Source organism: Candoia aspera, chromosome 2, assembly GCF_035149785.1.
Source record: "Candoia aspera isolate rCanAsp1 chromosome 2, rCanAsp1.hap2, whole genome shotgun sequence".
In the NCBI taxonomy this organism is placed as follows: Eukaryota; Metazoa; Chordata; class Lepidosauria; order Squamata; family Boidae; genus Candoia; species Candoia aspera.
In genome coordinates, this window is record NC_086154.1 from 52,893,764 (window position 1) to 53,037,942 (window position 144,179).

The window sequence follows — 144,179 nt, forward strand, 5'->3', positions numbered from 1 at the left end:
CAACAGTAAGAACAGACCACGGAACAATGGACTGGTTTAAGATTGGGAAAGGAGTACGGCAGGGCTGTATACTCTCACCCTACCTATTCAACTTGTATGCAGAACACATCATGCAACATGCTGGGCTTGAGGAATCCAAGGCTGGAGTTAAAATCGCTGGAGGAAACATTAACCATCTCAGATATGCAGATGATACCACTTTGATGCCTGAAAGCGAAGAGGAACTGAGGAGCCTTATGATGAAGGTGAAAGAAGAAAGTGCAAAAGCTGGCTTGCAGCTAAACCTGAAAAAAACCAAGATTATGGCAACCAGCTTGATTGATAACTGGCAAATAGAGGGAGAAAATGTAGAAGCAGTGAAAGACTTTGTATTTCTAGGTGCGAAGATTACTGCAGATGCTGACTGCAGTCAGGAAATCAGAAGACGCTTAATCCTTGGGAGAAGAGCAATGACCAATCTCGATAAAATAGTTAAGAGCAGAGACATCACACTGACAACAAAGGTCCTCATAGTTAAAGCAATGGTGTTCCCTGTAGTAACATATGGCTGTGAGAGCTGGACCATAAGGAAGGCTGAGAGAAGGAAGATAGATGCTTTTGAACTGTGGTGTTGGAGGAAAATTCTGAGAGTGCCTTGGACTGCCAGAAGATCAAACCAGTCCATCCTCCATGAAATCAAGCCAGACTGCTCACTTGAGGGAATGATATTAAAGGCAAAACTGAAATACTTTGGCCACATAATGAGAAGACAGGACACCCTGGAGAAGATGCTGATGCTAGGGAGAGTGGAGGGCAAAAGGAAGAGGGGCCGACCAAGGGCAAGGTGGATGGATGATATTCTAGAGGTGACGGACTCGTCCCTGGGGGAGCTGGGGGTGTTGACGACCGACAGGAAGCTCTGGCGTGGGCTGGTCCATGAAGTCACGAAGAGTCGGAAGCGACTAAACGAATAAACAACAATTATTTATTGGGATCAAGGAAAATTTCACAAAATAGTGTATTACCTTTTAATCAGGACAGATGTTACAAAAACAAGGAGTGATGTCAACTCTTGTCAGAATATAATTTTCATTGTTTGTTAGCGTAAGTGCATGTTGAGTTGTTTTTCAATCATTTGTGAATTCTGAGAGCAAGTTTGATTTTCCCCACATTACTGGATTTTTTAAAAAAGCTATTTCCTAAATAGCGTAGACATTTGCTGCGCATGTGATATGCTTCAGGTCAAATAACTGCTAGATTAACTTCTAGCCATGCATACCTGGAACTCTAGTGATCCTGCGATTCAGAACTCCAGCATCAATCCGTAATCTTAAGTGGCTGAGGAGGTCTTGCAGAGCAGAAAAATTTCAAACTTGGCAAAGAACTGTTTTATGAAAAGATGTTTCTTTTGCAATGATACACGTCTAAAAATTAGATCCTGCCCTTGAAAGCAAGCAAGCACGCATGTCTGGTGAGTAAAACTGCAGGCACCGTGCCAGATGTCTTGAAATATAAAAACTACTCTAAGCGTCCTTTGTTTCTTCATCTGAATGCCAAACACCTTCCATGCTTGAAAATTGTGTGTGTGATGAATTATTGCCTTATTTTTTATTTATTTTTTTTAGTTTTTGAAAAAGGAAATAAAACCAGTCAAAACTTCGAGGAAAGCAGTTTTCCTCTTTCTCTGAAATGTTCCAATTACAAACACTGTACAACCAGCGAACAAGCAGATGCAGAAAAATACATCTGCATGCACGCACACCTTACAGTTGGCTATGCACGAAAGCTCTTGTGGTGTTCGAATGTGGTGCTTCTGGTGTTTGCCCAACATTTCTTCATAACGTTGTCATTTGTACTGACTTTCTTAATTTGATTTTATGGTGGTGGCTGCTACTGTCATGATCGGGTACTTTCGGAGATGCGTGCACAAGTGGAGCCAAAAAGTGACATAGAAATAAGGCAAAGTTCAGTTCAGCTCCGCTCCGCTCCGCTCCGCTCCTAGAGACGGCCTGGACACTGCCATGCCGTTTTCTTAAGTAGTTTGCCACTGCCTTTTTCTTCAAAGTATTTTTTCCCACTTTCCAGTCTACCCTATGGCTCTGGTTTCCCATTTAGAAATTCTGCTCATCCTCCGAGCCTAGGAGAGAGCGTTCCCTCAACCCATTTACCCCGAGGAAACGCGACGCATGCTCCCTCGCGCCACCAGAGCCTTAGAAGAGGCACCCTCCTACCACCTCTGCTCCTGGGGACGGAGACGGAGCGAGGAAAAGAGGGGGACGGCGGCGAGGTACACGAGAAGGGGGCGTGTCTGGCTGGCTCAGGGAGCACCGCCCACCCGGACCCGGGGAACTCAATTCAAGCTGGGAAGAATGGTCGAAGAGACCCGCGAGCTGAGCTGTGAGGCGGCGGCGGCGGCCGAGGATGGATCCGCCTGAGGCGTGGGACCCCTATAGCCGACCGGCCCGCCGAACCCAGTGGCTGGTGAGCGCCTTGGCTTACCACTACGGGCTGGACCGTGGGGTGGAGAACGAGATCATCGTGCTGGCCACCGGCCTGGATCAGTACTTGCAAGAGATCTTCCACCACTTGGACTGCGAAGGGGAAGGCAAGGTCCCCGGCGAGGATTTCCAGACCCTCTGCCTAGTGCTGGGGCTGCAGGACGACGACGAGGCGGCCGCCGACCCGGAGGAATGCGCCGGCCTCTGCGAGAACCTCTCGCCCGAGCTGACTTTCCGGCAGTTCCATGCCAAGCTGTGCGGTTACTTCAGCACCAAGGCCGGTTGCAAGCCTCCGGGCCAGGGCGTCCCGGGGGTAAGCAGGCTGCCTCTGGGCAAGGAAAGCGAGCACATCGAGACGCAGATCCGGCTCCGCAGCCCGCTGCGCCGCCGGCGGGAGCAGGCTGAGGCAGGACGCCGGGCGGCGGGCGGGGGCTGCACGCGGAGCAGCAGCGCCCGGACGTGCTCCTCTTCGCCGCCCGAATCGTGCTCCCGGGAGTGCTACGAAGAGATCGTGGCGCTGGAGCAGGCGGAGGATCGCATCGTCAAGCTCGAGGACGAGAACGCCAGCCTGCGCGAGCTAGTGGAGGACATGAGGGCGGCTTTGCAGAGCAGCGACGCCAGGTGCTTGGCGCTCCAGGTGAGCGGGTGGGGAAGTCCTGTTGCGCCGCGGAGCCCGAAGGGATCAGGGCAGAGAGAGCGCCGTGGAGCCTACCTTGCAGGACCCCAGTTACGCTGCCTGGGCGTGAAGGTCCCAGGCTGAGCCCCGGCCGTTCTCGTTCTCAATTAAACGCTTTTCAGAGGGGGTTGCAGTGGGTGAGGTAAATCCCGAGTGGCGCAGACGCTCACCGAAAGTTGCCCCCGAATCTGAATCCGCTCTGGGAAAGGGCACCTGAAGGCAGGCAGAAGGGAAAAGTGCAGCGGCCAATGTCCTAAATGCCTTTCCTCGGGCCCACCCTTAGGGATAGCGGGGCTGCCTCAGGCGGCACATTTTGGGTGTGGTGAACTTACAACAAACTATTAGTTACTTCATTTGTTAGCCACGTCGCTTATAGCCAGGGATGGGAAAGAGGCTGCGGCCAATTGAAATGTTAGGGGGGGAGGATGACGGGTTTTCCTATTTCTTTGCAGGACAACTTAAACTTAAGGAGGGTGGGGAAATTTTAGGAGGCTCCGGGCTTTCCCACCCAACCCTCTCCTGGCAAACAGGACTGGTGGAGAAATGCGCTGTGGGATGCTCTACTGTGTATAAAACATGCTTTTTGGCTTAGGTTGGTCTTCCTGAACTGCCAAAGCCAACCCTTTCCACCTTTACCTACGAGGGAGTGAGCTTTACTGGCCACAGTGGGATGTTATAAGCGGAGGTGAAAGAGGAAATTGTGGCGGCGAAGCAGCCCTGTTTTTTCTGACAAGTCATAAGGAGAGTGCAGCTCCTCTGTTGTGCTTTATAGGAGTGTTTTGTTGTTCCGGCGCTCACATGTTTTGAGCAATGTAAATTCTAATTCAGGAAGAAAATAGTGGTAATAAGCTCGGGAGTCCTGATTTCTTTCCAACCTTGAGGGTTAGTTTCTGTGATGGTAGTCATTCTAAAACATTTGTGACTTTTTAATTCATTCAGACCTGGTTCTGTTTATATTGTGCTGAATTGAAAAGGCCCTTAAACAAAGACTGCTTAGAGTCACTGGCAGTTATTGGCTGTGGAGCTGGTGCAAACAAAGCACAAATATTTTGCTCAGCTTTTGTCCTCTCTGAAGTCTTGTTAGTCGTTGGCAAAAGGACAACATGGCACATAAACACTATGGTCTGCATATACGGCATAAGTTGGACATGTTGAAAGTACTGTACTAGAAATTCAGAGAAGTATGTTTTGGGTGGAACAGCTTAAAAGCACTTGGGTCTACCTGCAAAAATCTGTTTAGAATCTCAACTGAGTCCTGTTGTGTTACAAGTTTCACAACAGAGTAATGAACCTGATCCAGTCAAAGATAGGCACTTTTAAAGTTTCGCTCTGAAGCACTCTTACCTGGTGTTTCTGACTTTGATATACTTCTGAGTAAGTGTAGCTCTGGTTTCAGTGGGAAATTCATTGACTCCAGTGGGAAAATCTTTCCTATGGCTGGATTGAAGGTACAGTCAAAGAAAGCATGGAGGGCAGAGATGAAGGAAGAACATGTATTTTTCTACTGAAACAGAATACATTAGGGAAAGCAGGATCTTTTAGGGCTGTATCTTGATTTTCATTCCTGTACATTCTTTCAGTTACAAGGCGTTTGACACCTTTTATTATAAAAAAAGTTGAGTCCTCATAATTATCTTATTAGCTTAGTTTAGTCAAGATTAAAGATAGACATTTTGGGCGTCAGTGAACTGAAATGGACTCGAATGGGCCACTTCACATCAAATGACCACCAGATCTACTACTGTGGACAAGAGGACCACAGAAGAAATGGAGTAGCCTTCATAATTAATAGTAAAGTGGCTAAAGCAGTGCTTGGATACAACCCAAAAAATGATAGAATGATCTCAATTTGAATTCAGGGCAAGCCATCTAACATCACAGTGATCCAAATATACGCCCCAACCACAAATGCTGAAGAAGCTGAAGTAGAGCGGTTCTATGAGGATCTGCAGCACCTACTGGACAACACGCCTAAAAGAGATGTTATTTTCATCACGGGAGGCTGGAATGCTAAGGTGGGCAGTCAAATGACACCTGGAATTACAGGTAAGTATGGCCTGGGAGAACAAAACGAAGCAGGACATAGGATGATAGAATTTTGCCAAGACAATTCACTCTGCATAACAAACACTCTCTTCCAACAACCTAAGAAACGGCTTTATACATGGACTTCACCAGATGGACAACACCGAAATCAGATTGACTACATCCTTTGCAGCCAAAGGTGGCGGACATCTGTACAGTCGGTAAAAACAAGACCTGGAGCTGACTGTAGTTCAGATCACGAACTTCTTCTTGCACAATTTAGGATCAGACTAAAGAGATTAGGGAAGACCCACAGATCAGCTAGATATGAGCTCACTAATATTCCTAAGGAATATGCAGTGGAGGTGAAGAATAGATTTAAGGGACTGGACTTAGTAGATAGGGTCCCGGAAGAACTCTGGACAGAAGTTCGCAGCATTGTTCAGGAGGCGGCAACAAAATACATCCCAAAGAAAGAGAAAACCAAGAAGGCAAAATGGCTGTCTGTTGGGACACTAGAAGTAGCCCAAGAAAGAAGGAAAGCAAAAGGCAACACTGATAGGGGGAGATATGCCCAATTAAATGCAAAATTCCAGAGGTTAGCCAGAAGAGATAAGGAATTATTTTTAAACAAGCAATGCACGGAAGTGGAAGAAGACAATAGAATAGGAAGGACAAGAGACCTCTTCCAGAAAATTAGAACCATCGGAGGTAAATTCCAGGCAAAAATGGGTATGATCAAAAACAAAGATGGCAAGGACCTAACAGAAGAAGAAGAGATCAAGAAAAGGTGGCAAGAATATACAGAAGACCTGTATAGGAAGGATAACAATATTGGGGATAGCTTTGACGGTGTGGTCAGTGAGCTAGAGCCAGACATCCTGAAGAGTGAGGTTGAGTGGGCCTTAAGAAGCATTGCTAATAACAAGGCAGCAGGAGATGATGGCATCCCAGCTGAACTGTTCAAAATCTTGCAAGATGATGCTGTCAAGGTAATGCATGCTATATGCCAGCAAATTTGGAAAACACAAGAATGGCCATCAGATTGGAAAAAATCAACTTATATCCCCATACCAAAAAAGGGAAACACGAAAGAATGTTCAAACTATCGAACAGTGGCACTCATTTCACATGCCAGTAAGGTAATGCTCAAGATCCTGCAAGGTAGACTTCAGCAGTTCATGGAGCGAGAATTGCCAGATGTACAAGCTGGCTTTAGAAAAGGCAGAGGAACGAGAGACCAAATTGCCAATATCCGCTGGATAATGGAAAAAGCCAGGGAGTTTCAGAAAAACATCTATTTCTGTTTTATTGACTATTCTAAAGCCTTTGACTGTGTGGACCAGAACAAATTGTGGCAAGTTCTTAGTGGTATGGGGATACCAAGTCATCTAGTCTGCCTCCTGAAGAATCTGTATAACGACCAAGCAGCAACAGTAAGAACAGACCACGGAACAACGGACTGGTTTAAGATTGGGAAAGGAGTATGGCAGGGTTTTATACTCTCACCCTACCTATTCAACTTGTACGCAGAACACATCATGTGACAAGCTGGGCTTGAGGAATCCAAGGCTGGAGTTAAAATCGCTGGAAGAAACATTAACAATCTCAGATATGCAGATGATACCACTTTGATGGCTGAAAGTGAAGAGGAACTGAGGAGCCTTATGATGAAGGTGAAAGAAGAAAGTGCAAAAGCTGGCTTGCAGCTAAACCTCAAAAAAACCAAGATGATGGCAACCAGCTTGATTGATAACTGGCAAATAGAGGGAGAAAATGTAGAAGCAGTGAAAGACTTTGTATTCCTAGGTGCAAAGATTACTGCAGATGCTGACTGCAGTCAGGAAATCAGAAGACGCTTAATCCTTGGGAGAAGAGCAATGACAAATCTCGATAAAATAGTTAAGAGCAGAGACATCACACTGACAACAAAGGCCCGCATAGTTAAAGCAATGGTGTTCCCCGTAGTAACATATGGCTGCGAGAGCTGGACCATAAGGAAGGCTGAGAGAAGGAAGATCGATGCTTTTGGACTGTGGTGTTGGAGGAAAATTCTGAGAGTGCCTTGGACTGCCAGAAGATCAAACCAGTCCATCCTCCAGGAAATAAAGCCAGACTGCTCACTTGAGGGAATGATATTAAAGGCAAAACTGAAATACTTTGGCCACACAATGAGAAGACAGGACACCCTGGAGAAGATGCTGATGCTAGGGAGAGTGGAAGGCAAAAGGAAGAGGGGCCGACCAAGGGCAAGATGGATGTATGATATTCTAGAGGTGACGGACTTGTCCCTGGGGGAGCTGGGGGTGTCGACCGACAGGAAACTCTGGCGTGGGCTGGTCCATGAAGTCACGAAGAGTCGGAAGCGACTAAACAAATAAACAACAACAACAGCTTAGTTTACAGTGATAAATAATTTCATGATTTTAATATAACTCGTACAATCTAATGCAGAATTAAATACACAGATTTTAGTGGGCTTAACAATGCAATGCCATATGCATGTCCACTAAAAACTAAGTCCTGGTGAGTTCAGTGGTCTTTACTCACAGAGAGGTAGATACGTAAGCAGAAGGCTGTTTGAGGCTGCTGTCCAATGCAGATTTACTTAACAATAAGTCTACTGAATTCAGTAGTCTATTTCAAAGCACTTTATTTGATGTGTTTGTACTTTGCTTTTTGGAATAATTCTGAAGATTTAACATTTCAAAAATAAGTAAATACATCTTTTCCAATGAAAGCCACTTTTTAATCTACTTTTATCTACTAATTTTTAATTGCTCTCTGCATGCATCTGGAGATGCATATATTCCTACCAAAAGTCAAAGAACCAAGATATCTACAGATATATATTTTCCCAATATTTTAGTTGGTTCTTTAGTGCAGTTCCACTCATCAGGGAAATTCTGTCTTGTCTCTTAGGGGACTTCCTGTGGCTCTCCTGTGCATTTGATCTCTACTACTTGTAGCAGCATGACTCTTTTGCTCCATGCCCCCCATCCCTTCTTCTCTTCGCTGCCTCTTAGAATGGTTCCTAGGCCATCCAAGAGCATCCAAACAGTACACCCATGTTTTTGTTATGGGGTCCCCCCACCAGGCAAAACAGGAAATTACCTTCTATTACATCCTGTCAGTTTTGTAATGCTGGCCAAATCTTGCTGCTATGCAGCACCCAGGGATTAACTTTAAATGAGCAATTAAGTCCAAAAAACCCCATGAGATTTAACATTTCAAAAAATAAAAAGCCATGAGAACAGGCTGTATATACATAGCCAGCTCATAAACAACCCAGCTGTTAGCTAATAATAAAAACTTGCATTATTGGCTTGCTCTTGTGGTGTACTATGTATATATTATATTACTTTTCTTATGTAATGCTTTATTTTATTTTACTATGCTGTTGCAAGTCAGTATGAGTCTAGAAGACTCAGCAACATAAAATTTTGATACATAAATAAATGAATAAGTCCAACTATAACATAATGCCTCAGCTGAAAGGCAGACTCTATTCTGAAGTCACAATTTCTTTCATTTTTTTGCCTTACTGGGAACTGTTGACAGCTCTGGGTAACCAGAACAAATTCCTGCTCCTCTTTTCTTTTCATCCATGCCCACCATCCTCCTGATGGCCCACCATCCTAACGGCCAACTTTCTTTCCTCAGCCTCCTTTCTGGCAAGGAGAGAGAACTTTAACCTTGTACTGTAGTAACAGCCACTCCTCTCTGAATTCATCACAGTGAATGCAAGCATGTAGGATTACATTGGCTTTTCTTGCTCCAGTCTACATTTAGCCTATCTGTGGGTAAACCTGTATGTATACCACCTGTGTAGGCATAGGCAAGCTCTGCATGATGAGGCAGACATTGCCTATGCCTGCACAGGTGGTATTGTGAGGGCCAGCCCAAGAACAGTGTCGAGTCAGTGTATTCCAAACTCCAGTTCTTTAGTGCATTCACCATACAGACAGAATCTTGCCAGACTAAGGCTACCCTAACTGACCTAAGGGTAAATAACCTGGGAGACCCTAGGGCGGAGCTACCTCGAACCTCTTAACTTTCCCAGCAACAGTCTCTGGACTGTGAATCCTCTTATCTGCCTGGAATGCTCTCCCTCCTTCCTGGGAATCAGCGGCAGTGCCGAAATCCACCACATCACCCCCTCCTTCAGGAACACATTCCATCACAGGTATACATACAGGTTACCCACATTCACTTATAGGCAATGTCTATATGGAAAGAAACCAAGCTTTAGGACATGCATGCAGAACCAAGGTTTATACATTCACCTTCACAAGTTAAGCTGTGCACATGCAAGAGCAAGGACAGCAAGAGCAATCCTTTTCCTCCTCTACCCAATAACCATAATGCAATAAGGAGTCCTTTGTTCCCTACAATACTTCCTCCCCAGGAAGATCCACTGACCATCCACTCTTGGGTGCCCATCTGGCTTCTTCACTTGCTTTCAACTCTGCCCAGTTTTAGAGAGCTTTGGGGATGCGTTGAAGTCAGCTCTGTATACCCTTTATGTAATAAAAAAAAAATTCTGAGTTTATAAGTTGTGGTAATGTTGGATTGGATACTGTGCTTCTCATGGTTTGTTGGTACCTCCAGCTTCCCTTTTTAAGATTGTACAGTAAGACACCACTTTCCTAAATAATCTTAATTCATAAAAACAGTATTGGCACAAGCAAGATTTGGCTTGTACACCATGGACTCTTAGCTATATTTCTACATGTTGATACTTCCATAATTTCTAGAGTAGTCTTCTTTGGTCTGGTGATCTTCAGATGCATTGGATTTCAACTCCCATAATTACAGCCACCAAGGCCAAAATTTAAACTGCAGTACACTTCAAAGTGCAGCACCAAATTAGGTAGGGTTAGAATGAAAACTGCTTAATATGTTTCACAATGCCCTATTTTACCAAGAAATTAAGAACCATTTAAGATCACAGTTTCTCTTGATGAGCTTTAATACTTACATTGGCATCTATTTTATAATGCATTTTTTTGCATGTTGATTCAGAACCAAATGCACCTTACTAGGAGGTAACTGGGTACATGATTAACAGTCTTAATACATGTTGGTGTCACTCAGCCTGGTTTTTTTTAAATCTGGAACATGTTCCTGAGTTTTTATTGGGAAGCCATCTTGTGCAATCCAGGTAACAAAATTGAGAGTAAATACTACTTAAGAATATTCACATAAGAATTCCTATGTGAAATAAAATCCAGGTAACAAAATTGGGGGTAAATACTACTTAGGAATATTCACATAAGAATTCCTATGTGAAATAAAATTATGGGTGTTTGTGTGTTTGCTTTAGCCATTGGATGATGATCATTCTTCAGCTATTGATGCACCTTTGCTGAAGACAAAACATTAAGAACAAATCTGTTTAAAGCCTTGACTGTTCCTAATTAATATTTTTCATTTTGCTCCTGCTGATTGTAGGTGGGATTGTGGAAGAGCCATGCACATCATAAGAAAAATGGGACTTGCTTTATAGGCAACCAGAGACAACAGGTTAACAATAGATTCCAGAATTCCAAGTGCCTTCAGAGTGTTCTAAAGGAGGTTGAATTAATCCGGAGTTCTAGGGATGGACAAATTGAAGAAGCAATTAGGTTTAACCAAGAACTGGAAAAGGAACTAAGGAATTCTCATGAAGCCCTCATAGCCCTGGAAGATTGTAACCACAGCTTAAAGAGAGAGCAGGCAGAAATGAGGAAGAAAGTTGAAGAAGCAAGATGTGTTATCCTTAACAGCCTTGGAAAAGTAAAGGAGCTAGAAACTAAAGCTCATAAAGTATCCCAACTCCAGATCTATATCCAGCAGCTAGAATCAGAGCTACAGTATTATAGGTAAGCCTGAAATTCTAAAAGTAAATAAATATAACACACTGAATGCAAATGTGGTTTTGGAACCCTGGCTGAAATGTCTTCTGAAATGTGGGTAGATAATTAGCCGCTACTTAGTTATTTTCTTAGTAGGGGCTCACTGCAAAGCTTTACAATAGCAATAGCAATAGCAAACATGATTTACTAGTAACAGCAGAGACCACCAAAGGAAATCCCAACATACCATTGACAAAAATCAGCAGATGTCAACAATCTAATTTAGGAGGCATTATTAATGGTATTGTGGCAGTTGATGTTTAGAAAGGGTAACATGTAATCTAATGGGGGAAAAACACAGCTGGTAAGCATTAAGGGCATTGGTTGTCCTCAGTGTATTTGAGCTTCAAATTAATATTTGTACAACACTGTTGAGATTTCTCTTGTTTTGGTACTGCATAACTTTTCCTTACACCGTTCTATAAAATATTTCAGGCCATATGTCAAGTGCTCTGTCTGAGATACAATTACGCTATTACGCTATTTAAGGTTTGTAAGCAAATGCTTTGTAGGATAATTTTCAAAAGTGAACAACACTCGTAGGCTCATCACCTTTCCTATCTGCTGCTTACACAGTAATAATAATTATGAGTGCATCATATATGTTCAACTTTATGATATAAGTAATCATCTGATTTGGTATGTAGGTATGAGTAATGATTTCTCTATCCAGTCAAGATGAAGAAAAATCAGAAGTAATACTGAGAAATAGGGTCACAATATTCCCTTCAATAGATATATTATATTAGCACTACCCAACATTGATCTCAGCCTGCTGCCCCTGGTAAAGAATGTTAATGCAGTGGCTGCAACAGGGGGGCAAAAGAGGTCAGGCTGACGAAAGCAGTGCTGTGGTGTTGTAATGCAAGCCTTGCTCCTTTTCTAAGTGCAGCACAACATCTCATGTCACCCCAAAAGTGGCAGAGCTTCCAGTGAGACACCGCAGTGCTGCTTTTGTCCTTTTGACAAAAGCAGCAAGATCCTGTCAACACTGCTGAACAAAAATTCCTTCCACACCTGTGATTGAAAAGTAAAAGAAGTAAAAGTGTGTGTGTGTGTAAGAGCAGTAAATGTAAGCATGTGGTTCTGCTCAATCAGTGAACATCAGTTCCTATTTTTGCCAATTCTTATACATCTGGAATTGATTTATCTGGAAAAAAAACGTAATGTAAAACCTTTTTTTTTTTTTTTTTTCATATCTCTATAGCAGTGTTTCTCAACCTTGGCAGCTTTAAGATGTGTGGTTTTCAACTCCCAGAATTCCCCAGCCAGCATGCAGGCTGGGGAATTCTGGGAGTTGAAGTCCACACATCTTAAAGCTGCCAAGGTTGAGAAACACTGCTCTATAGTATAAAGTGCATTCTTGATTAACACAGGTTACTAGGACTGGACTATAAAGTAGAACAATCAGTAGTTGGTATTCTTCCCTTTATGATCTTACCTTTTCATGGAATAAATCTGTTAATGAACTTTCATTGCTTCCTTTGGGTTAAATTCATTACAGTAGCCCCCATAGATTTCAGTGGGACAAGCGCATAAATGTGTGTGAATATATGACCAATATGCCATGTCTGAAAGAAGTATTTCATTGTTTATTCATTTTCTATCCCTTAAAGCAACGGTGATGGCTAATTATAACAAGTCCATGCCATGTAATCACTCAATAAAATTTCACTCAAGATGTGGAATGTCAGAAACCAAAGCCAGAAGTATGATTAAGCAGTTGAATTGATGACTTTTTAATGTTTAATATAATAGGGAGCTCATTTTACTGTCTTTTTCTAATTGTGAGAACAATACCCTCATTAAATTGTAAGTAATATATTAGATCGAGCATGTAACAATACTCTAAGCAGGCACCAATACTGAAATTTCATTCAGTCCTATTCTAGTGAAGCTTGGAAGGGTTACAGCTGCAATAAATCATATAGTCCAAAATCTATGGGAACTGCTTCAAACACCATTGACATGTTTAGCATATGAATATTGCATTTTATTTTTTCCAGCTTACTGTGATGTTCAAAAGCGACACTATAAACACTTTTGGTAACTTAAAATAGCCATTTCCTTTGTTAATCTGCTAGTTCCTCTCCATTGGTTTTACAGGGTTTCAGAGTGCGTTATTTGCATTGTCAAAGCTATTGTGTCTGAAGTTGGAGAATAGTTTAAAAATAGCAATCCATGGTCATTTTTATTGCTATTGTAACTGTGTTTTTTTAACATTTATTTAGGGAAATACAGATTTTTTTTAAAAAACCTAAATGTTACTTTTTTCCCCTCCCATTCATAGATGCTTTTGTCATTGGCATGTTGGTTCTCCAAACTTACATCATTGACTAATTCCATTACCGTTGTTAGAACTTGATTCATATTTAGGAATTCCAGTGGGAATTGAGTAAGAAGAACTGCCTTTACATCATGGGGAAAGGAGGATTTATAAGCAAATGTATAGCACCCTTGGTATTTAGGGATCAGGTTTAATCTTGGATTCTTGTCTATTAGTATGTTTTTCCAAAGTTTAATTGTGCATGAAGTTCATCTTTTTGGAAAGGGATATTGGCTAATTTAATAACCAAATATGGACCCAGGCTTGCCCAGGAAGAACTTTTCAGAACAACACCAAGGTGACAATCCATAGCTGGGGAGTAACATGTATAAAGCTTATGATTAAAAGCAATTCCTTGCAATGACATATCAGTGTGTGTTCAGACTTTTTTTGGGGAAGATATTTGAATGGACTGAGATTTGGAAAATGCAGAATATGGCCTCCAATAATTTAATTCTGTTTCTGATTGTCCTGTAAGCTACTTCAAGTGCTTTTTAAGTAGAAAAGAGAGATAAAACTGTTTATATAAATCAAATGCGAAGTTTTTCATTTAATAAAAGAAAGAAAGGAGAAGATGGGGCAAGCTTCTAGTTTTGATAAATTGTAGGACTGTGGAAGAAAGTTACAGGAAATAAAAATTGTTCTCCCTCTATATATTTCTTTATTTTACTTCTAATCTGCCCAGGAGCCAAAGTTAGTCTAGGGCAAGTGGGGCCGAGATATTTATTTACTTTTTTTTTCTCATATTGGGAATTCTCTTCCCCCTCTGCTCAAAAGTAATTTCAACCTTCAATATTGGAGGATGGGGAGAGAGAAAACAGGATATATGAATAGCTTATACTACCTATCTTTTGTGCTGCTTTAATGTGATGTCATTTTATTCAAGAGAAGTATTCAAGTTACCCTTATTTTGTTTAAATTATCATAAGGTACTGTTTGCAGTTAATCTTTTGTTCATTGGTTTGTCTATAGAACTTAAATCTGCTTTAGCATCACAGGGATAAGGTGAAAGGTACCCTAGTGATTGTTGCATCCATAGGCTAGGGCCTCATTGGATGGAAGGCTAGAGAATCAAGTTAGAAGACATTCAACATGCTTTCAATACCATCTGCTGGGTACAATTAACTTCAAGCAGTTACTTCTTTTTCTAAGGAATTATACTCCATAATGCTAGTATTCTTAGTTTGTAATGAGGGATTCAGAGCAGGCTGTTACATTTCTATTCTTGCTGTGGAGATTTTTCCTTCTCTGAAACCTACTCTCAAGATTTTTCCTGCTCTTTCAGATCTTCTATCTTGTAGCTGTAGTAGGAAGGAATAATATCAATATGTGACCCATCAGTAAAATCTCTTGCACTGTATGTGTTTTAAGCTGATCAGCCATAGGATTAAAAATGATTTCATGAAAGTTTCACTCAGGATTCAAAACAAATGATGTAAAGAATAGCATTGTTGCTGAGTTGCTCAGCCTTGCCAGGTGTACCCTTAAAAGCTTGGTTTCATATAGCCTAATGAAGATCTTCAAGGAAATGGCTGAGAACTCAGAGCTATCAAGACATTAAATACTGGTTATCTCCAGTAGCTTGCAAGCTTCTTTCCTCACTGTTGGTCTACTCCTTTGCAATCAAGTCATCCCAGGTACATCCAGAACTCACACACTATACCAGTGAGCACATTAGCATTCATTGGTATCCATATGGCCTGCACCTAAGTAATGTCCATAACTGCCTGTTGTACTTGACTCTTTGTCAGCTGTCTTTCCTACCTTGGTTGATCCAGGATTTTAAAATAAAAAAAAAAGACTACCCCCACAAGAAAGTATTGCAAACCACTTCTGTAATATAGGTAGTCCTTCAGGTTTGAAGATGACAACTTGTTGTGCAATTCATCTGTAGACACAGAGGTGACTCTGCAGTCCCAGTGTGGAAGTGCAGAGTCTAGCACAATGGGGACACTGGAAGTCCATTGTTGTAATAACTGTGGGTATTATTCTGTGATGCCACTCACAGTTTTCTATCAGTTTCTGGCAGCGCCTGTCTTCAAAGCTGGTGGAAGCTTCATAGCACAGGGCTCTCCAGCAGGTTCTGTCAGCAGCCTCAGCTTCTAGTACCCTTGGCTGGATGCCACAGTGGCATAGGGTTTCCTTCACAGCATCTTTGTAGCACTTGCATGGATGACCTCGAGGTCTCTTCCCAGGCTCCATACACCGTAGAGCAACTGGTGAAGTATATGGTGGTTGTCCATTTGGATGATGTGTCCCACCCACTGCATCTGGGCTCTGATAATCAGGGACTTTGCACAATCCAAGACCTCCAGACTGGAGACACAGTCTTGCCAACAAATGCCAAGGATGGAGCGGAGAGCATGCATGTGAAATTTTTCCAATTGTTTGATGTGTTGTCACTGTAGAGTCCAGGACTCATACCCATATAGGACAGAAGGGATAACCACAGCTCTGTAGACCTTCAGCTTTGTGGAGATATAGATGTTGTGTTGATTGAGCACTCTAGTATGCAGCCGTCCCAGAGCCTGGCTGGCCTTCCTGGAGTCAATTTCTTTGTCAGAAGACCCATCCCTCAAGATAATGCTTCCCAGGTATTTGAAACTGTTTACATTTTTCAGCTGGGTGTCGTCAACTGTGATTTTTGATTCTATGGGGTTGGTATTTGGTGTGGGCTGGTAAAGTACTTCAGTCTTGTTCAGGCTGATAGTCGGGCCGGAGAGCATACCAGCATAGCAGCATCTGAGAATTTGTTCAGCATCAACTGTAGATTGCTGTCTTTGTGCACCAGGAGCACACAGTCATCTGTAATACTGCTAAGAAAATTACATCCATATGTCCAGGAAATAACAAAGAGTTTTTCTCAACTTGAAGACTTCAGATTTTCTTAACTTAGTTTCTTCAATATTTCTGCAAAAATATTTTGAGTGTTCCTAGGTTTACTGATAAACATCCTTTGAATATATTATTCTGTATACAGAATGCACTGATTACCAATCATTGCAGCAGGGATATTTAGTTTAATTCATTTAGAGGAGAACCGTAGACCTGGGTACTAAATACTATATATCAATAGTGATGCCAAGAACATTAGAACAAAAGTCATTTTCAGAACTAATGGAAACCCCACCAAATAGACTAAGCATTCATCCCTCCAGTTTAGTACAAGATTTCAGAAGATTGTCCCTCCCTCTTTTTTCTTGTCACCCTTCTCCCTTTGCATTGTTCCCGTGAACAAAGATTTGAACATAGTAACAATGAGCCTCAAACAAAAAGAAGAAAAAATAGATTACAGTATTTATTTTATGATAGGCGTATGCATCTCATAGCTTCAGTTATTATGGATGCTCTGTACCTGTAGGTCAGTTACAATGGGCATCTGTTGGATAATTCAGTTTTGGAATGTCAGTAATATTTAATTATTTGATATCTTGCCTTTTTACTCAGATAAATACTTGGGGTGGTTATCAATGTTTAGAATAAAAAAATAAAAAAATAACAAATTATAATCAAGATTAACATAAAACATAACACTTGTTGAGATGGGTGGCTATAGAAATTAAACAAAGAAAGAAGGAAACAAAAGAAGGTCTCAAGTTAAGATTGATCCCTGGTAAGCACATCCGCATTGGGGACGTGGTGGCACTGTGGGTTAAATCACTGAGCTGTTGAGCTTGCCGATCAGAAGGTCGGCGGTTCGAATCTGCGTAACGGGGTGAGCTCCCATTGCTAGTCCCAGCTCCTGCCAACCTAGCAGTTCGAAAACATGCCAACGTGAGTCGATTAATAGGTACTGCTTTGGTGGGCAGGTAACGGCGTTCCATTTAGTCATGCCGGCCACATGACCACGGAAGTGTCTACGGACAAACGCCAGCTCTTCAGCTTTGAAACGGAGATGAGCACCGCCCCCTAGAGTCGGACACAACTGGACATAATGTCAAGGGAAACCTTTATCTTTACCTAAGTGCATCCATGCAGATTTGTTGGAAGTGTTATGGAAGTGCTGTACCATTGTCCTCTGGGATTTTTGTTTTTTGTTTTTACTTCCCAGTCTTGCCTACAGTCCTGGAATTCTGAAGTTGTCCCTGATCCAAGTACTAAACAGGACTAACATGCTTATCTTCCAAGATCAGCCAAACTCAGCTAGATGCTGTTACCCATTGAGACTAAGACTAATTCATCAACAGTTTTAAAAAATTGTGAGTTTTTTTATAATATTGAGAGAGGCAGGCCAAACACAGTACTTGAAGGAATGTGTTTTGTAGCTGAAGGCCCTCTCTTGCTTGCCAGATTAATGACCCTCTGACGATGAGGGCATCTTCAGAAGGACCTCTTGTGAATATCTTAACACGAATTTATAATGGCAAAAGTAGTCCCTTTGCATCAGACTTCATACCAGTCATAGCAATAAATATTAACTCTCCAGAAACTAAGCTCCATATTCAATAATAGCAGAAGCTTTACAGGCTCATTACGGCTAGGTACGTTGCTTTATTGCAGACAAGAAATAGTATTTCTTTACCACATTTGCATGCCATCTATTCCTTATAGCAGAAGGTCTGCATTCTGAAGAACACAGGAATCAAATGTTTGTCAGACATAGGGTTTAAATCCTGGGACAACTTCTCCTGCCCTTTTAAGTTAAGAGATTTTAGGCTGTTCTTTTCATACTCTTGAGAATCAGAAACATCTCTTCAATGTTTACATAATGATTCTATGTAGTCTGAGACTACACAGTCTCTGAGACCACATTTTGTATTCTGTCTTGCCAGCTTCAACCTTAACACTTAATTAAATAATTAAATAAATTAAATAATAAACCTTAACACTTAAATAATCAGGCCCTAAGCCTATAGGACTTTCAGGTTAATATCAGCAGTTTAAATTCTGCCTGATGAACAGCTGGCAAACAGTGTACTTTAGACCAGGTGGCAACCTAGCTGCCATATTTTGCACAATGGGGACTTTTCAAGAGTATGCTGTGGTAGTTAATAGGGGATGAAACAGGGTGTAGGTAACTACTGCAAAATCCCACTGACTGAGAGCAATCAGAGGTGGCATACTACTCATAATGTCATGAGTAAGGATGGCGAGCAGGGGGCTCTCACCCAGACTGTCAAGCGCATGCGTAGCACTGAGGAACTGTTCAGCCATTCAAAGAGACACAGATCGGGACCGCCTTAACCTTTGGGGTTTATATGGCTGGGTTTTCCCACGCTTTCTCAGTTTGTTAGGATTCTTGTTAAGTACTACTAATAAATATTAGAGACCAAGTCCTCGCCTCAGTGTGTTTCCTGGTAATCAGGACATATAACATACCTAGCTTATTATCACTTTCCAACAATATAGCCAGTCTGTTATCAAATTTCAACGGAGTTCAAGGGTACCAATTGGATCCTTGAATTTAGTTGTAAGTAGAAATAGTGCTGACATCACATTTCAAAAGTTTAGTGATCTCCCTTTGTAGTTCCTTGTAGATATTGAACAAAAGGAGGGACCCAATGGGATTATTTATTTATTTACCCACCCAATGGGATATCATACATTGATAGTGATAATGCCTCTATCCAGCTTCTGGCATTAGTCATCCACCAAAGTGACTCAAACAGTTTAAGTGACATAAGCAATCATTTAAGTGAATAGGTATTTTTTTAAAAAAGAGTATAATGTGCTATATTGATTATCAAGTCTTCAGCTTGCAGGGATTATTCATTTTCACTTTTACATGTTTAATGGTAAGGGCTGCTTGAAGTAAATAAAGTAAAAGCTTTTTCACAATCCCTTTCTGTTTTAAATAATTTATGAAAGTTGTGATTAGTGGTATAGTATCTTTTTGGAAGAAAGACTGCCAAGCTTCTTGCTATACTCCTTTTTCTGTTTTGTTTCCTTTTTAAAACATATTGTGGGATGACATATTCCTCAACATTCAGTGAATTGGGGAAATTCCATGGAAGCACAATATAGTATCACCCACAATTCTCAGTGTTCATTGAAGCAGACCTACATTTGCATAGTCTGAGAGATTCCAGAAGTCTGTGTGGGAGCTGTTTGTCACACATCTGTCACTGTCACTTAGCAACCAACATTGTGATGCACAATTTATATAGGCTGAGATACTAAGGTCTGTGAGCAGTCGAATGGAAAGGAGGGGCAAAAAGCTTCACAGGCCAAAAACCAAAGGGGGTCTATCACAACTTGGGTGGTAGACTTTTTACCCTAACAAAGAATCTAGGAGGACTTTTTTTACATGTTAAATTTCTGTAATTATTGTAATATACATTGCATACCATATGTATAATCTCTTGGAAATGAAAGCCATGTGGGTTTTTTGTTGAATTTCATATTTAATCAACTTAAAGCTGATTTTGAGACTCCATTCTACACTCCGAATGTGGTAAGGACCAGGTACATTTTTCAATTCAGATGTGGCTTGCCAGGTTTTATGGCAAAAGGTCTTCTTTTTTCTTTGCATTTGAAGTATTATGCCCTCTCTCTACCATAAAAACTGTAACTAAAAATCATACAGTATTGTCCATTTTGGATTCGTAGCAATCTTTAGTAGCAGCATTTAGTAGTGCCATCTCATTTTGGCCAGGTGGCAATGATGCAGTTCTAAATGCTAAAAGGTTTAGTACCAGCATACAATTCTGATACGTATGGTATGAGGAGTAGGTGTAAAACAATAGCACAGGCACACTGCATTTTTCAGCCTTGGAATATTTTCATGTGGCTGGCTTTGTGGTATATGTACTTAGTTAGCAAGGAGCAAAGATACACATGGTATGTTGACAATCATCCTGCAAATGAGGGGGTAACTGCAGCACTGTAATGTGTGTGATCAGTTTTGCATTCCTGTAAAGAATGGATGTGCTATCTCCTTGGTAATTAAATATACCAAGCATGAAATCTATTCAGTTCTCCAAAGTGATTGATCATCAGCATTTGCTACAGGGCGCAGCAAGGAGGAAGTGCGTAATAGAATATAATAAAGCATGTATATTTCTTCTGACATTTATAGAATTCATTGGAGATTTTCAGTAATCATACACGAATATTGACATTCACTAAAACTTGATGAATGAATATTTAATCATCCAGTGCATTAGGTGCTGAGAAAAAAGAATTAGCTGCTGTTTCAATATGCCACATATGCAAGTTTCCTGGATGTCTCCTTTGGGGATAAAATGTTGGACTTTTTGCTGAGTGCTGCGGAATGATTCCGAGGGTCTCGTTCTACAATTATGCTCTACAAATGTTTGGTTTTGTACAGAATAAGAGTATTTCCACTAAGAGTTGTCTCTTTAGAACTGTCTCGGAAATGAAGTATCACCGAACACTATTCTGTAATTCTTTGAAAAGCTATGAAGCATATCTGCCTTTCAGCTACAAAATGGCACACCCATTATTAATGTTGAATAATGGAGATAGAGAGCCTTAGAGTGAGTGGATGCCGCTGCAAAACCTCCCAAAGATACATTTTCACCACGCATGCACGCACGCACATAGACAAAGATTAAGTGTGAGTGCCAAGTATTCCGTCTTGACAAAATCTCCGTTTTCACAGTGCAATGTTTTAGTGGATTCTTCTGATGTACGTTATTCGTAATGCTGAGAAACTGGCATATAAGGAACATCTGCTTGGTTTTTATTCTCTGTACTTGACTTTATGCTGCTGCCAAATCTCATTCCATTTGTTCATAGCTCATCTAACAACAACAACAACAACAACAACATCTTAGGGATGTTTGGGACAGCATGCTAAGCGGTTCACCAACTTCAGTGTAGAATTTTGGAACCTCTGGGTTCAGCTACTGACTTCTTGTGGTAAAAAGACATCCATTCGTAAAAGGATCTGTCAGTATGAATAACATTGTGCCTAACATGAGACTTAGAAATGGCAACCAAAAATGTCAACCGTCTTTCTCTGACTGGATGCCTTCCAGAACTGTTGCACTGAAACTCCCACATTTCTCAGCCAGCATGGTGGTTTGGCTGTCTAATACATCTGGAGGACACTAGATTGGGGAAGGTTGATGTAAAACTGGATATAAAGGAAAAGTACTTCGTCTTGTAAATCAGAGAGGCCTGCAAAGCTAAATCTGTATTCCACTCACCTTTTCTCTAAGCCTTCTCCCAATACACTCTTCTATTGACACACACTCAGCATTTGTTTGCTAGACTTTTATTTAAGACCCTTTGCATAAAATGGTAGGTCTGGAGCTTGACCACCATTTTTGCCAATGGCATTTAGTATTTACCTTTGGCCTATCTAGGATCTAGCAAAAGTCCCTTCTTTTTCCTTTCAGAAGGCTTCATGGCCTTGCCTGCTTAATCTTTTCCCTTCTTGGCTGATTCTGCATGGCCTTTGCTCATCCAGCCACCTCAAAGAATTTTGCCATCTCTCCTTTTCCGCTTTAGGCTTCTACACTTGGAACTGTTTCCACAGTGTGGCCATGTTTTTTCTCCTTCATTCTGTCCTTCTTCTGAAGCCATGAATAGGTGTCATGGTTTGGCAAACATATGAAATTGAACCATCCTTGTTTATTCTTTCCTTCTCTTCCATTCCTCAATTTTAGACTAAAAAATCTGTGTCACATCCAGTGATAGCTCTATAAGTACTAAAAATGATATAGGGGCCTCATTTTGAAAGTAACAGGGTTGACCTCAATGTTGAAGGAAGAAGTTGACTTGCTAATAGTTAGTGGTATAGGTCCAAGCCTGTTCAGTGAAGCATCACAGGCTTCATTGATTTGTGCAAACTCTGTTGATTTAGATCAAAAGTATATTTCTGTGGAAAAATTAAGAAATATGATGCTTTGATATTTGAACTTACCAAATGCATCCAAGTAATTCCAAAAAGCTATCTCAAGAAGGGGTTGATCTTGCTTCAGTGGTAACTTTCAGCTGAAGAAAGAAGAGTGAATACCTGTAGAGATGGAAAGAGTTATTTGTCTCTGAACATCTGAAGATGTTGCCTAGTCTGGCAATGAAATGTCTGCAAGAAAACAACAATGCTCAGAGAGCACCAAGGACTCCACAAGTTATTTGTCTCTCCACCTCCACCTACATCTCAAGATTGGATGAAGTTTTTTTTTAAAGAAAATTAATGGTCTGTCTTTCATTCTGTTTCCTAATAGGATATTTGTCTCTCTTATCCGTACCTCCTGATTGCTGATTTCACATGAAATAAATGAACTAAGGGCACTTCTTTACTGGTGATGATTCTTCAGGCAGATCTGCCTTGGCTGTGTTCCCCCTCGCACAAATCAAGTCAACTTCTTGCTTCTGCCCCAGATAGACTGGGTTGGCTGCTTGTCTCTTGATTCTGATTCTGTTCCTGCCATTCATTCATTCATTCATTCATTCATTCATTCATTCATTCATTTAAAATTTCGTCACTGCCCATCTCCCTCAAAAGAGGAGGTAGAATTCATTGGGACGTACCTATATCTTTGTTTTCTTTCTTTTAAATGAATGCATTGCCTTGTTTCTGTTGCTTTATTTAACATTTTTTAAAAATCAAAGAAGTTCAAAAATAATAGGGCAGTATCTGTAAAAGTAAGTTGCATAACATAGAGGTGCTTAAAAGTTTGTAACTCTATTGAATTTTCAATTGACATACGTTTCCTACATACAAATGTGTAGCTTTGGATCATTTTCCTCAGCAAATAAATGAACAAGTATCATGTTTTTTACTCATTTGTTTAATTGGGTTCTCTTTGTCTAGTTTTAGGACTTGTGTGGAGAACAAATCAGGATTTAGGTCATATTTATGCAGAAATGTTGAAAATTCAAAAGGCTTCACAAACTTTTAAGCACCACCATGTATACAGTATAAATAGAGTGTTACATTTTGCAAGACGATTGTCAGTGAACAACCTCCTGGGAACTAAGGGAATATTGATCACTGGGAAACAGCTCTTGATAGAACAACCCTCACATGAGCAAATCACAGCAGTGAATCCATATGGGATGATGATACCTGCATAAAAAGCTACGATTCATGTGCACAGAAAAAAGTGATGGATGGAGGTATTGGACTGGTGACCCTCCCCACCCACTATGTTGTCATTTTCCCATTCTTGTTCTAGCACATTTTTTATTTTAACTTTCATTAATCAAGACCATGCCCTGTGCCAGCCCACGGTGCCATTGTGAATTCCTGCAGTGTATTGCCCACAGTCTTCAGCAAAGGATCGTTACCGTGTCGTGGTGCTGGAGCTTGAGCACCTCAGTGATGCCATGAGCTAAACCGTGAAGGGCCACCCAAGACGGGAAGGTCGTGACAGAGAGGTCAGACTAAATGCGATCCCTGGGGAAGGTAATGGCAACCCACCCCAGTATTCTTGCCATGAAAACTCAATGGATCAGTACAACCAGAGATATGTCAGTATACCATCGGAAGATGAGACCCCCAGGTCGGAAGATGGTCAAAATGCTACTGGGGAGGAACAGAGGATGAGTTCAACTAGCCCCAGAGGTGATGACGCAGCTAGCTCAAAGCCGAAAGGACGGCTAGTGGCCGACGGTGCTGGTGGTGAATGGCGAATCCGATGTTCTAAGGATCAACACACCATTGGAACCTGGAATGTAAGATCTATGAGCCAGGGCAAATTGGATGTGGTTATTGGTGAGATGTCAAGATTAAAGATAGACATTTTGGGCATCAGTGAACTGAAATGGACTGGAATGGGCCACTTCACATCAAATGACCACCAGATCTACTACTGTGGACAAGAGGACCACAGAAGAAATGGAGTAGCCTTCATAATTAATAGTCAAGTGGCTAAAGCAGTGCTTGGATACAATCCAAAAAATGATAGAATGATCTCAATTCGAATTCAGGGCAAGCCATCTAACAACACAGTGATCCAAATATACACCCCAACCACAGATGCTGAAGAAGCTGAAGTAGAGCAGTTCTATAAGGATCTGCAGCACCTGCTGGACAACATGCTAAAGGAGATGTTATTTTCATCACAGGAGACTGGAATGCTAAGGTGGGCAGTCAAATGTCACCTGGAATTACAGGTAAGCATGGCTTGGGAGAACAAAACGAAGCAGGACATAGGCTGATAGAATTTTGCCAAGACAACTCACTCTGCATAACAAACACTCTCTTCCAACAACCGAAGAGACAGCTTTATACATGGACTTCACCAGATGGACAACACCGAAATCAGATTGACTACATCCTTTGCAGCCAAAGGTGGCGGACATCTATACAGTTGGTAAAAACAAGACCTGGAGCTGACTGTAGTTCAGATCACGAACTTCTTATTGCACAATTTAGGATCAGACTAAAGAGATTAGGGAAGACCCACAGATCAGCTAGATATGAGCTCACTAATATTCCTAAGGAATATGCAGTGGAGGTGAAGAATAGATTTAAGGGACTGGACTTAGTAGATAGGGTCCCGGAAGAACTCTGGACAGAAGTTCGCAACATTGTTCAGGAGGCGGCAACAAAATACATCCCAAAGAAAGAGAAAACCAAGAAGGCAAAATGGCTGTCTGCTGAGACACTAGAAGTAGCCCAAGAAAGAAGGAAAGCAAAAGGCAACAGTGATAGGGGGAGATATGCCCAATTAAATGCAAAATTCCAGAGGTTAGCCAGAAGAGATAAGGAATTATTTGTAAACAAGCAATGCGCGGAAATGGAAGAAGACAATAGAATAGGAAGGACAAGAGACCTCTTCCAGAAAATTAGAAACATTGGAGGTAAATTCCAGGCAAAAATGGGCATGATCGAAAACAAAGATGGCAAGGACCTAACAGAAGAAGAAGAGATCAAGAAAAGGTGGCAAGAATATACAGAAGACCTGTATAGGAAGGATAACAATATCGGGGATAGCTTTGACGGTGTGGTCGGTGAGCTAGAGCCAGACATCCTGAAGAGTGAGGTTGAATGGGCCTTAAGAAGCATTGCTAATAACAAGGCAGCAGGAGACGACGGCATCCCAGCTGAACTGTTCAAAATCTTGCAAGATGATGCTGTCAAGGTAATGCATGCTATATGCCAGCAAATTTGGAAAACACAAGAACGGCCATCAGATTGGAAAAAATCAACTTATATCCCCATACCAAAAAAGGGAAACACTAAAGAATGTTCAAACTATCGAACAGTGGCACTCATTTCACATGCCAGTAAGGTAATGCTCAAGATCCTGCAAGGTAGACTTCAGCAATTCATGGAGCGAGAATTGCCAGATGTACAAGCTGGCTTTAGAAAAGGCAGAGGAACTAGGGACCAAATTGCCAATATCGGCTGGATAATGGAAAAAGCCAGGGAGTTTCAGAAAAACATCTATTTCTGTTTTATTGACTATTCTAAAGCCTTTGACTGTGTGGACCATAACAAATTGTAGCAAGTTCTTAGCGGTATGGGGATACCAAGTCATCTGGTATGCCTCCTGAGGAATCTGTATAACGAACAAGTAGCAACAGTAAGAACATGCCACAGAACAACGGACCGGTTTACGATTGGGAAAGGAGTATGGCAGGGCTGTATACTCTCACCCTACCTATTCAACTTGTACGCAGAACACATCATGTGACAAGCTGGGCTTGAGGAATCCAAGGCTGGAGTTAAAATCACTGGAAGAAACATTAACAATCTCAGATATGCAGATGATACTACTCTGATGGCTGAAAGCAAAGAGGAACTGAGGAGCCTTATGATGAAGGTGAAAGAAGAAAGTGCAAAAGCTGGCTTGCAGCTAAACCTCAAAAAAACCAAGATTATGGCAACCAGCTTGATTGATAACTGGCAAATAGAGGGAGAAAATGTAGAAGCAGTGAAAGACTTTGTATTTCTAGGTGCAAAGATTACTGCAGATGCTGACTGCAGTCAGGAAATCAGAAGACGCTTAATCCTTGGGAGAAGAGCAATGACCAATCTCGATAAAATAGTCAAGAGCAGAGACATCACACTGACAACAAAGGTCCGCATAGTTAAAGCGATGGTGTTCCCCGTAGTAACATATGGCTGCGAGAGCTGGACCATAAGGAAGGCTGAGAGAAGGAAGACAGATGCTTTTGAACTGTGGTGTTGGAGGAAAATTCTGAGAGTGCCTTGGACTGCAAGAAGATCAAACCAGTCCATCCTCCAGGAAATAAAGCCAGACTGCTCACTTGAGGGAATGATATTAAAGGCCAGACTGAAATACTTTGGCGACACAATGAGAAGACAGGACACCCTGGAGAAGATGCTGATGCTAGGGAGAGTGGAAGGCAAAAGGAAGAGGGGCCGACCAAGGGCAAGATGGAGGGATGATATTCTAGAGGTGACGGACTCGTCCCTGGGGGAGCTGGGGGTGTTCACGACTGACAGGAAGCTCTGGCGTGGGCTGGTCCATAAAGTCACAAAGGGTCGGAAGCAACTAAATGAATAAACAACCAATTAGATCTGTGCTACAGGAATCCAGATGTCCATCAGGTAGGAGTAAAGAATTAGACTATTCTGTGTCACTTTGCTGCCATCTGGTGCAACTTAGATCTACCCCAAATCTAGAAGAGAGTTGTGTCTTAACTCAGCACCAAAGAACGAAGAGATGGAGAAGTACTGGAATGCTTGGGAGAATGCCTGGGGACTAATGTTCTCCTTGGGGCTAGATTGTTTCTCCTGGGTAGGCCAGCAATCATAATCCAATCCCATCAGCTTCAGCGGTGCTTACGGAGGCCCAAAGCATTTATAATAATAGCTTTTGCCATAACCAGGGCTGTGTTAGTTTAGAGGCTATACTCCAATTTGGAGAGAGGTCAGGGTCTTGCCCCTTAAATCCTTAAATTTGCAGAAAGGGTAAAGGTCAAATTTGAGAAGGCCTTCTCTCTGGGGGTGTAGGAACCTTCAGAAGTGGTACAAACGGGCTGCATTTTTTTGGTACCCCTATTCTAGGTTAATTCAAATGTTGGAACAATGTCGGTGTCACCTTGCCTGTGAATCATGATTTTGCAACCTAGGCATTAGATATATGACAATACCTTGCTGATATCCTCTGGAACTTGCTGTAAATATGATGGTGATGATTGTTATTGCTACTGTTGTTTACATTTAACTGATGAGAGGTACTTTATTAGGATGGTTCCATAATTATTTTATCTCTGCTAGAACAAACAAGTCATAAATTACACATACTAATTTTAAAACAGAACCTATATCAAAGGGTCGAAGATCTGATGCAATACTCTCTTAAAATAAATTAAAACAGAGGGAGAAAAAGACTGTAGATCTTGAATGCATACAGATGTATGTAACTTATCCAGAAGTCTGCAGTGAGGCAAAAATTGTGTTTTCAAAAATGAATGAAGATTATTCAGTTTGATGTAACTTACCACTAGCAAACTCATTTTAAACAGAAATACTCTATGAGGGTGATGTTATTTGGACTAGAAATATGTTAACTATTGGGGGGAAGGGATGATCTTTCTTTCCTTGTTTTCCACTAACTGGAGAACTGCCATTTCCTCAGCCGGCCTGCTGGTCTCAATCATCCTTATAGTTCAGATATGTTTAGTATCATTGGCTGACTTCCCACATCATGCTAAGTCATTATTTGTTTTAATCACTGTTTTGGGCATGCCATAATCGGATTCGTATGCAGTATAATGCTGAACCATAAACTGCAGTGTTTAAGTTCACAGATCAACCTAATCCAAACAAACAAGCTGAACAAGGGTGCTGGAGGTACAACCCTGGGGCCACAAGTAGCCCACCAGTATTAAGGGGCAAAACAGGTGCTTTATGTCCCCATTTGGGAGTGTGGCTCTTGACAAGCTGTGAAAAGCCTGGTGCACCCCTTAAGCTTAGAACGATGTATAAATTCTCCAGTCTCCTATTTCCCACTCATGTGAAGGTGAAAGGTCCCCTGTGCAAGCACCGAGTCACGTCTGACCGTTTGGGGGGACGCCACTTTTGCAATGTTTTCTTGGCAGCCTGTAGCGGGGGGGAGGGTTGCCATTGCCTTCCCCAGTCATCACCTTCCTCAGCAAGCTGGGTACTCATTTTACCAACCTTGGAAGGATGGAAGGCTGAATCAACCTGAACCGGCTACCCAAGAATCCAGCTTCTGCTGGGATCGAACTTGGGTCGTAGGGAGTGTTTCGGCTGCAATACTGCCACGTACCACTCTGCGCCACACGAGGCTGTCATTTCCCACTCATAGAATGTGATTAAATAATGTTAATTGTCAATCCTTTCCCATTTTAGTTCTACTAGTCTTTTATTTTCTGCATTATTTCTAAAATACGTAACAACTTTTCCTTCTATCAAAACTACTATAGAGCCAGAGCTTCATACAAATAAACAATCACCTTATTCGTCTGCCGTATATTAAGCTATTTTAATCATACATGAACCTTCTTTCTTAAATCCATCTCAGTCTACATTTTGGGACTAACAGCAGGCATACTTTGCATTGTACACTGATAAGCCACAACATTTATATCACATAGATGAAGCTAAATAGTGAAGGTCAAATATTATCATTTATTGCATGGATTTCTTTTAGCGATATTGCAATCTTTTGAAGTTCAGGACAAGCGTATGGTAAAAATAAATAAAATGGGGTAAGTTCTTCCATTCCTTAATTAAATTGCTGGCCACCTAGGATGCCTCAGGAACAAAGGGTTGCAAAGACTGTTCATATAATTAAAAGTTAATTCAGCTTCACCCTGAGGGAGTGGATAGATTATATGGCTTTAAAAAGCTGAGTGTCAAAAGAGAATGCAGCCCATGACTGTTATAAAAACCTCAGCAGGGTGTGCAGATTATTTTCATGTGGTAAAGTTGTGGCTATTTGCTTTACTCCTTGTCTTTAGTTTCCTGTGCCTTAGGAATGATGCTAAATTGACATCAACCCATGTAGATTTATTGCATAATGTGGACTTACGTATCCCATCTCTTCCTGGGAGTACAGTTTGCCTCATATATCATACAGTCTTCAGCTCGGTCATCTAGAAAGAAAGATGGCAGATTTGGTGTGAACTGCCTAATCTGCATAGAAAACCAATGTAGCTAACAATTTAAAGTGATACCTCCTAAGCTGTGTGTAGCTTATACATTCCTGAATAGAAACTGAACCCATAAACAGTGGTAAGCAGCCTCCCTCTCCAAGTCATAAAGACTTCATGTGTCTGCAAAGATCCTCACTTCAGACAATCATGCTGCATACCCAGAAACCAGTTCTTCTGTGCCATCTCTAATGGAACCTGAGGAAGGGTTGATCACAACTGCATGTTCAGTTCTACACACAGAGGAATCATCTGAACAGGACTAGCACACTGAGTCCATGGATGGCTGGAGAAAGTGGATGGGGAAATTTTTCTTCTTTAGCACCATGTGTAGTTAACCTGTAGAATATATTACTACACTAACCTATAAAGAAGGATTGGATGAATTCATGGAGGGCATGTCTATTAAGGGCTAATCTTGAAAAATCAGCATTACCTCCAGGTTAGGGGTGGCATATCTCCAATTACCATTGGCAGGAGAAAACAGTGGGTTGGTTCAATCTCTATCTTCTGCTTAAGAGAATCCTAGAAGCATCTGGTTGGCCACTATGAGAAACAAAAGGTTGGTCTAGGATGAGTCTTGCCTGATCTGACTGGGCTGGTTTTACATTCTTACTTTTTGTAAACTGGGCCTTTATGCTATATGTAAACAGGATTGTTGATTATGTGGAACAATATATGGTTATCTATAATTATATATTCCATTTCTTCATCTTAGCAATCACAGCAAAGCCTTGTGGATAGTAATGTGAACATTTTTACATTAAATTACATCAGGGTTGGGTTATCTTTTGATTTTGAAAACCAACTTAATCCAGGATACATATTCTGAATAAAATGGTAACAGGTACTGATTTTAATAGTTGATAAAAGATGAATAAATACTGTAGTTGCTACAAGTGAACTGAGCACAGTATAACAGTAAATCTTTACTATTGTAAGTCTGTAAGTCTTTACTATTCATCAAAACAAAGAGCCATCCTATCCTGAGAGAGAGAGAAAAGGAGATCTGAATCTCTCCAGCCTGAGTTATAAGATTATAGTCTGGGTTATTGTTGTGATAGTGTAAACAGAGGAAGAGGTCTGTCTCCTCCTCTAATGACTACAGACATCCGGCTGTCTCCTGCGTCAGTGTCCCTTGACTCAGGCTGTAAACCAAACTCAAGATTGTTCTGTCACCGTGCTGCATGGGGCCACTGTTTTGCAAGTTCCTGCCCACTGCTGTTAAACCTTTAAGGCTATACGTTGCCTTGCAGGGCTATTTTACTCCTAACACAGTATAATTACTGTGCTAGCAGCAGATTTTCGTGAACTTGTGAAATTGCTAACATAAATGAACTTGTAAAGTTTTATACAGATAAGGTTGATAATGACCAAATGGTTAAATTGGTAATATATTGGCAGCTCTTTTTTTCTCCCCAGAGACATATTTTTTTAGCATTGCCAAATATTTGCTTCAATTATCTCCTGAAACACCAGATAATTATGCAACATCATTCTGAACCATTTCCCCATTAGACTTAGCTTATTCTAGTGTCTAATTGGGGATTTTTCTGTATCAAAATATTCTACTGCTTAGCCTTGTATCTTTCTTACACATTGTAAGAAAAATGCTTCATTTTTACAAGATGCCTTTCCAAACCATTAACATAAGGTAGAAAGGAATTTTATCATGGATTGGTTTCTTGTTTAATTCCCATGAAATTATAAAGTAAAAACTCAAATAAAAAAAGGAGTTTTTGGGGAAATGAAACCGCAAACTATTGATAGCATCTGATTTCAGAAGAAAGTAAATTGTTAAAAAAATTCTTTCTCCCACAGACACAGCTGTGCATGGAAAAGGGTTATTTTGGCCTTTGCTTCCTCGTGCTTGTTAGTGCTCTTTGTTATTTGTATGTTTAGCTCTCCTTTGATTGTGGGGATCAGTCTCAATAGTACCTTGCTCTTTTTAATGAAGATAAGAAAGAGTAACTGTCATTTAGAAGTGTGTGTATTATTATAATAAAAGGTTAACATTTGTAAAGAGAAATCTATTTGCCACATTTATATAGTACTTTGGTCTGAACCGACTTAAGTGTTTTCAATATACTTAAAGTGGTACTGTGTATACACTTAAAGAGCAGCACTAATACAACACTAGTGCAAAATAACCTAGAACACAGTGCAATAAAACATCATCCATGGTCATCATGCCCATTTATCAGTGGCAAGAACTGCACTTAGCCAGTCTCTGATGGCCTTCTAAAACAGTCAGATTTTATGCAGCTTTCAGAGCACCATGAGAATGGCAGCCACTCTCACCTTGGGGTGTCCCCGTAGAAGAGGAAACCTGCCACAGATAATGCCTGCTTTCTGGTCCCTTCCCATCAGACCTCCCCCTTCAGCTGGCACTCTCTGCCCAACTGGGTGGGCAAAAAGGCAGTTTTGTAGATACCCAGGCCCTGAGCCGCATAGGGCTTTATAGCTGATGGCCCAGACTTTGAACTGCACTTGGAAATGATGAGTAGCCAATCCAGTTCCCATAACAGCAGTGTTGTATAGTCGTAACAAGACTGTCCCATAAGAAATGCCACAACACAAAGTCTACTAAGACCTAGGAGGAAATCCTTTTCTGCCATGGCCCCTGTCCCATGGAACATCATTGCCCCCAGGGTGAGGCTGGCCCCAATCCTGTTGGCCTTCTGGAAGACCCTTAAAAGATGGTTTTGTCAACTGGCAGGGGGAATCCCATGATAGAGTGGAGCCCACTAGATGGCTATATGATAGTTACTGTAATTGAATGCACTCTCTTGCATGCTTTTCTGGCATTTGGCTTTTTATCTTGTTTTTAAATTTAATTGGTTGCTTTTTAATGGCTTTTCTGTATTTGGGCTATTATGTATGCCACCCAGAGTAACTACTTGAGATGGGAAGCTATACAAATGTGATAGATAGATAGATAGATAGATAGATAAATAAATAAATACACACACACACACACACACACATACAGGTAGTCCTCACTTAATGTCCATTTGTTCAGTGACCATTCAAAGTTATGATGGTGCTGGACGGATGGACTTACAACTGGACCTTGAAGTTCTGGCTGTCACAGTGCCCCCATGGTCATGTGAACAAAATTTGGGCCCACCCACATTTACAACCACCCCCACTTCTGCCACCACTCCTCCATCCCCAGCTGTCCTTCATCATCATTTTTGCCTGCCTCCCCTCCACTGGGCTCACCATCCCAACCATATCTGGGGGAGATGCCATGGAAATATCCCACAGGCCAGCAGGTGAGAGCTATAGTTGGGGGGGTGCCATGGGCAGGTGGGTGTGTGCCACACTACATGCCACTACTGACCAGGGCCTTCTTTCACGCAGCCAGGACCTTCTTTCACATGCTGGCCAAGACCTTCATTTGCATGCCAGCCAGGGGCTTCTTTCACAAAAGAAGGCTTAGCTGGCATGCAAAAGAAGGCTGGCATGAAAGGAGGCCCCAGTGGTAATGGTGTGTGGTGTGTGGTATGGCAATGGGAGGGGCTGGGCTGGGCAGCAGGGCAGTGGGCAGCAGCAGGTAGGTGGGTCCAAGAATGGCTTGGATCTAGGTGGGTCCTTGCCTAATGACTGTGCGGGATTCACTCAACAACAGCAACTGGGACTGCCGGAACTGCCGTTGCTAAGCGGGGTGGTCACATGACATTTCACGATGTCTGTGTCGCTTATTGATGGAGTTGCCAGTCCCAGTTAGGGTTATTAAGTGAGGATTACCTGTATATATACTGTACATATAGATACACACAATATATACTGTACAACAGACCACTTTGTAGCTTTATTTATTTTCAAACTTCACACCAAAATATAGTAGAAGGGCAGAAATGACATATGGAGCAAAACATTTCTTCCTTGGCCTGTATGGTCCAAAGAACAGCTCATACTAAAGATCTCTGAGGCAAGGGAAGGGGGATATAGAGCAGTTAAAAGCTGCCCGTCCCACAGTGGAGGTCATTTTCCCTTGTTAGGGGTTAGGAATACAGCTGTCCTTGTGCTGAATCACTGGGTTGCAAGGGGCAGCCTGCTTACACAGTGTCTTCCAGCACTGGAGTAGCTTGGAAGAAGTCCCTTTTGTGTTGAGCTTTACTTGAGCAACAAGATCTTCCTGAGCTTTGAAGTGGACATGCTAGCATAACATAATCTGAAATCTTGATGTTGTTATTGGTAAAGTTAGCTAATTTTCAAATGCCATTTCATCAGAAAATAATTTGCCATAATTATCAGGAACTTCCAGGGCTGTGGCTGAAAATGTTGGTTTGCCTGCTGCTTCTCCATGTTGAGCTGGGAGAACTACAGCTTGGAGCATCTTCCCTAGTGGTGAAAGGGTCTTACGATCACATGGATTCCTCTAAAACAAGAAGAGTTGTTCTTGGTTTGAAACCTGACCAAAAGACAAGGCACTTCTTCTGATTCTAGGGTGCTGTAAAAGAACTCCAGTGCCTGGCTCATTACTGTGAACTGCTTATGTCTCAGCCTTGAGCGCCAGAAGGAGCACTGAGTGTCTTCTGAACAATTTGATTCTCTCAGCCTCATCTACCGCCCAGGTTGTTGAAAAGAGAAAAGGGGAGGAAGGGAAGCCTAGGTTCACACATACCTTGCTGAGCATTTTGGAGGGAAGCTAGAAAACAAAGGTAATAAAGACAGTAAACTTTATTTTGCCTTCCTTCTGTCACAACATGGAACAATACATGTGTTAGATTGTGCTCTGGTCTAAAATACATGGAATGTGAGGATGAGTGGGGCATGCTTTGTTTGCACGTTTTTCCTTTACAACAGTCATGTTTGGTCAAGAGAGAGTGCTATGGTTTTGATAAGAGTTTATGTCTTTTCACATTTTCTTCGAAGCCATTGGTGGACAGCTAGGACCACTGAATGGAGCAGAGCTTAACACAGTGAAAGATATGCACAGAAAAAGAATATTATCTCAAATTGCATTAATGAGCACATTAGAGAAATATGGGTTATTGATCTTACACACTTCGCCCACCCAAGCATAAAGAATTACACACTTAGACAAAGTAGGTTTAGAAGTAAGTAAAAATAAGTCTTACCCATTTTATTTGGTCCAGATACATCCATTCAGAAGAAAAATGATGATTCTTGTTCTTCTTCTGTCCGTAAACTGAATTGACCCTCAGCCCTCATTGCTGCTGAAGGCTGCATAGAGAAAGGGGGAACCTCCTGAATTCTAGGCCCACCTCATGGCCCAAGATGGAAGGGCTGGAGCCGCATGCTCCCTTCCAGGATGGTGAATGAGGAGGAAGTGAGGAATGTGGGAGGGGCAACAAAAAGCTTCCTCCAGAAGCACATAGAGAATTTGCATCCTAGAGCAAACTCATCCACATGCTAATGAGGCATGCTGATTTGCTGGGACCTCCAACATTCTTCACCCTCATTTAGAAATGCCTGCTCTTAATTTGGAGTTGGAAAATGGCATTGAGAGAAAGAATAAAGTTCTCCTTCCCTTAGCATCACCATAGTATAGAAAATTTGGGAGATTTGCCTTTCAGCCTTAAAATCCTCATCATTCATGAAATTTCTTTGCAAATTCATTCAGCTTGAATGTATGGTGCACTGAATTCAAATCTGTCGCACATGTTACCTGACACCTTGGGGAGAGACCAGAAATAATCACTGCATGAGGTACTCTAACTTTTTCTTTTCTCTCTCTCTCTCTCTCTCTGAATAAAGGAAATAGTTGTCTTTCATTTTTTTTAATAGTAAAGGGAATTGGTTTGAATGAACACTAGTTTTGTGCATAATGTGCCCTTTTGAAAATGTATGCTGATAAATGACTTAGGCATGATATATGGCATCTGGGAAATCCATTTGAAAACAGAAAGATGGAAATGGATCACACTTTTAGCAGCATGACTGCGAACTTTCAGTGAGAAGCAGCACGTTTCCCTTTATCTACCCCATTTTGTATTTACATCATTGGCTGGATTGACTTCTCTGCTTGTTTCATTATAACTTATTTTTATTACACAGTCTCTCTGCACTCTCTCTCTCTCTCTCCCCCTCCCTCCGTCTCTCAGAATCAATGGTTGAGCTAAAACAAACAGGTTAAATGTTACAATCTTCACAGATATTTTATCAGACATTTAACTTAGGGTATGTGTTCACCACATCTTGCTGCATATAATTGTACCATCCAGTGTGGGATATGCTGCCTAATTATGAATCCAGAGATTATGGGACTTAAAAAAACAGGAAGTTTTAATGGAATAAATCTGAATACATGTAGACTTGGTCTGCTACAGACTGTTAGATGCAGGAGCTTTGGGAAGAAGCTTTATCCGATCAGACAACATGACTTTGTTCATTGAGAAGAAATCACTTTCTCTAACCGCTTCAGCATCCAACACCAGATGAGATCATGTGATCAAACAGCCTGGAGTTTTTCTTGTTTGACCCTTCTGCCTGGGGAGAAGAGGCAGTACGTGACCCAATTATTCACATTTCTGGAAAAACTCTAAACAATGGAAACTTATCCAGGGTTACCAAGTGATTTTCATTTTTTAATAGGAAATTAGCTCCCAATTCTCCCAGTCCAAAACTTAACTGCATTTTACAGTATTTTTTGAGATACCGAATTCCATAATTTTAAGGATAAAGAGCTTTCTTCAGTCTGGCACATTGGCTAAAACGTCAGGAAAATAAAGTCCAACTCTTTTCCACTTCAAGCAGTCTCTATTCACTGATGGCTTAGGTAAGCCATATTGTTAGACTTGCAAATGAATGGGAATGAGCGAATGGCTGTCCTCTGTCTCCTGAGAATTATTCCAGATGCAATAGCCTGTGACAATCATTTATAGAAGTGATTAAATAATGCCAGAATTTCAGCTATTCTTGTTCATCACGCACTGCTTGATTATTTCAGAGAAATACATTGCAAGGTTGAAATCATGTTTTCATCAAGCAAAGATTAGAAATTCAGTTAATATTTTGGATCAGATTCCTCAGAATAGAATAGGGCTATGAGATCTGGGAGGGAAAAAACTGGACAGGTAGAATTTGAAAATATAATATGAAGTTTTGTTATGACAATAATTAGAATTTCAAACTTACAGCACCCAAAGAGTTGCGTACATATACAGATACTTTCTCTGGTCAGAAATTAGTTTTCATTTAATTAAATCTGACTTATTAGTAAGTAAGTATAAGGATTTATTATCCTATAAATATAATAATATAGGACTATAACTTTGATGACTGTGATTTCTTGCAAGCCACAAGATCTTGGGGTAAGAAGTTCATAGCAGCTTTTTTTTTTGGAAAGCAGATTTGTTTATACTGTCATTTTCAGAAATATTTGATGTCTAGCAAAACGAGGGAGTGGTGTGCCACTCTTTGGATCCTGGCCACTGCTACTTATTAAGTGTTGAGGTTTTCCTACTAACAGATTAAGACTGCTATATGTGCCTAGTCATTTTGGCCGGGTGAAAAAGGTTGCAAGTGATTGTCTCCTCTCACGTGCTTCATGCAAATCACCTGGGGGGGGGGAGGAAACCTGCCCGGACTTGTTCTCACTTCCTTTTTTTTTTCTCTGCCGATATGTAGCCAAGCAAGGCTTGCTCCAAAGGGAGCTAAGTCCTTTAAATGTTTTGCTTTTGTTTTTGCTTTCTGTAAATAAATTATTTTTATAGAAATGCTTGGTGTGTGACTTTTTTGACCTCTCCTGGGCTAAAGGCTTTCCCAGCATCTGCCAACATTAAGATCCTTTGGGGTTGTAGTATTCATTAAAAACTAATACTGGATTGATTCAACGCACAAAGAAGAAGCACTAATTGTTATATTAAATATGCTTAAGATTATAGAATTGGAAACTTTGTCAAGTAAAGAGAAAAAAATACTCCAGTCTAAAACAATCTAGCATAGGAATGTGAGCATAGGCAATAAAAGTATACTGTCTATTTGTAAGATGGGGTACCTGCCAAATAGCCTTCAAGTTAAATTCTTGCATGAAAGTTTGCATCACTTTACAGTTTTTATTATAAATGAGTAATTCTATCCAACTGAAAATCCATAACAAGATTTAGATTTCTGCAAGAATTAAATAATCAAAAGCCATAGTAAACAATTTTGAAAAACATCTATGAAATGATTCCAGATTGTTTTGTAGGGTTGTAAAAGCTCACGATCTCCAAATCAAAATCTGAAGAGAGCAAAAGAGAATTTTGTAGACATAGTTAAAAACAAGATCAGGCAAGGGATCTCATCCTTCAATGTCAGCAGGTAAACTAATTATTTTCAAATGTCTATATGTTAAATCTCCTTGTATTTTTATAGGATCTCTCTTATTCTGATCAGTATCATTTGCATACATTTGAATTTTAGACTCAGCTCTTTTTATTCTTGGCTCATGAGATGGTGTAGTAATGTTTTTCAGATCTTCCAGCTCTTGTTGAAACTTAGTATTTCGGGTCTAAATCATTTTCACTTCATTACAAAGAGATTTCATGTTGCTATCCAGAGTGGTTTTATTCTTATCCAGTCTACAAATATCCTTAGATAACAGCTGTTTCCTTATGAAATAGTAACCACCTCAACCACCAAGAACATACGCATATTTAACAACAATAAGCCGTGGTTTACAGCAAAGCTTAAGCAGCTATGCCGTGACAAGGAGGAGGCCTATAGGAATGGGGATAGGATTATGTATAATCGGGCCAGAAATGTACTTACGAGAGAGATTAAGGCAGCAAAGAGGAATTATTCGGAAAAGCTGAAAAATCAGTTTTCAGCAAATGATCCTGCAACTGTATGGAAAAGCCTGAAGAATATCATTGGCTTTAATAATCCATCTTTCCTGAATGATGAGAGTTGTCAATTGGCAGACGACCTTAATATGTTTTATTGCAGGTTTGAGAAGGAACAACTGTTATCTGCTGCTACCAACTGTATTTCAGATACATTGTTAGCACCAAACTTCTCTATACCCATTCCCAATTCCTTAGGCTCCTCACCTCTGGTGATCTTGGAAAAAGAAGTGTGAAATTTATTTCAAAAACAAAAGATCAGAAAAGCTCCAGATGGTGTGACTCCCTCCTGTCTGAGAGCTTGTGCGGAAAAACTGGCCCCTATTTTTACACATATTTTTAATAAATCGTTGGAGATGTGTTATGTTCCTTCTTGTTTTAAAAGCTCTACAATTATTCCAGTTCCTAAGAAATCTTCCATTAGTGAGTTGAATGACTACAGACCTGTTGCATTGACGTCTGTAGTTATGAAGACCTTTGAGAGGTTAGTGCTAGCCCATCTGAAAGCTATTGTGGATCCTCTGCTGGATCCATTGCAGTTTGCTTATAGAGGAAACAGGTCAGCAGATGATGATGTCAACATGGCTTTACATTATATTCGCAACATCCTGAATCTCCGGAGTCTTATGTACGAATCCTTTTTGTGGACTTTAGTTCAGCGTTCAATACTATTATTCCAGGAATTCTTTATAACAAATTGGTCCAGCTTACTGTGCCTGACCTTACCTGTGGGTGGATAATCAGTTTTCTAACAGATAGGAAACAGTATGTGAGGTTAGGCAAAACTATATCCAGTATTTGGTCAATTAACACAGGTGCCCCTCAGGGATGTGTGCTCTCCCCGTTGCTTTTCTCCCTCTATACCAATGACTGTATTTCAAAAGATTCTTCTGTTAAAGTTCTGAAATTAGCAGATGACACAACTGTTATTGGTCTCATTCGGAATGGTGATGAGTCGGCATATAGCCGGGAGGTACAACAACTGGCCTGTGGTGTAGTTATAACAACTTGAAACTGAATACGCCCAAAACTGTTGAGATGGTTGTGGATTTTAGAAAGAATCCTTCTAACTCCCCTCTTCTTACTGTATTTGATAGCCCAGCATTAGTAGCAGAGTCCCTTAAGTTTTTGGGCTCCATAATTTCTCAAGACCTGAAATGGACGCTTAACATCAGAACTATCATCAAGAAGGCACAACAAAGGATGTTCTTCCTGCGTCAACTTAGGAAGTTTAATCTATCTCAGGAGCTTTTGGTACAGTTCTACAGAGGAATTATTGAATCTGTTATCTGTTCTTCTATAACTGTCTGGTCTGGTTCCGCATCCAAGCAGGACAAATATAGACTTCAACGGATAGTTAAGTCTGCAGAAAGAATTATTGCAATCCGCCTGCCTTCTATAGAAGACCTGTATATTGCAAGGGTCAAAATGAGGGCGGAGAAGGTATCTGCAGACCCTTCGCATCCTGGACATAAACTGTTTCAACTTCTACCATCAGGACGGCACTACAGAGTACTGTATATCAAAACATCTAAACATCTAAACAGTTTTTTTCCTCGTGCCATTGCTCTGTTGAACTCCTAATTAATGTCGCTTGATATAATGATTGACAATGTATGGTAAGACATGACTGCTAAGATGTGACTGGTAATGCTCTGTTGGATGTGAACATATGTTGGACAACAGATGCAATATACTGTCCCTTAATTCTCCCTTTAAATATGAGTGTGTGTTAGTTAATAGCTGTAGTATTATTTCCTTCAATTTTTTTTTCTTTCTTGATTGTATAGTTTTAGTAAATAACATTATTACTTTACTATTGTTTATTTTTGATATTATGTAAATATATTGAGAGCTCTTCCACTGAAGTCAAATTCCTTGTATGTCTAATCATACTTGGCCAATAAAGTTGTTCTGTTCTGTTCTGTTCTGTTCTGTTCTGTTCTGTTCTGTTCTGTTCTGTTCTGCCATGATTTGACTCAGTTACACTGCACTTTCATCATCACTTGGAGAGCAAGCACTTCCTTATCAGTACCCTCATCAATATTTCCAGAAATAAGAATAGATTTTTCCAACTGGGATCACAAACTTTTGCTGCACCAGCATCATCTTCATCAAGAGATTTAATTGATTGAATTAGTTCTTTTATTGAGGATAGACTAGCTTCATCTACAAGGAATGAGACTTTTCTTGTCTTCTGTTTTCTAGACATACTCAGTCTGTTTTCAGGGGGGGGAAAAAGAGGATAATATATACTTAAATATCAATATTCAGCAAAGAAGGAGGAGGGCAGAAACAGAAACAAGGCAGCTACCTAAACATCCCTGTTACTATAAGTATTCCATTCAAAGATTAATCAGATTGTGGTTTCAGATCATGCTTCAGTTATATTTATAGTTCATTTTCAAGACTGTCAGTTAAAGGTAAATATTATTTTAACACTGCTCTGATAATTTTGTTGCTTATATTAAATGACAAAAACAACATTTTTTAAATCTCAGTCAAAATTCTACCAATTTACAAATTCTATTGGATGCAATTCAGGCTTACATATGTGAGTGCATTATTTCTTTAAAAAATAAAAAGAGAAATCTTACTTATAAATATATGGAAATTTTGGTTAAAGAATGTTTATTGGCATATGCAAGGAACTCCATGTTTATATTAGCTAAATTTTGGATGGGAACTTCTGCGCTGATCAAGTTGAATTGATTGAAGAGATTAAAGTTAAAGCTTCTGCTTTGTTACAGGTTTATAATGAATCATTTAAATCTGGTAAATTGCCTTTATATTTCTATGAGACATATATAACATTGATTTTAAAACAAATAAAGATCCTAAATCTTGTGCACATTATAGACCCATCTCATTAATTAATATAGATACCAAGATATTAACCAGCTTTGTTGGATTGTTGATTGCTTAGTTTTATCATGTCTTATTTGCCTATCTCAGTTTTGATTCATTAAAAATAGACAAGCATCAGATATTTTAGGTGTAGCTCAAGATAGATTGGGTTCTGCAATTTTAATATCTTTGGATGCTGAAAAAGCCTTTGATATGGTTCAGTTTTCTAAAGCAAGTTATGTCTATTTATACTTTCCCTTTTAAAAAAAAATTAAATGCAGTATAATTTGTTAATTGCAACCAGTAAGAAGAGTAATAACAAATCATTTCATCTCTGGATCAATTGAGTTATAAAATGGCATCCGTCATGGCTGTCCACATACTCCATAGCTATTTGACTTAATTCTTGAATCATTAGCAATCATTGTTAGGTGATCTCATGATAGCACTGGCATTACAATGATGAATTAAGAGTATAAATTATTTTTATATGCTGACGATAACCTGGCAATTCTGGATAACTGGTATGTGCTGTTTTTGTATTTGTTGGGTTTGATTTGTTTTTCTTTCTTTTTTGTATGCCACCCAGAATCACATTGTTTTAGTTGGGCAGCCATATAAATGCTTTAAATAAATAAATAAATATTCTACATCATAGTCTAACAGATGTGGGTGGTTCAACAATTTGGAAATTATTCAGATTAAGTTTACAGGTAGTCCTCATTTAGCAGCCACAACTGGGACCAGCAACTCAGTCGTAAAGTGAAGTGGTCACTAGGTGAAACTGCAACTGTGTTTATGATCTTACTTCAGATTTCCTTTGCTTTACAGACCTGTGAAGATCATAAATGCAATGACTGGTCATAAAGTTACCTTTTCATTACTGTTATAACAGCGAAGAGTCACTAAACAAGACAATCGCTAAACAAGGACTATCTGTAATTGGGAAAAATCTAATTTAATTCCTTTGGGTTCTGATATATCAATAGATCAATATGTTGGTTTTCGTCATATGCATAGAATATATCAAATATTTAGGAAAAAATATACCAAAAATATCTCCAAATACTGTATAAAGAAATTAATATGTCAAAGAAAAAATTTTCATGGATATTAATACATGGATTAAAGTTCCATTAAGTTGGGGAATAAAATTAATGTTATTAAAATGAATATTACTCCTTGTTAGATATATATTTTAAGTGGTGTCCTAATGTTAATTCCAAATAGGTATTTTATTCAGATTGATAGACTTCTAAAGAAATATTTATGACAAAACAGATCACCATGGATTTCATTAGCTAAACTGAGATTATCTCTAGAAGAAGGATGTTTTAATTTACCAGACATTCAAATATATAATTGGGCTTTATTTTATCATGTATATTTATGTGGAATGAGAATTTAACTGAATATCAAGCTCCATGGGCTGAGATCTTTCATTTCCTGGCTTACATGCAGCTAGATTTATTAGGATTTTATTGGGAGACAGATTGGCTTTTGATGTTGAGTCTCATGAATATTTAATTTTGTGGAAAAATTCTACTTTAAAGATAGGTGGGAAGGTATTCTCCTGGCAAGTATGGACATGCACAATTACTTTCAATCAATTACTTTGTAATGTTTGTAAGGATTTTCATCAACTAAAGATAGAATTTTCTTTGCCTAATACATATAAGTAGCAATATAATAAATTTAAGAATGTTTTGATTTTTCCAGATGGAGCGAATGCCTTAGCTGCCTCAGAAAAGCTTCAATATTACCTTTTATGAGGTAATATGTTTCTGCATTTAATGCAAAATTATATCAAAAATTGAAAAATGTATTTAAAGTAAAAATTATTGGAATAAAGTAAAAATTATTTATGGAATAAAGATTTGGAATGTCTGATAATAGAACATGGATTGATCTAAGGTATAAAAAGTGTTAAGTTAATTTCTTTGGCCTTGAAGTTAAAATTAATCCATCAAAAGATTTTATTCTGAGTCTATTTGATTCCTCAAATACTATATCTGATAGACTATAGATTTCTTTGTTCGCGAAATAAGAAATTTGAAGATGGATTAACTGATATGATTTGGTCATGTCCAGCTTTCATTTCTTTTTGAAAGAACATTGTAACAAATATAAGTAACATGTGTAAGTAAATGTTTGACACCTATAACTTGAAAATATTTACCCAATGTTATTCCAAAATTGTGGAAGCTGACCATTTGGTCTAGTGGTTAAGGCAAAGGGCTAGAAACCAGGAGTCTATGAGTTCTAGTCCCGCCTTAGGCACGAATGCCGCCTGGGTGAACTTGGGCCAGTCCCTCTCTCTCAGCCCAACTCACCTCACAGGGTGGTTGTTGTGGGGAAAATAGGAGGAGGAAGGAGCACTAGGTATGTTTGCCGCCTTGAGTTATTTACAAAAATAATAAAGGTGGGATAGAAAATAAATATTTTTTTTAGAAGAAGTGCTATATCACTGGGGGAATAGCCAAAAGAATTACTGAGAGATTGGAAAAGTGTTATTACTATGGATATCAAAGACTGGATTCAAGAAATGAGTAATTTATCCATTTTTAAAAGGGATTTTTTCTATTAATCAAAAAAACAACAATACATTTGTTATAGATTTCATAATATTTTACAGGAATAGGTAGGTTTTTATATACAACTTGATACATTGTTATTACATGATTAAATGATATATGTTATATAGTTAAGTGATTTATATTAAATCAATATGCTAGTTTTTTTAAAAAATTGCTGTGTGTTTATTTTTAAATATCTTTTTGTTTTGGTATTACAGTTCCATAAATAATTAATTTGACAGATTTTTTTCTTTTAATTTGTTTTCATATATTGTTTTGTTTTCTGTATTTCTCTTTTAAACATTGCAATAAAATTATAAACATTTTTAAAAAATGTTTAAGATTATAGATACTTTATCATCTTAGATGTTTCATGGCAAGTCAGTCTGCTCCTAGAGTTTTGCAGGAATGATTGCCTTTGAATTATTCTTTGATCCTGCATGGCCTTTAAGGAATTCAGGCAAATACCAGATTTAAGTTTGATGTTTGGGGCTTACATTAACCCCATTATATAAACACACACACACATATATATACATACACTATATATGTGAATTCCTTTCCATTCTCACACTTCCACGAGTGGAGTTGGGAACCTAAATGTATATTCCCAGCTCTTCATATATTGCCACTCAGAGTTGCTTTTTATGAGATGGGCAGCCATGTTGTTTATTCGTTTAGTCGCTTCCAACTCTTTGTGACTTCATGGACCAGCCCACGCCAGAGCTTCCTGTCGGTCGTCAACACCCCCAGCTCCCCCAGGGACGAGTCCATCACCTCTAGAATATCATCCATCCATCTTGCCCTTGGTCGACCCCTCTTCCTTTTGCCTTCCACTCTCCCTAGCATCAGCATCTTCTCCAGGGTGTCCTGTCTTCTCATTATGTGGCCAAAGTATTTCAGTTTGGCCTTTAATATCATTCCCTCAAGTGAGCAGTCTGGCTTTATTTCCTGGAGGATGGACTGGTTTGATCTTCTTGCAGTCCAAGGCACTCTCAGAATTTTCCTCCAACACCACAGTTCAAAAGCATCGATCTTCCTTCTCTCAGCCTTCCTTATGGTCCAGCTCTCGCAGCCATATGTTACTACAGGGAACACCATTGCTTTAACTATGCGGGCCTTTGTTGTCAGTGTGATGTCTCTGCTCTTAACTATTTTATCGAGATTTGTCATTGCTCTTCTCCCAAGGATTAAGCATCTTCTGATTTCCTGACTGCAGTCAGCATCTGCAGTAATCTTCGCACCTAGAAATACAAAGTCTTTCACTGCCTCTACATTTTCTCCCTCTATTTGCCAGTTATCGATCAAGCTGGTTGCCATAATCTTGGTTTTTTTGAGGTTTAGCTGCAAGCCAGCTTTTGCACTTTCTTCTTTCACCTTCATCATAAGGCTCCTCAGTTCCTCTTCGCTTTCAGCCATACAAATGTGAAAATTAAAATTAAATTAAATTAACCAAAGAAAAAATGCTTTGAAAAATTATGAGGGAGTTCAACCAATGACTTGATGGATTTTGTGCTCATATTATGATCTCTTTTCATTACCACTGTGTGAGAAGAAGCTGTTCGTAATCTGACTGGAGTTTTGATAAGATTAGAGCAGATTTATATCTGGATGATGCCTTTACTATGTCCCGTAATGTGGTGTTTAGTTTTTCATTAAAGACTTTGAAACAAAAGTCTAGATATTTCATATCAAAACTAAACATTCTGCAGGCAGAGTGCACATTTCACATTTTCACAAACTGGCCAGTCTATAATCAGGGATATCTGCCAACAAATATTCAAGAGAAGTTAATTGTAGCCATGTTGGTTAGTGGCTCCCTATTACCCATATTAGACAGGATGCCTTCCTCTCAATATTTCTTCATTTTGAGCCAAGACAGATATAAAATGCCTTGCCTTGAACATGGCTGATGGAAACCAGATTTCTGCATGCTTGTACAACAGCTTCATGAATCCTTTAAGGAGATAAATTGTACAGCTGGGTTTAATTACAAGCAGTACATTCTTTCTTTGAAAAGAAATTATTTGTGAATTGGAACTTATATAATATCTTATTCAGGATGCTTTTATAAGGCCTGCTTGATTGGAAGCTGTAGTGTGTCCATTTGGTGTACAGTGTTGGTTTAGTTAAGGTAATGTTTGTTTCCCTGCTATGTGTTCTGTCGTGTTCACTTTTGTTTGCTTTTTAAGGTATTGTATCTGTTTTTTAATCTATATGCCACTCAGAGTCAGTTTTGCATTGGACAACATTAGAAATCTAAATGATAAATAAATGTTATTCCATTAAGTTCTCTGTGATTGCAGATGATAATTTTTTAAGCCAGTCCTCGTTTTGATACGGTGAGCTACAAAATTGGTATACTGTACATCTACCAAAAACTGTAACAGGGAACATTGTAAATACTGTATTATAAATTGGTATAATTTTAAGATTTTATGGGTTATGAAAGATAATTCAACATTAAGCAAATCCAACTTTATCTTCAGAGTAGATAAAAATATATTTATAATGGAAATGGGTTAGGGAAATGGAAAATCATCTCTCCCTTTTTTCCAAAAGTAATATGCAATTTCATTGTTTGCTTTTATTTCAAGAGTTACCTGTGATCCGTCACTTCAAGGATATTTATTTTATATTTTCCAATCTCTATGTTTTCCTTTTCCTACTGTTGTTTTTCTATTCTTATCCATGTTTCCTACCTTTCCTGTGTATGTTCAGTAAGGAAGCTACCTCAAAACAGGAAAAAGATGTGTCTGAAAATCTGAGCTATCAAAAAGTTTTCTTTCATAATTCCCTAGATAGAAATCCTACAGTTTTCTTTATTCGTAAACTGAAATTAGGAGAACTAAAGAGGCATACTCTTGCTTATATTAAGGATTTGAATATTTTAAAAAATTGACTTAACATTGCTTATCAGTTGCAATATTGGGTTATCTCCAGTAATTTCACTGGTTCCTCGTAGATGCTATTCCCTCAAGAGAATTGATTCTTAATACTCACTTTGTGTCTGAGCTCTGCAGAAATTTTTTTTGGTTTAACTTTGGGTAAAGCTACTTTTCAATGTACTGATCTAAATATTTCTCGTGCATATCTAACAGACTTTTTCTCAGCTGCTGTATGTATTTAATTTTTAATACTGTGATTGTTTTCAGTTTTTAACTGATTTTATGATTGTTTGCCACCCAGAGTCACTTGTTTGAGATGGGAGGCCATACAAATTGAATACATAAATAAATAAACATTTAAGTGTTTGTATGTATGTATGTACGTATGTATCAAATTTTGCCACCACCCATCTCCCCCCAAAAGAGGGACTCTGGGCGGTTTACAAGAAAGCTTAAAAATTTAAAATACAATAAGACCATAAATAATACATAAAATATAAATATAAATACAAGATATGAGTATAAAATAGAATCCAGATGGCAGTTAGAAGTTCTAATCCAATTCATGTATATATGAGGACCACTTTAAGGTGCCAGCCATCCACAAGAATGACTACCCCCCTTCCCGCCCCAAGCGAGATGGCAGACCCAGTCTTCAACTTTTTCCAGAAGGTCAGGAAAGCGGGGGGTTGCCTCACCTCTGGGGGAAGAGTGTTCCAAAGGGCAGAAGCCACTGCAGAGAAGACCTGCTCCCTGGACCCCACAAAACAGCATTCTCTTATAGACGGGGTCCGCAGCATGCCCTCTCTGCACGATCGGGTGGGACAGGCTGATGTAATGGGGATAAGACGGTCCCTTGGGTAACCTGTACCCACACCATGTAGGGCTTTAAAGGTAATAACCAACACCTTGAATTGGACCCAGAAGCAAACTGGCACCCAATGCAGCTCTCGCAGCAAAGGTGTTGCATGTGCTGATCTTGGGGTACCTAAAATTGCCCCTGCAGCTGCATTTTGGACCAGCTGTAGTTTCCGGATACTCTTCAAGGGTAGCCCCATGTAGAGCACATTGCAATAGTCTATATGGGTGTTGACCAGGGCATGAGTGACTGTTCAGAGGGCCTCCCGATCCAGGAAAGGGCGTAACTGGCACACAGCATGAAGTTGAGCAAAGGCCATCCTGGCCACGCCAGCCACCTGCTCTTTGTGCAGGAGTCGTGAGTCCAGAAGGACCCCCAGATTCCACACCGAGTCTATGTAACCCCATCCAGAGCTAAAGATGGTAAATTCTCAGATACAGAGGAGCCATTGGCCCACAGCCACTCTGTCTTACCAGGGTTCAGCTGAAGCCTGTTGTTCCCCATCCAGACCCCCACAGCCCCCAGACACTCAGAGAGTGGCCACAGCATCACTTACTTCACCTGGGATGGAGATGTATAGTTGGGTATCATCTGCATACTGATGATACCTCATCCTGTGGTGACGAATGATCTCACCCAGTGGTTTCATGTAGATGTTGAAGAGGAGCAGAGAGAGTACCCAACCTTGTGGCACCCCACAAAGGAGGGGCCGAGGGTCAGATCTCTTGCTCCCTATCACCACTGATTGGGACTGGCCCTGGAGCAAGGAGGTAAACCAGCACAAAACCACGCCGCCCACCCCCAACTCCCTGAGCCGACCCAAAAGGATACCATGGTCGATGGTATCGAAAGCCGCTGAGAGGTCAAGAAGAACAAGGATGGATGTATTGCCCCCATCCCGCTCCCACCAGAGATCATCCATATGTGTGACCGTTGCTGTTTCCATCCCATATCCGGGCCTGAAACCTGACTGAAAGGGGTCCAGATAATCCATTTCATCCAGAATCCTCTGGAGCTGCAACCCCACCACTTTCTCAACAGTCTGCCCCAAAAAGGGGAAATGGAGACTGGATGAAAATTGTCCAGTACAGTAGGGTCCAGCGACGGTTTATTGAGAAGGGGGTGCACCAATGCCTCCTTAAAGGCAGCCGGGAACACCCCCTCTCCCAAGGATGCATTTACCATTGTCTGGACCCAACCACACATCACCTCCTGAGCTGCCTTCACCAGCCAGGAGGGGCATGGATCTAATTGGCAGGTGATTGCATTTACAGTCCAGAGGATCCTCTCCACTTCCTCGGGCCCAGCAGGATCAAACTGTTCCCAGATAACCAGATAAGTATGTTCCCTAGGCATCTCCACAGACATTAATAGTATTAATAGTAACAGACAAGATTCACATCTTTTTCTAAGTTGATTGTTTTATTGATTATAAAATACGAATAATACATTATAGAAAACATAATAACTGAGTACGGTGGTATTTATACAACAGAAACTTAGTTAGCATTATGAGTTAGATAAATTAAGATGTTAATGAACATAAGATTGCTTAAATTGCACTATTAATGCTGAGTATGACACTGATAAAAAGTTGCAAAATGCATTGAGTTATTTTCTAATATGAAAGAGGTTTAGATCTTTGAGCTTAGTACTTAATACTTTAGTCTCCACTATATTATTGTTATTTATGAATGTTAAAAGAGAGAAAAGAGGGAAAGGGGGAAAAAGGAGCTGCTTGGAAAAAGCACATCTTGTTTGGTTTGGATTAAGTGTGCTGGGTCATTCCTAATTACTGTGGTTTGTAAATCATGTTATTTTTCTTAAGGGTGAAGTGTGAGTCTAGCCAACCACTCAATGGTAATCTTCGCACCAGTTCTTCTGTCTGGTGCTTTTTACTTTGGAAAGAAACAGGCTCAGATGCAGGAAGGGAGGGAGGGGAATCCAGTGTTGAGCTCCTTCTTCTGAGGTTGGGGGTTTCACTCTAACCTTGGAGAAGGGAAGCTAAAATCCTCTGGTTCCAGGAATATCTTCCAAGGGACCACCGGACTGTAGCTTAGAGTTCTTATGTATATCAGCTTCTCTCAGTGATTTCCATTCATTTTGTGAATGATAGAAATACTGATTCAGTACATCTAGAAGTTGTCAGCCAGGTTTACTATCCAAGTTAATAATTAGGATCTCACAAATCAGCCACAGTAGAACCAATCATCTGTACTAATGCAATTCATTCATTCATTCATTCCTCCAATTTCTAGGCTGCCCAGCTCCAAAAATGTTCCTGCTATATATATGAATGTTTTAAAGTAAGATAGCATGTGAAAGAAAAGTTGAATGCATGTACTTTCCACCCAGTATAGATTTTTATTGTACGTTCATGTTGTAGACCAAATTAGTTCTCTGTGCAAAAATCAAGGTTATAACATTTAATAGATGAAAGTCATCCATTAAAAGCATGTAATTAGACATCAGATATCAGATTTTAAACAATATGCACAACAGGTCGCAACACCTGAGCACCTTTTTCTGCACTTGGAAGCTAGGCATTGCTAGATCTGGGTAGTGGCTAGAAGAGAGCATCAGATAATACCAGGTTAGCCTAGGAATTAAACAACAAAAAGCCCACATCCTGAGAGAAGATAATGGACAACCACTTCCAGACTGTTGCCAAGGAAATTATGTAGACGTGTCCATGAAATCACCAGGAGACAAGCCTTAATCCAAAGAAACTTTATCTTTACAGACCCTACTGATGACTAGATAAAAGGATGTGTTTTTTTCCAAGGATCTTTTGTGCTAAAGCAGGCATCCAATAAAAAGCAAGCATATTTTAATCAGTTGTTAAAAAACCTATGATCAGTAAATTAAGATTTCTTTAATCAGGTGATAGCCTTAGCAATCATTATGTTAGTTTGCATTTGAATGTCCTTGCCTAGTTCACGTTCTGTGCTGTGTCAACCGAATATAATATGCAACTGAAATCAAACACAATTGTAACTAAGCACTGGGAGAAATCACAGAAAAAGATTCGTGCCAGAAAAAGATGCACCCTGTAGAAGTTTACATTTACTCTTTTTCTTGCTAGATAGCATAATTAAAAGTAGGTGTGGCTGTTCATAGGCATGTCTGAGAAGTATTATAAAATCTGCTCAGTGTTAGATTTTAGTTATATGGCAAATATAAAAATTGACACATCATCTACCAAATGGATTTGACATGAAGTAAGCTCTTATCCAAACCTCTTGTCTATGTGTCACATAAGAAATATTCCTTACACCTTTCTCTATTACCTGTAGCTCAAAAACCACATTTTTATTTATATTTACAGCTTAAAGTACATTGCCTGATGTGTCCACTGTCTTAACAGCATTCAGCCAGGTCATGCAGGGCAAGTGTCCCAGGAATATTAGGCTAAAATGTTTTGTGGTTCTTTCTTTGTGTTTTCGCTTGGGATACCCTTTCCTCTTTCAACTCAAAACAACCTGAGTGTTGAGTGGGCATTGGTGCTTGTAAATTCTCCCTGGGTTTGTTTAATGAAAATTGTTGCTATTTTCAGGTGCAGGTTTTAATCTTGTATCTTAGTTGTTTTTAATTTGAAAATATCCTCCCATCTGTTTTTCCACGACCACTTTTTTAAAAAAAAATTAGAAATGAAAATAGAGCTTGGGGGAAAAAACTGAATTAAAAAAATAGAGGGCAAGAGATAAGCACGCTTTAGAGAAAAGGAGTATTAGACTAATAGATATAATTTTATACATTTGTAGCAATCCAAGTAAACTGGTTCTTGTTGTTAATTTCCCAGGGAGGAATAGACTTAATAAACTTTCATGAGTATATCCCAGTTTTCTTCACACTTATTTCTAGGCAGAAAGGAATTTTTCCTTCTCTGCTGGCCAAATGCATACCAGAAAAAACCTGAGCACTCCATACACAAACGAATAGAAGGGACAGAAATATGTAGTCATCTCATGGTGAAGAGAGTAGTGGACATTTGAAGCTCATTTCCAATTTTATATCACTGACTGAGGGTACATGTAATCAAATTCAATATCTGTAACTGAACTTTTCAATCTAATTAGATTTATTCTGAAGACTTAACGTTTAAGTACCAGTTATATTGGAAGTGCTTCTAAAGGCTTTGTTTCATTATGTTCTCTAGCTGTACTTGTTGTCTTCCCTGTTTTTCCAACTCTAAAATAAATAAAAAACTAAATAAACTAAATAAACTCATGGGACAAGATTTCTGAAGGGATTTGTTTTTCAGGTGGACATGAAGATATTTCAAAGCCAGCCTGAAGTATGTTGTAGTCAGGAATAAAGACTTAGACTTTTATAAGCCTTCCCACTTTCAGTGTGCTCTTTCTCTGTGATATATACAAATTAACTGCTAAGTCACATTTTCTTTAATCCAATGTGCAAGATTTGTATTACCACCATCAGTTACAGTTAAATCAAATCCTATTCAGAAAATATAAACAGAATCATGTATATAATTATGGTGGTAGTCAATATCTGTTCAAGACAATGGAGGTTACATCAAGAAAACAAGCTAAAGCTGTCACTGAACAGGCCCCTAGGACAGCTAACACAATTCTGCTACCTGCAGATAGCAGAGGTGGTAATTACATGCCAACTGCTGTAAATATCTATAAAATCAGAGTGATTAGATTTCAGTTTTATGGTTTCCGGGTTTGCTCTTATACAGAACCAAGACCTCTTGAAGTAATCCAATCAAATTTTTAAAGATTTTTGCTCCACATTCCTCAGAATATTTCCTATCACTTGTTAGGTTTGATTTCAGGACTTCCTTCTATACAGGCTCCCATAAGAGCTTGTTGCCTTAGTAAATTGACCTTGGATAAGGGTGCTTTGGCCTCCTTGAGTCTTTTGAATAGCTTCCAGTCATCTTGGGGAAAAGGCATCAAGCTTGCTCCTATGGCCTTCCCACCCAATATTTCATTCCATTAGGGTTTGAGACAGCCAACTTTGAATTGAAATAATGCTCTCAGCATCAGGTTCCACAGTGATCAGACCTTTATTATGAGGTGCTTCAGATGGAAACCCACTTATTCCAGCTAATTATTTTATTAACAACTCATGTTCACCTCATCAATGTGTCTTCTCCCTGGCAAGATCTAATACTTTGCCATCTATGTTAACAGAAGAGAGATATATCAGTCTTCCAGTTCAAAAGAGATTTTATCCATATCAGTTAGGAGATACTGAATCTATCTGGCATGTTTTATTATGCTGCCCATTTTACCCAGCTTGGTGCTTAGGCTTAATAATCCCCTTGCTGTTGGACTGATCAGGCTGGTCCAATGCAGGGAGAACTTGTCTCCCTTTGGCTTCTTTCTAGAAAAATCTAGAAAGGAGCCAGTTTTGGTGAAATTGCTGTTGCCATGCAAGGGGAAGCATGATTGTTTCCAGTAATTAAATATTACTGATTTACACATGTCAATTTCATGCCATATATAAGATGAAGAAGATTCTTAGAGCCTTGTGAACTTTTAACTCTTTAATTGTTCAATATTTTTATTGTCTTCTGTCCTAAAAGGTAGAAGGCATCTACCACTATGATATATTCATTGCCAATTCAAAGGCTGGTTGTTCTACCCATTATCATTAGTTTGGTCTTCTTTATATTTAATTTTAGTCTCATTTTTTTCACTGTGCTCCATGACTTTTAGTATTAAGGCTTGTGGATCCTTTGTATTTTTGGCTATCAGGATGATGTCATCAGCATAGCTCAGGTTATTGAAGCTTCTTCTTCCAATTTTAAAACAACACTCATCTTCCAATCCAGCTTCCTTTAATATATATTCAGCATATAGGCAATGAAGATATCGAAGTGGTGGATAGCTTCTGCCTTTTAGGATCAACCAACAACAGTAAAGGAACAAGCAGTCAAGAAATACACTGCAGACTGGCACTTGGTAGAGCAGCCATGAGGGCCTTGGAAAAGATATTCAGATGCTGTGAGGTGTCTACATCTACAAAGATCAGAATCATTCAAGCCATGGGATTCCCTGTGACACATTATGGAAGTGAAAGTTAGACTTTGAAAAAGCAGGATGGGAAGAGTATTGACACTTTTGAACCTTGATGTTGGAGAAGACACCTGAGAATACCATGGACTGAGAATACCAAAACAAACAAATGGATCATCAAACAAATCAACCCAGAGTTCTCACTCGAGGCACAAACGACCAGGCTCAAATTATCCTACTTTGGGCACATTATGCAAAGACCCAGCTCTCTGGAAAAGGCTCTAATGCTGGGAAAGGTGGAAGGAACGAGAAGAGGACAACCAGCAGCAAGGTGGATGGACTCAGTTGTAGTGGCAGTGAATGCAATGTTGAAAGACCTGAAAAACCAGGTTAGGGACAGATTGTCATAAGGAAAGTCTATCTATGTGGTTGCTAGGAGTCAAAAACTACTTGATGGCACGTCATCAATCAATCAATCAATCAATCAGGTTGAATAAATAAGGGGAGAATATACATAATAATTCCTTTAAATTAATTCCATAATTCCTCTGGTTCTCTTTCAATGAATTTCAGAATTTCAAAGCAATTCCTGATGTTCTCCATGAAAATGGTTGTATATGTTCAATATCATATCATGGAAACTGACTGGCTTTCTTCTTCTTTAGCCTAACTTGGAGATATAAGAGAGACAGAGAAACAGAAATACACATACACACATATATACACATAACCACATATTACATGGACCCGTCCCACCCAGTCAGGCAGAGAGGGCATGTTACGGAGCCTGTCTCTGAGGGATTGCCGATTGACAGGGTCCAGGAGGAGGGCCTTCTCTGCCGTGGCACCCGCCCTTTGGAATAGGCTACCCCCAGAGGTAAGACAGGCCCCCACTCTCCCAGCCTTCTGGAAGGGGGTGAAGACATGATTATTTATTTTATTTATTTATTTATCAAATTTATGACTGCCCATCTCCCCCCCAGGAGGGACTCTGGGCGGTTTACAATAAAATGGAATTAAAACAGTACAATATAAAACTATACAATAAATATAGATACACAATAAAATAAATATGATAAAAACCAGATGGCTAAAGGTTCTCTGTGAATCCGCAAGTAAAACAGGGTCCTTCTAGGGAGCAAGCCATCCCCAAGAGTGACTGCTCTCCTTCCTGCCCCAGGCAAGATGGCAAAACCAGGTTTTCAATTGCTTGTGGAAGTCCGGGAGCGAAGGGGCCTGTCTCAACTCTGGGGGAAGAATGTTCCAGAGGGCAGGAGCTACTGCAGAGTAGGCAGAGTTATGCCACCTCACTTGGGAAGGTGGGGATAGCCATTCATGGGGATGGTTGGCACCGTGATGGTGCCAAGGATAAGATCTTACTGCCATCTTTTATATTTTATATTTTCTGTATTTTATATTTGTGTTTGTATTTATGGGTATTTATATTACATTGTAGTTTTTTAGCGATTTTTCATTTTATTATCTGTAAGCCACCCAGTTGTTGTATGCGAGATGGGCAGTAGAGAAATTTGACAAATAAATAAATAAATAAAATATACATACGTAAGTCACCCAGAGTTGTTGGGAGTCAGTGGCATAGAAATTTGATAAATAAATACATTGGGACTGAACATGCCACTGTTTTCTACCTCATTTTGATTGGTAGATCTCAGAGTTCTAATGAAAAACAAAGTAGATCCCAAAAGTACAATCAGTTTACCACAATATTTATAGTCTGTTTCTAGACAAAGTGGAAAGTGTTACTATTTCTTCAGATATATTTTATTAGGTTGAGACTTTGCTCCCCATACGGATGCTTAATGGCAGATAAGTAGAATCAGAGCCTGGATTTCTCTCCATGTTCCCACAGGAATTATAAATGAATTTTCCTTTTTATTTGTTTGTTTTATTGCTGGATGTTTTTATATATATTTGCTTGGAAACTACTTTCAACAGCCTTTCACAAGGGCGTGCTGTGCATAACAATGCATTAGTGATGTGAGCTGCTCTTTGTTGTGAATTAGTTGAGTCCTGTTCAGGCATTCAAGTGCACATGGGAAGAGCAAACTGGCTAGAGTAGGGAGTCATGCACATCGCCCTGTCCTCTATTCTCCTTGACCCCCATAAATAGAAGGACCTGGTGGTCTGAAGGAGAGTGGTACCCATGTTGGCATAAAATCATTTGAGCATAGTTTTCAATACAATCCAAGGCAGGATCCAAGATCTTGTAGAGAGCCGTCCTTGCATCCTTGCAAATGCACGAACAACTCTTTCCTGACTTCCAGCTGAATACTATATATGGATGTTGGGAAGAAAGAAGCATGGCCAGCTTGCATGGACCTCTTGTCTACTCAATTGAACCTTCCACATATTCACCCAGACAGGATTCCTGAGTGTTTTGTGTACTGAGAAGGACAATATAAATAAAGTGACAGAGTGTTCTGGTGAAATAATTGTCACTGTGTAAACTAAGAAAAATGTAAGTGACTCCATGTAAATTTAAGCCACAGTAAATGATGCTGTTTGTAAAACATATTCATTCTTGAGAAAATGAACTTTGAGAGGGCTGTTCTTGCTAATGAAACTAAGCTAAGGACTAAGGACAGGAGAAAAATGCAACAAGAAGCTGTGGATAAAAATCCATATATTAACTGCTTGGAATGTCTTAAGATGTATATTGGAAAAGCAACTCAAGTAGGACTGCAATATACAGACAGTAAAAGTTTAAGATTAATGAACTATAGTAGAAAATATTAGCTTAATGGCCAGATTGTGGTCTGGAATTTATGTCAGTGGTTTTCAAATTGTTTTCTGGAACCTCTTGGGTTCCTCAGAATCTGATCTAAGTTTCTGCATTGAGAAGATTAGAAACCGCAGATGGGGCTGCCTGAAAAACAGCTTGATTATCTCTACTCATCTCATCCTGTAATACTGTGCTCTCAAGGGAGCACTTTTAGACAGACTGTTGCTGAGACCAATCACTGGTGCTTTGCATAAACTGAGATCACGTCAATATCCAATGCACCTTAAAGTTTCCTTGGAGAGAAAAGGAAAAGCAATTGCGCAAAGTGGCTCCGGGAAGTAGAGGTGTAACTATGCTGTCTTAGCAGAAAGATGAACAGATGCTCAGGGGAAACAAAGCCCCAGAACCTATAGAAGTCTATGGAAAGCATAGATTTTTGCATACCTTCTTTTAGATAATGGCAAGGAGAGATTCTGCATCCACAAAATTACATAATGAAGAACTATTAGATTTCTCAAGCAACTGAGAGTCCTTAAAATGTGGGTGCTTATTTTTCTATTAGAAATAAATTCTGCATTTTCAACACAATTGGGTTTAAGACTAATTTTAGGCTAAATTATGAGAAATGCATGATGATATTTTGCAACTATTTCCCTATGGGTGTTAATCTTGTGTTTGTTTGTTTGTTTTGTTTTGTTTTGTTTTTTAGAATTCTGGGAGCCAATAAGTAGTAGTATTAGAGTAGAGCCACCAATATTCTGAGCTCCTTCTCTGGAATGGAGAATACACCTGTCATGAGTAAGGATGGCGAGCAGGGGGCTCCCATCCAGGCTGTAAAGCGCATGCGTAGTACTGAGGAATTAGGTGACCATTCGAAGAGACACAGATCGGGCCCGCCTTAGCGTTTGGGGTTTATATGTCTGGGTTTTTCCCACGCTTCTTCAGTTTGTTAGGATTCTCTGTTATGTAGCAGTAATAAAACACTAGAGACCTATTCCTTGTCTCAGCGTGGTTCCTGGCTGTTAGGACAACACCCTTGTGTAATTAGGTTTTACAGTTTGAGATGTGGAAAGATTTGCATTCCCCTGTGTAACACATTTCCTCAAGATTTCTCTCTCTGGTGGTCTCTACCTATCCTATTAGATCTGGCAGGAAGGGCATGCTTCAGGTCCCATTTATTTAAAAATGCCATCTTATGGGACCCAGGAAATGTGTCTTTTCTGTCATAGCACCTGCCCTCTGGAACAGCTTACCACCTGGGATCAGAGAGCCCTGACCCTGCTGGCCTTCCAGAGAGCCTTGAAAACCTGGTTGTTTGCCCACATGTGAGGTTTAGAAAGTTAGTGAAGTCCGGGTAGGTATCAGGGAAAATGGCGAAGAGAACCACACTGAGTCAGATGCAGACTCTAGTTTCTTTATTATTCTCTACCATACACAGAATCTTGCCATACTAAAGATCCCTTAACAGAGCTGAAGGGAAAAATCCTCTTGTGAATCTAAGGTGGGGTGAGTCTAACTTTCTTCCTCGGCCCTTCCCCCTTCTCCAAGGAAAGCAAATTGTGAGAACATTCGTCAGCCTGGAATGCACCCTCCTCTCCCCCTTCCTCAGGGAGACATTCCACCACAGTAGGTTAATATTGTATTATATCATTTTTAATCTCGGATGCAGTTTCTTTTTTGAATTCTGTGTTTTAATGGTTTTATATTGTGGTTTCTGTTTAACTTTAGTACTCTGCCCAGAATTGCTATGGAGAGGGGCAGCCATATACATCTAAATAATAAGTAAATAAATAAGATGTACAAGTCCTACTAAGATACTTGTACACAGAATGGAGAAGAAACTAATAGGAGGGTCAGTACCACAGAATAATTAGTTCAACAAGTTGTATTGCCAGACCCCAAAATACTTATGAACAAAAATTTTCTACAAGTATTCCATTACAGATTTTTTTTGAATACTTCTCTTCATGAAAAAAAAATTGCAAAGCAGTTTACATGTGAAGAACAATACTAAGATAATTCTTCCATAAACCCATATCTTCAGATCAACCTGGTACAAATAACATCAGGAGAATCTGAATGTTTGATAGCAAATACCATAATTAAGATGTCTTTACCTAAATCTTTGATGTTAAGCATAGTAACTATAAAGGGATATCGTAAAAGGACTATGCAATTTTTTGTTTGTGGCCATTTTCTGAATTTGATCTGACTTAGATCAGTTATCTTGGATACCAGTTTTCATTTAGGATAGGAAATGTTGATATGGCATAAACTTTGGAGACTGATCCACATGTATGAACCAAATTAATGGCATTAATCTCACATTTGAGGAGCAAAATGGATGCTAAACATAATTGTCATTTGATGTATTGGTACATTGGGCCTAAATGTTCCTTTGAGCTAAATACTAATATAGTGTAATTCATGGGCATCATCAGCACAGTTCAAAATAAATGTAGGCTATTAGCATTAAACTTGTTTTCTTGTGGAGAAAAATGTTCTTCAGAGAGGAGGGTGCTAGTTGAGTTCATGGGAGGATTGCCAAGATTGGGAGGGGGTCTGGAAACCAAATCCTATGAAGAACATTTAAAGATCTGAGAATGTAGCCTACAGAAGAGATGACTGAAGAAAGATATGAGAGCAGTCTTCAGATAGCTGAAGGACTGTCACATTAAAGAGACACTGGAGTTGTTGTTTTTTACTGAAGGCAAGGGTAGGACCAAAATCATTGGATTAAAACTACAAGGAATCAGATTCAGGTATGCTGTCAGCCAGTGGAACAGGCTGCTGCATGAAGTGGTGAGTTCTTCCTCATTGGAGGTCTTGAAACAGAAGCTGGATGGTCATTTGTAAGAGATGCTGCAATAGATCCTCCACTGAGCAATATTAGACACTAAGGTCCCTTCCAACTCTAGGTCTATGACTCTAATTCCCTATGTTGTCAAGCTAGAATTTCAGATTCCAACCTTATATTTATGGTGCTCTATAAGAAGCAGAATGATAGACAGTGCTAATGGTTTAATATTTCCTGACGCAAAGTTACAGTAGTTATTAGTTGTGAAACCAACCTCATACTCACTTAAACAATGCTATTGAGGCATTTTGTAGTATATCCCCTTGGATGTGAGTCCCAGTAGGATTTCCTTCCAACCCTTCGTCTCCACCTCAAATAGCCCTCTGGAGAAATCCAGATGATCCTCAGTTTGAGACAAAAGTAAATTTTTATCTACTGGGTTCCAAAAGATTTGCACAGATTTTTTTAATATATTGATTTATGGATTAGTGCATTAGAAGTAACAACTCTTTTCAAAACTAACGTACCACAATCTGTATAAAAACTTCATAGTATAGTTTAATATAATACACAGACAGGGAATGAAAATATTTAAGAGACCAAGAAGAAAAAATCTTGACTTTTCCTTTTCATGATTATCATCTGTATAATATGATTCATGCTAGACATCTTGGCTCCAATCAGACAAGCTATGTTTGGAGTTTGGATGATACATTTTAAATATTAGTTATAGAAGGCTGTTTCTAAGAAGGATATACTTATAAATGACTGATGAGATTACAGGAAGCTAATATGTACATGATTACATTATCTGGCTGATTACATTGTCTGACTCTGAGAATAATAAAATGTTTATTCAGTTTCTAATTTTTATTCTAGTATGCTTTCTTTGAGATATTACTAAAAACTAATCAAGATAGGGAGAATTTGTCCATAAGTCAGTAGGAATTGAACTTGACTTCATGGCACCTAAGTAATTAACTAAACCCCTCTACAGTATTCAATCAAACTAATATCAGTGGAACACGCAGAGGAGATGGAAAGAATGTGCTATGTATAAAATAAGCATTCCTTAGTTTACAATACGACATGCTTCAGTTTCATAGTTCACATATTGTTGCTTATTCGTTCAGTCACTTCCAATTCTTCATGACTTCATGGACCAGCCCACGCCAGAGCTTCCTGTCAGTCGAGTTCACATATATACACATATATTGTGGCAACTCAATAGTTTAAATCTGGATAGAAAATAATATTTGTTCCAGTAGCCTAAAGCAGTACAGGTAGACTTCATTTAGTGATTATAACTGGGTCTGGCAACTCAGTCACTAAGCACTGTGGTCACTAAGGGGAAAATCATGTGACCACGATGGGCTTACAACCTTACTTCCCCTTGAAGTGCCGTGGTCATTGAGCAAAACATCACATGACCGTGACTTACGATTTTACTTCCACCTTCTCTATTAACTCTGCTTGTCGCAAGCCAGTTGCAAAGCGCCTGAATGGCAATCATGTGACCGTGGGATGCTGTGGCAGTTGTAAACGCAAGGATTGGTCACAAAGCCTTTTCTTACACCGTTGTAACTTCAAACGGTCGCTAAGCTAGGCAGTTGGTAAGCGAGATCTACCTAATCCTATGCATGCCTATTTGGGAATAAGTCCCACTGAAAACATTGGTGCATACATCTTAGGTAAATCGGGGAGAATCCTGCACAGGCTGTATATGTTAGGTATAGTGAGGTAGTTGCACACATAGCATGCTATGCAGTTTTAACAATGGTTCATTGATACATAAATGTGTAAAACCATTTAATTTCAAAGCCACATCATCCCACAAAACAGTATTGCAAAAGAAGAAGAGAAGAGAAAAAGGAGCTAGCTTATTTTCTTAAGGACCCAAAGGTATGTTTAAAAACATGCCAGATAATTGGCAGAAAACATTAAGCTGAATCAGTATTATGTTTATTCCCTTTTTATTATGGATGTAGGGTTGGAGTTTGGAATTGGGTGTGAGGGGCAGGGAAAGACATTTCATTATTTCCATCTTTTCATTCTTCTTACAAAAATTACCTCCTTCCTCTTGGAGGCCTTGATCGACGTCCCTTGAGGCCACATGTCACCAGGCCCGCAACCAGGGTCTTTGTCACCTGGGGCAAACATGGATTTCGCGCCAATTTTGGTGCCCCCCAGCACTCATTTTGGTGCCCCCCCAGCACGGCACCTGGGCCCCTGCCCTGCTTGCCCCCCCCAGTTGCGGCCCTGCATGTCACTTCCAGAGCCCTTTCTTTGCAAACCCTGAGACTCCGAGAATAGAGCTGCCCCAACTGGAGGGCATATATTCTGAACACTGTTGACACAATTTTCAGCAAGAAATAAAAGGAATAAAGTTCCTTAAATCTTGGGGCACATTTGGTGCCCCTAAAACAGCCTATCCAAAACAGAAACCCCCAACGAGAAGAAAAACGGAGATGCCTGTTCTCAGGGGCATTCGTGGGGAGGGATGTCAAAAAGTCAAGATGGTGGTCATGACCACTCCTAGGTTCTTGGACTCACTCCTGCAGCCATTCACTCTCAAAAATCAGTTTAAAAGAAATGCATGCAGTTCCCCCACCACTAGCAAGAAATGCCTGTTCCTACGTTAGGCTAATGGGTGTGTCACTCCTGATGCAAATAACTTTGTGACAAATCTTGATAAAATAGTTGAGAGCAGAGACATCACACTGACAACAAAGGTCCGCATAGTTGAAGCAATGGTGCTCCCCGTAGTAACATATGGCTGCGAGAGCTGGACCATAAGGAAGGCTGAGAGAAGGAAGGTAGATGCTTTTGAACTGTGGTGTTGGAGGAAAATTCTGAGAGTGCCTTGGACTGCAAGAAGATCCAACCAGTCCATCCTCCAGGAAATAAAGCCAGACTGCTCTCTTGAGGGAATGATATTAAAGGCAAAACTGAAATACTTTGGCCACATAATGAGAAGACAGGACACCCTGGAGAAGATGCTGATGCTGGGGAGAGTGGAAGGCAAAAGGAAGAGGGGCCGACCAAGGCCAAGGTGGATGGATGATATTCTAGAGGTGACAGACGCGACCTTGGGGGAGCTCAGGGTGGCGAAGACTGACAGGAAGCTCTGGCATGGGCTGGTCCATGAAGCCATGAAGAGTCGGAAATGACTGAACAAATAAACAACAACATGATTTTTGTCAGTACTGCAAGGAGACAGGAAAGGGTAAGCTTTCTTTCTGGCCCCATGGTTGTCTTGATTGTGTTCATGCCACTCTTTCTCCCAAGAATATTAATTGTTTGTTGCATTAACATCAAAAGTACTTACGCTTCCAGTCTTAAATGATTGCTACCACCATTTACTCTGGCTAAGGTGGATGATTATGTAAAATAACAATCTGGTTAAATTTACTCCATACTCCCTTACCCTTCCACCGCAATTTCTCATTTAACTTTTAGTGTAAAAGTGAGCTATTGCCTTCTTCATTTAAAAAAAAAAAGATTTTGATCTTTTCTGAACAGGAAAGCTTTGAAATAATGGAATATTTTAGCTTTGTTTATAGTGATGCCTGTAGGTAGCTTTTATGGTAAAATGCACAATCTTGCACAGCTCTCTTAGACTAAGGGACATCACATCAAAGCAGAACCAAAAAATTGGACATCTGATCTGTTTATCTATTCTGTGTTCTCATCCTCCAACATTAAAGACAAGCAACTTTGACAAAGTGGGGAAAGGGGTTTCCCAGAATAGTTTCTACCAGTGAGAAATTGTATAAATTGCCCGTGATTTGCTTAACCACCACTGCAAAAAAGGTTGTAAAATCGGGTTGGATTCCCCTAATGAACACTTCGCTTAGCAACTGAAATTCCAGTCTCAGTTGTGGTTGTTAAGCAAGAACTACCTGTAAACATGAGCAATGAGTGCTTAGCCCAAAATCTCTTTGGTGGTTTTTCCATTAACTCTGAAAAACATCCTGTTTTGAGTGTTCTTTGCTTCACTATTCATATATTCAGTCCCTAGTACCTATCCTGCTCTTTAATTGCTTTAGGCTAAATGCTCCTATAAACAGTACAGTTTACCAAAAAAAAGCCCTCTCATGTTTATCAAGAGCAAATTAAAGTTTGGAAAATCTAAGTTTCCTTAAAGCTGAGCTTGGCTCCTAGTTGCTTCATGGAAACATCCACATGGTTCATGGAAATGGTTTCCCATTGCCCCTTTTGGGATGATGATGATGATGACGACAATGACAATGACAACGACAGCGGGGGTACCCCAAACCATCCAAAAAAGTTTATGCATATTCAGTGAACTCAGAAAATGATGTTAGTGAAAAATAATGTGAAAACAGGGTGAAGAACACAGTGGGTATAACATGTGTCCATTGGAACAAGGAGACAAACAAGTGATAATCAAATATATGGCTAATAATTAAAATGGGAAGATATTACACAGAATCTTGCTGACCTTGGCTGATCTCAAAAAAACTAAGCTAGGTCAGATCCAGTTAGTACTTGGATGGGAATAATTAAATTCCAGGGCTCTAGGATAGTGTGAGAAATCAATATCCAGGAGGCGGCATTGCCAGGAAAACTCCATGGCTGAGCCTATGAAATCACCAGAAGTCAAGTTTGACTAGAAGGAGGCTTTATATTTTATTTTATGGGAAACTGGTTGAAAAGGACTGTTAAGGAGAGCAGTAGGCAGATGTTATAGAAGGAGCTCCTTAAAAACATTGGAGGCCAACAGGAGCAGGAAGGAACGATGTAGGCCAGGGGAAGTTGAAGAAAAGTTGGGAAGGAGGCAATGTCAAATCATTTCCAGCTTCTTGCCAAGAAAGCCATTGGGATGTGCACATGTAATGACTCTGGGTCAAGGTAGACTCATAGGAACCTTTATCTTTTATGTAATATATAATGGATGTGTGTGTGTGTGTTCCAGGCAGTGTTGACTCCCAGCAACTGCCTTGACAACTCCCAGCAGTTTTCTTGACAAGGTTTTTCAGAAGTGGTTTGCCATTACCTCCTTCCTAGGGCTGATAGAGAATGACTGGCCCAAGGTCAACCGGTTGGCTTTGTGCCTAAGGCAGAACTAGAACTCACCATCTCCCGGTTTCTAGCCTGGTGCCTTAACTACTACACCAAACTGACTCTTGCATATAATGGATCATTCCATTACAAAGGAAAGCTGAAATCAGTGGTGTCATTTTTGTTGGGGAAGAATTGTTTTAGAAAGCAGAAAAGATTCCTAGAGTATTATGTCTATAGAAGTCAAAATACTATATATCCTGTTGGTCTAGTCAATTTAAATACACTCACTAAGTTCAGCAAGCTGTATTTGATTTCCTGCTGCAACTGCCTAATTTGTCTATTTCAGATACAGTTTGAAAAGTCAGGTTGAAAGTTTAGGATATTATTTATTACTGTGTGAAATGCTAGGCTTACATATGTGTGTGCTCTCTCTCTTTCTCTGCTTCTAAAGGAGAAAGGACATAAAGTAAAAATGCAACCATATGCTGCTTAGGGGATGAAGCCATTCACTGTTTGAACAATATTTACACCAGTTGTGATTCATTCACTTTCTTTTAGAAGACAGGGTCTGTAAGGAAGAAATGTATTGGGGGGAGGGTTCTTGAAAGGCCACACACAGATGCCACTTCAGTTTTATTACCACAGCAAACTATTAGCATTTTGAAAATGGCTAGTATAACCAGAGTTGAAATAATGGGTAACCTTTTACTAAAGGGGTTTTGCATTAAAAAGGAGATTGACAGATATCCTCAGATTTGATGTTTGGGACAAGTAGCCATCTAGCCAAGGTATTATTTAAATTAAGTCCACATTACTTACTGCTTGATATATGGTCTGTTCTTTGGAGAATCAAACTAAAGAGCCCTTCAGCTCTGTTCTTTCTCCAGTTGGAGGCCTTTGGAAGGCCCACAAAGAGCACATGATACAGATGACTGAGGTAGGCATCCCTGGTGGGTATCTTTGCTAATCGCCCCTGCGTGTCAGATTCCCTCTAACACATGCACCTATGTGGAAATACAGTTTTTTATCCAGTCCTGCTATCTCTGCAAACTCTTTTAACTTTAAGTAATAGAAGCTGTTGTTTCAAGTTAATTGTAGTTAAAGTTTTAGTGATCGTGAAAAGAGCCTTGATTAAAAAGCAATTAGTCACGGACATTATTTTGGAGTCCCAATCTATCCAGTCACTCTGCTTCTAGATTTTCTCTCAAGCTTCCTATTATCTTCAGTAGAAAAGCTTTAAAATGAATGTAGTCTATTGTTTGACATTCTCCATGGAAACCTTGTTACAAAGCATAGTAAGACATATTTCCCAGGCTCCTCAGAGTCACCTTCCCCTATGGTCTTTGCTTCACACAGACGTGCCGCTCATTCAGTCTTCTTCATTGTTTGTCAGATGTTTTAAGAATGCTAATGAAAAAGGGCCAAACCCTGAGTAGAAGATTCCGTGAGATTGACAGCGCTCATTTTTACATTTAAAACAGAAAGTTAAGCTCTTCATTAAAATAGAACCACTCTCCTTCCCTTGCAATGAGAGTTTGGAGACAGGAAATCAGCCCCTCTCTCTGGAATATGTTGCCCAGGGGACACCTTCTTCTCACTTTGGGTAATCCATAACCTGGTGATTTACATTGGCTGGTTCAGGTGTATGGACCAGGGTTAATGTCTGTTGTGAGAGCCTGAACTAGGCCTTGGAAGGACATATATATTGAAAACTATGTAGATTATTCCTCCTTGGAGCTAGCATCCAGCACATATGAATGCATCTTCCACTGCAGGGGTTCATAAATGTGGTCAAACCAGATGCATCTCAGATACATTATTTACCCAATCTGTACGAGATGTAGAATTTAACATTTTATTATTTATTTATTAAACATATTTCTCTGCCACCACAGTCAGAATGACTCTCGGCAGCTTACATAGAGAAAATACAGTGTAAAACCTACCCAAGATAAACTAAAAACCCAACAGCAATACATTTTGGACCAACTGCAATTTCCAAATATTCTTTAAGGGCAGCCCAAAGTACAGCATATTACAGTAGTCTATGCAGGTGGTGATAAGGGCATGAGTTACTGTTGCCAAACAAATCCCAAAAAACCAAATATATTTTACCTTATGTTAATCTGCCTGTCCCCTTTTTTATTTTTATTTATAAATGAGAGAATGAATTTAAACAAACAAAGCGATATGGATAAATAAAAACAAATGTAAGAGGATAACTGAAAACTTTGTTGTCTTCTATGTCCCCACAGGGCCAGTTTCCTTTAAGTATATTCTAGTTTCTTTTCTTAGATGCTTTTTTCCTTTACATAAATTTAGCTCCTCTACCTGTGATAAATAAATCTTGTAGGAAGTGTCTTATCCACATCAGTTTAAAATGTAGATTTCTTACCTCAGGATATAATTTGAGAAACCTAGTAAAGGATGGACCCAGTCTGCCTAGTTATCATTAACTGAGGATACCAGTAATTAATATTTTACTTGTGTTGGAATTTCTGTATATTTTAACTTATTTACTAAACTTCTATTTGAGTTAGGTTAACAGAAAATGAAGGAAATATTCAGAGAATTAAATTTCAGGTCTTTGAATTTGTAATCAAAGATCACACACATGTAAAAACACTGTTTAAACAATCAACAACATACTGTAGCATACTTGAGATTTTTGTTGTGGTAGTATGTTTGTTTCGTCAGCCTGAGTGCTTAATGATGAAAGATAACTTTCAGGCAGCCATGGTTTGAAGTAATATAGTAAATTATATTTCTGAACTATCAGTTAACTTTGATTATGAGTAGATAAGTATGACGTTTAAGATTAAGGGAAGAACCTTACATTATCTGGGTGAAGAAAAGGATTCTTCTAAAGATCCCTGATATATTCATATTTTAGCAGCAAGCATGCCTGTTCTTTGACTCACTAAGCTGAATAGAAACCAGCAACCACATTTGATATGGCATTTTTAGGAGGATAGAAATAGTTTGTTTTTGAGTCCTATGCAAGCTATAAAAAACATGATTAGAGAAAGTGAAGTTCCTTGATAGCTATGGAAGAATTTGTGTTGTTTATTCGTTCAGTTGCTTCTGATTCTTCGTGACTTCATGGATCAGCCCACGCCAGAGCTTCCTGTTGGTCATCAACACCCCCAGCTCCTGCAGGGACAAGTCCGTCACCTCTAGAATATCATCCCTCCATCTTGCCCTTGGTCGGCCCCTCTTCCTTTTGCCCTCCACTCTCCCTAGCATCAGCATCTTCTCCAGGGTGTCCTGTCTTCTCATTATGTGGCCAAAGTATTTCAGTTTTGCCTTTAATATCATTCCCTCAAGTGAGCAGTCTGGCTTGATTTCCAGGAGGATGGACTGGTTTGATCTTCTGGCAGTCCAAGGCACTCTCAGAATTTTCCTCCAACACCACAGTTCCAAAGCATCTATCTTCCTTCTCTCAGCCTTCCTTATGGTCCAGCTCTCGCAGCCATATGTTACTACTGGGAACACCATCGCTTTAACTATGCGGACCTTTGTTGTCAGTGTGATGTCTCTGCTCTTAACTATTTTACTGAGATTTGTCATTGCTCTTCTCCCAAGGATTAAGCGTCTTCTGATTTCCTGACTGCAGTCAGCATCTGCAGTAATCTTCGCACCTAGAAATACAAAGTCTTTCACTGCCTCTACATTTTCTCCCCCTGTTTGCCAGTTATCAATCAAGCTGGTTGCCATAATCTTGGTTTTTTTGAGGTTTAGCTGCAAGCCAGCTTTTGCACTTTCTTCTTTCACCTTTACCATAAGGCTCCTCAGTTCCTCTTGCTTGCAGCCATCAAAATGGTATCATCTGCATATCTGAGATTGTTAATGTTTCTTCCAGTGATTTTAACTCCAGCCTTGGATTCCTCAAGCCCAGCACGTCATATGATGTGTTCTGCGTACAAGTTGAATAGGTAGGGTGAGAGTATAAAACCCTGCCGTACTCCTTTCCCAATCTTAAACCAGTCCATTGTTCCGTGGTCTGTTCTTACTGTTGCTGCTTGGTCGTTATACAGATTCTTCAGGAGGCAGACAAGATGACTTGGTATCCCCATACCACTAAGAACTTGCCACAATTTGTTATGGTCCACACAGTCAAAGGCTTTAGAATAGTCAATAAAAGAGAAATAGATGTTTTTCTGAAACTCCCTGGCTTTTTCCGTTATCCAGCGGATATTGGCAATTCGGTCCCTAGTTCCTCTGCCTTTTCTAAAGCCAGCTTGTACATCTGGCAATTCTCGCTCCATGAATTGCTGAAGTCTACCTTGCAGGATCTTGAGCATTACCTTATTGGCATGTGAAATAAGTGCCACTGTTCGATAGTTTGAACATTCTTTAGTGTTTCCCTTTTTTGATATGGAGATATAAGTTGATTTTTTCCAATCTGATGGCCATTCTTGTTTTGCTGGCATATAGCATGCATTACCTTGACAGCATCATCTTGCAAGATTTTGAACAATTCAGCTGGGATACCATCGTTTCCTGCTGCCTTGTTTTTAGCAATACTTCTTAAGGCCCATTCAACCTCACTCTTCAGGATGTCTGGCTCTAGCTCACTGACCACACTGTCAAAGCTATCCCCAATATTATTATCCTTCCTATACAGGTCTTCCATATATTCTTGCCACCTTTTCTTGATCTCTTCTTCTTCTGTTAGATCCTTGCCATCTTTGTTTTTGATCATACCCATTTTTGCCTGGAATTTACCTCCAATGTTTCTAATTTTCTGGAAGAGGTCTCTTGTCCTTCCTATTCTATTGTCTTCTTCCACTCCTGCACATTGCTTGTTTAAAAATAATTCCTTATCTCTTCTGGCTAACCTCTGGAATTTTGCATTTAATTGGGCATATCTCTCCTTATCGCTGTTGCCTTTTGCTTTCCTTCTTTCTTGGGCTACTTCTAGTGTCTCAGCAGACAGCCATTTTGCCTTCTTGGTTTTCTCTTTCTTTGGGATGTATTTTGTTGCCGCCTCTTGAATAATGTTGCGGACTTCTGTCCAGAGTTCTTCCGGGACCCTATCTACTAAGTCCAGTCCCTTATATCGATTCTTCACCTCCACTGCATATTCCTTAGGGATATTAGTGAACTCATAGCTAGCTGATCTGTGGGTCTTCCCTAATCTCTTTAGTCTGATCCTAAATTGTGCAAGAAGAACTTCGTGATCTGAACTACAGTCAGCTCCAGGTCTTGTTTTTACTGACTGTATAGATGTCTGCCACCTTTGGCTGCAAAGGATGTAGTCAATCTGATTTCGGTGTTGTCCATCTGGTGAAGTCCATGTATAAAGCCGTCTCTTTGGTTGTTGGAAGAGAGTGTTTGTTATGCAGAGTGAGTTGTCTTGGCAAAATTCTATCAGCCTATGTCCTGCTTCGTTTTGTTCTCCCAGGCCATGCTTACCTGTAATTCCAGGTGTCATCTGACTGCCCACCTTAGCATTCCAGTCTCCCCTGATGAAAACAATGTCTCTTTTAGGCGTGTTGTCCAGTAGGTGCTGCAGATCCTCATAGAACTGCTCTACTTCAGCTTCTTCAGCATCTGTGGTTGGGGCGTATATTTGGATCACTGTGATGTTAGATGGCTTGCCGGGAATTCGAATTGAGATCATTCTATCGTTTTTTGGATTGTATCTAAGCACTGCTTTAGCCACTTGACTATTAATTATGAAGGCTACTCCATTTCTTCTGCGGTCCTCTTGTCCACAGTAGTAGATCTGGTGATCATCTGATGTGAAGTGGCCCATTCCAGTCCATTTCAGTTCAGTGACGCCCAAAATGTCTTATCTTTAATCTTGACACCTCGCCAATAACCACATCCAATTTGCCCTGGCTCATAGATCTTACATTCCAGGTTCCAATGGTGTGTTGATCCTTAGAACATCGGATTCACCGTTCACCACCAGCACCATCGGCCACTAGCCGTCCTTTCGGCTTTGAGCTAGCTGCGTCATCACGTCTGGGGCTAGTTGAGCTCATCCTCTGTTCCTCCCCAGTAGCATTTTGACCCTCTTCTGATCTGGGGGTCTCATCTTCCGATGGTATACCGACATATCTCTGGTTGTACTGATCCATTGAGTTTTCACGGCAAGAATACTGGGGTGGGTTGCCATTACCTTCTCCAGGGATCGCATTTAGTCTGACCTTTCTGTCATGACCTTCCCGTCTTGGGTGGCCCTTCATGGTTTAGCTCATGGCGTCATTGAGGTGCTCAAGCTCCAGCACCATGACAAGGTAAAATCCTTTGCTGAAGTATGGAAGAATAGCCCATACTTAAACTTTGCTTGTTGATTTGGATTTCTTGCTGTTTGGTTTATTTTGTTGGTTTGTCTTTTTTTCAGATCAGAGGTCTTAAAGTGTCCAGTTCCCTCACAAGACAACTCAGAACAGAAGACAAATGTAGCTGTGGAAGGACAAGATATCTTATCACTTATACAGCAAGATAGAAGTTCACCCACTGGTGGTGCAGGAATATTGGAAAATGGTAAGAAGGGGACAAAAATCTTCAGCTCTTACTATAGAGCTCTTTAGTGGAAAAGAAACCTCTAAACATCAAGGGTGAGGATTCTGACTGAAGAAAACCTCAGGAGGGTAATTGATGGTACAAGTAAATGTCCACTAACCCCTCAAGAGTTTCTTCAGAATATACTGACTGTGTTTTTAATGGCCTCACACTATTATGGAAAACTTGGAAATGGTGATGTTTGTTTCTTTGAAATGATTTTACAGCATTGAACATATGTTGCCTCAGCCAGGACTATAAACACAACAATGTAGGAAGACTTTCTAATAGGAAGGCATGAACTGTAGTGCTAATTTTTATTCACGTATTCGGATTCATTTAATCTTCCCTTTGGAGCAGAACTAGAAAGACATAAGCATAGTTTCTGGGTGAATTCTTTTTATCACAAAATGAAAAGGCACAGCTGTTTTGTTTTCCTGGGCCAGCAAACAAGAGTTCCCTGCAAATGTGGATCAGCCATTACAGGATAAAAAGGGACAGCTGAGCTTACAATTCTTCACCCCATCAGCTGAATTCAAATGGAAAAATTGTACATGTGTCTGTTAAAGGGGGCAGTGTTTCCTCCATTGCATCCTATTTGCTCTTTGTTCTTGCTTTAAAAATGGTCAGATTTATCCAGTGAGTGAGGATAATCGGTTAATCATTTCTGTCCATTTCATCTTACAGTAAACACTGCAGACCATTTCCTTTTCCAGAAGACTTGCTTCTGGAAAACTACCAGTTCACCTCCTGGAATGGCTGAACTAACACATTCTGGAAGAAAAATGGAACAAATGTTCCATTCCCAGAACAGGGTTTTTTTCACATAACTAGACTAACGCTGTTGCTGAAGTCTCCTGTTTGGAATGCTTGGAATGTTGGCTTTTGCCTCTGTAGAATGGAATCCCAGATCTGTAGTTTATTCTCCAAGATTATCCAAAATGTACTCGGACATGAAGTCATAGAGTTGGAGCTTTTCAAACTGATTTAAATTTGACTTTTTCCAATTGATTTAAATTTGTCCTTCATCAATAATTCTTTTTTTTTTTACATAATTTCTATGGTGCCTCAGCATAAGACTCTGGGCAGCTTATAAAAATGAAAGAAAAACAGAAAAATGAAAGCAACATAGTAGTGAAAACTGTGAAAATGTAATAAATACAACCAATAAAATAATATAGTGCTAGCAGCCCCCACTATAGATTATGTCCCAAAGCCTGATGAAAGGGGATAATCTCTCTCCTGAAGGTTAACAGGGAGGGGCCCTTCCTTACATTAAAGGGCAAGCTGTGGTTGCCTAGCTTCTTGGTTCTTTTCCCACTTGGTTTCACAGGGGTGGGAATCCTGCAGCCTGCTTCCCTAGATTAAATGTGTAGCCCAGGAAGTTTGTGATAGCATGTGAGGGCGACCCTGGGGAACAGAGGGAAGAGATGCTGCCTAGGGAACGATCAGATAAAAGGAAAGGAGTCAAAGAGAGGGTACAGCTCTGAAGAAGAAACTTGGGAAAGACCCGCCCTGAACACTCAAGTGATAAATAGGGAGGGCGGGAGATTTGTACTTCCAGACTTGCAAGATTCCGTTAATGTAGCCTTACAATAAAGTAGAATTAATTCATCTAGCCATGTTTCCTGTCTGGTTTCTTGTTAGCCTGGAAGGGCTGACAAGATTCAGCATGAAGAAAATGGTCCCACAATAACTGGGACGACTGTTCCAGAAGATTGTGGCCAAAAAAATCAAACTCTCATCCCCCATCATCACAGTATGTAACCATCTACTTAGGAAGGAATGGAATTACTATAATTAGTGCCTTCAGCCCCTGGTCCTCATAATGTTATCAAAGACTGCTGATAAATCTACCTGGACCAGAAGGGATGTACTCCCCCAGTCAAGGTGCAGGCATAGGTCATGCCCAAGAATGATCAATGCAGTTTCTGTCCTATGCTTAGCCTGAAATCTAACTAACAGGTATCTAGATAACCAGTTTCTTCCAAGACTTTCTAGGGCTCAGTTATCTACTCCAAAATCTTCTCCCAAAAGAGAATGTTGGAGATGGAGAGAAATTATTCAGTACAGCTGGATTAAGCGATGGTCTGTTAAGCAAAGCTATTGGATGGCATTTTCCCATGACAGTGTAGGCCCACATATGGATATATACCCATGATCATGTTTGCTCGTCATGATTATTGCTTTTGTCTCTCCTGCATCTTCTGAATATCTTTAGTGAACCTATCAGCACCCCTTGATCAATAGAAAAAGAGGATGCTTAAGGCTATCACATCCAGTGCTCTTGCTGGGTTTGAATTCCAATGGTTAATGAGGTATGCAGTGGAATTACCTGTATCATTAGGAAAATCCACAAGTATCTGCAGACTCACCCACCTGGGAAAGACCATCCTAACTGCCCCTACCACCCTGCAGAGATCACATGGAAAGTGATTTCACAATGGCAAATTATGGATGGAAATGTCCTCCATCTTCAGATCACAAACCAACATCTCTGAGTTGGTCAGGTATGACCTGGAATAAGCCATGACTGCTACCATGGCCATGAGATCCTGGACCACTCCTTATCTTCCCCTGGGCATGAAGCTCTCAAGTAATTGCATATCCCACCCCAATTCAACCCAACATACGTATTCTATAAAGGGACTGAGGTAGAACCTTTTCCCAAAACAACGTTAGGACAGCTGGAACATAATGGAGTGTACAGAAGAATCTAGTGAGAGTGAGCATTTAGCACAAGTATCTCCTGCTGCCATGGGTTGAAATACAACCACCAGATATTCCAGCTGGGTCACCTGCTCAATGTGGCAGCTATAAGACTTTTTTTTAAAACCATTACTTTAGGGGTTTTGTAACTCACTAACAGCTGTTCAACATTCTTATACCTAGCAGGGACAGGGAGAGAATGAGAACATCCACACACAGCCGAAGATATAAAGACTTATTTGCAAGCATGGGATGACTCATAAACTACTTTATTATATGCTTTATTTTCAGTGCTTTATAACTTTTTGGGTTAAATGAACCGACATAATTATTAATAATTTAATTGCAAAACAGTATAGTAATGACTAAGTACATCTGTATGCTTAGGACCAGCTTTTGTTTAGTATATAAGATACACAGTTTCTGTGGGCTTTTTTTAATATATATACTAACATTAAAAAAAATTGCGTAAGATGGAGTTTTGGTTTTAAAAGTCAGAGACTTTAAAAATTAGAGGTTTAAGAACACATGCTTCTAACAAGCATCTATGACAAGCACATGACAGAAGTTTCCTTTAAAAGAATGTGAGCAAAGATGAAAAAGAAATAGGGTAAATATGCTTATTTCCTTATTTCCTTATGCCTACCTGGATGCACTCCCTACAACTTCACAAGGAGCTTTGCTCTTAGATCATTCACTTCTGTAAGGCTTGTCTTTGGTTTCAGACTTGAGTGCCTCTGTGCATCCGGGTACCAGCATCCATCAGTGTAACTGAAAAAGGTCAGAAATGCTGTCTCTGCTCTTGAATCAAACAACCACCAGATTTAAACTTAAGGTTTGATGTGGTTTAAACTAGGCTAGTGCAAAAGCAACATTTAAAGGAGACAATACGCCCCCAGCCCCTATTGTTTGCTTGTTAATATATGTCACAAATCCCATAGTGATTGTGATTCTTACAGTTGGGTAGATACAACATCTGCTTATTAATTAATCATCTGGGACAAATGATTACATTCAAAGAAAAGCCTTGAAGTTGAAAGCTTATACTAAGAACATGAATATATGAGACAACCATGTGTTTGAACTAATGTTGGGAAATAAGCATTTTACTAATAGTGGATTGTCTACTTCACATAATTAGAGCTAACATTCCAACACACACACACATGCCCTACTTTTGTTATTGTAAACAAGAAAGACAACTTTGTTTGCAAGACATTCTTTGCCAAGCTTGTCTGGCATTTTCTGTATTTTTGGTTTTACTACAGTGCCCTCTGCTGGACCAAATGGAAAGCATTCAACCATTGTCACAGCATTAGAAGCAACAATGTTTATAGAGCAATATTAGAAGTCCCACTTGAAAATAGTACTTCTTGCTAGCAGAGTGTTGTGTCCTTTCATCCTCTTCTCAAATACCTGACACAGAGCTGACACAAAATAACATGTGTTCTGATTCAAGAGGCAATCCCTTGTATGTTTTCTCAAAAGGAAGATCCAGCTTTTCTTAGGAATAAAATACTGTCTTCTGGTTAAAGAGAGATACCTGGTTTTAAAGAGACATTTGAAGAAAATATTAAACCAGCCAGCTTAAGCTGAAGCCCTTAGAAATTTAAGCAACAGCTGATGAACCCATTCTTTTGGCAGCAATTCATCTGTGCAGGAAAAATAGGGCTGTGTTTTTTTATTCCCCTAGTGACACATACAGTGATTAACTAAAAAAACCTGACACCTTGGCTCGCAAAATAGCTACTTGCAACAAATGTGTGAATAATAGCCAGCAGCAGTCTTTACAAATGCAGTTTGTAAAGAAATTTGTGTCAATAAAACAGGCAATCATCTAAATTATTCAGCCAATATTGCTCTCCCTTGCAAACATTTTCTGGAAATTTGATTGAAAGACTGCCTTAGCCTAAAGCTCTTCATTTTCTCTGGGTGAGAATTTCAGTGCGTGATATCAGTGCAAAAATAAATCCCCTCTTCTCTGTCTACATGCCATAAACAGCTGGTAGAACACGTCCTGCAACAACTTTCCCCCTGAACTTGAGATCCCTCCATGATCTTGCCCCCATCTTCCCTCCATTCTTATATCAGACCCTTTCCGTCTTTGCTTGGCCATCTCCATCATCCTCACTCCTCTGAAATAACTCAGCCTTTTCTCCTTTTTGGGTGGGTGTGTGCTTTCGAATCATTGTTGACTAGTCTCCGCAGTTTTCTTTGGCAAGATTTGTTTGCCATTGCCTCCTTCCTAGGGCTGAGAGAGTGACTAGCTTTGTGCCTAAGGCAGGACTAGAACTCAGGGTCTCCTGGTTTCTAGCCTGGTGCCTTAACTACTACACCAAACTGGCTGTCACTCTTCTCCTTTGCTCCCCCCTATGTTGAAACTGCCTTCATAAAAACTGTCTCCATTCCTTCCTCCAGCCCACTTTTTCCATTAAGCCTCTGCTAATCCCCAGGCCTTCCTGTAACAATGGGATTCCTTCTGTACAAGATGTTGTTCATGCAGTTGTGCAACTTCAGGAACACAATTAATGGAAGTTCCAGGTATAATTGATTTCCATTTTTTAATATACTACTTTCCCCATCTTTTTCTTTACACACATACAAATCTGTTCAAGAGGAAAGCACAAGACAACCCTCTGTATGCAGTGGTGGTTACACTGTTGGGGATTGGCAAGGTTTAATAAGAAAGTTACTATATATAACTACAACAGTTGCACAATCAGCTGTTGCCGTTCTCCTATCAATAAATGTTAAACTCCTTAAGGAAGGGGACTTTCCTTTTTATAGAGGTCAATACACAGATATCTTCAGCAAAGGATCGTTACCTTGTCATGGTGCTGGAGCTTGAGCACCTCAATGATGCCATGAGCTAAACCATGAAGGGCCACCCAAGACAGGAAGGTCATGACAGAGAGGTCAGACTAAATGCGATCCCTGGGGAAGGTAATGGCAACCCACCCCAGTATTCTTGCCGTGAAAACTAAATGGATCAGTACAACCAGAGATATGTCAGTATACCATCGGAAGATGAGACCCCCAGGTCGGAAGATGGTCAAAATGCTACTGGGGAGGAACAGAGGATGAGTTCAACTAGCCCCAGACGTGATGACGCAGATAGCTCAAAGCCGAAAGGATGGCTAGCGGCCGACGGTGCTGGTGGTGAATGGTGAATCCAATGTTCTAAGGATCAACACACCATTGGAACCTGGAATGTAAGATCTATGAGCCAGGGCAAATTGGATGTGGTTATTGGCGAGATGTCAAGATTAAAAATAGACATTTTGGGCATCAATGAACTGAAATGGACTGGAATGGGCCACTTCACATCAAATGACCAGCAGATCTACTACTGTGGACAAGAGGACCACAGAAGAAATGGAGTAGCCTTCATAATTAATAGTCAAGTGGCTAAAGCAGTGCTTGGATACAATCCAAAAAACGATAGAATGATCTCAGTTTGAATTCAGGGCAAGCCATCTAACATCACAGTGATCCAAATATACGCCCCAACCACAGATGCTGAAGAAGCTGAAGTGGAGCAGTTCTATGAGGATCTGCAGCACCTGCTGGACAACACGCCTAAAAGAGATGTTATTTTCATCACGGGAGACTGTAATGCTAAGGTGGGCAGTCAAATGACACCTGGAATTGCAGGTAAGCATGGCCTGGGAGAACAAAACAAAGCAGGATATAGGCTGATAGAATTTTGCCAAGACAACTCACTCTGCATAACAAACACTCTCTTCCAACAACCGAAGAGATGGCTTTATACATGGACTTCACCAGATGGACAACACCGAAATCAGATTGACTACATCCTTTGCAGCCAAAGGTGGCGGACATCTATACAGTCAGTAAAAACAAGACCTGGAGCTGACTGTAGTTCAGATCACGAAGTTCTTCTTGCACAATTTAGGATCAGACTAAAGAGATTAGGGAAGACCCACAGATCAGCTAGATATGAGCTCACTAATATTCCTAAGGAATATGAAGTGGAGATGAAGAATCGATTTAAGGGACTGGACTTAGTAGATAGGGTCCCGGAAGAACTCTGGACAGAAGTTCGCAACATTGTTCAGGAGGCGGCAACAAAATACATCCCAAAGAAAGAGAAAACCAAGAAGGCAAAATGGCTGTCTGCTGAGACACTAGAAGTAGCCCAAGAAAGAAGGAAAGCAAAAGGCAACAGTGATAGGGGGAGATATGCCCAATTAAATGCAAAATTCCAGAGGTTAGCCAGAAGAGATAAGGAATTATTTGTAAACAAGCAATGCGCGGAAGTGGAAGAAGACAATAGAATAGGAAGGACAAGAGACCTCTTCCAGAAAATTAGAAACATCGGAGGTAAATTCCTGGCCAAAATGGGTATGATCAAAAACAAAGATGGCAAGGACCTAACAGAAGGTCTCTTTTTAATCTATCTCTTTTTAATCTGTGGTAGAAAATGGCATACCATATATACTTGTATATAAACCCATCTGTGGATAAGCTGACTCAATTTTTTAACCAAATTACCATGAAAAATGTGCCACCCACAGATAAGCTGACCCGCATTTTTCACGGTGTTTTGGTTAAAAATTTGAGAGTCAGCTTATCCATAGATGGGCTTATACACAAGTATATACAGCATATACAGGTACTTAGTATTACCATATATACTTATAGACAAGCCCATCCGCAGATAAGGTGGACCCAGTTTTGGGAGTCTGTTTTGGCACCTAAAATTCTCGGCTTATCTGCGAGAATATACAGTATAACTGGCGCTTGTGTGTTTCAGGTGATGGAGGATTATGTCCTCTTTTGTTTGGCAATGAATGACTGTAGCATTTGAACTAATTATTCCTAAAATTGTTCTTTCTTAAACCGAGTTCCACAAAAAATATTGCTACTTAAATAAGATGATAATAGCGATTATCTTCTTTGGGGGGGTTATTGTTGTTTATTTCCAGTGGAAGATCAGATGTTTCGTTCTGTGGAAGGCCAGGCTGCATCAGATGAAGAAGAAGAGAAATGGACAGGAGACCAGCAATCCCAAATGGCTGAAGTGAAGAAACTCCTAACTAGATTTCCTTGTTGCAATAGTGGGTAAGTTTCAGTGTGTATGTGAAATCATATTTGCATCGTTTGTTCTTGTTATCCTTTCTGACAATGCTATTGTGCAACATAACAAAACATTACAAGTAGAGCAGCTTTGGAATGTGTGATGCAGTTACACAGGTAGTTCTCGTTCAGCAACCACTTGCTCAGCGACTGTTCAAAGTTACGATGGTGCTGAAGGAGGGGACTTCTGACCATTCCTTGTAGTTGTGGCCATTGCAGCATCCCTGCAGTCATGTGATCATGATTTAGGCACTTGGCAACCAGCTCATAATTATGATGGTTGCAGTGTCCCACGGTCACATGGTTGCCATTTGTGACCTTCACCGCCAGCTTCCAACAAGCAAAGTCAGTGGTGAAGCCGGTAGGAGGTTGCAAATGGCAATCATGTGACCGCAGGACACTGTGACTGTGTGGGATTCACCTAACAATGGCTAAATTTGAGTAATAAAATAAATAAATAAATAAACTGGGACTGCCGGAACTGCTGTCATAAGTCAGCATAGTCGCCTGACATCACACTTTACAACCGTGTCGCTTAGCAATGGACTTGCCAGTCCCAATTACCATGGTTAAGTGAGGACTACCTGTATAAAGCAGTCATACATAAGGTTCATTAGTAATTGTCCTTTTTTTTTTCATGCCTTCAAGTCATTGTTGACTCCTGGTGACTGCCTGGAAAAGTCCCTGCAGTTTTCTTGGCAAGATTTCAGAGGTGGTTTGCCATTGCCTCCTTCCCAGGGCTGAGAGAGAGTGACTGGTCACCCAGCTGGCTTCATGCCTAAGTCACCCAGCTGGCTTCATGCCTAAGGCAGGACTAGAACTCAGGGTCTCCCGGTCTCTAGCCTGATGCCTTAACCACTGCACCAAACTGGCTCTCAAATTGTCCCCTACAGCCTGTTAATCGAATCCATCTGATTCAGAAAAAATATGCTAGGGATGAGAATGAAGTTTCCCACATTGCCTTCTCTGGCATCTACAGAGTTCAGATGGAATCCCAACTACTGGGATTCAGCACCAGTGAGAAATGCCAAAGACTATAATCTCAGAGAGCATACAGGCCTGTTAGAGCAGAAGTGCTCATTGTGAACCAAGATGGTTTGATGGCTTCTGCTGCAGTCTCTAATGCAACTGAATGTACAAACATTGATTTAAAACTTAGAAAAGAGCTTGTTGGTTTGCTCTGTTGATGAACGGTCGCTAAAGGAAGTTGATAGACATTCCTCCATGAAGGCAGCAGGAGCTCTCTGGGAATACTCTTAAATCCCAAGTCGATGCTCTTACCCTAGTCAAGAGATCCTTTTAGAGGTGCACATCTCTGAACTCCATTGTTGTAACCATTCTAGATTAGTGGCATCATAGTTCCAAGTCAGAAAAACCTAATAAAGATAACAATAACAATAACAATGTCTTTCTTATACAGGTGAATCATATACCCTAAATTGTTATATAATGTTTAGCAAATGGTTTTACCTCCTAATGAATGACTGTTTAATGTTTAATTGTTAGACTACTAGGATGGAGAAAAACAGTCACCAGAATTCTCCTCTCTCTAGATGTGATGACACACCCACGAAGCAGCTGAGGTCCTTTGGAAATGCCAGTAGCAGTGGCCATGAAAACTCCCTCGTGGAATTAGTCCAGCGACTCTCAAAGTTAAAAGAGGACTTTGAGATGAAAGGGCAGGAAGAAAAGGCCCTGGAAACAAATATGGAAGAGGTAAATTCATCTTGTATTCTGTCTTTTCAGGAGGTGCGTTACTTCCGATTTGTTGGGCTGCTTATGTACAAGGGCTGCTTATCTCAGAATTTCTTTTTCTTACCAGACCTGCTTAAATTTGGTCAAAAGCCACTTTCACTGATATCACGTGCGCATTTCAGGACAAGAAGTTTCAGCTGTGATAGTGTTCAGCTCAATTCTTACACAATTCTTTAATTCAAAGCTACTGCCAGTGCATAATTTCATGCACTCTTATATAGTAATCTATTTACTTACTATCTCTTTATCAACAAGCCTCTAAAAATGCAATTATATTCTATTAAAGTATAGGACCAGTGTACATCCTTATGTTACCAGATCTCAACTACTAATCAGCTCCAGCCAGTATAGTCAGGGATAGTGGGATTTTTACTTTGACAGCATCTGGATGGACATAGGTTACCCAGCTTGATCTTATACTACACTTTGTAGGCTTGTGGCTCATACTGTGTATTTATTGCAAATGTCTATTTATATGTGAATACACATATTTCATTGTAAAAGTAGCTGTGTTCCTTCCTTCCACTGCAAATTCCACCTCTTCCAATTTAAGCTGTTAATATTTCTGAAAATGGAAATCTAATGCATGAGTGGAATTAGCAACTTCCCAATTGCCACTTTAGATCTCCCCTTCCTTTCTTTAGTATTTTATCCATTCTGTGCTGTTATGAGGCATAGTTTATATCCTGAGGAAATTGGAAAGAATTATTTGATTTGCCAAGTGGTAAATCTTTTTACACTTCCAGAAATCACTTCTAAACATCTCTAGATCTCTGAACTTCTGAGACCTGGATAGAAATACTAACTTGCTTATAATTATATATGAATATTTCAGGTTAATTCTGCACCTAAGTGGCATGGCAGGCTTCGTTGTACATCTAACACCAAGTCTTAAAAAGAAGTGTAAAGAAAAGAAACAAACTGGAAGTCATTTCAACTCCAGGCAAATCAAGAATAATGGGCACCTGAAAGGATCAATAATTGATCCAATCTTTTTCATCTCCTATGATTCTACAAAAGCCAGAAGATGAAAAAGGCTGTTCACTTTGTTTCCTTTTTAAGTGTATTCCAATAATGAGCTGCAGTTAGAGAGCTTTTTGCAAAGAAAATTTAATGAAGGTGTCAGATAACAGATGATATATTGAAGAAAACATTAGTCAACTCTGAAGATAAGTAGATATTTTGCTAAGCCGAGAATTACAAAATGTTGCTGGTAGCATAGACATCTGACAGTCGCTAGAATATAGTTTTTCACTGACCAAGAAATGTGCCTTATCTATAAGGAATTAACTGTAAGCATGCATTTTCTAGTGTATTAAATACATGAACACTGGAACAGCTTTCACAAGGATTTAGATAATCTTAATGTAGACAAGGGATTGGTTTAGACATAATGATAATGCAGTACATTTAAAACCAGCCTGTAGTGTTACATACATTCCAAAGGAGTTTTAAAGTTGGATAATAACAGCCTATGCAGTAATTATAGCACATTTACGGTGCTGATCAGGAAAACAGTTGAGGCTGAATTAGTAGCAAACCCAAAGTAGTAAGATCCTGGGAATTCCTTCACTGGTTTTGTTATTTGTGCAAAATGCAGGTAGCCAGTGAGTTTTGGGATACTTGCTTAAAATCATCTTGTTGCATTTTCTTTGTTTATCTAACAAAGAAAAAATGGGCAGAAAAAAAATAGAACATTCTGGAATCATTTTGCAGGAAAGTGACAAATTCCAGCCTCCCTTTGGATGAAGGCATGTGCGTCATACAGGGAGCCGGTGCTGACGATTTCAAGAATTCTGTTAGCCGGGAAGGCAGGAACAAGATAGTGTAGTGAAAATAATCTACCGCAGTTTCATAGTTGTCTCAGGAAAGAAAAATAATTTCTAAACCAGGCTGCTGATCAGATGGCGGTAATGTGATTGCTGACGAGAGCAGGCAGTTATTTATGTGGGGTTTTTTACTACGAGAGGAGTATGGATATAGGAATTTAAATAACGTGTTTAATAGTTGGGAGGGCTATGTCATCTTTCCATACTGCAGGTTGATCTTGAAGTCAGAAGATGACTTCATTTTAGAGTAACAGAGCTAAATTAACTTTCAGCTGATGCTGTCATATAGCCAATTAAAATATATTATACTGTAGCTCTGAAAAAAATACAGTGGCTTTGTTAGAGAAATTCTGGATGGATCCTAGATTATTGCATGCTTTATTCAGATAACACTTGTTCTTCAGTTACAAAATATTGATTACAGTAATATTTCCTACCAATTTTAATTTAGAAATTAACAGCAGCTTTTCCTTTCAGTTCCCTCTCAAGGTACTCCAGCTATGGCTGGAACTGCAGTAAAAATGAACAATGCTTACAAAAAAGGATAAACAAGGACTAGGAACTGTAAAATGTATGCCTCAGGAAGTTTTGTTTTAAACTGCAGTAAAAAAAATCAATGGATTAGACTTCTGTTTTGCTACAAGCAATTGCAGAGAGTGATAATATTTAAGGATGCAGCAAGGATTCTCATTGCTTGTTACAGCAACTCCGAATGAGGTTTAGTCTGAATTGTTAAAATGTAAGCAGGGATTCAGATAGCAAATAAATGTTTAAGTTGGGCAATCTTCCTGCATGGCAGGCTATAATATCTCAGCCAACGCATCAATAGAATCCTAATCTATAAGATGTTCTTTCTTGCATTAATCCCAGTAATACAATCATACCATGTATGAATTGTAAAGGATTTTATAGGTCATCTAATCCAACCCCCTGTTCAGTGCTGGAATGGCAAAGTCATTCTGTGATTTTGTCCTCCAACTTGGTTTCATCTGCAAATCTAATCAGCACGCCTTCCATTCCATCTTTTAGGTTATTCATAAGGATGTTATCCATGGCTTTGGGACAAAACAAGCTAATAGCCCAAGTGGTGCACAATTGTACAATGCCAACAGATAAGAACAGTCATGCAATTTATCTGGGTTGGAGCCAACTTAGTGGGACTCATTCTCATGATATACTCCAAGCCTTGTGAGCATATTGACCATTTTAGACATTTCCACATTTAACATTTCCTCATAATAAGTAAAACTGCTTAATATTACAGTAATCAGAATTCATTAATTGTAATTCAGATTACAGTTATTCACAGACAAAATCCCTGCTATATTATTTAGTCAATTTATTAGTCATCTCAGTTGCTGAATATTAGAGTATACAGTAATTGGATTCTGTGCAATGTGCAGTGCTCAGAAATTTTGCATCTCTGTATTAGTTGACTCCAAATGTTAATATTGCTGTTAATTATGCTTATCAAACCTCTGACACCATTTTGACCCATTTCCATATTTTTAACTGATCAATAAAACCAATACAGAATATGAAGCAAATGTGGAAACGGGATGTCTGAAAACTAATTTTGGCCTGATTTCCATTTCAGGAAACCAAAATAATTTGCTCTGTGTTTTTGTGCAAATCATGTAATTTTCTTATCTTGTCTTTCTTTATTAAACAGAGGGACTAGTGTTGCTTCCACATTAGCCCTGTTTTCTGGAAGTGCCATCCTTTTGTTCAGTCTCTATGGAGCATCTGGACAATTCCATTCATCCATTCCATTCTAACATCTTCTGCACTATTCTGCCACTACAGAAGGAGGATTAGCCATGAATAACATCTTTATTGTTCCTTAAATAACATCTCCTAATTGCCTCGACATTTTGTGTTCCAAAGTAGAAGTATTGGGGCTTTAATTACTGGATTCCCCTAATTATTTTTCTTCTCTTTCTTCAAATAGCAGAGTAGCATATTTCACTATTTAAAAGAAAAGAAAAGAAAAGAAGGCCAAGAAACTAAGGGCTCGAGCCCTTCCTCCCGCAGGCACAGAAACTGTCACTGGGACAGCTAAAAGAGGTGATTTAAGAAGCGGCTAGTAGGCAAGGTGTCACTATTCTTCCTCTTACCTGCTCCTTTAGAACCATCAAGAAGCAATAACACGGGCTGAACAGAAAAGGGGGAAACTTGCTATCAACATTGCTGAGAAGTTTGCTGAAAAGGGCATATTTATAAGCAAACATTTATAGCCAGGGGAAAACTTTCATGAGGGCTGGGATGATGGGAACAGAATATCTGGGGGGTCCCTGGTTTCTTAAGACAACCAGGATGACTACAACCATGTGAAGGGACATCACTGAATAATGCATTGAGTCATTAGACAATCACATGGAACCTCCATTTTAATTTTATTTTTAGTATTCTAATATGGTATCAACCTACTACATTGCTCTTCCATCTTACTCATTTTCCTGTGACTACAAACTGTAGTGAAGATGCTAGCTTGTAACTAAGGCGTTAGTACTTCAAATTATGATTAGGATAGCATTGGTGAGGCATGCCGTTTTAATAGAAATGTAAATAATAAATAAAATAAATAAATGCTGTTTTTTATCTGTTTACAAATTACATTTAAATTCTGATATTCTCCAAATCAATAGAAATATACAGAAAAGGAAAGAGACTTTTGATTGCAATGATTGCTTGTTTAAACCCTCATAATATTGTTCAAACTCTCCACCCTGAAGATCACCACATTTAAGCCATTTAACGAATGGAACTTAAGATTTGCATCTCTCTTGTGAGATTAAACCATATTCCTGAAGGAACTGTATATGTTGGTGACAAAGAAAGATTTCTTGGAATCACCTGGTAAGAATTTTCAAACAAAGAAATATTTGACTGTTTTCTTAAGGTTAACTGTGTGTCAGCCTTATGCACTATACCTTGTAACCAATCTTTAAATCATAATTACCTGAGCATGCAAACAGACCGAAGCAAATATTTTCTCTTCTGCTTAATAGAGTTATAGAATTGAAAGGGGCCATTTATGTGTTGAAGTCCAACCCACAGGTCCAAATCAAAGCATCCCCAACAAATGGCTTCCCAGCCACGGCTTGATCATATAAAATGAAAGGAAAGCCCAAAGTTCCTCTCTGAATAATTGGTTTCGTATTTAAACTGCTCTTAGGAAATTTTTTCTAACATTCAGTTGGAATCTGCTTTTCTGTAACCCACAATTATTACTCTGTGTATTGCATTTTGTGCTGGTAGAGAATAGGCTTTGGCCTGTGACACATTAAATGATACATTTGAAATAATCAAAGGTTTTTCACAGAAGTGCAGTTTGGTCTGCATTTAATAAGGTTATTCTGAAACAGTTATGGTTGAAGGAGAATTATTTTATTATTGCTTCAACAGGAACTCCAGATTTATAGGGGCAATGAAGCTGTGGAATAGAATTAATCGCAGAAGGCAATTCTGTGTATGTTGCTTTCCTTGGAAATTATATGTGCATGTAGAAAATATATTTGGAATGGCAGCATTTAAAATCCCCAGTTGATCCTAACTACATCAAGTAGTCAGCAAGATACCAATAAAATAGGAAATCACATATTTGTGCACACATCCTACTGACTATATTTTTCACTGACACATTCCATTTAGTAAAATTAATTTGAAAACAGACTTCTGAGGCATCTACCACAGACTCAGGCAGAGAAGTCAGACTTTTTATTTTTGTGTTGCACAATACTTTTCATGTCATCTGTTGTTGTCCAGATGAAAGGCCCATTGCTAGGGGAACTACAGCAGAAGGTGGAGGAGTCTGAATTGATGAAGATGGAATTCCAGATGTTGGAGACAGAGAGAGTAAGGCTGTCACTGGTGGAAGAAAAGCTCTTGGATGTTTTACAGCTGCTTCAGCAACTCCGGGACCTGGTATGGCCAAAAAAAAAAAAAATAGTGGGAGAAGTAACAAGCTTTGATGCCACTCCTCGGTATGGATGGACCACCTCTGCAATTTTCTGCCAGGTCTTCAGTAGGCAGACCTTATCTACTATCACACTGGGTTGCTGCAAAAAAGCTCAGCTGTAGATAGCTGTATTAGAAAAGGAAAACCAGAACATCCAGGTGAATAACTTTCCATTAGAGATATTCAGGCGCTCTCTGCAATTTAGAGCTAGGATGGTTTAAAGTAGCAGTTAATATCTTTCCCGTTGAGAGCATTTGACTTTGTATATAATTACTGTAAGAGCTTCTGATCCAAATCTTACCTCTGCCTTGAATTCTCTTGGTGACCTTGAGCAAAGCATTCTCTCTCATATTGATCTGCAATATGGAGCACTATCTTTTTAATATGGGCTATTTTATGGCTAGTTAGATTATATAAGTGAAGAAAATGCTGTTCAGCGGTTAAATATGATAAATGAGCAAAAAGGAAACAGGGTGGAAAAAGGTAGTCATAGAATTACTTCACGCCCACACACAGAGAGAGACACTTCATACCTGGCTTGTAAATTAGCAATAGAAGATCCAGCTTTCTTCCTTTTGCTTTTTTAAAAACAAAAATAGCTTTGCTATTAGCACTCCTAAGGTAATAGGTTTGTCCAGCTGCACAAATGTAACTTAAAAAGGGTGGTGGCATTCTACTTTCTAGTTCCAGATGTAGTTGCTTTAAGTCTAAGAGAAAAGTTTCCTAAGTTTATGAAACAAACTAAATCTAGCTGTGAACAACTTTCATTCCAATTGATCTACTGATAAATAAATACATACATAATTCTTGTATGTACTAGAAAATACAATGCACACCATTCAAATAAAAGATGTTGTTAAAGAAAAGTACATGATCTTCAGTTGATAGGGTATTGTTATAAATAGTTTTTCCCCCTTTTTAAAAGAAAATTAAGTATGCAGGTAGATAAACTGATACATGAAAGAGGCAGGCTCATTACCCTGCCAAACCTGGGAATATAGACACCCAGACTACACTCTGACATTATATAAACCAAGATATGAATGCGACCTGAGTACATATCAGTACACTTCGTATAATGACTTGCAAAGTAGTCTCTAGATTAGAGATCTCTATCTGGCATAGAATAGTGTTACCATGCTTGGGACTTTCCAGTTGTCACATACTGCCCAAAACGTGCCCAAATTACTAGTACTGTTCTTACCATTAGCAAGGAATGGTGCCTGTGATACCGGTACAACTAAGGCTGGTAACCTCCTCTATATCTTCTCTATTTTATCGAAAAGCATTATGTGAAAACCTCCATTGACCAATTGGTGGCAGAGATCAGTATCTATGGGACCATCTGGTGACAACCTTGTCATGTGGAAATTGTGACTTAGTAAGAGGAGTAAACCCTGTACAGCATGAATTAACAAATGAAATGGAAGAAAAAGAGATACATTGTATGACTGAAACTGAGAAAGGTGAAAGATGTAATAGAAATGAATAAAAATAGTATCAGCTTATGGGATGGAAAGTAAAGGGATGTTAAATTATGAATCAGAAGGCTAAAAGGTATGCCAAAAATTTGAACTGGTGTAATTTAGCTTGCATGGGGTATGTATGAAAGTGCTAATTCATAGATTGGAGCTAGCTGCACGCCATTCTCCAAATAGCACGCGCTATTCTTGTGATGCTTCAGAAGGCCTCAGAAGCTTTCCAAAGGCTTTCCAAAGCATTGCAAGAATGGCACACGCTATTTGGAGAGCAGTGTGTGCTACCTGGAGAACGGCGCAAGCAGCCTCAAGACAAAGGCCGGGCACGACCAGCAGCTGCCTTGCAGAGGGCCAGGCTGGGTGGCCTCGTCAGCAGCGGGAGGAAGTCAGCGAAGGTCAGCCGAGCCCACAGGCCTGCGGAGTGCAGGGCGGCAGGGGCAGTGGTACCTTTGCTCTGTGGTGCTGGGGTGGCTGGCCACGGTACAGGACTTGAGGCAGCACTCCTCAGCAAGGGGCTGAAGTAAAGTGAAAGGATGAAGGTGATGAGAGGTGAGAAAGTTACAGAATGAACTGCAGTGGGTATGAAGAAGGGGTGGACGTGGTGGAAACGGGGCAAGAAATGCAAGGAGTGGTATAATGAATGGTGCTGTTAAAAACTAGTTTTAGCTACTGTATGTTTCTTCTTTCTTTTCTTATCTCGTGATTCTAATATCTTTATTATTATTTGTTACTTTTCTGCACTCTGCATTACGTTGCTTACCCTGAAAAGGAATAGCATGATAGATACATGTACGTATGATAACTTTTATTTTTAAAGGATGTTTGTTGCTTGCTGCTTTAGAAACAAGGACTCGAAAATCAAAAACCAATTTGCATTCTATCTGTTTTTTGTTTCTAAGTGCATTTAAGGCCACTATTTATTATAAATGTAGTTATATCTAATGAATGCTGATCTGGTTTGATGCCCCAATTCTGTTCATTGCTCTTGTGAATATATGTAGCATTCTCCTATTATGTTCACTTTCTTCCATACTTGGCAGGCTTTTATGTCTTTATTGTGGCAATGCTTGCTCCTTAAGTCAGTCAGAATCTGACAAAGGATAAGCTAATAAAGTACCATGAGTAATTACGATTTGGCAAAAAGTATCATTACATTCTCATTGTCCATCACCTTCTGGAAATCATACCAGCTAAGCAATCCATCAACTGACATATAACACCAAAGTGAAAATATTACTGTGAGTCTTGTATGTTACCATATATCATAACTCTAAGTGGTAATAATATGATGACTTACCACTCCTTGGCCTGAATGTTAAGAGTATCTCCTATAGAGTGTAGGAATCTATACAACAATTCAGTCACAAAGATCATGGTAGGTTCTGTTTCAAACATGGAAAGGAAATAGCGCCTATGAAATCCCCATGAGGTTTTTTTTTTTAGATTTTTTAATCCTGCCTTTATTATTCCTATAACTCAAGGCAGGGAACATACCCAATACTCCTTCCTCCTCCTCTTTTCCCCACAACAACAACAGCCCTGTGAGGTGAGTTGGGCTGAGGGAGAGGGACTGGCCCAAGGTCACCCAGCTGGCTTTCATGCTAAGGCGGGACTAGAACCCTCAATCTCCCAGTTTCTAGCCTGGTGCCTTAACCACTAGACCAGACTGGCTCTCTGTGAGATTGAGTTGAGCTCACAGAGACATTATTTTTTCTTAATTTTGAAGGTGACCAACTACTAGAGGAAAGACGAGACTTAAATATAATTACAAATAACAGTAAAACATAAATCTAGTTTTCATGAATGAGCATGATTATTTGACTGCATGAGGCTAGAAAATCAAAAGCCCATAAATCAAAACTATTTTTTCAAGGATTTCAGCATCATGCAAAGCTCCCTCAATATTTAGTATCTGATTTATTGCCATTTATTGCCCCCTCTCCACATCTCATGCTTTCTTCTTTTCACCTCTCCATGACCAATTTTTTACACTTTGCTCACATGATTGGCAAATAAAGGCCAGGCTATATCATGTACATTTACTGGGCCTACCCATTCTTTTTGACTGTGTGTAGAACTCCAAGGCTGACCATGTACAGGTTGATAGTCCAACTGTCCACCATGAAAAAGGGAAGGATGGAATATATAAAGAGCCTGCTCATAAGGGCATGAAAATAAGAACTGTTTTCTGTTGGGTAAATAGATAGGATGTGTATCTGTCATAATACACTACGTATGATGAAACTGTCTAGCTATCTTGTGGCACATGTTCTGCATGTTCACCTTCTGTTCGTATTCTGGTATCTGTCTGTCTCTTTAGCTATCAGTCCTGATGTGTAGTTGCACCATTCATGTGTATGATTCCTCTTAATTGCCATCTTGTCTGTTGATCATAAAGGATATCAGAAGTAAATCCACCAGATGCCTTTTATGTGGATTTTCTTTTTGATTTTGGAAGACGATTGTTAATATATTTCAGTACTGACATGTGCAGATAAACCTCCCTAATATTATTTTATGTTTTAAAGAACATTTCTAAGCGCACCTTGGGGAAAATCTTACTGAACACTTTGGAATCCTGCTGTGACTCCCAACATGGTAAGAAAGTACAGTAACACTTGGCACAGAACCTCACAGTTAGGCTGGCAAGACCACAGGAAACTTCTTTGGATGGAAGAGAATTAGCAGTGCTCTGACATACTATATACTGTGTTGCTTGGAAATGGCTGTTGATCAAGACCATAGATAGTTAACTGGACTTAATGATCTTAGAGATTCAGAGATAGAGATTCTTGACATCTGATTCAGGTGTCAAGAAAGATATCCTAGTAGCTATCAGTAAAGCTAAGAAAGGATTTCAGTGATTCCAGGCATAGACCAGAAAGTACTCACTCCTTTGAACCCAGATTATTGTTCTCTGACATGGCAAGAAAATGGGTGGGAAAAATGGGTTCACATCGGGAATGAATAGCTGGTGATGTGGCAATGATTTTGGGATAGTGTATCAAAACATCTAATCCTGCCTTGGTGTAGAACTGGGGGGGAGGGGGAAAATTCTTGTAATACATTCAATTAGTAAAAGAGAAATGTAAGGTAATTTAACTGAAAAAACAAATATTGCTTAAGTTTGGAAGAAGTAAAAATGTTATTGAAATTTTAAACTTGAAGAAATGTTCCAACTTTGGAATTACGTGCAACATATATTCAGCTTAACACATCATTTTGTATGTAACTGGAGACATCTAGGGCCAGATCCTATCTGATATAGCTCCATTCCTGACTGAAGGTAGGATTTTTTTCCCCAGTAGCCTGATCCACCTCAGAGGCTTATGCTGGCAATTTACATTGCCAGAATAAGCTTCTTCATCTCAACTTCTTTTTTCTAGTGACATTGTATAGGATTACAGGAAGGCAGAATATATGCCCTCTAGACCAGATAGATCAAATATTTATTCAGCTACCTTAGATTTCTTTTCTTGCCTCAATGCAAAGAAAGAAAATACCAGAGGAAAGAATTGTCTTTTAGTAAAGAAAGTAGGTCAGATCTTCAATATTATAACCTTTCATCTTTATACAATACACACATTTCTTGAGTCCTCTCTTCTCCCCAGGCAGTAGCCCACTGTGCAGATCCCATTGTTACGAGATTTTCAGGCTCCAAAGGTTGTTTGATGACTTTGTTCTTTATAGCAAAGTTCAGTATGTGCTTCCTTTAGTTATCCTAGGAGGGCAATGCTCCAGATTCTTCTCACAGCCCCAAACAAAATTACATTTATTTCAGTATGAAGCAAATAAATATGTATCTAGAGAAAGAGAGAGAGGAAAAATAGGAATCTTTAATTCCACTGATCTATCTGAAGCAAGAAAAAAATGGCAAGGTCTTTAAAGTTCAACAATTCTTCAGTTTGCATTTTTGTTTTATACTGTAAACTGCCTCGACTATTCAGTTGATCAGGAAGGTAGGATATCAATTGCTGAAAAAAAATTCGATGTTTATGATTAACAAAAATATGTACATTTGAAGAGTACCTAGGTACAGTATCATTTTTTTACACCAGTATGTGCAATATATTTCAATCCCACCAAAAAGAGGGGGGCTACCACAGCGGCATGAGGTGTGACTTTCAGAGCAATGCCTTTAGCATCCTGTCTGGTCTGGCCACAACTGCTATGATTTGTTAGGCTAGAGCTCCTGTTTGTTTCCTCAGGCTGAGATAGTAACACTTAGAATGAACATTTATTATATATATATATGTATATGTATACACACCCACACACACACACACACACACACACACATACATACATACACACACACATGCACCCATCTCATGAAATGTGACTCTGGGCGGTGTACAAATATATTAACAATTAAAACCATAGAACAAACATAAATAAAAAGCATAAAAATCCAAGAATGCAGGAGAACAACAGTCATGTGATCATATAACCATCTTGCAGGCTCACCATGTGATCCTCAAGGTTGATGGTAAAACCAGGTTTTGAGGGCCTTCCAGAAGGCAGACAGAGATGGGGCCAACCTCACCTCAGGGGTAATGATGTTCCGGAGGGTGGGGGCCACAACAGAAAAGGCATGCCGTCTGGGTCCCACCAGATGGAATTCCTTGGGGGACAGTACCCGCAGCATACCGCTCCTGCTTCACCTGATGGGACGGGTAGGTATAATCAGGAAGAGGTGGTTCCTCAGACAACCTGGTCAGATAAGAGATAAATTTATCTGCAATAATCAAATATTCGTTTCTATTTCTACATGTGTAGCATCTTTGCTCAATCAGAACAATTGGGACTTAACTCCACCTTGACAGTTAAAAATAAAAAATCAATTTTTCTTCTGGCATTAGTATGCATAAATCTTACAGAGCGGCCTACAGGGATAGTACTATTAGACTTCAATCCTATGTACACTGCAACTCCACTGAATTTAAGGAAACATACCAAAAAAGTGGCTCCTAGGGGTGGAAAATGAACATCATGGCAATTTTCAGCATAAGACATTAATTGATCTACAATAATAAGGTGTTTATTTCTGTTCCTACATGTGTAGCATCTAATGACATGAGTGGTAGTCTTCAAAATAGTAACCTTTATCTAAAATGTAAATCTGCTTTGGGAACGAATGTAAAAGAAAGCGCTAAACCATAAGTTCCATTAGAGACTTCCATTATTGAATGAAATACAATTAGCTGCTGAATCCAGTAGCGAGAAATAACATTGCATTAAGTATTTGAAAAATTAAATGACTACCCTCTAATGTTCCCACCATTTCTTTCTAACACATGTTTATAAATATTAAGGAACAATATGAAAGAAAGGACTTCTCAGTCCAATATGAAAATAGAGTATGTTTTAAATGAATAGATTTAGTATGCTTATTTGTATATTGATCTCATATTTTATAGTTTGGAATTTTATTTTCTAAAGTGACAGCTAAATTCTTAGGTCTAACAAAAATATTTGTAATTTTTATTGATAGGGAATTTTCCCATTTGCCCTTTCATACATAATTCATACTGGTGAGGAAAAAAAATACACATTCTTGATATCCTTTGTAACTGTGCTTTAAACTTGAAATTGATTAAGGGATATTATCCACAGGCCTGCCCTTTTTCACAATTCTCTTACCAAGCTTAAAACGCAGTTCTGTCCATATTTGTGTGGGGCACATCTTCATTTGATTTTTCAGCCTTTAGAGGCAGAATTCCTTACATCTCAAAATGTGTAGAAACTGAGCTCACAAGCAGAGCTGCCACAAGCCACTGTACACCACACAGGATGCTGCATAAGGAGAGAGGTGACAGCTGCAAGGTAAAAATTGTTTTCAATCAGCAGCTGGATTTTTTAAAAAAACATGTTTTTAACAGTGCACGAGTGTGCATTCGCACAGTTGGAATTTTTAAAAAAATTGGTTTTGTGCACAAGGGCGCCTTGTATGCCAGCAGTGCCCCTGTTCACAAGCTTCTTCCTTAAAGCTGCTTCTCATTTCATGCATTTTTACTCACTAATGCATGAATCCCTTCTTGAAATTGAATAAAATGTTGCCTATTTGGCAGCGGAAAAACAGTGGCTGCCATAGATTATCAGTGCGGTAGAAGTCAAATTTGATTTGAGGTATTTGAGGTATGAGATTATTTTTACATGCAACTCCATCTGTATCCACAGTTCCAGGAGATTCTGCTTTACAAGGACAATTATTTCAAAACTTTTTCCATTCTTTGTTCAAAGATAAGGAGTTAATGACCCCAATGTCTGAAAGACAAAGCAACATGCAAGACAAAGGGGATACTTCACTGTGGGATCACTTTGATTTGAATAAGAATGTAGAACAGTGGTTCTTAAACTGTTTGATCCAATTACCCCTTCTCCTGCTCTCAAATACTGTCAACCCCCCCCCACCCCCCACCCCAGTCAGACTCTTGTTTTACACAAGCATCTTGGTAGTGGCAGTGCTAAATTGGATCCCTGAGTCATAAACAAGCAATAATAAATTGCTCCATTACTCCCAGGATATGCCCAAATTATCCCCTTGGGGATACCCCCAGTTTAATAACCACTGATATAGAAGGGCCCTGATGTATCAGGCCAAAGGTTCATATAACTTTCTTACAATGTCTTTCTTACAATGGATAATAACCTCCCACAAGTAGGATATGAGCACAGTCATATGCTCCTGCTTGCCTTTTCCTAGTGATGGATACTCAAAAGCATATTGCTGCTGCTGCTGCTGCTGCTGCTCCTCCTCCTCTTTCTCCTTCTCTTATCCATCAATTTGCTTGATCTTTTTGTAATATTGTCCCAAACTGGTAATCTTTACTGGCATCTTATGGTTAGAGAAGCCATAGTTACTGTATGTAAGGAAACCCTCCCTTTTGTATGTTCTCACACTGGTGTACTTCAAAAAAATCTACAGTGGGCTTTGGCACATGCTGGTAGAGTTGCAATTGCATAATTTTGATTTTGTTAATCCAACATTCAAATTTTTCTTTATCTTAAAGGAAAACCACCTATTGTTGAAGTCTTAGATGCTCTCTACCATGAGCTGGCTGCCTGCAAACTCACTGGAAGCAAGTCCCTTGAGAAAATACCAGGACACCAGTCTTTGTCAAGCTCTTTGGTCATCTCCTGTTGATCAACATTGCCCTCTATTATGTGTTGTGATTATCACTATGGGCTCAAAAGTTACAGTGCGAAAACATGGAGTGTTCTGCCATCTATGAAATGGTCCAGTGCAAAAGATGGAATGGTAAAATAAATGGTATAAATATAAAGAAATAGGCAAATGAAACAGAAAGTCCAGGTTTATCAGTAAGGACTGACAATGGGCCTTGAACAGATTTTGAGGGATGGGTCTCTCAACCTTTCTCGTGGGTCTTTATACAATTGAATACGTTTGGAGTTTAAATTTGAGAACCTATACATCTACAACATATATCTGGAACCTGAAGTTATGGACAATATTTCCGAAGTCCCAAAAATTCTCATTTAATGTGTAAGTAAATTTTATCCAGCTGATTGCTCAGTTCTTATCACATTATTTAAGTGGCACCTGAATTCTCCATCTTACCAGTATCATTAATACACTACAGGGAGTCCTCGCTTAATGACCCTAATTGGGACAGGCAACTCTGTCGCTAAGCAAAGCAATCATTAAGTGAAACATCACATTACCGCCGCACCTACTGATGGCAGTTCTGGCGGTCCTGGTTGTGGTCATTAAGTGAATCACCCACAGTCATTAAGTGAGATATCATGTGACTGCAACTTGTGACCTGCCAGCTTCCCCATTGACTTTGCTTGTCAGAAGCTGGCTGGGAAGGTTGCAAATGGTGATCATTATGACTGGGATGCTGCGACAGACGTAAGTGCAAGGACCAGTCATAAGTCACTTTTTCAGTGCTGTCAAAACCTCGAACAGTTGCTAAATGAATTGTTGTAAAGTGAGGACTACCTGTAATCTATCATATGCAAAATAATACAGTGCTATTATTACCCAGTAGAACTTTACTTTTCTGAATATAGTAGAGAAGAAGAATTGCATTTTAAAAATTATTTCACTACAGTTGTCTTTCCTTGGGCATTTCCTTATTGGGCAATGCTATGAATGAAGAAAATAAAAAGGTACCAAGAGAGATTATACTTTAAATGAGGAATAAAGCTGACTTGAAGTCTGCAGGAACTACTTTAGGGATACCAGATGTGGGCTACAAAGATTTAGACAATGGCACCAAAAAGATACCATATCTACAGTAATTGTAGCACTACTTTGTTTTTTATTGGAATCCTAAGAACCTTCCACTGGAGTTAAGTGCAAAATGGGAGCAGAAAAACAAGGAACAGAGTGCTTCTGCAGGGAGGGAGGTAAAAGAAGCAGATAGTAATTTTTTTTTTCACACAAAAATCTACTCTTCATTTTATTTTACATTTGGATGACAGCCACCTTAGTTACTGTATTAAGGGAGAAATCCTGTTCATCTACCACAAACCACTCACATCCATTCCCACTAGTACCTCTTGATCTACCTTCTGTACATCCTTGCCTTGCGGCAATCTATAAAATAGTTATAGATAGTTATCACTGCATGTACTTGGAGGAACTATGCATGTTAAAATAATATGTCCGGATGATGTATGTATGGCTACTTGTAAACATACAGCTTATTTGATTCTAGAATTATGTCTACATTTTTTCAACTGGAAATTTACAAATGTAGTATGTAGTACGCAAGAGCTTTTAACTACAATCTTCAACCATAGTAAAATTTAGCTGGCTATATTAAAAGCCACCTTGATTCTTTTATAGTATCCCAGTGCAGCAAAGAATTTAGGGTATTATAAGCCAGACAGAATCACAGTAAGAAACGTCAGCAGTCTCTGATTATAACTTTGAAGGTATATACAGTAATTGGATTCTTTCAATGGTATTCCTTCCCATTGCCTACCTTTGTTGTAGTAGCCTGGTCTATGTCCTGGCCTAACTTTTCAGTCAGCTCTGAGCAGACACTAGCTCTATTCAGTCATTCTTCATTGTGGAGTTTCATTGGCTTTTCAAGGATTCAAGATCCTTGTAAAGCCTGATACTAAATCATGTGAGATCGCAGGAGGAGAGCTGTGACAGTCTATGGTAGCCAAATCATCAGAAGTCTCGTAGCAATTTTGCAGACTAAAAAATGTTATTAAAGGCACAAACTTTATTTATGAACTGGCAGTTGGTGGCATATATCACATGAGAGGAAGAATATGGGAAGGAGCCTCAAACCTTGTGTGTAAAGTTGTTGGGACTGGTGATGGTGGTGCTGTTAGTGTAAATGTGGGGTCAAGGTAGACAGCTGAGTTTGTTACCTGCAACACCCCTGTATGGATGTGATGTATGCCATCATCTTGCAATGCTTCTCTGGATTCTACATAGGGCAAACAGGCCAGCTTTACTCAGAAGAATTAATGGATACAAGTTTGACATCAAAACTCAGAACAAGGACAAAGTAATAGCAGAGCATTTTAACCATCCACAACAGTCCATTATAGATTTCAGAGTAGCTGTTTTGGAACAGAGAAACATTACCAGCACAACTGAGTAAGACACTGTTGAACGTGCACATATCAAAAGGTTTCAAACTGTCTCAGAAGGTCTTAACAAGCAGTGGGTTTTTAATACATTACAACTGTTAATTATGAGGTACTTGTATTCTCACATGTAACCCGTATATTCTATTCATAACTACTCTGTCTTCCCCCCATCCCAGTTTAGATCCTGTAGCAGTTGAGCTACTCCATGTACTTGATGGAATGAGCTGCAGTTTACAAACACGCCTTTTAATAAGATGTGCTAGTCTGAAAAGGTACTATTTGCTGCCTCCTTTTTTTTAGTTCATGAGAAATCTACGTAAATGAAAGCATCAGATTTCCTGCTGCAGAAGTTCAGGTGATTGTTGGCAATCAGTTGTAGGAGTGAGGCCAATAAACCCTCGCTTCCCTGTCCCATTACATCATTAGAATTTGTGAAAATGGCTCATCGCCAAAATACATGGCAAATGACTCAGTTCACCATTCATAGCTGGATGCTTGACTATCTCAATCTGAAATTATTGATCTGATTTGGAGATCATGCTGCCCCATGGTTTAACCATGATACCAAATTGGTTGAGTTTGATCAGTGTGCTATGCTGTAGACAACTTTCCGTACGAAGTGGCTGAATCACACAACCTGCAAATCCCATCCCAAGCCAAACTTTACAATTTAGCACATCTTGACTTTTGACTCCTGCAGGTGCCCCTGGCAATCACTGAATAACAATATGAACTTACAAGACATGCGCTAGATAAGTATTTTTCTTCTCCCCATTCTCTTTATTTTCTTTCTGTATATATTAACCATCTTCCTTCATGACATGTTTCTGAGAATTCCATTGTATTCCACAATTTTGTAAGCTTTCAGATGGACTAATAAAGATATTCCCTCAATATGGGGTTTGGATTTTTTTTTCTCATTGCCAACGTATTTGCATTATCCTTTAATTAATGACTTCAGGCAAGTTGCTATCATTTCAAAGCATTCTGACCAAAACAGTATTGCAGCCTTAAGCGCGCTTACTTGGAGGCTGAGTTTCTTTAAAATATTGGATTCAGTGATTGATTACATTTTCAGGATAGTGGGTTCTACAAATCCTGTCTTCATGTGTTTATTGGGACATTATTCTCTCTTCGATAGCCTCAGAGGAAAAGTACTGGAGCTGTTCAGATAAATCCTTCTAGTGCTAATAATCAAAAGACATTGTGTGTCTGGTCCACCTTTTCCTTCTCAATTGATTTTTTCTTAGTATGAAAAAAAAAGGAAAGCACTAGAAAAACGTAGGAGATGTCAGCACCTGGACCCCCCATAGAATTTTATGCACGAGAGAAATTGGTTTGCACAATGAAAGCCTTATTTGGAAGCATCTTGCATATGTCTGTTACTTCCTGTTGCTCCCAGCTCTTGGTTTAAAATGCAAATGCTATTTTGCAGTGAGAGAATTCAGCTAGCCACTTGCTTGGTAACATGCTTCTTGTTTGCTTGAAGCACTGTGCTGGAATTGGGCTACAGCCATTGTTTTCGAGATGGGTGGTGGAAAAAATACAATAAATAAATAAATAAATTCCAGCAATTGTTCTTAGTTCTGCTGGCAAATGGACTCCTGAATTATCAGGCTGAGCCACAGGTTTTATGGCCATATTTGTGCAACACACCTGGCAGAATGAGCTGGTTCTTTGGGGTCAGCACTGATCCTCGTGCTCCAGCAGTGCCAAAAAGGAATGGCGATTTTCAGTATCCTCCCAGCAATTGCAAAAAAAGGCTAGGGGACTTGGTTTCTTTATCTGCAGTGGCCTGATCTGGATCAACAGATCGAGTCAGGCAGCTTATTCAGCCACCTATCCCTTCCCGTTTACAAATCACCTCTGTTGCAGGACTGCTGTGAGTGTGTGATTGTTTTGAGCTTCATTTTGCCAATCCTGCTGCAAGCAGTCTCCATATCTAAACTACCTAGGGTGATTACATATATAGTGCTGGAATCTCCCAGATTAGTAGTTCTTGGGGATTCCAATCTCTGTGCCCACATGGACCCCACTTGAAAGGAGGAGATTCATGGCCCCCATGGCAACCATAAGACTGTTCTAATGATTACTGCCTACATTTATACAGCAGGAAACATTCTTACCTTTTTGCTCAGGACCAGAAAATGATGATCTGGGTATTGAGAGCCAATACATGGTCTCTTTTTTTATGGACAGATCACTAATAGTTTTTATACTGTGGAGTCCTTGGTGCTCTCTCAGCTGGCTGGTTTGATTACAGACATTTCATTACCTAGTCAGGTAATGAATGTCTGCAAGCAAACAACCAAGCTCAGAGAGCACCAAACACTCCACAGTTCAACCCTGAGCAACTGATGTTCTCTTCTATTAGTTTTTATAATAACTAGGATTCCTCTGCAGTGGTGGGGGATTTTTCTGTGCCTTCAAAACAGTGATTCTGTTAAGGACATTGTCATTCTAAGGCAGGGAATCAATCCAGACAGTTGACCGAATTGCTTCTGAGGATCCTCTCACTTTCTTATGGAGCCAACTGAGACCACTGGTTGTCCAGGAAGCTCAGGACAATGAAACAGCAGGGCTGGCAGCTAGAACAATGGTGGAGGAAGACTTGGAATAAAGCCTAGCGCAGGCTAGAATCCATGTTAAGGCCTTTGCTACAACAATGAAGAGAGCAAAGAAAATGCATTTTCTACTACAATTGCATCTGCAGTTGAGCTATTCCAGATTGTAATAGCCCTATTACAAAAAGAACTGAGGAAAGCTGAAGTAGGCAACCTTCCGGCCTGCAATGACTTGTTTGAGAGACACTTGGTAGAAAAAAAAATCACCTTTATTCCAACTTGAACTTTTTGGTTATGGTAGACTCTAATGCTGTATCTCCAGCCTCTGCCTGTTTTGGCGAAGCCCTCCTCTATGGCACAACTTGGTGAGAAGACAAAGGGTCTTTTCAATAGTTACAGCCAAACTATGAAAGTCACCAGATCAGCACTATCTCTTGTGGTTTTTTGTCAATGGTACAAGACTTTCTTCTAGAAGAATGCATTCACTCAACAGACAATGTAAACTGTTTTTGAAAACTTTCAGACTTGGCTCTATCTACTTTATAATTATAGGGAACTGGTATTAAAATATGCTGGCATCACATGCATCATTCATCACATGCACACTTGCCCATAGTTATAATTTATATTAGGGATTTTCATAGTTTTTAAAAATTATTTTTATTTATTTCTCTATTAAACTTCTTAAATTTTGGATTGATTTAATTCTTGTCTGCTGCCCTGAACGATGTATGTGCATTAGAAGTGTGTGATATAATTTCCATATTAAAAATGCCTGTGAGTCACATAGCAAATGCAGAAAATATTTTAACCAACAAAATAACAAACGGGAAAGTTTACTTCTTCTTTCCTGGAACTGTGGTCCTCCTAAGGGTTGGGAATAAAGTCCTGTTGACAGACTTGCCATGATTTTTCTGAGTTCAAAGTCCTGGAAGTTACTCACTGTGAAGAATAATCAGAGCAAATGTGGAAAACTGGACTTTTAATATTAGGGATTTCTTAAGTTTATTGACTATTCCAAGATTGTGTAACCAGTAATAACAGTTTAGGAAATGTGGAGAAAGGGGTTTTCTATAAAGCATCATACTGAAGGAAGAAATTACAATATTCTAAATGTAGAAAGGACATTTCCCTTACAGATGTATTAATTTCTTGCAGGTAAGTTATCTATTAGGGTATCTTTCCCATATGTGTATGCTATTTCTCACATCAAAAAAATCCATCAATTTATATTATATTTTAGACTGACCTGCAGAGTTCTCTTTGGTTAGGCTACATTGTTTATGTCTTGATAAGCTCCTTAAAAGTATTTTATCTAAGCTGTTGCATAAGATGAAGGTTTCACAAAATCTTCATCAGTAGTTTTAGTTATGACAGTGCTTGCTCAAATGAGAAAAAAACAGGACTTACTCCTATTCTAACAGGCTTGTTATAACAACCTGCTGTGAGGGAAATGGGCTGCTTAGTGAGTCTCTGATTGCCTCCCCATCCCCAAACTAATATCCCTGTGTTCTTCCTCATATGGCAGGTGATCCTAATGGTCTCCAGGAGGAAGACAGAGGGGCTTTTAGACAACAGTAACAGCAACAGTACACAGAAATAGCAGTTTAATACTAGCTGCTTATTTTTTTCTTCCTCATTGGGCAGATGGTTCCCATGGCCTCTCTGAGGAGAAAGAAAGGGATTCCAAAACCATTGACAGAAGGAACAGCAAGTGTAGATGGTCACACTTCACACTGCTTCTTCACCTCCCCTCTTGGCAGCTGGTTCCAATTGTTTAATCCCACCAGATTTTTTATCAAGGCTACTGCAAACATTGTCCTCTCATTTACTTCCAAAATAAGAAAAATAGGATGCAAAGTTAACACACACCTCACAACCCAGCTGATATAGCCACCGTACTTCCCAAAGTGACTCAAGATCAAATGCCAGAAGGTTACATAAGATTCCAGGCACTCGAAGCCTACTCTTGGTAACTTATTTAGTTCTTGACACTATAAAGAAAGTTGTAGTAGCGTGAATAATGAGTTGCCAAAAAGGAAATGCGTTTTCACACAGGGAAGTCACACCACATTAATTAAATAGATTGGATATATATCTTGATCTATGCCTTTTAGCAATGTCACTTCAAAAAGAAATTGACTTAAACAAGATTGATAAGGTGTTGCGAAATTCAAATTGGTTTCCTACAAAAAAAGAGATGTTTGCACTTAGTGTATTATTAAGGAAGAGTCCAATTCGATTGAGATGAAGTGGCATGACTATTTTGTATATCTGTTCACATATTCTGAACTGAATTGTTGCTCAAACTTTTAAAAGGGGCAGATAGGAGCTGATTTGGCAATATCTGATATATGGAGGAAAAAAATGGATGGAAAAATGTGAGGCTCAATAAATTATTAAGGTGAAACCAACACAGTTCTGGGTGAGCAGTGATGAAAAAGCAGTATCAGATCTATATTTGATATTAGATTAAAACTACAGTGAATAATGATAAGAAAATAGAACAATAGAAATATATCTAGTCGTACCAAAACTAAATATTCAAGGCCTACATATCTGTAGAGCCCTACACAGAAAAAGAGATGCCAGATGTTCAAGCTGGCATTAGAAAAGGCTGAGGAACATAAGACATTATTGCTGACGTACACTGGATAATTGAGAAAGCCAAAGAATAACAAAAAGAAGTCAATATGTGCTTCATTGATTATAGAAAGGCCTTTGATTGTGTCAAGCTGTGGAAGGTATTCAGAAAAATGGGAATCCCAGAACATCTCATTGTCCTCATGAGCAACCTACAAGTAGTCCTCACTTATTGACCAATCATTCAGTGACTATTTGAAGTTATGACGGTACTGAAAAAATTGCCCTGTTCCTCTACATATACCTGAATTACCATGCTTGAGTATTTGGACTCTTTGGCTATCGAGGTCAATCTACTGCCTCTCTTGCCAGCTTGCCTTGCTGAACATTTTGTTCTTATTATAAATGTGCCCAGATAAGAGCCATTCACACCATGAGTGTCAGTTCATGCACAATCTGTATTTCTGTCATTGACTTAAAAGACTTCACATATCAAGTGATGATTGCCATAGTTAAGGGCATCTCAGCTGTATTTTACTAGCTACTCCTTCTGGTAAGACATACCATCAACAAGTCACAAAATAAAGGCCATTTCCTGCACTAACGGAGTGACATGCTATTGTAGGCATAATTACTTGAATCCAGACTTAAGTAGGTTTGAAATCAACCTACTGATATGAACAGGATTTAAATTAGTGACTTAAATTAATTAAACATTTTTCCCTTCATCATTTAAATAATACCAGTTCATCTTCCATGAGGATCCATCACACAGTGTCTTTGGCCATACACATTCTGATTTCAGCACTGGAGGGTAGGTGGAGAGAATCATTTTACAGTAATAGTACCTTATACAGAATTTCTCAGCAGATCCTTATGACATTAATACTCCTAGCATGTATATGCATGACAAATCATATTACTACCTGCATGGTTTTCCCTAAGCAGAGTAATTTCATGGACATTTCATGCCTATCCTTTCACATTTTGCATCAGCATACTTGCTGGATAAGCTATCGATAATTCCATTCAATGCTAAAGCATTACAATTGAAGTCTTAGAATTTAATTGAACATCATATTTCTTTCTACAGTATTTGACTTTGCTGAGATGGCTTTTCTACTTTTTTTTTTTGCTCCAATTGTTATCCAACTCTAACATATAGCATCTTTCTGCATACTGTTGTGCTGCATGTGTGCAAAGGAAAAGAGAGTATTTTGAAATGTAATTTCTTCTGAAAGAAATGCCAAAAAAAGGATGGATGGATGGATGGATGGATGGATGGATGGAAGGAAGGAAGGAAGGAAGGAAGGAAGGAAGGAAGGAAGGAAGGAAGGAGCTGGGGCTCTGGTAGAGCTATCAAAGAAGAGCCAAAGTCAGAAAAAAGAAAAGGACACAAATAGAAAATAGATGCTTAAAAATCCCTTTAAACTGGAGTGAAAAAAATTGTCCTAGTAGAGAGGAAAAATTAATGACCTCTATAATAGAAGAAATAGGGACTTCTGGGGGAGGTATGGCAAACAAGACAGCTCTGTGAAAGCAGAGCAGATGACCATGGCAAAGACCAAGGAACCAGTGAGTAGACCAGTTCCTTGGAACCTCTCCAGATAAGGAGTGGATGGGAGATTGGCCACATCTACTCTGGACAACTGCCTCCCCGTAAGGAGACCACAGGACAGCTGTTTTCTGTGGGTTTGAATGCCAGGAGACAACGGGATTAGCCATCTTGCGTGCAACTGCAGCGGAGCATTTTAAAGGACACTAAGTTCTCCAACCTCACTTTCTAATCACTTTTGGAAATTGCTCACTAACTACTTCTAAGCTATTAGAGACCTTCAGAATGACAAGTCTGAAAACATCAGGTGAGTCTACCTTCAATCCTGAATGAAAGAAAAATTTAATCATAAGCTTAAGAATTTAAAGAATCTGAAATAAACAGCAAAAAGCTAGATAAGATTTTGATCTTAGAAAGTTATAAATGGACTAAGGATCCAGATGAAATTGGAATATTGAACTTTTACAATAAGATTTTGGAATTAATTATAAAGAACAAACAGCTTCACATGGGAAATAGATTCTCTTTTTGGTTTTTACAGGATATAACAAAGGTAAGCAATTTCATGATTTCAAAAATGGACACTAGGGAAGATTAAAGTTTTTAGGTAAGGAAAAATGTACAAACCTGTAAAATGTTGTAAAACATTGTAACAATAAAAATACTGGAAAAGATTTTTGAAGAATGGGATCAGAAAATAGTAATCACAATACCAACTATGTTAGTAATGAGGTCTGCTTTATGGACAAATTATGTCCAAAAGATGTTATTGAAGGAATGTCAGATGTAGAATAAATTTTATCTGACAGTATAGAGATGGTATCAAAAGTGGATTTACAACTGACAGGCCAAGAGAATGACTTAGAAAAGAATGTTTCACTGGATCTACAGAAGAAACTGGCTGAGGTTTTAAAATTTAAAAGGGAAATACAAATGAAAAACCAAAAGAGTGACCTGAATAATTTTTTCCTATTGGATTTATAAAAGAGCCTTGTTAAAGCCTTGAAGAAGTCTGTGTGATGGGACAAAAAAGAAATGAAGAGGAATCAAATCCTACAACAATATTTGAATGAACTAAAGATTAAGACTTAGAAGTAAAAGGAAGTAATATAAAGTTGGTTTATTTGATCAAGATGTTGCTATTTCTGGCAACTCTTTATGGACTTTCTGCTGACACCAGGATTGAAAAGATGATGCTTTATGGATTTGGTTATAGATAAGAGATGGGATATGGGATGAAGAGATAAATGTTTGTAACCTTAGAGGAGGTGAAGAGTCATTAAATTTGTTTATACGGGGCCTCCCCCATGCCCCTGTAGCACCCCCACATTCTTTACCTGGGACTTTCTCCACTTCCCACACGTCTGGGGTTACAACAACAAACAGGACTTCCTGGATTGCCATCACTAAGCAATGTGGTTATGTGTGAGATTTCAGCCAGCCTCTGACTCAGAAAATGAAACTCTTTCTGAGTCAGAGCGGGAAACAGAAACTTACCAGGCTGAAACTGGGAAAGCGAAACCCAGAGATAAGTCAGCAGCGTGGGAAAAGTCACAGACGCTGATTGGTCAGTCTTCGGAGGAGGATTCGAATCCTCCAATCAGCACACGTTGTCCTAACAGTCAGAAATCACACTGAGACGAGGAGTGGGTCTCTAGTGTTTATTACTGCTACATAAAACAGAATCCTGACAAACTGAAGAAGTGTGGGAAAAACCCAGACAGATAAACCCCAAAGGTTAAGGCGGGTCTGATCTGTGTCTCTTTGAATGGCTGCTTAATTCTTCAGTACTATGCATGCGTTTTCCACCCTGGATAGAGGCCCCCTCCTGCTCGCCATCAGTACTCATGACACACGTGAACAACATGCCGAAAAGCACAAAAAGGAGAAGGCAGCCCAATTGGCTGAAGGAAATAAGCATGCAAAAGATTGGCATAAAAGGCAGGCGTGTGAAGAGCAAGCCGCCAGAGACAACCGATCCTTCGAGTTCGCAGTTCCAGCAGAAGAGTACCTGTGTCAGAACAGCGTCTGTAACCAGAGGGGAATCAGCGCCAGTGTTTCCTATCGGAGGGAACTTGGATCCTGCACCCGTTGCCACTGAGGATCTTCTCCTTGCTGAACCCCGCAGCCTCAGTCTCACATCCAGCTTTGGACCTCGTCGACCTTATTAAATAGTTATTTAATAAAGAGTATTTTTTAATATTAAATCTGCCTGGCCGCCTCATAGTCTGAACAGGACATTATGTGACATCATGTTTTATGACCTCATCACTTAGCAACAGCAATTCCAGTCATAACTTGAGGATGACCTGTACTTGTTGTGATGACTGTATTTGCAGCACTCTTATATACTGTTGCACTAACATCTGCAATTCTGGCTAGTGAATATACTCTTCCAGAATAAGGTGTATTTTTGGCAAGGAGGTGAAGTTCAACTGTAATGCCATTCAGATAGACTTAGATGATGCTAATTATCTTGATCCATTGTCGATCTATGTTTTAATGTGGATTTGGTCTATCCTAAAAGGATCACCAACACTAGAAGAAAACTAGTGAAGTCCAACCTCAAATCAGTACCACTAATTAGAATATCTTTCTGGAATGGCTCTTAAGCACGGGTGTAAATTTCTTCAGTGGCTCCTTTCCTAGGTCCAGTTAAAAAGGGTACTGGTAGGTATTACTGCTTGGTCCCATGATTATTAACCAAAGGTGATTAGCCTATGCAAAATTGCTGGATGAGGTTGTTGCAGAAGACACACTAACCTGAAAAGAACTTTGGTGATATTTTTTCGCTGACATTTTCATGTTTTGAAAATTAATGATACAAACATTCACATGAATCCTTCATCTCAGAAGAAAGCTTGCAGTGTTAAAAGCAATATAATCTAAACAGCAGTTTTCCATTAGAAAAGGGGGAAATAGATAAAGAACCCTGGAGCAAATTCCTGCTAACGTAGCAGACATGCTTATGTTTATAACCAGCCAAGTTAGAAATCAAATTCACAGCACGTTCTGTTTATATCCTGCTAACATGGAGAAAAGCTGTCTTTTTGTCTTAAGAAGTTTGCAGAGGAATAGGCAAGCTGTCAGGCTGCGGAGACAAATTACTATTTAAATAGCCAGCGAAACAGGAGATACATTTGTGATAGCTATTTAATTTTCAAAGTTTTTCTAGCAGCCCAAGAGATCAACAAACCTCACACATTTTAAATTAGCAGGATTTTAATTTCACATTGTACAAGCTGTTTTATGAATTCACACTTTTAAATTCAGAAGGGAAATAATCTCATCTGAAAAGATGACATTTTATATTAAGATTAAAGAGAGCCACTGATTAAATGAAATAGTTTGGGGACGGAAAAAAGCCTGTCATCCTGGATGAACAGATCAAAGTGAGACCAAAGTTCAACAACATATAACAAGCTGCACTATAACACAGCAGTGCTCCTGTGAGGTGGACATGATCTAATGTGTGGGCTTAAAACACAAGTCTTGCCTTTCTACTGGACAACAGTTACAACAGATCAGTCTGACAGTTCATGCACTGTTGAGGCATTCATTGTATAAAGGGGGGCAAAAGCAAACCACCCATATCACCTTGAAATCTAGCTGCAGTATTTACCAAAACCGTAGTCAATAAGTGGCAGCCACATGGACTTCGGGTGGGGACATGGACTGAACAGCTGTGCCCATGGGCTTAGTGGGCAGAACTGACAACATGGCATTTTTTTCAGGCTCAGGCAGGTTTTTCCTGAAGCCCAGGAATGTTTTTCTGGGAAAGGAAAACACCTGGAATCACCCCATCTGTCCTCTGGATGGCGGCTTGCAGACAGAAGATTGCAAACAGCGTTTCATGCTCGACTGGTAAGAGCAGCCAGGAGGCTGGGACATCACCATTTTCCAAGCCACACTATAGCCTTAAAGGGACATTAAGACCAGCCACCCCGTTTCTAAATCATCCAATTTATATATATTTTTAAAGTATATGTACCCTAAGAGAGGCTTTCTATAGCAAGGAGAAGCAGTTCTCTTGGTGCTTATTGTTATTTTGGGGGTTAATTTTTTTTAAAGTTTTGGCTTGTTTTCCATCCAAATATTAAGGATTGAGAGTAAATAATTGTCTGCCTGTTATTATTTTTGTACTAAATTTGAAGATATTAACATTTTCCCCTTCAGCAAAGGATCGTTACCTTGTCGTGGTGCTGGAGCTTGAGCACCTCAATGATGCCATGAGCTAAATCGTGAAGGGCCACCCAAGACGGGAAGGTCATGACAGAGAGGTCAGACTAAATGCGATCCCTGGGGAAGGTAATGGCAACCCACCTCAGTATTCTTGCCGTGAAAACTAAATGGATCAGTACAACCAGAGATATGTCAGTATACCATCGGAAGATGAGACCCCCAGGTCGGAAGATGGTCAAAATGCTACTGGGGAGGAACAGAGGATGAGCTCAACTAGCCCCAGACGTGATGACGCAGCTAGCTCAAAGCCGGAAGGACGGCTAGCGGCCGACGGTGCTGGTGGTGAACGGCGAATCCGATGTTCTAAGGATCAACACACCATCGGAACCTGGAATGTAAGATCTATGAGCCAGGGCAAATTGGATGTGGTTATTGGTGAGATGTCAAGATTAAAGATAGACATTCTGGGCATCAGTGAACTGAAATGGACTGGAATGGGCCACTTCACATCAAATGACCAGCAGATCTACTACTGTGGACAAGAGGACCACAGAAGAAATGGAGTAGCCTTCATAATTAATAGTCAAGTGGCTAAAGAAGTGCTTGGATACAACCCAAAAAACGACAGAATGATCTCAATTCGAATTCAGGGCAAGCCATCGAACATCACAGTGATCCAAATATACGCCCCAACCACAAATGCTGAAGAAGCTGAAGTAGAGCAGTTCTATGAGGATCTGCAGCACCTACTGGACAACACGCCTAAAAGAGATGTTATTTTCATCACAGGAGACTGGAATGCTAAGGTGGGCAGTCAAATGACACCTCGAATTACAGGTAAGTATGGCCTGGGAGAACAAAACGAAGCAGGACACAGGCTGATAGAATTTTGCCAAGACAATTCACTCTGCATAACAAACACTCTCTTCCAACAACCTAAGAGACGGCTTTATACATGGACTTCACCAGATGGACAACACCAAAATCAGATTGATTACATCCTTTGCAGCCAAAGGTGGCGGACATCTGTACAGTCGGTAAAAACAAGGCCTGGAGCTGACTGTAGTTCAGATCACGAACTTCTTCTTGCACAATTTAGGATCAGACTAAAGAGATTAGGGAAGACCCACAGATCAGCTAGATATGAGCTCACTAATATTCCTAAGGAATATGCAGTGGAGGTGAAGAATAGATTTAAGGGACTGGACTTAGTAGATAGGGTCCCGGAAGAACTCTGGACAGAAGTTGGCAGCATTGTTCAGGAGGCGGCAACAAAATACATCCCAAAGAAAGAGAAAACCAAGAAGGCAAAATGGCTGTCTGCTGAGACACTAGAAGTAGCCCAAGAAAGAAGGAAAGCAAAAGGCAACAGTGATAGGGGGAGATATGCCCAATTAAATGCAAAATTCCAGAGGTTAGCCAGAAGAGATAAGGAATTATTTTTAAACAAGCAATGCGCGGAAGTGGAAGAAGACAATAGAATAGGAAGGACAAGAGACCTCTTCCAGAAAATTAGAAACATTGGAGGTAAATTCCAGGCAAAAATGGGTATGATCAAAAACAAAGATGGCAAGGACCTAACAGAAGAAGAAGAGATCAAGAAAAGGTGGCAAGAATATACAGAAGACCTGTATAGGAAGGATAACAATATCGGGGATAGCTTTGACGGTGTGGTCGGTGAGCTAGAGCCAGACATCCTGAAGAGTGAGGTTGAGTGGGCCTTAAGAAGCATTGCTAATAACAAGGCAACAGGAGACGACGGCATCCCAGCTGAACTGTTCAAAATCTTGCAAGATGATGCTGTCAAGGTAATGCATGCTATATGCCAGCAAATTTGGAAAACACAAGAATGGCCATCAGACTGGAAAAAATCAACTTATATCCCCATACCAAAAAAGGGAAACACTAAAGAATGTTCAAACTATCGAACAGTGGCACTCATTTCACATGCCAGTAAGGTAATGCTCAAGATCCTGCAAGGTAGACTTCAGCAGTTCATGGAGCGAGAATTGCCAGATGTACAAGCTGGGTTTAGAAAAGGCAGAGGAACTAGAGACCAAATTGCCAATATCCGCTGGATAACGGAAAAAGCCAGGGAGTTTCAGAAAAACATCTATTTCTGTTTTATTGACTATTCTAAAGCCTTTGACTGTGTGGACCATAACAAATTGTGGCAAGTTCTTAGTGGTATGGGGATACCAAGTCATCTTGTATGCCTCCTGAAGAATCTGTATAACGACCAAGTAGCAACAGTAAGAACAGACCACGGAACAACAGACTGGTTTAAGATTGGGAAAGGAGTACGGCAGGGCTGTATACTCTCACCCTACCTATTCAACTTGTATGCAGAACACATCATGCGACAAGCTGGCCTTGAGGAATCCAAGGCTGGAGTTAAAATCTCTGGAAGAAACATTAACAATCTCAGATATGCAGATGATACCACCTTGATGGCTGAAAGTGAAGAGGAACTGAGGAGCCTTATGATGAAGGTGAAAGAAGAAAGTGCAAAAGCTGGTTTGCAGCTAAACCTCAAAAAAACCAAGATTATGGCAACCAGCTTGATTGATAACTGGCAAATAGAGGGAGAAAATGTAGAAGCAGTGAAAGACTTTGTATTCCTAGGTGCAAAGATTACTGCAGATGCTGACTGCAGTCAGGAAATCAGAAGACGCTTAATCCTTGGAAGAAGAGCAATGACAAATCTCGATAAAATAGTTAAGAGCAGAGACATCACACTGACAACAAAGGCCCGCATAGTTAAAGCAATGGTGTTCCCTGTAGTAACATAAGGAAGGCTGAGCGAAGGAAGATCGATGCTTTTGAACTGTGGTGTTGGAGGAAAATTCTGAGAGTGCCTTGGACTGCAAGAAGATCAAACCAGTCCATCCTCCAGGAAATAAAGCCAGACTGCTCACTTGAGGGAATGATATTAAAGGCAAAACTGAAATACTTTGGCCACATCATGAGAAGACAGGACACCCTGGAGAAGATGCTGATGCTAGGGAGAGTGGAAGGCAAAAGGAAGAGGGGCCGACCAAGGGCAAGATGGATGGATGATATTCTAGAGGTGACGGACTCGTCCCTGGGGGAGCTGGGGGTGTTGACGACCGACAGGAAGCTCTGGCGTGGGCTGGTCCATGAAGTCACGAAGAGTCGGAAGCGACTAAACGAATAAACAACAACAAACATTTTCCTACACATTGAATTGGCTGTTTTGAACTTTCAGTTTCCTGCTCCTACTTTCCCTGGGAAATTGTCTGCTTATCACTTTCACATGTAAACATATTCTGTAACTCCTTCATATCCTCAACTTTTGCTGGTTAATCTCCTAGGGGGCGCCATAATATATTGCTTGAGAGATGGAGGATCTTAAACAAACTTTCTCTGACTTCCACCGAGATTTCAAACAGATTCTTTCTGATTCTTACCAAGTTTTTATGCAAGGCATTCAGGACATTGTGGAAAATATGAGCTTTAATGGGGATGTCGTGGATGAAACTGAAGAATTTAATAACGAGAGAAATGTCTCTTCGATTTCTGTTGAAATGCTGGAGGAAGATTGGATAGTCAAGTTGAAGAAATTAAAGAGATCGAGTTGCAAGCCATAAGTGAAATTGATTTTCTGATGGAATGCCATGGAAAAGGGGGTATTATGTATGGGAGGTTTCCTGAAGAGAAGTCAGAGTTTTTGAGGGGGGCAGTTGGGCTGTTTGATCTCTATAAGAAAAAAGCTCTCTGCACATTGTGGGGACATGTAAGTGCTTTGGTCTATTTTGAAGTGGGATAAAGATTTAAGAATATCTATTTGGATTGCTTTCAGGGTTTGGATGATTTCATTTATCCTTAATGATTTGGATTAAGATTACTAAGGTATAAATATATGTGCATATGACGTATGTACGTATGTGTATATACTGTATGTATGTATGTGCGTGTATATATGTGTGTGTGTGTGTATATATATATATATACACACATACATACATACATACACACATACACACTATATGTGTGTGTGTGTATTGTTTTGTTTATTCATTCAGTCACTTCTGACTCTTTGTGACTTCATGGACCAGCCCACGCCAGAGCTTCCTGTCGGTCCTCAACACCCCCAGCTCCCCCAGGGATGAGTCCGTCACCTCTAGAATATCATCTATCCATCTTGCCATTGGTCAGCCCCTCTTCCTTTTGCCTTCCACTCTCCCTAGCATCAGCATCTTCTTTAGGGTGTCCTGTCTTCTCAGTATGTGGCCAAAGTATTTCAGTTTTGCCTTTAATATCATTCCCTCAAGTGAGCAGTCTGGCTTTATTTCCTGGAGGATGGACTGGTTTGATCTTCTTGCAGTCCAAGGCACTCTCAGAATTTTCCTCCAACACCACAGTTCCAAAGCATCGATCTTCCTTCTCTCAGCCTTCCTTATGGTCCAGCTCTCGCAGCCATATGTTACTACGGGGAACACCATTGCTTTAACTATGCGGGCCTTTGTTGTCAGTGTGATGTCTCTGCTCTTAACTATTTTATCGAGATTTGTCATTGCTCTTCTCCCAAGGATTAAACATCTTCTGATTTCCTGACTGCAGTCAGCATCTGCAGTAATCTTTGCACCTAGAAACACAAAGTCTTTCACTGCCTCTATGTTTTCTCCCCGTTTGCCAGTTATCAATCAAGCTGGTTGCCATAAACTTGGTTTTTTTGAGGTTTAGCTGCAAGCCAGCTTTTGCACTTTCTTCTTTCTCCTTCATCATAAGGCTCCTCAGTTCCTCTTCACTTCCAGCCATCAAAGTGGTATCATCTGAATATCTGAGATTGTTCATGTTTCTTCCAGCAATTTTAACTCCAGCCTTAGATTCCTCAAGCCCAGCATGTCGCATGATGTGTTCTGCATACAAGTTGAATAGGTAGGGTGAGAGTATACAACCCTGAGAATATAAATAAAATTTGGTTTTGGGTTTAACATGATTAAGATTATTAAAATTGTATTATCAAGTATAATGGTAGACCATTTATATGCTTTTTAGTTTGATCTTTATTATAGTAGACAGGAATGTGTAGAATAGTAGCAGGAAGGAAATAATTAAATAAATGTTATCCTTGAGGGGGTAGTTGATCAGGATACAAACACACACAGACATATACATTTCTTTTTTCCTTTTAATATAAGGCAATGGAGCAACTGTATTTAGTGATTTTTATAATGTGCCAATGGGATGATTTATAGATATAATGTGAGTTTGGTTTAATATAGAGTAAGGGACTGATTATGGAAAATTGTTTTATATGCTTGCTGTTAAAAGTCGGAAGTCACCTTTTAAAAAAAAAAATTCTCTTGTGTTTTCACACTTTTTTAGTTTTTTCTTTTTTCTTTTTCTTTGTAGTTTTTTGGTTTTCTGTAGCTTTTATCTATGTCTGATACTTAATAAAATTCTTATAAAAAAATAAATAAGTGGCAGCCACACAAGATGTCGGGCTGTTTTTGAAAAAGCCCTTGGAAATGGCAACTTTTCTGGATCATGATTGCTCAGGATATTCCATTTGAAGTGCCACTTTTAATCTTTAAAGCTCTAAATGTTTTGACATTGGATATTTTAAAGAACATTTGTTCCCACATCAGTCTTTCTACACATTCAAATGATTTTTGGAATCTGAGATTTGGGTTTCCCATCATCTGGGGTAGTCTCTGGATTATCCTTCCCTGAAGGGATATTTGCCTTGCCTGTTAATGATTCTTCCAGGATTCTGCTGTTTTATCCCTCTTTCTCTTCTTCTCCCTCTCCCTCTTTTAAAGTTTGTTACTACCTCTCCTGCAAAAACATGGGGCTTAAATGTGGAATAAAATAATTTAATAAACATATAATGGTAAAGAGAGAAACATTATATGTCAGGGATGCAAAGCAAATGCATTAGGTTAGCCTACATTAGATTAAAGCATTCACTCTATCCACATGACAAATAAATCAATATGGTTAGTCATTTCTACAAGCTCTGTTAACGTCCACTGAGATTTTCTTGCTTAGAAGAAATAGCTGCTGACAATTGAAAAACAGACAGCCCATCCAATTCATTTTCTACTTATTGTGGATATCAATTCTCTCCCTTAGGAGAAATGGGCAGCTGGCATTTCAATGCCTTTTCCAGCCATGTGACAACTCCGCAGTTATCACCTCATGACACTTTTGCTCGGAAGAGCTACAAGAACCCAGCCTTTCCAAAAGCTGATTGCATTTATGCCAGTGCCAGTGTACACAAGGGCTCCTGCAAAAGCCAAGAATTCTTTCTTCAGGGCAATTTCAGAAGCTGCTGTATGGCCATACATCACTCTTGTGCACACAGAGCTGTCCTTGACATTATAATAAAGGAAGGTCAAGAGTATCAAAACTAGCTTTTCTGCAGAGATGTAGACTGGAGTAACCGTGAATATTCTTCATTTCACTGGTGATGGGAACTTTCTGTCATATGTCCTGAGAACTTCCTCAAGCAGGAATCACTGCAAGCCTTGACTATGCTCCTGACCTACCCAGTAAAAAAGTAAATAAATAAATAGCTGGCCAGTGTGCTACAGGCATTTATTTAAAATCTACTTAAAGGTTTTGGGAGAATAGGGTTCCTTTTACCTGATGTCAAGGTAGAGAATGGAACCAGCTCCTCCTCCTTCTCCTCCTTCAGGTGGAACTTCAAATCAGGAAGCATTCTCTGTGGTCACAACCTCTCTTATTTGCGACTGTAGAGGAACCAAAGAGAGGGTTTTGATATTTGTCAGGTATGTTTTGCTTCTGTTACTTCAATTCTTGCCATGAAGGTCTCTGTAGGTAAGTTGCCAGTCTCTTAAATTGGACTCAGAAGTGGACTTATGTCAAGCTTACATCAAATATGCAGGAATGAAGGAATGATGGTTCAAGCCTGTGGAGATTCACAGAGAGAAAGCTGGACTAAAACCAAGCAAACCCTGCAGCAACTGATGGCTATTAGTAGTCTCTCCAAATCTCCTATTTGTTCCACAGTTATATATTAAGAAGGTATTTCTATCCTAAACGCAATTAATCTAGTGCAGTTCTGTTTGTCATGAGGCTAATGAGCAAGTTAATTCTGGAGAGTAACCATCCATATGGTATCTAGTAATCAAAACGATTCCAGCAAAGATCCTGATCTGATCTTTCTGGGGGAATGCAAACCAGGGTGGTCCACAGAACTTCAATTCAGAGAGCTTTTCTTTTATCAAGACGCAGCTTGAAGATTTCTGGTCTTCACAGTCCCATTATCACCTCCAGGCACCGGCTCAGCCCTCCACTGAAATGTAGAGCAATCATATGCAAAGGAGTCCTCTGAGATAATTAAACCTGATAGTGCAAGATTTGAGCACTTGAGCATCTATTCAGGAAGCATCAAATAATTTAAAAGATCTTTCACACTGGCCACATTCAATTGATTCTCCTAACGGTTTCCTTAATGGCATTCTGCTTAACTTTTTCATTTTGTGAATATGAAGATTATTTTTCCTGCAGTGCATGACTCAAGCAATATATTTGGGTCAGAAGAGTTTAATAAGTACAGTGAAATATTGGATGGAGGCTCCTACACTTAGCAAAGAAAAAAAACACACACAGCTGGAACTGGTGTTGTTGAGGGTTGGATTGGTTTTTTTTTGTAGCTGACTTAAACTATGAACAAACAGACCTGACTGAGCCATGTTTGCATCATAAAATCAGAGTGAGAAAGACCATTCAGCTGAATCTTCAACCACTACAGCAACCATAAGAATTTGTCACATGGCTTCTTTTTTTTTTCCTTCCATTCTTTTTTCTCCTCTGTCCGCTTTAGAATAATTAATGATCCAAGATGTAGAAACACATATTTTGGGCACTTGGTATCATTGTTTAAAATGAATCCTAAACTGAAACAGCTGCAGTCTCATAAGACAGAAATTCATCTTGTCACAAACGTGACCACGTACAACTGTAGAACAAGTAGCACATTGACCATTGAGTGTTTGTAATTTATAAAATGCCACAAGGCTTACTGTATATAGTCACGGATAAGCCGAGAATTTTAGGTGCCAAAATACACCCAAAAAATTGGGTTTGGCTTTTCCGTAAATGAGCCTATCCATGAGTATACGTGGTAATACTTTTTTACAGTACCTGTATATACTCCAGATAAGCCCATCCATGGATAAGCCGACCCTCCAATTTTTAACCAAAACACTGTGGAAAATGTGCCACCCACGGACAAGCCAATTATGAAAATTAAAACATATGAAAATTTTGAGAGTTGGCTTATCTGCGGGTGGTGCATTTTTCATGGTATTTTGGTTAAAAATTCAAGGGTCAGCTTATCCGTGGAGTATGTATGTATGGTTTTCGTTGTTTATTTGTTCAGTCGCTTCCAACTCTTCGTGACTTCATGGACCAGCCCACGCCAGAGCTTCCTGTCGGTCCTCAACACCCCCAGCTCCCCCAGGGACGAGTCCGTCACCTCTAGAATATCATCCATCCACCTTGCCCTTGGTCGGCCCCTCTTCCTTTTGCCCTCCACTCTCCCCAGCATCAGCATCCTCTCCAGGGTGTCCTGTCTTCTCATTATGTGGCCAAAGTACTTCAGTTTTGCCTTTAATATCATTCCCTCAAGTGAGCAGTCTGGCTTGATTTCCTGGAGTATGGACTGGTTTGATCTTCTGGCAGTCCAAGGCACTCTCAGAATTTTCCTCCAACACCACAGTTCCAAAGCATCGATCTTCCTTCTCTCAGCCTTCCTTATGGTCCAGCTCTGGCAGCCTGTATGTACGGTAGTTTAACAATAATTTTATTTATTTCTAATAACTAGAATACATGAATTTTCTTCATACTGTGGATTAAATGCAATTTGCATTGGGAAGGACTATACAAGAAAAAATAAGGGGTACTTGTATTTGATATTGTATGGAGGAAATAAGGTTTAGCATATTTGTTATAAAATATCTGCTATCTTATTATTTAGAGTAATAAGTCAGATGTTACAGACAATTAGTATTTTTGCATTATGAAAATTATTAAATCTATGAAAGAGCAATATTAATGTCAATTTAATGACAAATACGAGAATATAGTTTTAGGAAAATGCTAAACTCCTTTCATGATGCATCTTTATTTGTACTGGACTCCTGTGATCATACAGATGCTGGTTTTCAGTTCTGATTATCCCTGATCATCACCCTGCTAGTAGGGTTGAAGAAAAATACAGTCTGGTAACATCACAAGTTCTATTTATTTTTATTTATTATGCAATTTACTATATATCAAGTTGTTCCCCATACATTCCTCACTTCCTGTCATGATTTATGGGATGAGATCTTTCTCTTCTGGCTTGTTATCTTGAGTTATGTATGCCAGAAAGAAAATTTAAGATCTCCTTGATTACCATCCTCATCAAAGGAGTCCAAAAATATCTCACTGCACAAGAGATCAAAAAGGAGTGTTCTATTCACAAGTGTCTTGGGGGGGTGGGGAATGAGTGACTCTTACACATAGAAAGAATCCCCTAAAATCTTAAGCTGCTTTTCTGTATTATGTTTTATGGATGTATGGAAAAGATTGCAGCTTGTATATAGTATAGTATTGTTCAATGTGCTCTGGCAATTATGTGTGGAAAGGACCACCGGCAGACATTTTAAACATTCTGCCCACCAGTTTCCTCATTATTACTTTTTCGTTCAGAGTTTTTTGAACAACATTTGGCAATATATGTCTTCGTATGAGAAGGCAAGACCCTTCTAGCCAAGCTCAGCTCCAAGTAAATTCCTGGGTATGTTGATGAAGTTTTCTTGGGGTCAATATGGAAGTGGTTTGCCATTGCCTTCTTCCACATATTCCAGATTCCTGGGATTTTATTTATTTTATTTTACTTTATTTTTATCCTGCCTTTATTATTTTTATAAATAACCCAAGGCAGTGAGCATACCTAATGCTCCTTCCTCCTCCTATTTTCCCCACAACAACCACCCTGTGAGGTGAGTTGGGCTGAGAAGGAGTGACTGGCCCAAGGTCACCCAGCTGGCTTTCATGCCTAAGGCAGGACTAGAACTCACAGACTCCTGGTTAAGCCCAGCACCTTAACCACTAGACCAAACTTTGTGAAATTACAAGGCCGATTTCAACACAGCATTAATTTTAAATAATAACACAAAAAATTCCCCATTACATATGCTACAAATGCAGCCTGCTTTTTTTATATACTTAATACTAAGTGAGGAGATGGTTTTAGGCACAGTGGTTATGTTAGTCTAGAAAGTGCCAATGTATCCGTTACTATCTATATTTATAGCAAAATTAAGAGCTACTTAGCTCTGAGGTTTACTCTTCTGTAAGAATGCACACAGCACCATTTATATTAGTAACCGCAACCTGTAAAGAACATTCAGCTTGAAAAACAACCTATTAATTTGGCTAATATTAATTAACCTGGATCCTTAAAAGTAAAGAATTAGCTACCATTTCACTGGAATCACTGAAATCAGCCTTCTCTTTGTTATAAAATTACAGCTAAAATATACGAAACTTAAGCCTTGCTGATTCTGTTTTGTCTTGCAAAAGAACATAGGAAGGAAATGTTTATTTCTGGTGTTCTGCTGGCAGATGTGAACAGCGATGAATATTTCAATTTAAATTCAGACCGTCTCTATGCTGAAACAATTTTATGTCATACAGGTAGCATAAGAGAAAAACCAGTTGGGCTTGATTTGAGCCGCTTGTGTCAACAGCACTTAACATTTGTCTTCCTGCCACATTGTCAAGGCAGTCCTGCACCTTCTCTGTCGGCCCTTCCACACCCCCTCTGCCCAGTATTTGGACTCACCAGTTTGGCTGTCACAGATATTTGCTAAAACCAGGGTCTGCAGGAGTGATTTTGTTTTGCCATTTTCTTTCTTTGCCAAGGTGATTATATTATTCATTCCCTTTCTGACCCCGTGTAGTTATTTCAGAAGATCAGTCAGAAGATACATCAAGGCAAGGCAAAAGGAAAGCTTTTTCAGAACATCTTGCAGAGATGTGACCCAAATGCTAGTTACAGAAGATAAATAGCTTATTAGAGGTATAAACAGGGAATGGATCTGAAGGCAGCTTACTATCCAGTGATGGTTGGATGTTGCACTGAAACATGACCCGGGAGAGCACCTGGAAGATGAGAAGGTTCAGTCCAACTAACAAGGTGCTGCGTTAGAAAAGACATTTCTTTTTTAAAGAAAAAGAAACTTCCACTATTATTAGGTATAATAGTAGCAATAAAAATACAATAATACATAATAGGAATAGTAAGAATAAGCTATATATATATACCCCCCCAAAATCCATGAGTACATTAGTGATATCATCTCAAAGTACGCACTTTCAAAAACTTATTTTTGTTTAATTTCATATTTGTATTCCCCAGGGATTGCAGTAAATTTCAGAAAATGAGTGAAGCCATTGCAAATAGTAGGGGTTCGCCATGATCAGCAAGGAAATAACTTGAATCCTAGGAAACTGGGTGCCCAGGGTTGAAATTTGCAAGATGTAGGAAAAAGGCTTATAAAAACAAATAAGGGGAAATAAGGTAATTGATCACAAGATTAAGGGTTCATCAGATGAAGTGGCACCTGCAAGGAATTAGGAACTTTCTCAAGGACGGGGAGAAGTAACCCTGAAGAAGTGAGGGGATGAAAAAAAACTTAAAAGAATTTGGGAAATATATAACAGGTGTGGAATTCTGGGGTGTAAGGACACAGACCAGTGGCCTTTGTTTGACACAAACAGGTTTGATCCAGAGAGGCCAATTCTGGAAGAAATAGCTAGAAAAAGGAAGTGGTTAGCTTAGCAAGGCAACCTGAGAAGATATAAAGGAGGAAGAGATTTAAAGTAAATCCGAAGATTAGTTGAGGACAAGGGAGAAAGGAAGAAAAGGTTTAAAGTAAGAGAAAGATTACTTGCAAGTTAAAGGCAACTTAAGAAGACAAAAGGGAGGTAAAAGACAAAGCAATCCAGTTGGGAAAACCAGTGAGGGAAAGATAAAGGGAGAACACACCAGACTTTCCTACCTGGCTGGGTGTTCTGCTGGTGTGCGTACCTGCAGCTGGGGTTCAAGGAAGGCGGATCAGTGGACAAATTCCACTTCTGAAGGGAAGGAGCACCCAGTGCATCAGACTAAGAGTGTAAGGAGCACTCAGTAAGTGATGGTTGGAAGAGCAGATGAGGCCTGGCAAAGCCAAAGAGCTGACAAGGAGCTGAATGGATCTGGAAGAGTGGGCATGGAGCAGGTCTAAGAGAGTGCAAGTTGCTAGAAGTTAGACTTCTGTTTGTTTGTTTGTTTGTTTGCACGACAGCCGTAGTTCAACCACCTTGGTAAGGGAAAAGTTGCACTATCGTGTATGCGGTATGTATTGCATTCGCGTCTATATGATGAGAGGGGAAATGCATTGCCCCTCTGAGTAGCTGTTAGGATGGGTGAGGAAGACACCAAACAAGCCTGACCCGATGGTACTGAAAGAACTTTGAAACGTTAGCAAGACAGGACTTACCTATAAAGAAGCCAGGTTCATTCTTCTTCTACAAGACTTGCCCTGGTATAAGCTTCATAATGTTGTTTCTAATAGTGCTGCTATCATTACTTTCATAATTTGCCTGGAACAGATAATAAATAACTGGCTTGCATTTTCCTGGATTCCATTTAGCTCCTTTTTTTTTCACATTGCAATTTGCCAGGTCTACTCATATTATGTTGGCCATTTTCCAGTTGTGATTTTCATGTTGTTGTTCATTCGTTTAGTTGCTTCCGACTCTTCATGACTTCATGGACCAGCCCACGCCAGAGCTTCCTGTCGGTCCTCAACACCCCCAGCTCCCCCAGGGACGAGTCCGTCACCTCTAGAATATCATCCATCCACCTTGCCCTTGGTCGGCCCCTCTTCCTTTTGCCCTCCACTCTCCCTAGCATCAGCATCTTCTCCAGGGGGTCCTGTCTTCTCATTATGTGGCCAAAGTATTTCAGTTTTGCCTTTAGTATCATTTCCTCAAGTGAGCAGTCTGGCTTTATTTCCTGGAGGATGGACTGGTTTGATCTTCTGGCAGTCCAAGGCACTCTCAGAATTTTCCTCCAACACCACAGTTCCAAAGCATCGATCTTCCTTCTCTCAGCCTTCCTTATGGTCCAGCTCTCGCAGCCATATGTTACTACGGGGAACACCATTGCTTTAACAATGCGGACCTTTGTTGTCAGTGTGATGTCTCTGCTCTTAACTATTTTATCGAGATTTGTCATTGCTCTTCTCCCAAGGATTAAGCGTCTTCTGATTTCCTGACTGCAGTCAGCATCTGCAGTAATCTTCACACCTAGAAATACAAAGTCTTTCACTGCTTCTACATTTTCTCCCTCTATTTGCCAGTTATCAATCAAGCTGGTTGCCATAAAATTGATTTTTTTGAGGTTTAGCTGCAAGTCAGCTTTTGCACTTTCTTCTTTCACCTTCATCATAAGGCTCCTCAGTTCCTCTTCACATTTCAGCCATCAAAGTGGTATCCTCTGCATATCTGAGATGGTTAATGTTTCCTCCAGCGATTTTAACTCCAGCCTTGGATTCCTCAAGCCCAGCATGTCGCATGATGTGTTCTGCATAGAAGTTGAATAGGTAGGGTGAGAGTATACAGCCCTGCCGTACTCCTTTCCCAATCTTAAACCAGTCCGTTGTTCCGTGGTCTGTTCTTACTGTTGCTACTTGGTCATTATACAGATTCCTCAGGAGGCAGACAAGATGACTTGGTATCCCCGTACCACTAAGAACTTGCCACAATTTGTTACGGTTCACACAGTCAAAGGCTTTAGAATAGTCAATAAAACAGAAATAGATGTTTTTCTGAAACTCCCTGGCTTTTCCCATTATCCAGCGGATATTGGCAATTTGGTCTCTAGTTCCTCTGCCTTTTCTAAACCCAGCTTGTACATCTGGCAATTCTCGCTCCATGAATTGCTGAAGTCTACCTTGCAGGACCTTGAGCATTACCTTACTGGCATGTGAAATGAGTGCCACTGTTCGATAGTTTGAACATTCTTTAGTGTTTCCCTTTTTTGGTATGGGGATATAAGTTGATTTTTTCCAATCTGATGGCAGTTCCTGTGTTTTCCAAATTTGCTGGCATATAGCATGCATTACCTTGACAGCATCATCTTGCAAGATTTTGAACAGTTCAGCTGGGATGCCGTCGTCTCCTGCTGCCTTGTTATTAGCAATGCTTCTTAAGGCCCATTCAACCTCACTCTTTAGGATGTCTGGCTCTAGCTCACTGACCACACCGTCAAAGCTATCCCCAATATTGTTATCTTTCCTATACAGGTCTTCTGTATATTCTTGCCACCTTTTCTTGATCTCTTCTTCTTCTGTTAGGTCCTTGCCATCTTTGTTTTTGATCATACCCACTTTTGCCTGGAATTTACCTCCAATGGTTCTAATTTTCTGGAAGAGGTCTCTTGTCCTTCCTATTCTATTGTCTTCTTCCACTTCCACGCATTGCTTGTTTAAAAATAATTCCTTATTTCTTCTGGCTAGCCTCTGGAATTTTGCATTTAATTGGGCATTTCTCCCCCTATCACTGTTGCCTTTTGCTTTCCTTCTTTCTTGGGCTACTTCTAGTGTCCCAGCAGACAGCCATTTTGCCTTCTTGGTTTTCTCTTTCTTTGGGATGTATTTTGTTGCCGCCTCCTGAACAATGCTGCCAACTTCTGTCCAGAGTTCTTCCGGGACCCTATCTACTAAGTCCAGTCCCTTAAATCGATTCTTCACCTCCACTTCATATTCCTTAGGAATATTAGTGAGCTCATATCTAGCTGTGGGTCTGTGGGTCTTCCCTAATCTCTTTAGTCTGATCCTAAATTGTGCAAGAAGAAGTTCGTGATCTGAACTACAGTCAGCTCCAGGTCTTGTTTTTACTGACTGTATAGATGTCCACCACCTTTGGCTGCAAAGGATGTAGTCAATCTGATTTCGGTGTTGTCCATCTGGTGAAGTCCATGTATAAAGCCATCTATTTGATTGTTGGAAGAGAGTGTTTGTTATGCAGAGTGAGTTGTCTTGGCAAAATTCTATCAGCCTATATCCTGCTTTGTTTTGTTCTCCCAGGCCATGCTTACCTGTAATTCCAGGTGTCATTTGACTGCCCACCTTAGCATTCCAGTCTCCCGTGATGAAAATAACATCTCTTTTAGGCGTGTTGTCCAGTAGGTGCTGCAGATCCTCATAGAACTGCTCTACTTCAGCTTCTTCAGCATCTGTGGTTGGGGCGTATATTTGGATCACTGTGATGTTAGATGGCTTGCCCTGAATTCAAATTGAGATCATTCTATCGTTTTTTGGATTGTATCCGAGCACTGCTTTAGCCACTTGACTATTAATTATGAAGGCTACTCCATTTCTTCTGTGGTCCTCTTGTCCACAGTAGTAGATCTGCTGGTCATTTGATGTGAAGTGGCCCATTCCAGTCCATTTCAGTTCACTGACGCCCAGAATGTCTATCTTTAATCTTGACATCTCGCCAATAACCACATCCAATTTGCCCTGGCTCATAGATCTTACATTCCAGGTTCCATTGGTGTGTTGATCCTTAGAACATCGGATTTGCCGTTCACCACCAGCACCATCGGCCGCTAGCCGTCCTTTCGGCTTTGAGCTAGCTGCGTCATCACGTCTGGGGCTAGTTGAACTCATCCTCTGTTCCTCCCCAGTAGCATTTTGACCATCTTCCGACCTGGGGGTCTCATCTTCCAATGGTATAGTGACATATCTCTGGTGTTTTTCATAAAGAGACTATTATTGAGGACAGACATATTTCAGTTAGAAGACAATCAATTTCACATGAGAAAACTATTTTTGTTAGAAGGTCAGAATATTTACTTATTTGGTCTTGGGGGTGCCTATACTGGATCCCAACTACTTTTGCCAACTTCAGAGCCAAATATTGAAGCAGAAAATTTGTTTTTTTTCCTTTGTGTTTCTGGGTTAGCAGAAGTGAAGCCAATCACTTGTAACAGCCAGTAACATATAACAGTGATTTTGACAGACGTACAGTGCAAACAAAGGCAATGTGGAGATCCCCTTGATCTACATGTGTCTATGAAAAAGCGATGGAGGATACACACACATAGATATATGCACAATTATTTTCAGCTTGCAACTGACAGCAAATCAATTGCAATAAGCCTCTAATAACTATAATGAATTGTTTTGCTGGCACTTCTTGAATCAGTAGTTAAAGTGGCAATCAACTCTATGCTTTATTTTTGCCCAAGTGAGTACTTCTGTGCTATTCTCTTCACTAAGTATCTTCTTGATTTGCTATGAGAACAATCCTAAATGGGGCTCTGAATATGATATAAACTCACAGATCCTCCACTGTTTCCCAATCCTGCTGAACTGTGCTGATCCAGCAGTTAGAGAGCTGGTGGCAGGGTCTCCAGAGCTATTGCTGATTGTCTCTTTAGTTCTAAGGATAGTCAGCTTTATAAGCAAATAGTTCATTTTGTGGCCTGTTGCTGACAGAATACCACTGGTAGCAGATTTTCACCTGCAGGGCTTTCCATAATCATAATTGTGGTCTCCAAAGAGGACATGCTGTAACCCCATTCTAACCCCAATCAGCTAATGGATTCATGAGTCAGGATTGTTGTATATAATACTCGAATTTATGATTTAATAAAAGCACCACTTTCCAGAAGCTGACCTAACAATTTTAATGAATGTTAACAGGCAGTTAAGTGAAGTGTCCATCATGTCCCTTTTTTAAAAAAAAAAAAAAAGGGAAGGAAAAGTCTTAACTTTCATATTAAGTTAGAAAGTTACACTGCATGCACAAATGTCTGCAGAAACACAGAGAATATCTGAAGGGAGCTCATCATACTTTGGAAAACTGCACAGAAATCCTTTGAGATGTTGTAACAAATGCCACTATAACTAGACCTGCAGCAGGCACCCCTCTAGCCCAGGTATAAGACTAATGCTGACTGATTTCAGATCCATCTAAAAGGCATAGTGTTGACAGAAGGGGATAAAATGGTCCCCTTCCATTCCAAGCTTTTCTTTTCTTTTTTTGCCGGGGGGGACTGATTACTATTGGGAGTTCAGTATCTGGCAGACAACAGAAAGGCAATAGCATGACAAATGGCAGCCTCCAGCAATCTGCAGTTATCAACACTGGCATGGCTACTGTTATCAGTAACCTCCAGATGAGAAAGACAGTTTCCCTGAGTTTTCAGCCAGCCTCATTTCATTGGACAAGAGGAAAGACAAAAGCAGGCACAGTGAAAGCAGAGGCAAACTCCAGCAGCGTTTTCAGGGAGTCAGAAAAGCCAATTCAGAAAAATCTACTTCATTGTTAGGACATCACTAGCAGGGCTGTAGGAAAATAACTACAGCGTTAGAGCTCCAAAGGGTAGTTGCAGTGTACCAGGCAAACTGCAACTGTAACACCAGACTGCCTAGTCAGCATAGCAAACAATTATTCTTTTCAGGTTGAGATATATAAATACATCTGAAAGGAAATCTCATTGGATGCAGTGAGCCTGACATCTAAGAAATTATGTATAGGACTGCACTGATAGGCTTCTGAAGCACTCCTGGGCAATTAATTAATGTTCCAGGATCAACCCATTTTACTGATTCACCATGAGCACAGAAAGATTAGTCTCTTAATTAACTAATGCCAATTTCTCTTAATGAGGTAAGGAGATTTCAATTCTTGATTTATTATCATCATCATCTCTTTCTTCTCATTTTTATCACAATACAACATAATCCCACTAAAAATATGAAAAAAGTGTAAAACAATTAATTAATTGAAGCTTCCCATCTCTCCTGCAGGAAAAGATATTGGGGCAGATATTAAGACATCTTTCTTGGGAGACAATTACTAATCTTTCATCTTCCATCAATGCATATGAACCAAAGCTAAGGGTTCATGTAGCTGGTAACTTTTGCTTTTTGAATATAATATTTATTAAGAATTTTAATTACAATAGTAAAAACTAATACAAACTAAACTTAGAGAAAGAGAAGAAAATGGGGAAAAAATGTTACAACATTTTGTGTCATTTTTTAAGTCCCAGTTTTAACTGACATCAAGAATAGGCTTGTATTTTTTTTTCTTCTGCTTAGAATCTTTAGTTCCCTCTAGTGTCCAGTTCCTAAAATCATCACTTATCTTTGTTATGACTTAAAATAGCCAGAATAGCTAAAATAAGTCTGTTTCCCACAAGAAGCTGTTTATTTTTTATAATTAATTCTTGTAGTATAGTTAATTCTTATATTAAAAGTCATATTCCAAATTTATCTGGACACTTAGCCCATTTATAACTTTCTTAGATCAAAATCTTATTTAGCTTTTTGCTGTTTTATTTCAAATTCTTTAAGTTCTTAAGCTTATAATTAATTTTACTTTTGTTCAGAGTTGAAGATAAACTCACCCAATGAAGACTTTTCAAATTTGTCATTCTGATGGTCTCTGATAGCTTTAAGATGGTTAATAGGTAATTTCCTAAAGTGATTAGAAAGTGAGGTTTGTGGACGTAGTGTCCTTTATAAGGTGCCACTGCAATTATGAGCAAGATATTATGAGCTGATCCTGTCATTTCCCAGCACTCAGATCTATGGAAGATCACTGTCCTGTGGTCTCCCCATGAGGAACAGCCAACTGGAGCACATGTAGGCGATCTCCCGTCCTCTCCTTATCCAAAGAGGTTCTAAGGAACTGGTCTACTCAGCGGTTTGCCACAGTCATCAGCTCCAATTTCACAGAGCTGTCTTCAGTTCGCCATTCCTCCCCTGGAAGTCTAGCTGGTAACTATTGCTGAACAAGTCTTGTGTGACAACCTCATAACCAGATGCCAGTGAGAATGGTGCAAATGAAGTAGTTTTTACAATATCTCCGAAGTAAAGCCTTCCAATTTCACAATTTAATAGAATCCAAACACTTGAAACTAACCATAGGTTGCCTGATCTTTTTAAAAATTTAGTAGGGTAGGACCCTGTTAGTACTGAGATGAGAAACTACTGAAGGCTATAGCCTAGATGGGAAGGTCAACAAATATCCCCAAAGAAAGCAATGGAAACCACTTTTGTCAAAAAAAAAACTACGTGGACATATGCATAGACATCTGCAGGAGGGTCAATGGGGGCAAGGATGAAATGTGTATTATGACATTATAATACAAATACAAAAGGGTGGCATGTGAATTGTGGTGTCATGATACATGTAAAGGTATCTACAAAATCTGATTATTTCATCCGAAGGACAAAATGAGTATCACAACTGGAAATGCAAGCTCGCCCCTTTCATAGCACACAGCACAACATTCATTTCATCATTTGTCCCCTTCTGCAGACACCTCTGGACATAAGTTTCATAAATTTGGTCTCATCATGGTTAGGAATGGACTCCTATATGCTTATTGAGAGAACCACCAGAAGCTGAACTGGAGTTGAGAGATCTTTATCTAAACACTGGAAGAAAAAAAAATCCATCCACCATTAGAGTTTGTAATAATGTTCTGGAAAAATACATTCTCTTTAAATCAAAAGTAATGCAAGGATAGCTGGTCAATTAGCCTCTGTTGAGGGGGAAGTGACATTCATAACCCTTTGGATATAAAAATGAAATCAAATGGCTTTTGAAAATGACCTGGCTCGTCACCAAAACCTTCCAGGGTTCTGAGGTCACAAACCATAGCTTTTCTGATTCTCACTCTTTTACATCATCCACAAATTCATTCCTAATTGCTGAGAAGGACAAGGAACTGTCAGGACAATGGCACATAATCCTTCATTTTTTAGCTCATCAGGCAGAAATGTCAGCAAAGTCTGGTGCTGGGGGCAAAGCCTCCATTTGTGCCGAGTTCTTTTAACAAAATCAACAACAATCTGTTCCAAGTGCTCTCCAGTCTCGCCACATCTTCTATAATCCTGTTGTCATCAGTATTTAGTTGGTGGGAAATTAATTTATATAGCCCTCGGACCCCTTCTTTTCTCCATTCTCAGAACATAAAACTGACTTACATTTAACTGAACGAATGACTCAGATCTCAGTGGGTTTCGTACAACGTTTATTTTCAAAATAATCCTATTTGATTAAAAAGGGCATTCCTCTCACATATGCATATGATTGCAGCAAATTTGCTGGATTAACCTTTCAAACAAAACAAGTTTTAAGATAATTATCTGGGGGGAAGCAATTTGGAGGGGTAATTATAGAAGTAGGAAAAGATCTGTATGCAGTGCAGGTGATGCGCATGCACATAGGGAAGGTTTATCCATTACAGGGATCTTAGGTCTTAGATCTTTCCTGGTAGTTCAGACCAGGAAATCAACTCCACACAAAGGCAAAAACTACTTTTATGGAGACTGGTTATAATAACAGAATCTTCCAAGTCTGATTGTGCTGTATTTTGTGTTCTGCTGAAATAACACTCAAAAACTTTGGAGTGTTCTGGCCAAAAGAAGCACTGGGTATTGCTGCTTCCTTGTTCTCAGGGCCTTAACAGTAAGTGGGATGGTTGATCCATGCTGAGGTTGATTTCCCCAGTCTCAGTCCCAGAAATTTTGATGTGGGGATGATTTTTAAAACATTTTAATGGAAACAGTGAGAACACACTACTCTCATCAACATAAAATATGAAATGAACAGAAAGCAGTCTTTTCTGTTTCTGTAAACTCCACTGGGTCAATCAGCCAATAGATCTAGAGCAAAGAGAACCATTTTTAACATGCCTTTCAGTTAGCACATCTTCCTTATGAGCTTTCTCTATGTTTTGATTTAAAATTATATTATATTATAATTTCAAGGGATCTATCTATCATCTATCTATATCTATCTATCTATCTATCTATCTATCTATCTATCTATCGGAATTCCTGATCAATATTTCTGTGGACACTGACAGCAAGCTTTTTAAAAATCTCCCTGCCAGGTACAAGGCCAGAAAAAGGAACTACACTGCTCTTTACTGATATTTTTGATTCTCAACAGGGGTGGATGCTGGCTATAAAAAAGAAGGGCTGCTTGTGCTTTTTAATTGCATGAATGATGTTAACATTACAAGACACAAGAGCAGGATTAAGAGGATGCAAGAATATGCAGAATACATGTCCATAGCAAAGCTTAATAAACCAGCCAAACTAGCATTGTTTTACTAGTTTTTACATTTACACCCCAACACCATTAGCAGTGCTTGTTGCACTTATACACACACCCCTTTGCATTACCTACCTGCACAAAAAAGCACAGCACAGCACAATGTGCCTTTCTGTCATTTTTTTAAAACCACCTGGGGGCTTAGTTACCCACTGTAAGTGTGCCCTTATTCCCATAGAGCCAATTTCCCAAACTATCCATGTTCTCTGCACAAACCTGAGGCCGCTCATTCTCCTGTGCTGCACACTCCACCTCATGCCTATCTCTGCCCCCTTTGACACAGTCCTCCTGTACTGCCTGGTTTTTGCATGGGGAAGACCAGATAAAGTGTTATGGGGAGGAGGGGGGAGAATAAAAAAAACACAGAACGTCTAAATATGTTCCTAATCAAAGAGAAAGGACAGTAATAACATGCACAATGGATATATCCTTTACTTGATTTGTACGCCAAATACTTCACGTTTCTCTAGCTTCACAGGAGAAGTTCAAGAGGCCAAAATTCTTTACTTTGCTCCTTTTAAAGAACAGACACATCATAACAAGAGGACTTACTTTATTTCAACTGCAACAGAGGGAGGGTAAATCTACTTCCTGAGTGCCATGATTATGATATTTCTTGGGCCCTAATATGGGGTGATGCTTTAAAATGTTTTAATTGCCTACATGCGGTGGACATTTCCACCCTATGTATTTCAAATTCCTAAGGCCAAGAGAAACATTCATAGGTTCATTAAAAAAAAAAAAGCAAAATCACCATACACTTATTTTCCAAGACATTTTTTATCTCAGCAAATGAACTCCAATTAAGAAGTGCCCCACCACACAGCAAGTAAAAAATCCAGCTCCATAAAGCAATAGAAACTCAGGGTTGGTTACGAAAAGTGCTGTACTAAAGAACTATTATTGACAAGAAGGAAAATAGGACCTACTACTCCATTTAGGGCAAACCATCGATGCTTCTCAGTAGGAGACTGACTTTCAGCTACAGAAACACACAACAGGAACACTAAAATTATTGACTTCTGTCCTCACGATTATTGACTATGATCTAAAAGCTGTGAAACAGAATCTAATTATCTCCATAAGGGGCACCAGGATGAAAAAGGGTTAAATGTTATTATGGGGGGGGGGAGCAGAAATGGTGTCCTTGAGGTCAGATCTAGGGACCACAACCTTGACAGGGGATCCTTCGATGTAAATTACTGCACAGGGATCATCAATCATCCTATCTGAAAGTTGATCTGATTATCATTCTGTGAACAAGGAGAAAATAAAAGAACTTTGCCTGAATTTGGATGGAAGCAGTCTATTTTCCTGAGGATACAGAGATAAAAAATGTCAAAGGATCAGAGACCAGATCTAGCTATGTACTAAAACAGGTACATGCAATGTTTTAGTGGTCTTGGGTACTTTTTTTTTCTGCAGAGAACATAGTAGTGGTACTACTGAAATATCACAGGAAGAGTTGAGAATGATATTTTTGGCCTGCCTTTTCAGTGCAGGGTACACCAAGGAAGGCAGTGACTTAAAGTACTTTTTTTCACAAAAAGAAAAATGATGTCACTGAACTTCTCATTTAACCATAATGAAGTGTTGGTGACATAATCTGGAGGGCTCTATGAGCTTCCCCGCCCCAAATGATCTGGGGTCATCTGTATGCTGCTGACCCACAGATCACCTATTTTAAAATGAACACTCCGGCTCAGAGAAGGTGGATGGACTCAGTTACAGTGGTGACGAGTGCACCATTGGGAGACTTGAAAGAACAGGTTATGAGGTGGATTTCAGCGGTGCCGCTGGTTCTCAGGAAGGAGGGAGCTCATTCCAAGGAGGTGGAGGAGATAAGTGGAGGCCAGTCTGGGAGGCAATGGGGGGAAAACGAAAAGGTTCAGGATAGCACCACCCTAGAGTCTCCCAGGTTATTTCACTTAGGTTAGGTAGAGTAGCTTTAGTCTGGCAAGATTCTGGCTATACGGTGTGAGCAAATAAAGAACTGGAGTTTGAATGGACTCATTCTTCTTGGGCTGGGCCTGACAGGTTAGGGATAGATTGTCATGGAGAACATCTATCTATGTGGTCGCTAGGAGTCGAAAATGACTTGATGGCACATAATCAATCAATCAATCTGGCTCAGAGAAGAGCAGAAAGGAAGCAGAAAGTCTATAATGGGACTAACACTGTGGGAAAGCAACTCCATGCACTATTTCTATGGATGTAGCATTTCTCTAACCTGTATTTTGTGCTGTAGTCCATTTCTATTAAAACAACAATTGCTGCATACCCATTAGACAATATAGTACATACAGTACAATATAGTATAATTGTGTTTTTTTTTTGTAAGGAAAAAGAAAGCAAACAAAATGGGTGGGTTAAGCTGGGGGTGCAAAACATCACATTCTGTATCTCTTTCCACTCACCTAATAGTGGTCTGAAGATTTCCAGCCCAGATCAGAAAGCCCTAGTTTACAAACCTACATAGACAACTATCTTATGCATGATAATCTCAGATGGCTCACAACAATATTCCATAAAATCAAAATAATATGACCCATGAAACTCCATATCAATATCATATATTTTATCACAAAGCCATAACATCTCACTAATTTCTACATTTGCATTTGCTGGGCTGACTTTCATCCTAGCCCAATGCCTGAGTGAAGAGCCAGGTCTTTAATAGGGCGGAGGCCCTCCAAATCTCAGAGGGAGGTTATTTCAAAGGATCAGGGCAGCCACAGAGAAGACTTGTCTCCAAGGTCTCATCAAATTTAAGGGAAGTGACCTGGAGCATGCTCACCCTATCTGACCTGGTAAGATGGGCAGATACCCTCAGGGAGAGGCGATCCCACAAATAACCTGGCCCTGGGCCATGCACAGCTTTAAAGGTGATAACCAGCACCAGGAACTGCATGCAGAAAGCAACAGTAAGCTAGTGCAACACACACAGCAGCAGTGTAACAAGGGCAAAACATGAAGTGCCCCAAACTGCATGCTGCTGCGTGCTGGACCAGTTGTAACTGTAACTTCTGGTGGTCTTCAAGAGCAGCATGAACAGCATGTCACAGTAATCCAGCTGAGAAGTGACGCAGGCATGAATAACAGCGAGCAAGGCCGCCCAATCCAGGAAAGGGTGCGGTTGGTGCACAAGATGAATCTGTGCAAGGGCTCCTCTGGCCCTGGCTGCCACCTGCTCCTTGAAAAAGAACTGCAAGTTCAGAAAGATCCCCAAATTGCTCACCAACTGTGTCTGGGGGAATGCTACATCTTTTAGAGTCAAGGATGACAACCCACCCAGCCCTGGAGGGCCAAAATCCCAAAGCTGCTCTGCCTTGCCAGGGTTGAGTCTAAGCTGGTTCCTCCCTATCCTGGCCTTCATGGCCTCCAGGCACTGGATAAGCACCTGAATGGTATCACCTGCCTGGCATGGGATGGAGATGTATAACTGCGTATCACCCACATACTGATGTGCTGTCAAATAAGTTCACCCAGCAGCCTCACAGAGATGTTAAATGGGAGAGTGGAGAGACCAGAGCCCTAAGGACCCCCACATCAAAGGAGGCCTGGAGGTGGACTTCTCCCCCACTACCAACACTGATTAGAATTGGTTATCAAGGAAGAAGAACCACTGCAAAACAGTGACCCCCACTCCCAACCTCCAGAGCCAGTCCAGAAGGATACCATGGTTGACAATATCAAAAGCCACCAAGAGATCTAGGAGAACCAGAATGGAAAGACCACCCCCATCCTGAGCTCTCCAAGGTCATCCACAAGTGTGACCAATGTAGTTTCAGTATTGTATCCCAGCCTGAACCCTGAATGAAAAGGGTCCAGATAATCCCCTTCATCCAAGGCCCTCTGAAGCTGAGAGCCCACCACCCTCTCTACAACCCTCCCTAAAAAGGGAAGGTTGGAAACTGGGTGAATGTTGTCCAGCATGGTTCAGACATAAACAACCATGGTTCTTCGAGTAAGTCGTAATGGTGCAGTTCATACATAATCCTAAACTGTAAAGAGTAGATTTCTATATCAGCTAGGCCAAAAACAAATGTTATGGTTTAGCATTTTTATATCATGCCAATTTATAGATCATTCCAGCACCTGATCAGCTGTACCTGATCATATAGAATAGAGTACCTCTCAGTGGGTTCAAGTTACAAAAGGCAGATGGTTCTGTATGAAATGGTTGATCTTAACAAAAATACAATTTAGCGTTTAGCAAGATCAACCCTTTTTATATGACAATTCTGCTCATGCCTACCCTTCACCATACCCAGCATCTGCAACTGAATAGGAATAGATGGTAGTAATGCATTAAAATTAAAAATAAATAAATAAATATTCCTTTTTTTAAAACAAAAGAAAATCCTATTCCTACCAAATATTGTTTTCCTATACAACGAAACAGAAGTGGGCCTAAAGTATTTTATTGCACAACCCTCTATACATTTCCTTCTATAAACAAAATGATTTTGCTGACACCTTCTGGAAGAAAAGGGAACATTCAGTTGTTTGGAGGAGTTACAAAACAACCCTAATTGAAACTTCTTAACTTTACTTTTTTTTAGATTAAAAATTTCAGCATTAGAAGAGAACATTTTCTGTATAGTGAAAGGAAGACAAGGTATGAAACGCAAAGCTTCAATCCCATTTAGGTTTATCTTTTATATGTGGCCCTCTGCCCTTAATGAAACAAACTCTTCACTGTATGGAGCTTAGTTAGAGCTGAGTTAGATCTAGGGTTGCAGAAATACAGGTGGCCTCTAAACAGCTTGAGTGCCAGGACAGTGCAAATACAAGAACTGAATGAAAAGTAATGCCTCCACTTCCATAACTTTAACCTGAACAGGGATATTTTAATGAATGAAACAGGAAAATAATCCTTGAAATGAGCTCTGTTATTACCTTTATTTACTTTTCCACATAACTACCACCATTCACTACACACTTCTGCCAACAGTGAACAAGTTTTTTAAAGCTGTCACCAAAGAACTCCATACTTTGTCTCTTCAACCACATCCTGACAGTCCTTTTCACTCTTCATTCAAGTCAAACAAATGCCTGTAAAGGTATTGTTTCAATTTGGGGAAAAATGAAAGTCACGTGGCAGAAGTCTGGATTGTATGGTGGATGGGGTAAGTTGGTGAGATTCAGCTTTCCAGTTGCCTCTTTGGTAGCCTAGCATTGTCATGATGCAACAAAATTTCCCTCTTGGGCTCCCAAATTATGCTTAATCATTTTCAAAGTTTTCAGTGTTGCAATGAGTTCAAGGGAATCCATGTAAATACAAGTAAATGCAAGCTGAGCTCACACAACTGATGGAATAATCAATTCCCAGAAGAAAACAGCCCCTTGGAAGAAACCTTTGAGAATGCAAGAAAGTGGAAAATTTGTTAGAGTCTGCTATGTTTGAGCTCTTCCACAGAGACTTGGGAAATTCTGCAAAGGGTCACATTATTTCAACTTTATATCAAACGTAACTATGTGAGAATGTACTCCCTTAATGTACCCTGCAGCAAGAAGCATGTGTTGAGGGGGTTGGGGGCGGGAGTATTCAAATGAACACTCTGCCCCAAGCTTCTCAAAGTTTTAAAAAGTCCTGACTATACTGTATCAGCTCATTGAAAAAATGAAGGAACACATCACTCTGAGTCATGTGTCTGCATAGAGGGATGTAATATAAAGTCATGTTCAAATGAATAGGAAAAACAGGAAAAGAAAATGAAAAGCTATTTATGGCAGATGATGTTTTTACAACAAATTATTCTGTTCTCAAAATCTGAACATCACAGATTGGAACTATCCATATGTCTCTCCTCCTTCTTACTTGATCCTTCCTTACTTCCCAGTGTTTCTTTCTGCTCTCTGGTGTAGCCAAAAGCCATCCTGTTACTTACCTAACCTTTAAGAACCCATCCCTTCTCTCTCAAATTGGCAACATGGCCAAGTTAGTACTCAGCTATGATGATTGTCCACACATTCAAATAGGTAAGCATTATTCTGCCCCTAGTGCAAATAGACAGGTTGAGACTGAGATACACCGAAGATCACATGATGACTGCAGGTGAGATTTGAATGCAGACTTGCGGGTGAAACTGCTCAGTCTCTTCAGCTGCTATTTGCTCTGTAATGGGGCTTCCATTGAAGCCAACATTCCCCCTTCCCAGGGGCTAGACTATACAGATGATATAGAGTGTATTCCTCTGTTTCCACACCAGTGATTGGGGGCAGAGTTTCAGGGCTGGAGGATCAGCATTTCTGCCACAGCAGCTTTCTCCTTCTCCCCCAGTTCAGTTCAGTTGCATTTTGTTTAGTTCCCCATCAAGGGACTGGCTCTTGAACAGCTTTTCCATGGCTCTTCTTCATGCCTCACAAAACCTGTCCCTGAGCTGCTGCAGCTACTTCTTTTCACCTCCCATAACCTGTAGTTTCTTCCCTTTTTTCCTTTCTTCCCATTCTCCCCCTCTGGTAGCTCCAGCCTCCTCAGGCAGGCAGCTTTTTTCTCACAGCTGTTTGATGACCTACCAGATGTTTAATAGGCCTATCTCCTGGTAGGTCATCATATAAAAAAAAGAGAGAAATGTATTATTATTTTTAGCTGGGGGTTCTGAGATGCTGGTGTCAGATATCTCCTATAGCCAATACAAAATGGCAATAGTGTTGCAGGGCCCAGTGACTGGATGGCACAGGAGGGGACATGTCTACCCAACCAATAGGACCTGGGCAGTTCCCAGCCCCTAGCTACATCATCCCCAGGCTTCTTATCACCATGGTGCCCTGAATTGTCCACATGGGAGGTCTTGGGGTGGGATGAGAAAGCGCCATTTTTATACCAGAACACCTAAAGCTGACTTCAGTCTGCCTGAGAGGTAGGCTGGCAATGAGATGGAGGTGGCATCATGAGGGTGTGTCCTCTAAAAATGTTAGTGGGGCATCTTCGTTCTGTGGCAAGCAGGATGTGAGGACAAGCCCTAAGTATAAAAGAGCAATAGTAGAAGAATTTGTATTTTACTTACTGGACAGGTAAAAATTGCTTAGTAGTCCAATTTTCAGCCTAAAACTCTTTCCCAGTGTATTTTAAATTTGTATCTGCTGTTTAACTTCATGCTATGGATGCTAAGGGAGATGCGTCAGAACTTCCAGCACTATTTCTCTTAACTCAGTTGCTGTGGAACTGATTATATATCAGCCTTGCTGTCCCTTATCTTTTCCTTAGCCAAGGCAGGATGCTCAAAATATTCTCTCCTTATTTGACCCCCGAGTTGGAAGCCCAGCTTGTTCAGAATTCTAGAAGCGAAGTCACAAAATAAATTTGTTGGTCATTAGGTTGGTGAATCTGGCTTTAATACAACTGATATCCATTTTTTCCAGTTTATATACTACTTCTACAATTACTATCTCCAACAAAATTATTCATTGCCTTTTCTCGTATTCACAGTTCTCTATAGATCAAAACAGGCAGGAAGATCATCAACAACAATAATAACAAAACAGAAGTAATTATTTAACGCTGCAGTGCTAATTAATCATACTAATTGCAATATTTTTCTATCAAGGACTCATAACGGACCTTTGCTAAATTATTAATTTCAGAGGTTAATTTTATTCCAAGATATCTCTCTAGTTTTTTATGCATAAAACCAACTGAATCAATACATGTGAGTGATTAATTCTCTCTCCTCCTCCCTTTAGGTATGAAGAAGCAAGAACCATAGCCGGTTCACAAAGCAAATGTTCTGGGATGCCATGGAAATGCCTTCACAGTGTCCTGTGTTTAATGAAGTAGCTAATTCCTCACCCCTTCCAGCTGCCCATGTTATGATGGTGCTATATAAGGTCCATAGACATGACAGCATCTGGATAGCCTTGTCTGGGCTGGAAAGCTGAGGAGGGTTGGGCCGGGGTGGGAGAGATTTTTAGGACTGTAGGCTAGATTGGGAGTTTTAAAAACATTCTGAAAGAAGGCAGTAGCAAAACCACTTCCATATTGTTGCCACAAATACTACTTGACCAAAAAGAAACATTACATTTAGCACTGCAAGAAAGTTATAATAATAGTAAAAAATCTCCTTTGAATCAAGGCTAGTTCCTGGGGACTACATGGACAGGTCTACAGTCTTGATATTGCCTGGTGGTCTCCTATCCAAATACTAACCACCTCCCACCTTGCTTTGTTTTTTTTGAGATCAGCTAAGGTTGGCTATGTTTCAAGAAAGAGAAATAAATGAGAAATAGATTGGGGATGTGCAGCACTTTGGATCCAGACTCAAAAAGGTGCTTTGGAGTAGCATGGGTGCATGTGCCACATCTGTCCTGGCAATATCCATCACCCCCTCTTTAAAGTAGTTGAGACCTTTCCTGGGCTTATATGGTAGCCATGCACACTCAGAAAAATACACAGACTTAAATAGGTGCTGACTGGGCACCCACACCTATGCGGAAGCACCTTTTTGGTTTGGATCTGAAATGCTACGTCTTCCAAGCTGCCATTTTATTTGCTGTAGTGATAGGATTCCTCTTTCTTCATTTCTGAGGGACCAGTGGCTGTAGAAGAGAATAAGTGAACTTCATCTCAATGCTGGGTTGCTCTAGGGTCAATAGTAACATCTCTCATGCTACCAAAAAGTGTAATGGTTGCCTATTCTAAAACACTATCAGACTCACGAGCAGGAATTCAAAGATATCTGATTTATTAAAGAATAGTGTGCAGGATCACAAAGAAAGCTGAGAATGATAAAAGCACACCAAGTACAAACTAAAAACCCTTGGTGCAAATGAAATCCCTCCCCCTGTAGAATCTTCTCAAGTTCACAATCCCAGGTGCTCGTAATGGTTTCTAATGGTCTGCGGGAAAAGGCCTTGAACAGAGAACATAACCCAAACACATTCCATTGTACTGATTTCACATACAGAGCTTGGTACAAGGTCTCACAGCAGCTCCCTCCCAAACAGAAATGCGCGTCAGCGCCATGGCATGTGAAACGTTACGATGTATACTGTACATTGAAACAGTGAACATGACAAAAAGACTGAACAAAGTGAAAGAACTGGATGCTACTCCAGAATTATTTAATTTGAAATACAGCTTTTTCGGACTCTTCTTCATGAAATACAGCCTTTTCTTCCAGGAGTGAACCTGGATATGTGCCAACAGACTAGCCAGAGAGGTGCTGAGAAAGAAAAAGCAGTTTTTCATTTTAAAATGGAATATGTTAGGGGAGAAACAAGCCAGTATCTCTAAAAGAAGTGAGTGATACTGAGTGTCAGGTTAGAAAAGAAATTGGTGGTAGGGGAGAAGATCGGTTTGGAAAGCCTGTTTTTCAGTATAGTGAAATTAATTAAATAACCACCTATAAGATAAAGCAGGAGAACGGATAACAATCAGCTCATTCCCTATTTATTAAATGCTCAGCCAATTTTAATCTGGTGGCTATGACTACTCATAGTGAAAGCAAACAGGTATTTCTCAGATCAGGGGCATCCCGGAGGGGTCAAAAAAGTCAAATGGAGGCCACATTCACATGATGGAAACCAAGCCCCGCCCACAGTCAAAGAAACATGCATAAAAACTCAGGTGGAGCTTCAATTGTGCAGCTGCCATTTTGGCTTTTTTGAACCTCACCCCATGGACACCCTATCTTATTGTTCTTATATTGTGGAGCCTCCAGAGAAAAACTGCTTTGAAGCCAGGAGTGGTTTGACTGCAATAATACAGAAGAGAATAAAATGAAGAGGATGAATGACACTTGAACTTTTCTTCATTTAGAAAATGAACCATGAGGCTTCCCACTCCATGAGGGTTCTCTAAGAATACCTTTTCCTCTCCTCACACAATCTGATGGCGTGGGTAGGAGCTGCAGCGCACGGGTTTTGAAGAAAAGTGTGCTGAACTGACTGACTTGTTAATATGTTTTCTACTACAAATGAAGGTTACTATGGTAACTAATCATTTTGGCCAGGTGAAGAGGTTGAATTTAATTGTCCCCTTTTCACGTGTTAATGGTTGCATTGCCTAAGGGAGGAACTTGCCTGAACTTGTTTTAGTTTCAGTTTCCTTTCTGTGTAGGCTTGCAGAGAATATGCAGCTGAGAGAAATCTCTCCTCTCAGCAAACAGCCTTTAAATATGTTTGTTTTCTGTAAATAAAATTATTTTTATAGAAATGCCTGGTGTGTGACTTTTCTGATCTCTCCTGGGCCAAATGCTTTCTAGCACTCTGCTAACATGACTGACTGAATCTTTGCTGGCTGATTCCAGCACTGCATTCATTAAGAGTCTCTTCAGCAATGGATTGTGGCAGTAGAGCTGACAAGCTGACAGGGTGTTAATTTTAATGGGAACCATTTCTATTTCCCCATGAAGATCATTTTGAAAGGGGTTGAAAGGGTTTATTCTCCTGCTTGTAGCTATTTTTCAAGCAGCTCTTAAATGTTAAGAAACAAATGTGTTCTATAAATCATTTATAAGGAAAGATTACCAATTAATCTTCAGAGTTCTAGGGAACAGACCTGGATACGCTTAAGGCCACTTTTTAAAAATAAATAATAATTAAACAAAATCTCAAAACAGGTGGTAGTGTATGGCATAATTTTAATGTTGAGAGTTTCTTCTGACTCCTCATTTTTCTTATAAGACAATAATTTATCATCATTTAAGAGGCAGGAAGCCCAGGTTGCAAACATACAAAATTGTGATTAATTTAAAGTTGCATTGAATATTTTAAATTTCTGCATAGGCTTTGTGGGATGGAGAATTGTGTGCATGTGAGGACGATCATGCATAAAAATCTGTGGGAGAGGAGAGCTGGCCTACAAGTTCCAAATTTTTCTATGATAATCATAAAGTATGAAGGCTTAGCAGTTGTTTAGTGACATAAACAAAAGCAGTGGCACAGGGGTGTCCATGGTAAGGAAGTCAAAAAAGTCAAGATGGCAGCTGTAACTATGTGACTTTTTTATATGTGTCATGCATGCAACACAAGTAAAAAACAGGCAGGGCTTCAGTTACACGGGTGCAGATGCCATCTGACTTTCTTGACCACCCTTGCAGATGCCCCTGCAGGGTCAGGCAAATATAATCTGTTAAAAACAATCTGCTTCCTACAGAGCTAGTTGGGCCACTGATCACCCCTACACTTCACTTACCTTGTTTTTCCAGCCAAAATTGTGGTGCCCAAATGTCACCCCCATCATTCCTAATTCTCTTTGAAGCAGCATTATACTGAGTGAGATAATCGGTCCATCTAACCAAGTCTGTTTCTATCCCTGCAGCCTCAGTGTCTGTTATTAGACTGACCACCATACTTAAACCATGAGTATGGCTACGACACTTTGCTGGTGAGGTAGTACAGAGAGCAAGGATGAGGGAGAAAGATCTGCATCCTTTAAAGGAAGACACCCTCATACAGGAAGAAGCCATCCTGCATCTGAATGGCCCTTGTGTTCAGGCAGATAATGATGGAGGGCTGCCCTCTGTGGGGAGCCCTTCCTAAACTCATTTCCTTCCTGAGTTCAGAAACCACTTATTGTATTTGCTCCTTTGGTGCCAGTGACAAAGCTTCAGTGAGAAGAATCCAGCCTCTATTTAAACTAAAAATAAAACAAAAGGTAAGAAATATGATTCAATTCTCTTTTAGCTTGCACCTTTCTGTTCTTTTATGTTGCTTATTTTTCATGTTATATCAGTGAAGATAACCTGCAGCAGTAACTGGTTATCTATCTCTAACAGCTAAAACTTGATTTCGTGTCATGGCATCTTCTTGAACAGATGAACCCACAAAACTGGATCACTTTTTTTCTACTTTAAATACTGTTGCTCTTGACGGACCACTATGCATGGTTGGAACTCTTGAAAAGCAAGATGGCCCTGGAGAGCCAGTGAAATATACTGGCCAAAGCAGCCTCTGGGGAGAATTCCCAGCCAGCATGCTATCTCCATGCATCCAGAAGGTGTCAGGTTGGAGAAGGCTAGATTGACTGTAGGCAAGGATGGGAGAGATTAGAGTTGGGATCCCATTCGTCCATGAGGTCATCCAATAATCCATTCTACCTCACAAAACTAATGCAAATACATTACTTTGCCTAGCTTCTTTTGCTGCCCTCCCTTCATCACTCCAACTCTGTTTTCCCCTCTTCCAGCATCCTTTTGTCCCTCTGGTCTCCCTACATCAATGTCCCACTGGGAAGACCAAGGGAAGGTGAGCAATGCATGTACACTATCATTTTAAAAGTCATGAAACTCCCTCCAAACTCCCATGAAGAATGGAAACTCATAGCCCTACTTGCATCCTATTGGTTGTCCTGCCCTCTTGTAGCCCTTGCTTGTGGCTTTTGGCCATCAGTAGGTTGCTCAACCCTGCCTTAGATAGGCAAATGGAAGCATCTGGCCCCTCAAAATCACTGAAGCTCTCCTGCTTATCCCCCTTCATTCAGCATCTCTTTGCATGTCAGTTGAATGTCTAAATGGGCAACTGACAGGAATGGCATCCCAGTCCTAAATATATTACAAAATGAAGTTTGGTTTACCCTCACATTAACTATTTAAAAATTAGCAGGTTGGGTGGGTTATATTGCATGGGGCCAGGCTACCTGAGGGACCATCTCATCCCCACAACATCGACCCGCCCCACCCGGTCAGGCAGAGAGGGCATGCTACGGACCCTGTCGATAAGAGAATTCCATCTGGTGGGGTCCAGGAAGCAGGCCTTCTCTGCAGTTGCCCCCACCCTTTGGAACATCTTGCCCCCAGAGGTGAGGCAGGCACCTTCACTTCCGACCTTCAGGAGGGCCCTGAAAACCTGGTTCTGCCGTCTCACGTGGGGTGGGAAGGTGGGCAACCATCCATGGGGTTGTCTCACGCCTTAGAGCCCCTCTCACCTGATCAGAATTTTTAACCTCTTGGATTTTATACTTATTTATATTGCATTTTATATTTGTAAATTGTTTTTATAAGATCTTAATTGTTTATTATTATAGTCTTAATTTTATTGTAAATCACCCAGAGTCGCTCTTTTGGGGGAGACGGGCAGTAGCAAAATTTGAATAACAAATAAATAAATAAATATTCCAAAAGATAGGAAAGTGACTAAGGCTTTGAGAGCAAACTTGACTAACCTCAAGGGACTTAACTTCCAAACAGATGTGCAGAGGACTGTGCTGAGTAATCAGGCAATGCAGGGACATGGGTGATCCAACTTTATATTCGATGCTAATCATTTTAATAAATACTGCTTCATACTAAGGCAAGGATTAAGAATTGTGGCCCTTTGGGGAATTATTTCTTGTTTTATCCTGACTGATAGATGCACTTCCAGCACTATCTATATGTGCTTAAAAAAGTTTTATACGTTCTACTGCAAGATTCTTAGGGACAATTTAGATGATAACACTGAATGCAGTAATAGGGTGCTGCTGTACTTTGTGTGAAAGCTATAAGCCCTTGATGGATCACTCGAGGCTTCTTCAGAAGAAACAGTGTGTCAAAATCCTTATTCTCCTCTACTTTGCACTGGTAAGACCAGTGGTGCACCTTGTATATTTGACACCTGGAATGGATAATTTTTAACATCTCCCTCCTTCACTGCTGACAGCCAGTTTGGTAAAGCAGTTAAGGTGTTAGACTAGAAACCAGCAGACTGTGAGTTCTAGTCCTGCCTTAGCCACAAGCCCACCTGGGTGATCCTGGGCCAGTCACTTCTCTTGACCCTAAGGAGGAGGAACCGGCAAGCCACTTCCAAAAAATCCTGCCAATAAAACTACAGGGGACAGTTAAGACTATCTTGCAGACACAATTTTTTTCCTCCATTGCTGCTGCGCTGCCACCGTCAAACATCTGTTTGGTGCATGAGCAACAATGATCCAGCTCCACCCCTGCCACTAGCCTCCCCGTGTCTTTGGCAGCAACCCCAATTGTCTGCACCCTGGGTGGACCACCCTCCCTTCCTGCACCACTGAGTGAGACCACACCTGGAATATTGTCTACAATCCTGGCACCAATTTCCAAAACAAGTCCAGGGGAGGGTGACAAAAATTATATAGGGCCTTGAGGACATGCTTTATGAAGAAGGCTGAATGAACTTGGAATGTTAGTCTGGAGAAAAGATATCCAGGGGAGAGATGATAGCTATTTTCAGCTACAGGAACTACCTCCCATTGCCACAGAAGCCAGGACCAGAAATATTAGGTACAAGTTGCAGCTACCTAGATTTTGTTTAAATACAAGGGAAAAAATGTGATGGTAAAAACTGTATAACAGTGGAACATTCTACCTAGTGTGGGTTCTCCATTTCTGGAAGATTTTAAGAAGAGGCTGGTCAGCCACCTCTCAAGGATAGTTTAGCTGGTTTTCTTGCCTACTGCAGAGGGTTGGATTAGATGAATTTTGTGGTCTCTTCCAACTTCACAGTTCTATTATTTTATGAATGATAAAGCTAATGCACATCCAGCATACAGGAGAGTAACTATGCTGCTTTTGATGAGTTGATCATCCACATTGTACTACAGCTACTCCAACACCCATTTAAAACATAAGATCACCTGGCACGTCTATCTTATGTAGAGCGTCACTTCTTAAGAAAAAGAAGAACGCGTGCATAAAAGACACAGAACTCAAAGCCAGAAATGCCAGTGCGTCAGTGGCTTATTTAGCACTTCATCTCAGCTGAATGCTTGCATTGACTCCATTGAAAAGCAAAGCATTTATGGTAACATCAGATGATGAAAGGTTTATGGATGTTTGATCTACAACACATCACTGACGATGCAAGCTGTAGTCATCAGAAGATGAGTGGGTGAGTCAGCCATCAAAGACAGGACAGAAAAAGAAGAGGGGATAATATGAGGAGGGAATGTGTTGCAGAAGGACAGAGAGGGAGAGTTCTGTAATTTAAAAAGAAATCTTTGTTTCTTAATAGCATGATGCTGTGTGTGGATATAGAAAATTATCTGTTGTATGGTAGAAAAGTCCTCCCTATCACTCAGCAGTGGGGTGCTGACTCCTTGGAGAGAGAGCCACCCTAATGCAGTTGGTGAAAGCTAGTGTGGTAAAAGCTACTAAATGAACACTATGACAGGTGATCATCTAAAACAGTGTTTCTCGGCAGCAGCAACTTTAAGATGTGTGAACGTGAACTCCCAGAACTGGATTCCAACTCCAGTTCTGGGAGTTCAAATCCACACATCTTAAAGTTGCTAAGGTTGAGAAACACTGACCTAAAGGAAGAGGGTAAAACAATGCAGGCAGTGGGCTCCTTA

The 144,179-nt window shown here is 39.9% G+C and overlaps 1 protein-coding gene across 2 annotated transcripts; it reads left to right on the forward strand.

Annotated features, from left to right (window-relative positions):
* The first annotated feature begins 2,349 nt into the window (after positions 1-2,349).
* Positions 2,350-97,765, forward strand: EFCC1 (EF-hand and coiled-coil domain containing 1). Of its 2 annotated transcripts, XM_063291820.1 has the most exons (8): positions 2,350-3,114; positions 10,633-11,042; positions 70,297-70,439; positions 78,116-78,251; positions 79,820-79,982; positions 85,619-85,777; positions 89,818-89,887; positions 94,303-97,765. In XM_063291820.1, exons 1-8 carry the CDS (start codon positions 2,401-2,403, stop codon positions 94,434-94,436), a joined length of 1,929 nt encoding a protein of 642 aa, XP_063147890.1. In that variant the 5' UTR covers positions 2,350-2,400; the 3' UTR covers positions 94,437-97,765. The 2 variants fall into 2 exon arrangements, with proteins under 2 accessions (XP_063147890.1, XP_063147891.1); XM_063291821.1 differs by lacking the exon at positions 85,619-85,777.
* Positions 97,766-144,179: the final 46,414 nt, after the last annotated feature.

Excerpts from the sequence above, each read along its gene's own strand:
- EFCC1 (XM_063291820.1), top strand. The coding sequence starts at position 2,401 with ATGGATCCGCCTGAGGCGTGGGACCCCTATAGCCGACCGGCCCGCCGA. Across the intron at positions 3,115-10,632 it reads CCAGGTGCTTGGCGCTCCAG|GTGGGATTGTGGAAGAGCCA; the intron begins GTGAGCGGGTGG and ends TGCTGATTGTAG. Across the intron at positions 78,252-79,819 it reads TTTCCTTGTTGCAATAGTGG|ATGTGATGACACACCCACGA; the intron begins GTAAGTTTCAGT and ends TCCTCTCTCTAG.